At 49.2% G+C, this 142147-nt stretch overlaps 3 protein-coding genes, 1 long non-coding RNA gene and 2 pseudogenes across 8 annotated transcripts; 4 read left to right on the top strand and 2 right to left on the bottom strand.

The window, feature by feature from the left end:
- The first annotated feature begins 23024 nt into the window (after positions 1–23024).
- APOBEC3A (apolipoprotein B mRNA editing enzyme catalytic subunit 3A) lies at positions 23025–25992 on the top strand. Its single transcript, XM_033866022.2, has 5 exons — positions 23025–23148; positions 23456–23600; positions 24692–24971; positions 25406–25521; positions 25785–25992. The coding sequence occupies exons 1-5, from the start codon at positions 23120–23122 to the stop codon at positions 25797–25799; spliced, it is 585 nt and encodes a 194-aa protein (XP_033721913.1). The 5' UTR covers positions 23025–23119; the 3' UTR covers positions 25800–25992.
- A 9716-nt stretch (positions 25993–35708) lies between these two features.
- Positions 35709–35833, top strand: LOC117314352 (small nucleolar RNA SNORA70; annotated as a pseudogene).
- Positions 35834–46173: 10340 nt separating this feature from the next.
- Positions 46174–90576, bottom strand: LOC101332479 (activating signal cointegrator 1 complex subunit 2 pseudogene; annotated as a pseudogene).
- Positions 54523–66697, top strand: LOC101334492 (DNA dC->dU-editing enzyme APOBEC-3B-like). Of its 3 annotated transcripts, none has more exons than XM_019943577.3 (9): positions 54523–54808; positions 56119–56215; positions 58183–58453; positions 58679–58793; positions 59170–59265; positions 64183–64339; positions 65046–65313; positions 65597–65712; positions 66412–66697. In XM_019943577.3, exons 1-9 carry the CDS (start codon positions 54729–54731, stop codon positions 66499–66501), a joined length of 1290 nt encoding a protein of 429 aa, XP_019799136.2. In that variant the 5' UTR covers positions 54523–54728; the 3' UTR covers positions 66502–66697. The 3 variants fall into 3 exon arrangements, with proteins under 3 accessions (XP_019799136.2, XP_019799128.2, XP_019799143.2); XM_019943569.3 differs by having other exon boundaries at positions 54527–54808; positions 56119–56275; XM_019943584.3 differs by lacking the exon at positions 59170–59265 and having other exon boundaries at positions 54529–54808; positions 56119–56275.
- Positions 80134–100698, bottom strand: CBX7 (chromobox 7). 3 transcript variants are annotated; one of them, XM_019943603.3, is made up of 6 exons: positions 100420–100698; positions 98122–98165; positions 90570–90635; positions 86475–86541; positions 83747–84098; positions 80134–83350 (listed from the first exon to the last, which is right to left on the bottom strand). In XM_019943603.3, the coding sequence occupies exons 1-6, from the start codon at positions 100486–100488 to the stop codon at positions 83196–83198; spliced, it is 753 nt and encodes a 250-aa protein (XP_019799162.1). In that variant the 5' UTR covers positions 100489–100698; the 3' UTR covers positions 80134–83195. The 3 variants fall into 3 exon arrangements, with proteins under 3 accessions (XP_019799162.1, XP_019799171.1, XP_004322909.1); XM_019943612.3 differs by having other exon boundaries at positions 80134–83353; positions 83747–83819; positions 100420–100696; XM_004322861.4 differs by having other exon boundaries at positions 80134–83353; positions 100420–100693.
- Positions 100699–114555: 13857 nt separating this feature from the next.
- LOC141275949 (uncharacterized) lies at positions 114556–117088 on the top strand. Its single transcript, XR_012324650.1, has 2 exons — positions 114556–114690; positions 116425–117088. It is a non-coding gene; the product is annotated as an uncharacterized lncRNA (long non-coding RNA).
- The last annotated feature ends 25059 nt before the right edge of the window (positions 117089–142147 follow it).

The following is a 142147-nucleotide window of genomic DNA, read 5'->3' as shown; positions in this document are numbered from 1 at the left end:
TAATCCTCATGAGAGATTTATCACGAATTTCCCAGTCAAGAATCAGACTCATAGAGGCAAGCCTCCTGAATGAGATCCCATTGCTCCTACGTGGGTGAGTCTAGGGCTCAAACCCAGGTCTTGCTAACTCCAAAGGCCATGTGTTTCCCATCATCACTGGCTACTTTCTTCTTTTGCAAGGAGAGAGACATAAATTCCACAAGGGAAAAATGGGCTTGCAGTCGGCACAAGCATCTTGTTTGATGTCTGGAGATCACGTTAAAAGGTTAGAGAGCTGGTTTTGTGGTGGCGACTATTGCCAATCAAGGTTTGGGGTCAGGAGCTTAGGTCTAGTGTTGGGGGTGGAGGGAGAGTATGGGCTCAACCCTCAGCAGGGCCCAGGGTTTTCCCCTGTCTCAATGCCTCATGCATGTTCCAGCTTTGGACAGCAAAAGTAATGAGTAACTTCCAATGACGGAAGAAGTCATTAGGAGAGCCAATAAAGACACAACAGATCTGGCAGGGGAACAAGATATGGCTCAGGTGATGTGATATGAGGCTCGGTCTAAGCTGCAGCCAGGTGGTTTTCTCCAGCTCCTGGATGAATCACCTTGGCAGTCACCCAGGCTTCAATCAGATCCAAAGGTGCAGCCAACTCTGGATCCGTGTCAGGCCAGCTCTGTCCTCATATCACCAGAGAATGGAGGTTTTTTTCTAGCCTACAGGGAGCTTATCTTGATAACACTTGGTCCACTTGAGTGCTGCTCTCCACCAGTGCTGGTAATCCACTAAGCATGGGCTATGCTGCCCTGTGAACTGTCTCTAAAAAGTACCCTTAGAGGAGGATGGGAGGTTGTCTTCCGAAGGATCTATAGAGAAGCTTTGAAGTACTTATGGAGCCAGTGTCCCCTTTGCTGTGATCTTCCTTCCTCCCCCACATTGGTGGGAACTGCAGGCTTCCATGGCCAATGGGACCAGGTGTGGACACCTGATGCAAGCAGAACCAATCAGATTCTCCCTTCTGGAGACTTAGACTTAAGAGGCAGTGGTTCTCCTAGGTGAGCTTTGGCTGCTGGACCTGGAAGGTCAGAGAGCCCTGGGGCTGTGTGGGCCATTTTGGGACAGGCATGACAGTCCTTGTGCAGAGAGAGACATCAGACTGATGAGGGATGGAATGAAGGAACTGCACAAGGAGAAGCAGAAACAGAAAAGGACGAGGCGGACAGAGGCGCTGCCTTGGGCAGGACAGCCTGCAGGGAACACTGACATTGTGGGACTGGTGCCAGGTCAGCACAGAGTTCGCAATAACAGGATAGTGGAAAGTCAGGCCTGCCGCTTCCAGCTCTCTCCCTGCCACTTGCTGACTCCATTCCCAATGAGGGGAACAGATGAAGCAGAGTTTTATTAGGGGGTATGAATTTGTAGTAGTTGTTTAAGCATTTGCTACTTAGGAGAACATGGATTTGCAAGGGATATTCGTTAGGTATTAGATCGTTGAAGCATCCTTTTAAAGCACAGTTCCTCAAAGGTTTCACACCACACATCACCAATTTGTAGTATTAGAACAAAAAAAGCATAGTTTCATCAATGATTTTAAATTACAAGATAAAACAGTATTTTAAACGTTAAGAATAATCTCGTATCGGTAACATCGCCTTCCTGCCCTTCCCGCTGTGCTTTGCGGGCTTTTTGTCTTTAGGCCGGGGTGGAGCAATCAGTGGGTTCCACCCCCCAGCCACACTGTGATTGGTTTAGAAGTGGACATGTGACCTGAGCCCGTCCAATCACTGTGAATCTCAGGACTTTTTCTGGGAATTCGGGGCCACAGCTACTCTGTTCGTCTGGACTGTGTGGGTTGAACGTGTAGGGGGCTGGTTCTGTTGTAACCATTTTCTACCACAAGGGAAGCTAGCCTGAAAAGAAGCCAATACAAGGAGGAGGACAGAGCCAAGGCACCTGCAGTGAAATGGAGCCAGAGCCCTGACATCACAAACGATCTAATTAGTTCCACTTATTGTTTAATGCACTTGGAATTGGGTTTCTGTCGGCCCTGACTAAAAGCATACTGACCTGTATACTGTTTTTTTCTCTCAGAGTATGCAGAATAGATGTGCATTTAACTTCACTGGGATTAGATGATATCTGTTTTTGTTTTGTTTTGTTTTTTACTTCCTTTAACCCTGAATCAAGGTCCAGCTGCATTTTGTTGACCATAATTGCTTTTCTGTGAATAAAGCAGCGTGTAAGAGAGCGACCTCTTTTATTCACAGAGAAGAGTCCTTGCTCATGGCAGCCATGGCTGCTTCAACTCTGGCACCGATCCCAATGTGCCATTGCTAGCACATGACTCACAAAGTAAATAATCTATAACTGAGAAGCCTCTTATCATACTTTGGCACGACAAACAAAATGACAAGCCAGGCAGCATTTTTTCCTTCATGTTTGAACCCCATATATGCCAAGGGCTTGCTTCATACCCCACACGTGAGCAGTTTTGCTTGCTGAAAAGCAAAGTATCCCCTGGCATGTGTACGCACTAATTGCTCTTCTACTTTGTGTATTCTTAATGTTGTGCAATGTCTAACAATGTAATCTGATAAAGGAATTTTGTCAATAGTCCCTTTGGCTCTCTCTCCAAGAATAGTCTTTATCATTGTTTTTGCAGCTGGTTTATAGTCTTTTTGGTAATTTTGTGACTGATTTTTATGAGCATTTTATGTGCATTCTTAAAGGAGGGCGGCAGCTTACGGCGATCCCTCGGTAGCTTTGGTCTCCTCTGCACGTTTAGTAACAAGGATAATTAATCTTATGTTAGAAAGCATTATTTTGTGTTTGTTCTGGAAAAACTGGATTGGTTGCTTTGGGGGAAGATAATGGAGCCCTTTTTATGGCTTCAGACTACTATTTACCAAAGTTTTAATTTTAATGGTAACGTTGAGGACTAGGAACAATGGACTGCTGGTCCAATAAATGAAATTTTCAAATAGTTTTCATTGGGGCTTCCCTGGTGGCACAGTGGTTGAGAGTCCGCCTGCCGATGCAGGGGTCACGGGTTCATGCCCAGATCCGGGAAGATCCCACATGCCGCGGAGTGGCTGGGCCCGTGAGCCATAGCCGCTGAGCCTGCGCGTCCCGAGCCTGTGCTCCGCAGCGGGAGAGGCCACAACAGTGAGAGGCCCATGTACCGCACAATAAATAAATATATATATATATTTTTTTTTTTTCCTTGAACTTATACTCACAATTTTCATTTATGGCTACATGTGTAAAAATCATTGCCCCAGAATTTGTCTTAGAATACGCAGTTTAATATTTCATGGATACACTGGAGAACTATTTATTCATTATGCTTACTGTGTTCTTCTGATGATTTATGCTGTCATTTCATCATTACTTTACACTTTGAAAAACCTCCTTCAAGGCATTGATCCATTTTTGGGAAATGGAGATAAAATGCAACATAACAGTAACCATAGAAATTCAAAAATAGCAAATATAAACAACTTGCAAGTGAGAAGCCCTCTGCCAGTCTGATTCTCTTTCCTTTCTAGGCAATATCTCTCTTCTAACTGGTAGCTTTTAAGATTTTATTTTTGTTCCTGATGTTCTGAAGCTTCACAATGGCATTTTTTTGGTGTGTGTGAGAGAGAGAGATGGGCGGAGGTGGAAGCAGATGGGTGAGAGCAGGCAAGCCTTTGAACAAATATATCAGGATCGAGAGACCATTAATACTTTGTCTGAAATCTCTTTCCCTCAGTTCTCACCTTTCTCTAGAAACATTTTGCTTTTTCATTGGCCAGGAGGTGGCTGGTAGGTAAGGTGTGTAAGGAACATGCCAGGCAGGTGCATGCTCTGTGCCTATGCTGTGCTGAGCTGGGACACTGATGCCAACTTCTTCCAGGCTGTGGCCTCTGTCCTTTTAAGGGGAGCTACGATAGAAAAATAATCTAGAAATAGTGTTGACAAATGTAGCCTCTTTCGAATTATCATACCTCTTTCCCTTTCCTGGGCTTATTTATTGGCTCAGACTTTCACAAAGAAGTTAGCTAAACTATTAGAGAAATGCAAATCAAAAGTACAAAGAGGTACCACCTCACACTAGTCAGAATGGCCATCATTGAAAAGTCTACAAATAACAAATGCTGGAGGGTGTGTGGAGAAAAGGGAGCCCTCTTGCAGTGTTGGTGGGAATGTAAATTGGTGCAGCCACTCTGAAAACAGTATGAAGAGTCCTCAAAAACTAAAAATAGAGTTGCCATATGATCCAGCAATCCCACTCCAGGGCGTATATCCAGACACAACTATAAGTCAAAAAGATATGTGCACCCCTATGTTCATAGCAGCACTGTTCACAATAGCCAAGACATGGAAACAACCTAAATGTCCATCGACAGATGAATGGATAAAAATGTGGTACATATATACAATGGAATACTACTCAACCATAAAAAAGAATGAAATAATGCCATTTGCAGCTACGTGGATGGATCTAGATATTATCATACTAAGTGAAGTAAGTCAGAAAGAGAAAGACAAATACCATATGATGTCACTTATATGTGCAATCTAAAATATGGCACAAATGAACTTATCTACAAAACAGAAACAGACTCATAGACATAGGGAACAGACTTGTGGTTGCCAAGGGGGAAGGGGGCTGGGGGAGGGATGGACTGGGAGTTTGGGATTAGCAGACGCAAACTATTATATATAGAATGGATAAAACACAAGGTCCTACTCTATAGCACAGGGAACTATATTCAATATCCTGTGGTAAACCATAACAGAAAAGAATATGAAAAAGAATGTATAACTGAATCACTTTGCTGTACAGCAGAAATTAACACAACATTGTAAATCAACTATACTTCAATAAAATGAATTTTTTTAAAAAGTTGGCTAAGCACAGTGATACGATAATGTAATGGCCATCAGGGCTACTTTAGAACATTCCATTGTCCTTCTTCCAGCCCTCGGTGAAGTTTCACTTTCTGACACCTTTGAGATTAGGTGTGAGCATGTAATTTGCTTTGGCCGATGAGATGTTAGCAAAAGTGACACATCATTTCCTGGCAGAAGCTTTAAGATCGGGAGAGTAATGTGCAGTGTCCCTGCCAGGTTCCTAAGTGATCAGGTAGAGGCATGGTGGCATCTGCCTGCATCCAGGAGGCTGGCAAGGATGGTGGCATAGAATGTTCCCTACCCCCTGCCATGCACGGTGAACATAAGCAAGAAAAAGCCTTCTCTGATTTTTTTTTTAATCTTTTTTTTTTATTGGAGTAAAATGGCTTTACAATGTTGTGTTAGTTTCTGCTGTTCAATGAAGTGAATCAGCTGTATGTATGCCTATATCCCCTCCCTCTTGGACCTCCCTCCCCCCGCATCTAGACCATCACAGAGCACCGAGCTGAGCTCCCTGTGCTATACAGCAGGTTCCCACTAGCTATCTGTTTTACACATGGTAGAGTATTTATGTCAAAACTAATCTCCCAGTCCGTCCCACCCTCCCCTTCCTCCCATGTCCACATGTCCATTCTCTACGTCTACATCTCTATTCCTGCTCTACAAATAGGTTCATCTGTACCATTTTTCTAGATTCCACATGTATGCGTTAATATATGATACTTGTTTTTCTATTTCTGACTTACTTCACTCTGTATGACTGACTCTAGGTCCACCCACATCTCTACAAATGACCCAATTTCGTTCCTTTTTGTGGCTGAGTAATATTCCATTGTATATATGTGCCACATCTTCTTTATCCATTCATCTATCATTGGACATTTAAGTGTTTCCATGTCCTGGCTATTGTAAATAGTGCTGCAATGAACATTGGGATACACGTATCCTTTTGAATTATGGTTTTCTCAGGGTATATGCCCAGTAGTGGGATTGCTGGGTCATATGGTAGTTCTATTTGTAGTTTTTTAAGGAACCTCCATACTGCTCTCCACAGTGGCTGTATCAATTTACATTCCCACCAACAGAGCAAAAGGGTTCCCTTTTCTTCACACCCTCTCCAGCATTTATTGTTTCTAGATTTCTTGATGATGGCCATTCTGCCTGGTGTGAGGTGCTACCTCATTGTAGTTTTGATTTGCATTTCTCTAATAATTAGTGACGTTGAGCATCTTTTCGTGTGCCTCTTGGCCATCTGTATAAGACTTCACTGATTTAAGCCACTGAGATTTCAAGGACTGATTGTTCCTGCAGCATAACGAGCCTCTTCTGACCCAAACAGGTGGGTGCGCATGTAAATAAAGAACATGGACCCCGTTGCCAGGTTCGCTGAGAGCTTCCCCTGATTGGTGCCCCGCAGAATCCCATGGGCGGGTCTACCCTCACCCCCCACCTCCAACTCCCCAAGGCCTTCTTTTTTACAGAGACGCACACTCCTATATTTTCAAGCTTTCATTATTCTAGTCGCCATTCTTTCATTTTCTGTTTGCCAATCACACACCCCAAATCAGGAATATTCTCAGTAGATCACTTTATTGGTATGGATTTTCATCAAGCAAAAATAATCTCAACAGCATTTTTTTTTTTTTTACAAAAACTGAAGCTAATGTTGGGCCTGAAGTCTCCCGTGGTAACTAAAATACAAGGATCTGTGCAATATTCAGAGATTTCCGGTGCGCGGCGCTGCTGCGCAGTCGGCCAAGTCCCTGGCATCGCCGCGCCCAGCGCGAGCCTCGCTCAGCCCTGATAGCGGTGGGGATGTCGCGGGGCGCGGGGAGGGAGGCGGGGCGGGGGGCGGGCTGAGGCTCCGGCTCTTTGGAGAAAGGCGGACGCCCACCCCGGCCCCCGCGCACCCCAGGGACCCGCCTGGCCGGACTCCGCGCGCTGTCCGCGCCCCCGACTCGCCATCGCCCCCCCTCGAGCGGCGGCCGGAGCAGCAGCGAGCGGGGGACCTGGCACCGCTTCCAGGCCCGAGACCGCGCGGCTGGAGGGAGGATGGAGCTGCAGCGAGAGGCTGGCTGGGCTGTCGGAATGCAGGTTTACGAAGAGGCTGGCGTCAGAGGAAAATTAGGGAGACGCCTGGGCAGATCTGAGTGGCACCAACACTCCAACTTGTTAACCTTTTAAGAATAGGATTGCCGCTAAAAATTGAGTGCTGTTATACTGCCGGCAAACCGGGGCCACGGTTTAGAAAACGAAATCTTATGCCATAAACGCAGCGCAGCACATATGTTTATGTTCTTACCGTCACTGAAATATGAGAAGATTGGGAGAGATTCTGTGAATATGGCAAAGGGTAGAATGATTCCACGTGGTCGATGCAATCACAGTTCCCGTAAACCTGGAGAGCGAGAGCTGAGTTGTTTTCGAGCTATGCAAACGCCACGCCCCCTTTCTGCAGACCGTTTGTTTGCGACTCTGCACAGACCTCAGGGTTACACCGAGTGTAAGAGGAGAGTAAGCCTCGACACCGTGCACAGTGTCAGCCGAGAGAAGCGGTTTTATTATCCTTGGCAAACATCTGAATGACACTTGCAAACGAATTCGCCATGACGGGATTTCAAACAATTTGCACGTTTCCCAGATGCTTTGAAATCCTCTTTAAAAAAAACAACAACAAAGTGTAAAATATTTTAATAGGCCAAAGCCATGTGGATTAAAAAAAAGTTTATGTGTCTTAACTGTGCCTCACCACCACCTTGTGTTCCTTGAGTGTCATTTTCTTCACAGCATTCAGTTTTGGGGGGTCCATTTGACATCAACCTGTGGTTTGTTTTCTAATGGTGGCTTCTCCAAGTCAGATCCACTTCCTTGTGGATACATTTCCCCCTGTTTTCTCTTTCATAGCACTTGCATATTCACCACTCCTTCTATGGGGGGAACTGGTGAAAATGCTCATTCTTGGGCCTCAAGAAATTTCCATCAATTCCAAAACTTGTTTCGTAGGGTCACCATCTTAATTCATAGATTTCAGATTTGGACTGGTGTTGTATTGTGCAGTATTTATTTTGGCAAATGATTTCTCTTGCTCTTTTCAAGAATTTGTCAACTCATTTGCCTCTGTTTTCACTCGTATTTTGTCGCTAGCTACCTCCTATGACTATTTCCTTTAATAACTCAAGGGCAGTTTAACACAAAGTGCAACTCTACAGAGCTGGGGACTTTTAGGGGGGTGTTGTTAACAAAAGGCAGGTTTCATCAGAAGTTGTATTTACTACTTGCTGTCAGTGTTGTCTCCATGACTAGTTGACTAAGTGACTTTTGCAAGGTTAGTTTCTTGCTGGCCCACTGTTGCAGACCTATCAGATTGCACAGAGAGGGACCTTAGCTTGCTCCCTCTTCTCAAAGCTTTTTTTTTGAAGAAGAAGATGTTGGGGGTAGGAGTTTTATTAATTAATTTATTTATTTTTGCTGTGTTGGGTCTTCGTTTCTGACCCAGAAAGCGAGGGCTTTCTCTAGTTGTGGCAAGCGGGGGCCACTCTTCATCGCGGTGTGCGGGCCTCTCACTATCGCGGCCTCTCTTGTTGTGGAGCACAGGCTCCAGATGCGCAGGCTCAGTAGTTGTGGCTCACGGGCCTAGTTGCTCCGCGGCATGTGGGATCCTCCCAGGCCAGGGCTCGAACCGTGTCCCCTGCATTAGCAGGCAGATTCTCAACCACTGCGCCCCCAGGGAAGCCCTCAAAGTTCTTGATAGATACTATTCTCACAAGCTAATTTTGGGGGCACTGTGATGTGCTCTGAATTAAGGATTTTTTGTCTTCTTTCTACCTTTATGCTTACTTGAAAGCTAGAATCCTATCCAAAATACACAGGTACCTGTTCTGAAATTCCTGCACTTCCCGCAACCAGGCTGGAAATGAGGTAGGAGGAAAATCCTTTGAATAAGGTGTGGGATGGGAGAGTGAGAAAGGTCATCCTGTAGGTAGATTAAACTTTCTGCAAATATTGCAACTGATAGTTTATAAAAAGGCAAAAATTAATATGGTTAAAATATTTTTGTCCAAGTTGTTAACCTTCTAAAAATATAGTTGCTACTAAAAATTGAGCATTGTTACACTTAAGGAAAATTGGTACCACTGGTTTGGAAACGAGGTCTTAAGCCATAAATGTAGCTGAACTAAAGATGAACTTTAGTTCACAAATTAATGCTGTTAAAGGAAGGAGTCAGGGGACTTCCCTGGTGGGTAAGTGGGTAAGACTCCACACTCCCAACGCAGGGGACCCAGGTTCGATCCCTGGTTGGGGAACTAGATCCCACGTGCATGCCGCAACTAAGGAGTCCACCTGCAGCAACTAAGACCCAGCGCACCCAAAAAAAGAAAGATAGATAGAAAGAAAGAAATCTTTGAAAAAAAAAAAAAAGAAGAAGTCAAGTAGAAAATAGCTTTTAGACATAGTTTCATTCTAAATCATCTAGTGTGTGCGATCAGATATGGTCACATCCAGAAGTCTGCAATTTTTCTTTGTACAGAAAGTGATTTATTCTGGATTTTTTTTTAAAAAAAAAGCAAACATTGAAAATCCCACGGACTGACCTTTTCTATCAGTCTTTAATGGACCAAGATCTTTTTCTGTCAGTAATCCCTCAAATTTCTTTAAGATATATACCCACACAGCAGAGACACTAGATTGTTTTTGTATAAGACGGCTTCCACCTGAAATGCTGTCATAAGCACTTGGGGTTTACCTTGTACGTGATATTCTTAGAGGTAGTAATGCATGGCCCTATTTTATATACTCTTGAACTCTTAATTTGACACATAAAATATGCATAGTATTGATGTTAACTGTCTCTCAAAAATTACAATTTGTTATAAAATAGTCTTTGGTCATTTGGGCTAAGTAGTGTCATTTGGGTCAGGATTTTTTCAATTCCATTGAACAAACAACTGTGTTTAACCTAAATAGACATTTCTCCAAAGAAGACATACAGATGGCCAATAGGCATGTGAAAAGATGCTCAACATCGCTAATTATTAGAGAAATGAAAATCAAAACTACAATGAGGTACCACCTCACATCAGCCAAAATGACCATCATTAACAAGTCTACAAATAAATGGTGGAGAGAGTGTGGAGAAAAGGGAGCCCTCCTACACAATTGGTGGGAATGTAAGTTGGTGCAGCCACCATGGAGAACGGTATGGAGCTTCCTCAAAAAACTAAAAATAGAGTTACCATATGGCCCAGTAATCCCATTCCTGGGCATATTATCCAGACAAAACTATAATTCAAAAACATACATGCACCCCTATGTTCATAGCAGCACTATTTACAATACCAAAGACATGGAAACAACCTAAATGTCCATCAAGAGATGAATGAATAAATAAGATGTGGTACATATATACAACGGAATACTATTCAGCCATGAAAAAGAATAAAATAATGCCATTTGCAGCAACATGGATGGACCTAGAGATTACCATGCTAAGTGAAGTTGGAAAGAGAAAGACAAATACTATATGATATCACTTATATGTGGAATCTAAAATATGACACAAATGAACTTATCTATGAAACAGAAACAGACTCCCAGACATAGAGAACAGACTTGTGGTTGTCAAGGGGGGAGGGGGGTGGGGGGAGGGAAGGACTGGGAGTTTGGGACTCATAGACGCAACCTGTTATATATAGAATGGATAAACAGCAAGGTCCTACTGTATAGCACAGGGAACTATATTCAATATCCTATAATAAACCATATGGAAAAGAATATGAAAGAGAATATATAACATATATATAATTGAATCACTTTGCTGTACACCAGAAACCAACACAACATTGTAAATCAAAAAAAAATTGTCTTTATGCTACTTGCAAATTTCTGAAGTCTTCTGTTCATATAAACAACAGAAGACTTTCAAGTTGTCACACTTTGAATTTGTGGTTCTTGTTCACTATGCTTCTGGAGCCCCATTTAGCAAAGTTAGACCCCAAACAGATTTGTTTTTCCTAAGAGAATCAGCCAACAATTTCAGGCCAGAAAAGTCAAAACTACTATAGACAAACTATCTCAATCCTTCAAAATTTGCAGTGTTGGGACTGTCATTTGTGTTTTTTGTGTAGTGGCTGTGTGAAATTGGGCAGCGAATTTTGCAGTCCTAAGTGCCTCCCAAATAAAAAAACAGAAAATAATTTTTTATTGTAAATTAAGACCTGCAGACATGAAGTAGAAACTGTCCTACATGTTTTGTAAACAGGTGACATTTTTGCCACTGGAGGGGAAGGGGGAAGGGAGAGTTAGTTTTTAATGAGTACACAGTTTCAGTTTGGGAAGATGAAAACATTCTAGACATGGTCGGTGGCGATGGTCTCACAGCAATGTGAATGTGTTTAATGCCACTGAATTGTCCACTTAAAAATGGTAAATTTTATGGGAGTTCCCTGGTGGTCTAGTGGTTAGGACTTGGTGCTTTCACTGCTGCGGCCTGGGTTCAATCCTTGGTCGGGGAACTGAGATCCCTACAAGATTAAAAAAAAAAAAAGATAAATTTTATGTTGTGTATATTTCACCACAATTTCAAAAAGGCCTTCTGTGTCCTGGCTTCACTGCCAGCTCAGCCCCTTAGCCCTCAGGTCACCTCCCAGCGGCATCAGGGAGCTGTACTTCTGACCACACCCCTCCTACCCCTGCCTCTACCTGCTTCTGCGTCGCTGCGCTCGGCTCCTTGTCTGCAGTGCCTTCCTCTTCTTCACCTGGTCCAACCCCGGCCCTCCCCGCCCTGCCCCATCTTTCTGAATTAGGAAGAGGACAGTCGGGAATCACAGCCTCATGAAAATCGGCTTTGGGAATCCATTCGTGATCTAGGTTCCGCCCCCGCCCCGCCCCGCCCCCTTTTTTTTTTTTTTTTTTGCGGTACCCGGGCCTCTCACTGCTGTGGCCTCTCCCGTTGTGGAGCACAGGCTCTGGACGCGCAGGCTCAGCGGCCATGGCTCACGGGCCCAGCCGCTCCGCGGCATGTGGGATCTTCCCGGACCGGAGCACGAACCGTGTCCCCCGCATCGGCAGGCGGACTCTCAACCACTGCGCCACCAGGGAAGCCCCGCCCCGCCCTTTTTATCTGCAGTTAAGTATTCAGTAAGTCAGAATGTGCCTGGGCAGGTTCTGGGACCCCTGGAATTCTTGGCATTCACCTTGGACCTGTGTGGCCCTAGCAGTTCTGATGCAAACTTCCCCCTGGTTCCAAAGCCTCACGCACTTCCAGCGCAGAGGGGGCGAGGCTCCGGTCTGTCCAGGCGTCAGGGTCCTGGGAAGTCCTGAAGGATGTTATGAACTGAATGTTCGGGTTTTCCTAAAATTCTCGTGTTGAACACCGGCCCCTACCCCCCTACCCCACCAGCCATGTGCTGGTATTAGGAGGTGGAGCCTTTGGAAGGTAATTAAGATTAGCTGAGGTCACCAGGGCTAGTGCCCTTATAAGAGTCCCCGCAGAGCTTGATTCCTCTCTGCCCTCAGGCATGTGAGGCTACGAGAAGTCAGCCGTCTGCCACCCAGAAGAGGGTCTCACCAGAACCCAGCCATGCTGGCGCCTGATCTCAGACTCCCAGCCCCCAGCATGGTGAGAAATAAATCTATATCATTTATAAGCTATCCAGTCTCTGGTACTTTGTTATAGCAGCCCAAACAGATTAAAACAACGGAAAACCATGCCATCTTGGGATACGGAGTTTAAAGAATGTCGAGTCATGAAGCGTGAGATTTGGCGCTAAGCCAGGCCCATCTCTTCTCCTAGCGTCTGGCAAAATTAGACACTGTTGATCCCCGGTTTTGAAGGGACCAGCGTCCAGCAAGACTGGGCCGTCATCACCCATCAGTCACTGCAGCCAGAAGCACAGGTTGGTAACACTCAGTCCTTAGGCTTTGAGGTATTAAAAGCAGAAGCAAAACTCGTCTTGACTGAAAAGATCCGAGGAGGGAGAAAAAAGGAGAGCGCTCTGTCTAGGTGAACGTGACTTCAGTTCTTCAACTTATGGCTCCTGCAGCCCATGTGTGGGCTGCTTACCTGGAGGAGCTGTGTTCTGTCTCTTCTTAGCCCGTGGGAGGCGCCACCTGGTCCCGGGGCAGCACTTTGCAGAGGGTTGGCCCCTACCCTCCCTGATGGGCTCTTTGTAGACGGAAGCGGTGGTTCCCCTGGTGGAGCCTTATTAGACTGTGCCTGGGGCAAGGCCCACCCTTGAGAGGGCCTGTGGAGAAATGATGGCTTCGAGACTTTTCTTTCTTAATAACTTCTGTGACTATATAAACAACAGTCACTCATTGTAGGCAATTTGAAAAGCAGAGATAATTTGCGACACAAAACGACTCCTATTACCACCTAGAGATAGTGAGCATTTTAATTTTACTTTTTATTGTTTAAACTTCTTATTTTAGTTCAAACTTACAGAAAGTTGCATATAAAGAGCATCCGGGGGGTGGAGTCACGATAGCGGACTAGGAGGACGCAGAATTCGAGTCTCCTCACAACTAGGGCACCTACCAGGCACCGGTGGGGGACCACGCACGCCGAAGGGGACGGGAGGACCCCCAGCGACCGGGTAGGACGTGGGGCCTGGGGGGAGTGAAGGAGGAGGAGAAGTGGAGGCGGGATGGGACTGGCTCCCCTGAGGGGCGGCTGGGGGAGGGGAAGGGATCCCACACCCGAAGGGGTAAATTGGGGGACCACTGGGCGGGCAGAGGATCAAAGGGGAGCGTGGCCAGGTTTCCCCCTGCCCACTTGGGCCCCCAGGAGCTTGTTGAGATCCCGGGCTTGATCCTCTGCCCACCGAGGCCCCCTCCAGCCGCGTCGGTCCTGAGGGAGTGGGAGGGAGGGAAGGGGGAGCAAAAGTAAAGGCCGGACCTCTGGGACCAGCACCCCTGAGGGGTGGCTGGGGGGAGGGGAGGAGTTCCTACACCCAGAGGGATCCACCCATGGTTAGGGGTCCAGTGGCGAGGGGGGAGACCCTGGGGGAGACGGCAGGGGAGGGGCACGAAGGAACAGAAGGGAATGGGGCCAGTGCTTTCCCTGTCCACTTAGGCACCGGGAAGCCGGTTGGGCTCCCGGGCCTAACCTCTGCCCTCAGAGCCTCCCTCCTGCCGTGCAGAGCCCAAGCCCCGCCCCTACACCTCCACCCAGGGCCCTACCTCTGCACTCGGAGACCCCGTCCAAGGAGCTGGGCCTAAACGCCACCCACACACCCTCACTCAGGGCCAAACTCCAGAACTGCACACCCCAGAGGCCCTTCTTTCCCAGTGCTGCTGCTCCCCTTCTGCACAGGTCCTAAGCAAAGGCCCCACCCCACGCTCAAACGTCACCCCCTCACCCGCCTAGGTCCCGCCCCACCCTAAACCCCACCCCTGCCTAAGTTCCACCCCCACCTAAACTCCACCCCCATATCCAAGACTTTTTTCTTTTCTTTTCTTTTCTTTTTTCCTCTTTTAGATTGGGGTTCTGTTTTACCTTGTTGATTCATTGTTGTTGATTCTTTTATAGTTTTAGTTTTCCTAATAACTCTTTTATTTTTCTAATTTTATTTTATTCTTTAAGCTTTGTTAGTGATCTCTCCTTTTGGCTTGTCCCCCCCCCCCCTTTTTTTTTCCTTTTTTCTGTTGTGGTTTTATTGTACCTTGTTGCAGTTACTTCAATTATAGTTTTATTTTTCCTAATATATTTTTTATCTTTCTAATATTATTTTGTTTTTTATTCTTTGATATTGTACTACTCTTTTTTTTCTTTCTTTCTTCCTTTTTTTTTTTTTTTTTACAACACCACAAAGCTTGCGGGATCTCGGTTCCCAGGCCGGAGGTCAGGTCCGAGCTCCTGTGGTGGGAGCTCCGAGTCCAAACTGCTAGATTAACAGAGAACCTCAGACTCCAGGGAATATCAATCAGAGTGAGGCCTCCCAGAGGTCCTCACCTCAGCACCAAGACCCAGCTCCATCCAACTGCCTGCAAACTCCAGTGCTGGACCTCTCAGGCCAAACAACCAGTAAGACAGGAATACAGCACCACCCATCAAAAAAAAAAAAAAAAGAAATGACAAAAAAATCTGTTACAGGAGAAGGAGTAAGGTAAAAACCTACAAGACCAGACAAATGAAGATGAAATAGGCAACCTACCTGAATAAGAATTCAGAGTATTGATAGTAAAGATGATCCAAAATCTCAGAAACAGAATGGAGAAAATATAAGAAACATTTAACAAGGATCAAGAAGAACTAAAGAGCAAACAAACAGTGATGAACAACACAATTAGTGCAATTAAAAATACTCTAGAAGGAATCAATAGCACAATAACTGAGGCAGAAGAACGGATAAGTGAGCTGGAAGACAAAATGGTGGAAATAACTGCCAGGGAGCAGATTAAAGAAAAAAGAATGAAAAGAATTGAGGAGAGTCTCAGACTCTCTGGGACAATATTACATGCACCAACATTCGAATTATAGGGGTCCCAGAAGAAGAAGAGAAAAATAAAGGGTCTGAGAAAGTATTTGAAGAGATTATAGTCAAAAACTTCCCTAACATGGGAGAGGAAATAGTCAATCAAGTCCAGGAAGCACAGAGAGTACCATACAGGGTAAACCCAAAGAGAAACACGCCAAGACACATATTAATCAAACTATCAAAAATTAAATACAGGGCTTCCCTGGTGGTACAGTGGTTGAGAATCTGCCTGCTAATGCAGGGGACACGGGTTCGAGCCCTGGTCTGGGAGGATCCCACATGCCATGGAGCAACTAGGCCCGTGAGCCACGACTACTGAGCCTGCGCGTCTGGAGCCTGTGCTCCACAGCAAGAAAGGCTGCGATCGTGAGAGGCCCGCGCACCGCGATGAAAAGTGGCCCCCGCTTGCCACAACTAGAGAAAGCCCTCGCACAGAAACGAAGACCCAACACAGCAAAAATAGATTAATTAATTAATAAAACTCCTACCCCCGATAACAGCAACAACAATAAATAAATAAATAAATAGGACAAAAAGGAAAAAACCTTTGGAGCATTATGATTAAAAAAAAAATTAAATACAAAGAAAAATATTGAAAGCAACAAGGGAAAAGCAACAGGTAACATACAAGGGAATCCCCGTAAGGTTAACAGCTGATCTTTCAGCAGAAACCCTGCAAGCCAGAAGGGAGTGGCAGGACATATTTAAAGTGATGAAAGGGAAAGACCTACAACCAAGATTACTCTACCCAGCAAGGATCTCATTCAGATTCTACAGAGAAATTAAAACCTTTGCAGAAAAGCAAAAGTTAAGAGAATTCAGCACCATCAAACCAGCTTCACAACAAATGCTAAAGGAACTTCTCCAGGCAGGAGATACAAGAGAAGGAAAAGACCTACAATAACAAACCCAAAACAATTAAGAAACTGGTAATAGGAACATACATATCAATAATTACCTTAAATGTAAATGGATTAAATGCTCCAACCAAAAGACATAGACTGGCTGAATGGGTACAAAAACAGGACCCATATATATACTGTCTACAAGAGACCCACTTCAGACCCACACGTACAGACTGAAAGTGAGGGGATGGAAAAAGATATTCCATGCAAATGGAAATCAAAAGAAAGCTGGAGTAGCAATTCTCATATCAGACAAAATAGACTTTAAAATAAAGACTATTACAAAAGACAAAGAAGGACACTACATAATGATCAAGGGATCAATCCAAGAAGAAGATGTAACAATTGTAAATATTTATGCACCCAATATAGGAGCACCTCAATACATAAGGCAAATGCTAACAGCCATAAAAGGGGAAATAGACAGTAACACAATCACAGTAGGGGATTTTAAAAGCCCAATTTCACCAATGGACAGATCATCCAAGTTTTTTTTTTTTTTTTTTTTTTTTTTTTGCGGTACGCGGGCCTCTCCCGTTGCGGAGCACAGGCTCCGGACGTGCAGGCTCAGCGGCCATGGCTCACGGGCCCAGCCGCTCCGCGGCATGTGGGATCTTCCCGGACCAGGGCACGAACCCGTGTCCCCTGCATCGGCAGGCGGACTCTCAACCACTGCGCCACCAGGGAAGCCCGAATGAGTCGTTTTAATGACAGAGTTATATTTTAAACATTGCTCACATAGGCTGTAGTTATAATAGAAATAATCAGTAAGCAGGACTTAAGAGTGAACGAGATGCTCTTACAGTTGACAGCGTCGTCATAGGAACCAGTGTAACCTTGCCTGGCTACCTGGCTTTTTGGTCATAAGATCTGAAATAAGGACATTCTCTCTGAACATGTTAACTTTTAAATCCATTTCGACGTAGTTTCAGTTCCACCTCAGTCGACGTTCTGAAAGGTTAACAGGTCCAAGGTTTCCGAAAGCCCTGAAATCTGCCTACGAAGTTAGAAGGTAAGGACATGTCTGTCCAGTAGCCACAGAGATACTGGAGGCCCCAGAGCCCTTACAAAGGCGGGAATGACAGGGTTTGGCACTACAGGCAGAAAAGAATCCAGGGTGACACAAAGCCCAGGCCAGGAGCCTGGAGGGGGTTGGGCTGGAGAAGCTGATTTGGGGGCCTCAACAGAGCGGTCACAGCCGGCCCCAGGGACAGGGCCCATTCCTGGGGAGAAGGAGCCCAGAGAGAGGGCAGGCAACCAGGGCTGCTCTGGAGAAGATCCAGGGAGAGCCCAGGAGGAGAGGAGGAGCTCTCGGGGGAAGGAGCCAACTTCACCACCTAGGAAACCCGGGAAGCAGAGAAAAGATGACATTGCCCGGGAGGATGGGGAGGGGGACCTGGGCCTCACCGTGGATTCCTCATCCTCGACCACATCCTTCTACATAACATCCAATCTACAACACATCCAATACATAACCCCTACTTCCCCTTCTCTGCAACCTCTTCTTGCACAGAAGACCAGCCACAGGGAGGGGCGGAGAGTAGGGAGTTTGGACATGCTAACATGGAAATGCTCTCCAGAGCTCAGAATTTAATCTGGGTTTTACTGAAAACCCTTTGCTGGGACAACTAACAAATCCTGACTTGTCATCATTTGGGGTCCAGTTTTCAGGGACTCATCTCCCACTACCTGTCTCCTTTCATTGTGTTGTGTGGTTTTGTTTTTCTTTTCATAACCCGGGGACAGGAGAGAGGTTTATTCTATCATACCGGGTGAAGCAATGCTTTACTGTCCTGTTTCCTATGTGGGGCGCTGACAGTTGTCTCTGGACCAGAATTCCTTCTCCCAGCCATGTATTTATAGGCGGTATTTGATGCCCAGGTGGACTTTGGCCCTGGCAGCCTGAACCTGGCTCTCCCTACCTTTGTCAGCCTGGAAACCTCTTCTTCCGCAGTGACTTTATTAGCATCTAATGATTTACAAAGTGCTTGCTTAATGCAACAAGTCACGTAGTACAGAGATATCTCACGGGAAAGCTTAGAGCCTCTCTCTCATCACCAACCCTCCTCCTCTCTAATCTCCCTCTTCTGTGGAGGAAGAAAAAATGTGTATTTCATTTCCCCATCACTTTATTTATTCAGTTTTTATGTGTGTTCATTCTTTTGACTAATATTAATTGAGTACCTACTGGGGAGGTAGGCTTGGTCCAAGGTGCTGGGTACAAACCTGAATAAGGTGCAGGGGGCTCCAGACCACAAGGGGATGATGTCATGATGGCGGGAGACACAAAGGAAATAAGAAAATATGGGAACGGATAAGATAATTCCAGATCAAGGCAATTGCGGAAGGGATAAACAGGATGCTGTAATAGAGATGAACAGAAGGTGGGGAGCTGTTTAAATGGGGTGCTCAGAGCTGGTACCTTCTGCACCGGGACAGAAAGGATGAGAAAAAGTTAGCCCTGGGAGGACCTTGGGGGAAGAGCTTTCCAGGCAGAGATAACTCAAGTGCAAAGGCCCTGAGGCAGGAAGGAAGCAGAAAAGAGCGGTGTGTCTGGGGAGCAAAGTTTGGGGGCAGGGAGGTGGTGGCAGCTGGTTATAGGCAGGAGTTTAGATCATATGCTGAGTACAAGAGTCTGTGGGACTTCCCCGGTGGTCCAGTGGTTAAGAATCCATGCTTCCACTGCAGGGAGCATGGGTTCGATCCCTGGTTGATGAACTAAGATCCCGCACGCTGTGCGGCCAAAAAAAAAGACTCTGTGCGTGTGTGTGTGTGTGTGTGTGTGTGTGTGTGTGTGTGTGTGTTTTGAGGGGGTAAGGAAACAGGAAGTTTCATCCATCAGCCCAGTGACAGGTGACAGCGGAGGCCGTGGGGATGGAGATTAACAGTGAGTTTGACGGCAACACCGATCACGAGGACTTGGTTATGGATTCGATGTTACGGAGAAGAGGAGTCAAGATCTTCCGCTGGGTCTGGGCTCAAGCTCACCACTCGCTGGGTCGGTAGCGATATCCTTTATAGCGCTGGGGGAATCTGAGGAAAATGAGCTTTGGGGGAAAATACCCCACAAAAAAGTCTGTGGGGAAGGTTAAGTGTGCAGTGCCGGGCAGATGTCTGGTAGGAAGCTGGTACCTGAGTGTGGAGCTCGGGGCTGCAGCAGGACGGGAGACGTGGGCCGTGTGCCCGGGGAGCAGGCTGAGTCTCCTAGGGAGGTGGTGGGATGCACAGGGGGAGGGGCCGGATCACCCAGGAGAGGAGAGAAGCTGGGAGGTGAGCAGAAAGAGGGGGAAAACCATGGGGCAGGGTGGTCACCGCCGTGGGGGAGCAGCGTGTCTCAGGAAGGAGGTTATGCTCAGCTGTGTCCCTTGCTGCTGGCTGGAGGGGCAAGAGGATCACTGAAAGATATCCCTTTCTTTTTCTTTTGGGACCTGTGCTGTGCGGCGTGTGGTCTCTTAGTTCCCTGACCAAGGATCGAAACTGCGCCCCTTGCAGTGGAAGCGCAGAGTCTTAACCACTGGACCGCCAGGGGAGTCCCGAACTATCCCTTTCTTCTGGCAACACGAGGATCATCGGTGACCTTGTCGAGAGCAGGTTCTCTGGAGTGGTGGGGAGAGGGAATGTCATGGGAGGAAAGCAGACAGGTGGGCAGGAAGCAAAACATGCAGAATAAAACATGCATAAAACTTTCTGATAGAAGTTTATTTATTTACGTCTATTTTTCTCCATGAAGGAGTGAAGAGAATGGAGGGAGATGTGACTCAAAGGAGAGTGTTTGTTTTTAAAGGTGGGAGGTACCTGAGCCTGTGGTTTGCTAATGGGAGCGATCCAGTAGTGCTGGGCATGATGTGGAAAACCACAGAAGAGAAACCCACTGGAAGAGAGAGGGCGTGAGCCCCAGAGCGCAGATGGAAGGTTGGACTTTGAACGGGTGGACCATGGAGTCAATCTTGTCTCTTTTGCTTAAAGTTCATCCAGCCCCTAGGGTAGCAGGTGGCACCTAGTAGGTGCTCAATAAAATCTGCGTTGGGTGAATGAATGTGAGTACCGAGGCAGACAGGTTTCTAGATGGGGAGGTGAGGGGAGGGGGCCTTTCTTCTTCTGTTGGTTCGGGGAAGGCTGGGGTGGGGATGGCAGGGGGCTGAGAGAGTTGAATAGGAGCGGCGGTGTAGGAGAATCTCGCTTCATGGTAGAGGCGCCATGAGGATTTATTTCTCGTTCAGCTGACAACATGAAATGAATGATGCCCACCTTGCCCCCACAGCATTGCCACTCCACCTTTGTCATCATTTAGGTTCCCAGATATACTTGTATGTGTTTCTTTGCAGTGTTTTCCTCACGTCTATTTCGGGTCCTGGCTGACACCACACTCTTTTGATGACAGTGGCTTTATCCCTTTTCTAGTTTTTAGTATATTGCAAGGACCGCCTCCCTTCCTCATTTCTCTCTCACTTCTTCACTTTCAACCACATTTAGTCTGTCATTTGGACATAAACAGCCCTTTTCTTCCTCATTAAAAAGAAAACGAAAAACCCTGAGAACAATCATGGTGATTCTGTTTGTTTTGCATTTCTATCAATTTATTTGGGACATTATATTTATGTCTTTTAGGAAAACTTTTTCCTTATTAAAAATACAGGCTTCGTAACTTTTTAAAAATTGGGGTATAACTTACAGTTAAGTGCAGAATCTTAGGTTTCTAGGCAGTGTAACCACCACCCAGACTGAGGTGGGGACTCCCTCGTGTCCCCTCCCTGCCGTCCCCCATCCAGAGGGAACACATGTTAGGACTTCTATGATCATAGATTGACTTTGTCTGCGTTTGAACTTCCTATAGATGGAATCAGAATGCACTCCTTCATATGTGACATCTTTCATTCCATATTACATTTGCGGAGCTCATCCGATGCTCACTGAAGCCTAATGCTTGTGAGAAGTGAGGAAACTGCCTCCTACCACCGGTCCATCCTCAGGCAGCCGTCTACCCACGAGGACAATTGTCACTAGCCCCACACCGCCACTCCCCCACGGTCAGCCACGCCTCCCCCCTGCCCTTCAGTTTGGCCGATTCTAATACGAATAGGTTTTGATTTCCCTGTTCTGACAAAGGCCCGACTCAGCCTGAGTGCCTCAGGGACTGGGGTGAATGATTCTGAAGTTTCTGGAGTCCTGGCCAGGCTGCTCTGTGCAAGGTCCCAGCTCTGCCCTCCTGAGGGTGCCCTTTGCTCCCTAGAGAAGAGTGGAGGAGAGGCTGCCTGTGCCCAGCCCGGCTCTCGGAAGTCCCCAGGCTGTGTCATCTCCCAAGCACCTCAGGGTCCCTGTGTCATAGGCGAAACTCTGAGACAAGGGCCTGGGGAGATGGGCCCTTGGGAATGGGGGCCCTGGGGTGATGGAGGCGCGTCTGCCAGGAGCCTGCCCTCTGACAGCACGGGGGGGGGGGGGCTTATCCCAGTGTAAGCCCACCTGTCCACTGGGGTTGCACCCTTTGTCCACAGGGCGTATACTTTGTGGATTTTTGGGTCACTTCAAGGAATGGAGTGGGGAGACGGGGAGGAGGGGCTGCTGTTGGAGCCCAGAAACCAAAACCAAAGGAGGAGATTTGATGATGAGTTTCTTCCCGGAAACCACCCTTGGGAAGTGTCAGCATCCTCTGATCTTCGTCAGAGCTGAGATATTTGGGTGTGTCTGGGGAACCCGAATGTGTTTCCTTTTTTTAAGTCACTCTGTGTGTGTGTGTGTGTGTGTGTGTGTGTGTGTGTGTGTGTGTGTGTGTTCCTTGTGGGTCAGGACCATGGTTAGTTCTGTGTGCTCAGGCACAGTTGTGTGCCAGGCCTGATCTTTGTCATATATGTGGTACCTGAGGTCCCACAGGACATCCTGAGGTGGGACCGCCAGCTGTAACCAAGCAAATAAGCCATAAGTCCCAGGCAGGAAGCAATGCAGAAGGCCCTGGGACAGACACAGCTGAGCCAGGCCTGACTCCTCTGTGGTCCCAGCACTGTGGTCCGTGTCTGCTCCCCAAGCCTCCTGCCCCAGGGCTGCAAGCCAGGGTCCCACTTGGGGCTGGAAGACACAGTCCCCACATTCCTCGGGCCTGGAGGGGGACAGCAAGAGCATGGGCGGCCACGCTTTCTGAGGCCAAAGTACGTCCCACAGCCACGTGTCCCTGCGTGGTCCTGGTCCAGCCTGGTCCCTCCGGGAGCCTTTCTCTTCTCCTCTGTGTAGTGGGGTGAAAATGCTCCACGGCCAGTCGGCTGGCCCTGCACGGGGGGCTCCTAAAGAGAGCTCGGCCCAGGTTTCTCCCCTTCCCTTCCCTTCCCCAAGGATGAAGGCGGCTGCCTGCCTGTCCGAGCAGCTTCTCTCCTCCCCACTGAGCGCCCCACGGGTCCCTCAGCCCAGCGGCCCCAGGGAGCCTGCGCCAGGCCACGGCCCGTGCAGGAGACTCAGCGATGGGCCGCCATGGAGCTTGTCCTGCAGGGTATGGACACCTGTCCTTTCGTCTGTCCCCTCACCACCTGCCTTGCCGGTCCCTGCTGCCCAGATGACCGCACTCTCGCAGACCTCACTGGTCCATGGTCAGTCTTGGTGGCATCCAAGTCGGGCCTTTGTCAGAACAGGGAAAAAGAAACTTAAACCTCTCCGTGAAGGTCTGAGGTTTGGGCGGAGAAGATCATTATGTCATGAGTGGCCAGAGTTCAGGAAGGGGTGAGGCCCAACTCTGCTGACACAGCGGTTTCCAGGCGCTCTGATCGTATATAAGGCTCCTGGTGCTTGAAGAGCTTCAGGTAGGAGGCCACAGGTTGTGACCGAGCACAGAAACAGAAGACTCAGAGCCAGGGACGGTGAAGAAACTGACTCATGGAGGCCAGCCCATCACGCGGGACCAGGTACCACGCTACAGGGGAGCGGGGCAGTGGGAGCTAGGACAGGGGCGGGACGGTGGGGAGAGGCCGTGACCCAGTCCGACTTTGGGCAGAGGGTCAGGTCTTCATTGAGGCTCTGGGCATCTTGCATCGCTCCTGGGGGGAGATCCTGAATTCCCTGGGAGCCCCCAGCGGGGGTCAGAGGGGGAGGACTCGTGGCTCCAGCAGAGACGTGGGGTGCAGAGGGAAAGAGTGTGCGGGGAGGAGAGGAGCGCTGGGCAGTCCCAGAAGGAGCCCCGTGTCTTCGGGCTTCTCCCGCCTTTGACCGTAGTTGCCTGTTGGATGAAAACACCTTCACTGAGAACTTCATGAATCAGATGAACCCTCGTAAGACCTACCTGTGCTACAAGGTGGAGATCCTGGATGGTGACGCTAGGATCCCTCTGGACGAGAAAAAGGGCTTTGTGCGCAACAAGGTGACTGACCCAGCCCGCCCGCAGCAGGCAGGGCCTCCCTATTGTGGGACATTCAGGGTAGAAGGTTGTCAGTTGCACACAGGATGTCCCACAAGCTCTCTCACTCCTGGTCCCTGCCGTTGCTACCGCTGCTCTGCTTGGAATCAGGTGAGGACCCTTGCTGTGTGGCTGGCAGCTCTGAGCCACATGTCATAAGCCAATCACAGCAATCCAGGGCCTGGTACCTCCAATGTCACCCCAGGCTCTAGGACTAGGCTACTCCTCTCCTGCTGTGCCTCTGGGGAGGGGTTGGGACAGAGGGAAAGGCATCTGGACAAGGGGCCGGGTTCTTCCCCGGATTCCGCCCGGGGGATGGCTCTGGCTAGAGAGCCCTATTTCTTCCTCAGTCACTGTGGACTTAGACGGGCCCAGCAGGACCCCTGCCCACTGCTTGAGAGATCTTGCCAAGGGCGCTGATCCCTGCAACCCCACTGCCAGCTGTCTTTAGCCCAAGGACGCCCCTCAGCCTCGGGCTCAGCACAGGGTGAGGCCCAGAGTAGAAGATTGTAGAAGTTTTGGTGCACATGTGGGGTGGGGTAGAGGGGGAGCTGGAGAGCAGGGTGAGTCACTCCAGGGAGGAAACACCCACTTCCATGGCAGGAGGCCAGCATGGGAGCTCCCCTGGCCTCCTCTCTGCAGGGCTGGACTAGGTGAGGCTCCTGAACGCCCTACCTCGGGCACAAAATAAGAGGCGCTCCAGAAAACTCAGAAATCAAGATGAGTGACATTTTAAGGCAATCGTTTAAAAATCAAAATTAACGCAATTCTATGATGAGCAAAACATCAACATTTGCATGAAGACTGATGGGTTTCAGTGCTATGCAGAGCCACAGGGAGCCGAGGGCCGATAACAGGTCATCACTGCTTGCCGAGCTTTTTGTAAAACACTGATACTGAGTCTCTCGTGGAGCTTTGCGTTACTTTGAATCATGTAAATGCTGCGTTGAAACGCCATTCACTTGGTGCTGAGGCTTGCCCAGCGCCTCACCCACCTGCCTACTCTGGCCTCGTCCTGCCCCAACCCCGTCCACTTTTCTTCCTCTTCTATGTAGGGTGCTAACGAACCAGGGGAGCCCTGCCATGCAGAGCGCTACTTCCTGGACCGGATCTGTTCTTGGAATTTGGACCGGGAGCTGCACTACAGGCTCACCTGTTTCATCTCCTGGACCCCTTGTGTTACCTGTGCACAGAAACTGGCTGATTTCCTGGGGAAGAACAGCCACGTGAGCCTGCACATCTTCGCCTCCCGCATCTATAGCCTCTCCGATTATAAGGCTGGGCTGCGCACACTGCAGGCGGCTGGGGCCCAAATCGCCATCATGACCTCTAAGGGTCAGCACGGGTCTCCTGGGGGTGGGGCGGTGGCAGGGAGAGGCCTGTGGGAAGTTGCTAGAAAGGGGCGGGTAGGGTGGGAATCCTTGGTAGAGAGGTCTTTGTGTGCTGCCTGAGAGGTGATGCTAGACTCTGGAAGGAGTCTATGGGAAGAGAGAGTTCAGGGGAGCAGAGCTGCTTCGGGGAGGGGAAGAAGGGGAGTGGGTGGATATGCAAGAAAGACTAGGGGACTTCCAGAAAGGAGAATTGGGCTGGCTCAAATTCCAGTTGCAAGAAAGAGCTGGAGGGGTAAGCTATTGAGTCCCCAGGAGGAAGGAGAGAGGAGGAAGTGAAATTATGACGGGGAAAGTCTGTCCCGAAGAGTCATTTCAGCCCTGTGGCCCCAACCCTTCCCCAGACTGGAGTTCACCTTTCTCTCCCCTGTTCCATCTCAGAGTTTGAGCACTGCTGGGAAAACTTTGTGGACCACCAGGGAAAACCCTTTCAGCCCTGGGTTGGGCTGGAAGTAGTGAGTCAAGATCTATGTAACAACCTGCAGGCGATTCTCCAGGTGAGCGCTCCTTCCTGCTGCTTCCCTGGACCTCCTCCATCCTCTCCTCTCCCTGTGGCTTTTTCCTCCTCTCAGAGCCTCCTTTGGGTGACCTGCTCCCTCCTGGGGTGCCAGCTCCATCCTTTCCTTCCCTTCTCATGTGGTCCCTCTACTTTCTCACTTGCTGTGTCCCTCCTTCCTTCCCCATCTTTGTAACACTCCCCAGACCTCCTCTCGGTTTTTGTTTCATCTTCCAACTGTCTCACTCCCTGCTCCCGTCCTAGACGCAGGAAAACTGAAGGATGGACGTCAACCTCTCTAAAGAAGTCAGGAGACCTCTGTTGAACAGGAGAAAAAAACAGCTTTTTTTGAGAAATATAAACATGCCATTTGCTACCCTCTCCAGATTGATCCAAAGAAACCAGTGAAAGGCAAATGGCTCATAATAAAGAGTTAAAAAAAAAAAAAAATCTGGGAGCTTCCTTGGTGGTGCAGTGGTTGAGAGTCTGCCTGCCGATGCAGGGGACATGGGTTCGTGCCCCGGTCCGGGAAGATGCCACATGCCGCAGAGCGGCTGGGCCCGTGAGCCATGGCCGCTGGGCCTGCGCGTCCGGAGCCTGTGCTCCGCAACAGGAGAGGCCACAACAGTGAGAGGCCCACGTACCGCAAAACAAAACAAAACAAAACAAAACAAAATAAAACAAAAACAATCTGGGTAGATTTACTTTTCATTCAAACCTATATTATGTTCCAATCTACATCAGTAAGATTCTATTCAATATTATCAGAATAGTTCTCAATTTTTAGAGAAATGGATATTTTAATTGATTTTAAATCCAAAGCAATAAAATGAAATATTAAGAATCTTCCACCAAATATTTTTCCTCAGTAAATGTATCATGAACTACAAGTAGTTTATTAAAACTTGCAGACATGCAGATGCCTTTCTCTTTTGTAGTGGATCTGATTCATGGTGGAGTGGAGGTATAGTGGTCACACTAATTCCTGCTGGAGTGAGTAAAAGTCAACTAAATCTTGTAGGAGGGGAATCTAGGATTCAAAAATCTACAGTATACCCTAATGATGAAAAATCTGAAAGTGAAATTAAGAAAACACTCCCATTTACCATTGCAACAAAAAGAATAAAATATCTAGGAATAAACCTACCTAAGTAGACAAAAGACCTGTGTGCAGAAAATTATAAGACACTGATGAAATAAAGATGATACAAATAGATGGAGAGGTATACCATGTTCTTGGATTGGAAGAATCAACATTGTGAAAATGACTGTACTACCCAAAGCAATCTACAGATTCAATGCCATCCTTATCAAACTATCACTGGCATTTTTCACAGAACTAGAACAAAAAAAATCTCTTAATGTGTAGGGAAACACAAAAGACCCTGAATAGCCAAAGCAATTATGAGAAAGAAAAACAGAGCTGGAGGAATCAGGCTCCCTAACTTCAGACTATACTGCAAAGCTACAGTAACCAAGACAGTATGGTACTGGCACAAAAACAGACATATAGATCAAAGGAACAGGATAGAAAGCCCAGAGATAAACCCACACACATATGGTCACCTTATCTTTGATAAAGGAGACAAGAATATACAGTGGAGAAAAGACAGCCTCTTCAATAAGTGGTGCTGGGAAAACTGGACAGCTACATGTAAAAGCATGAATTTAGAACACTCCCTAACACCATACACAAAAATAAACTAAAAATGGATTAGAGACCTAAATGTAAGGCCAGACACTATTAAACTCTTAGAGGAAAACATAGGCAGAACAAGCCATGGCATAAATCACAGCAAGATCCTTTTTGCCCCACCTCCTAGAGAAAGGGAAATAAAACCAAAAATAAACAAATGGGACCTAATGAAACTTAAAACCTTTTGCACAGCAAAGGAAACCATAAACAAGACGAAAAGACAACCCTCAGAGTGGGAGAAAGTATTTGCAAACGAAGCAACTGACAAAGGATTAATCTCCAAAATTTACATGCAACTCAATGTCAAAAAAACAAACAACCCAATCCAAAAATGGGCAGAAGACCTAAATAGACATTTCTCCAAAGAAGATATACAGATTGCCAACAAATACACAAAAGAATGTTCAACATCATTAATCATTAGAGAAATGCAAATCAAAATTACAATGAGATATCATCTCACACCGTCAGAATGGCCATCGTCAAAAAATCTACAAACAATAAATGCTGGAGAGGGTGTGGAGAAAAGGGAACCCTCTCGCACTGTTGGTGGGAATGTAAATTGATACAGCCACTATGGAGAACAGTATGGAAGTTCCTTAAAGAACTAAAAATAGAATTACCATACGACCCAGCAATCCCACTACTGGGCATATACCATGAGAAAACCATAATTCAAAAAGAGTCATGTACCACAATGTTCATTGCAACTCTATTTACAATAGCCAGGACATGGAAGCAACCTAAGTGTCCATCGGCAGATGAATGGATAAAGAAGATGTGGCACATATATACAATGGAATATTACTCAGCCATAAAAAGAAATGAAATTGAGTTATTTGTAGTGAGGTGGATGGACCTAGAGTCTGTCATACAGAGTGAAGTAAGTCAGAAAGAGAAAAACAAATACCATATGCTAACACATATATATGGAGTCTAAGAAAAAAAAATGGTCATGAAGAACGTATAGACAAGACGGGAATAAAGACGCAGACCTACTAGAGAATGGACTTGAGGATATGGGGAGGGCGGAAGGGTAAGCTGGGACAAAGTGAGAGAGTGGCATGGACATATATACACTACCAAATGTAAAATAGATAGCTAGTGGGAAGCAGCCTCATAGCACAGGGAGATCAGCTCGGTGCTTTGTGACCACCTAGAAGGGTGGGATAGGGAGTGTGGGAGGGAGAAAGATGCAAGAGGGAAGAGATATGAGGATATATGTATATGTATAACTGTTTCATTTTGTTATAAAGCAGAAACTAACACACCACTGTAAAGCAATTATACTCCAATAAAGATGTTAAAAAAAAAAATCTACAGGCATTGACAACCTATCACCCTGCCAACAATACTGTTTTGAAATGACAGACCATGCGACAGGAGAAGAGAAAGAATGAGTCTAAATACTGGAAGGGAAATTTCAAATCAGCAGTCGGGTGAACACCAGGAATTACTTCAGCCCCACACCACTCCTAATTCTACCACCCTGTAGGGGAAGCCAGAGTGAGGTGCTTTCCTGCACAGATGATGAACTGGCCCCTGCACAGTACATGGACCCAAGCAGGACCCATCTCAGGCACTAGATTTCTCTCCTGCCACTGATTCTGTCGGGCCTGAATTGAGCTGAGTCAGCCCCTGACAGCTGGTTGTCCTGCACAGGTGTCCAGACAGCGAAGCCTCCCCAGGTCTCTCCTCACAGACTTCTGCTCACATGTCAGGGGCCCAAACTGTGTCACAACCTCACACAATGACTGTGAGGGGCTGGGAGTGGAATCATTTGGTTTGAGACTTGAAGGGATAGAAAATAAGGGAGAGACGATGATGATGGCCAAGGAGGGAGGAAGGGACGAAGTCAGGGAGGGCTGGCACCCCAGAGGGAAGGACTGATAGAACAGTGTGACCCGGAAGGGGGAGGGGACGGGAGAGGAGGGGATAGGAAAGGAGAGGAGAGGAGCAAAGCAGGGCCAAGGGCCAAGGGTGGAAGGACAAGGGACCTAAGGACAGGATGCTGGGATGGAGGAGCGTGGGCAGGGACAGAGCTACCTGGAGGGGCTATAAGTCAGGCTTGTTTCACAGAAGAAGCCATGTGGGGAGGGTAGGATGGTCCAGGCCTGGCTCAGCTGCTCAGCGATGCTGTCAAGGAGCAGCCTGCTGTTCCTGCTCCCCAATCTCAGCTCTCGGCACTTGTCTCCTCAGGGCCTCAGATGGCTGCCCACCTCCAGACGTCACATCTCATTCCAGAGGGGAAGAAAGAGGATGGGACAAACCCCAGAACTTCAGAGCCTGTACATCTTTTTAATGGATACTAGCAGTGTCCTACCGTGAGAAGGGGCTGATGGGAAAACTCACAGATCACACTTTCTGTTGGTGTTTCACTTGAGCCAGTGTGGGCTGCAGAGGGAAAAAGATTGGTTCTTGAGCTCCTCACCTGGAACATATGGAGAATAATAGTGACTGACTGAGGGCTGTTGTGCAGTTAAACGTCAAGTACTTAGGACGATTTGACATAGTTAGTCTTCAACAGATGATGATGCTACTATAAAAAAGAGGAGAAATCACTCATTTAATAAATCACTCAATCCACAGATAATGCAGTCTTCCGGCACATTCTGGCTCACACCGCGTGCAGCCAGGTGCCCAGAGAGACGTGGTGGACAGGCAGCACTGGGGGCCTCAGTAGCAGAGCGGTTCTGGCCGAGACCCAGGCCAGGCTGGTTCCTGCTCCCGAGCCCCTCAGTGTCGCTGATGGGGCCTCACCTCCTCCTCCTGGGGTCTCCTCCTCTGACCCCTAGGGGTTCTCCTCCTGCACTCCTGACTCGATGTCTGGGCCTGGCCTCTTTTGATGGGTCCCGGCTGTGTTCTCAGCTGATGCCCTCATTTCTGTGTCTCCTGCCCCCTCCTGCTGCAGGTGTGCCAGGGAGTCTGCAAGTCCCCAGAGACGAAGGAGTCACGCCCATGGGAGGGAGGATGGACTGAGAGGGGACCCCTTTCACTTATCTTTATTTTATTTTTAATAGTAATTAATTAATTTATTAATTAGGCTACATTGGGTCTTAGTTGCGGCACTCGGGATCTCTTAGTTGCGGCATACAGGCTCTTAGTTGCAGCATGCTGGATCTAGTTCCCTGACCAGGGATTGAACCTGGGCCCCCAGCAATGGGAGCGTGGAGTCTTAGTCACTGGACCACCAGGGAAGTCCCTCACTTGGCTTTAAATTAACAGCTACCTTTTGGTTGCAAACTCACCATGTCTCCTCGCGTTGACCAAGCCCTTTTCATACATAAGCTTATCCCAACTTTACCAAATCTCAGAACAAGGAATTACTACTTAGCACTAGTTTGCTATGAGGCAAAATCCTTTTTCCCCTCTTCCCAAGGTCTCACAGGTAGGACGTGGTAGAGGCCAGATTCACACCTGGGTCCGTGCCAGTCCCTAGCCAACACTGAGACACTTTCTTAAAGACTGTGAGTTATACTAGGATGCACACAGAGGGGCAGGAGAAGGTCACAAGCAAAGCCGGGGTTTCCAGCCCAGGAGTCTGGAGTTGGCCCAGTCAGACCAGAGAGCACATGTGAGAGACTTCAGGGAAGAGGGGAGGGACTGAGACAGGACCAGGATCCTGGGGAGATGTCTGGAGAGGGCAAAGGAGGGTCAGGGCTGAGGGTCGGAGGGGCCCGAGTGAGGGGACAGGAGCATTTGTCACCTAGGGAGCTGGAGGGGAGGTATCTTCATCATCCTGGAACCCTGTGAAGGTGCCATGCTCTGTGTCAAGGTGTCAGAGGGTACAGACACAAGCACTGTATCAGAGGACTGCTAGTGACAGAGACTGCATACCCGGTTAACTTTGAATTTCAGATAAACAACAAATATATATTTTTGGAACTTAACCAAAAATATATTCACATTTAACTGGGGTCCTATATTTTCGTTTGATCGAGCTGACTGCTCTTTCTGTACAGGAGACATTTACAGGAACCCTCATTCTTGTCCCAGCCCTGCTCGGGCTGAGCAGTGGTCCTGCATCCTCCCTGGGGATCCTTTGGCCCCAATCTCCCCTCTGATGAGTTCCCCTGGGGCACCCCGCCATGTCCCCAGGATGGTTTCTGGTGTGCTCCAAACAGAATTCGGGTTAACAAGGGCATGCTCCCTGTCTGGTTATGAAATATCAAATATGAAATACCTCTGAACGTGACACTAAGAGACTTTGAGGTGCACAAGTGTCATTGCACAAGCGACATTGCAACACTACGAAGGGAAGGATAACTCTTCCTGCTCGTGGAGAGACAAATATCTGCATACCTTTAGATTTAAACTGCAGAAAGTGGTGGGTGTTTAACACAGCAGAATATTTTCTCTGAAATGTAAAATGAAAAGCTGAAGTTTCAGGGGAGGTGGACTGGCAGGGAGAAACACAGGGGAGGCTGAGCCCTCCTGTTACAAATATGGGAGCCACGGGAGACGTTCATGGTTGGCATGATGAAAAATAGAATTTAAGCTGAAGGGTTGGGGGGGTGGGGAAGAGTTGAGGGTCTGAGAACAGTGATATCACTTCACAGGCAGAGACGAGTGAAAGGAAGATGCTGTGGTGTACATTCTCCCCGATCAGAAATGACGTCAAAAGATGATGGATCAAGACCCAGAAGTATAAGCACATCATGTAACTGTAAGGAAAGGACTGTGGAAGTTAGAGAGGTAGTTAGAAGCCGTGGTGTTCGACAGGGCTGGAGTTGGCAAGAACGATGGCACAACTTTGCTTTTAGTTTTGGGTTTCTTTGTCATTTTGATTTTGTAATGGTGTGTGTCTTTTCATGAATATCTTCTAATTCCGTTCACAGTAGGGACAAAACCCATAGAAAATGCTTTGTAATAAATTTAATAAGGAATGAATAAAACTAAAGTAATATATAAATTTAATAGAAATCCATAGAAAAACATGATTGCTTTTGCCTTTTTTGTTTGTTTTTTGAACTTGAAGAACTACTACTTAGGTTCAAATAGTAAAAGAAGAAGTTAGGTAACATGTGATGGATGGTGATGCAGCCAAATATCTCATGGGCCTCGTGGGCCCGAAAGCACAGCAGGGGCCCAACTGGGAGGGGGGCTTGAGCTTGGACATCGCCCAAGACAGGGAGATGTCCCTCCCCACACTCTGGGTGAAACAGGGACTCAGAAAGCCCCAAGGAACTGTGGTTGAAATAATCTAGCACCTGGCTTTTTTCTGGACTGCAAGAAGCTCAGGTTAAGAACTAGTGTCTCTATAGATCTCTTCTTGTGTTGTAGGTGCAAAGGAAGGTGAAGTGAAGTACAAACTGGACGTGAATTTCACATCAACCTCATTAACGCCAAACATTTGCTTGGATACTGATGGGAAATGTGTACTGAACCCAATGGCCAATCAGGAGCTGACTGTTCTTGGAGAGTATTTAGCTCTCATTCATTTGTAGCAGAAATGTTTTTTTTTCTGTATTAGTAGATGTCCAGTCCAGCATGCTCTCTTTACGCTGTCTGGACAGGCAGCTGTTTGACTGGCACTAGGCAGGCTGAATGTCATTTGCAATCCCTTTCAAATTACCCATGACATTTTTCACAGAACTAGAATAAATAATCCTAAATTTTATATGGAATCCCAAAAGACCCAGAACTGCCAAAGCAATCCTGAGGAAAAAGAGCAAAGCTGGAGGCATAACCCTCCCAGACTTCAGACAATACTACAAACCTACAGTAATCAAAACAGCATGGTATTGACACAAAAACAGGCATATGGATCAATGGAACAGAATAAAAAGCCCAGAAATAAACCCACACACCTATGGTCAATTAATCTTCAACAAAGGAGGCAAGAATATACAATGGAGAAAAAGAGTCTCTTCAGCAAGTGGTGTTGGGAAAGCTGGACAGCCACATGTAAGTCAGTGAAGTTAGAACACTCCTTCACACCATACACAAAAATAAACTCAAAATGACTTAAAGACTTAAATAGAAGACATGACATCATAGAAATCTAGAAGAGAACATAGGCAAAACATTCTCTGGTGTAAATCATACCAATGTTTTCTTAGGTTAGTCTCCCAAGACAATTGAAATTTTTGCTTTTGCAAAAATAAACAAATGGGATCTAATCAAATTTATAAGCTTTTGTACAGCAAAGGAGGCCATAAACAAAACAAAACAAAAAGACAACCTACTGACTGCAAGAAAATATTTGCAAATGATGTGACCAACAAGGGTTTAATTTCCAAAATATACAAACAGCTCATACAACTCAATTAAAAAAAAAACCCAATCAAAAAATGGGCAGAAGACCTAAATAGACATTTCTCCAAAGAAGACATACAGATGGCCAAGAGGCACATGAAAAGATACTCAACTTCACTAACTATCAGAGAAATGCACATCAAAACTACAAAAAGGGCTGAGAGGAACCAAGATGGCAGAGTAGAAGGACATGCTCTCACTCCCTCTTGTGAGAACACCAGAATCACAACTAGCTGCTGGACAATCATCGACAGGAAGACACTGGAACTCACCAAAAACATACTCCACATCCAAAGACAAAGGAGAAGCCACAATGAGATGGTAGGAGGGGCGCAATCATAGTAAAATCAAATCCCATAACTGCTGCGTGGGTGACTCACAGACTGGAGAACACTTATACCACAGAAGTCCACCCACTGGAGTGAAGGTTCTGAGCCCCACGTCAGGCTTCCCAACCTGGGGGTCTGGCAACGGGAGGAGGAATTCCTAGAGAATCAGACTTTGAAGGTTACTGGGATTTGAATGCAGGACTTCAATAGGACTGGGGGAAACAGAGACTCCACTCTTGGAGGGCACACACAAAGTAGTGTGCGCATCGGGACCCAGGGGAAGGAGTAGTGGCCCCAGGGGAGACTGAACCAGACCTACCTGCTAGTGTTGGAGGGTCTCCTGCAGAGGCTGGGGGTGCCTGTGGCTCACTGTGGGGACAAGGACACTGGCAGCGGAAGTTCTGGGTAGTACTCCTTGGCGTGAGCCCTCCCAGAGTCCACCATTAGTCCCACCAAGGAACCCAGGTAGGCTCCAGTGTTGAACCTGCCGTTTGGAACTCAGGAAAGGTCAGGGAGGCTGAACAGAAAGACTCCCATGTCCAGGAGACCCACAGGGCCCTGCTCAGTTTCACTCCCCCCCTTTTCTTTGACACTCCTCAATCTTGAGGAGAACAGATGTTGGATAAGAAAAGGAAAAATTGTTTTCGATAGAGATGTTAATCATAAACTCGGCAGAAGAACTCGATTCTAGGGGGACTCAATTTTAATCCCCACTTCGCTTTTATCTTTCCCCAAATCCTTCAAAGGATGGGATGACAACCACTCTGGCTACTTCCTGCTGAAATGGAGCATAACCCTGTCTAAATTTGGGGGAATGGATAGATACCGAATTAGAAATATATTTGAGTTCCAAGTCCTGGGTCTGAGTCTTATATGACTGAGATCTCAATCCCTTTGTCTGCCATTTTGGTGCAACAGACGCAGTTAGAGGTAGAAGGAAGTGACAACTGGAACTTCTGCAACAGTCACGTCGTTTTACCTTGGATGTCTGAACAACAGTTCCTCCATTTTGACTTTCAAATGCATTCTCCTCCTTGATGGCTAAAGCAGATGTACAATGCATGTCTGAAAGGCCACAAAACAGGCTGCTTTGATGAGCAAAATTTAAGTTAAACCATGTATAAGCCAGTGACTTCCTCATACATTAATATGTGCAGATGTTTTTCTTTCATCATATCCTCTCTTGATTGAAAGTCTTTCAGTAGAAGACACTGATGATCAAAACATCTGTCCCTCAATGCTGGGGTAATTCAGCTGTTTGCCCCTGGTGCAGATCGTGTCCCTTGGTGCTAGACCTCCTTTGTATTTGCCTAGTTAATCCATGTTGGGGAAAAATTGATCAGGTATATTGTGAGCAAGCTCAGAGGTATGTTAATGAAGAAATGCTTTATAGGCCGTACATTTGATCATTTATACCCAATTGTCACACAAGCATTGTATATACGCTTTTAGCAGTAGACCTAAAGCAAACGGTGATAAGTCATGAGTAATTACACTCTGATAACTTCACGAGGTAATTTTCCTTTCCTCCTAAACATCAGGGCAAAAGTGTGATTAACACAATAACTTTCATAAATACAGACTTCAATGAACAGAACTAGAATTTCATATCTATTGAAACAGAAGCCTGCCACCAGATTCTGCCTTCGTGGATTTCTCCTTTCTAGAAGTCGCCGAAATATCAAGATTCCTACACATGCCAGGAGACAGTCTTTCCCATTCACCTGGTAAGGCTGCTCAGAACACAAGAATCTCCAGTTTCTGGAGGGACCAGGCAGAGAGAAAAAATATATATTTCCATTTTTCTGACAGAGGTGTAATTTATCCAATTGCTCTAAGTCATAAGTAGCTTGAGGGGAAGGACTTCTCTATGTCTGGAAAACACAGATCAAAACCAGTAATAATCTGCAGTCAATTAAGCCAGCCATGCTCTTTTCCCCAGTGTACCATGGCTGCAAACAGTAGACTCCTCGGTAGTGTATGCAGCCTGTTGCCTGTATGGGTTCCCCTAAGGGACCTTGGAGACAGTCCTTTCCAGTGGACATTCACGACTGGCATGCTGTGCCCAATCTAGGCTCCAGACAGGGATATGCACAGTCTTTGGAAAGCCCAAGGGCGCAGTGGCCAGGGCCCCCATTGGCCAAGTCATAATATCCATCTTCCCCAAGCTGCAGAACACGGATCGTGTGACTGAGGCCCTAGGCAGGGCCAAGTTCAAGTTCCCTGGCCGCCAGAAGATCCGCATCTCCAAGGAGTGGGGATTTACTAAGTTTAATGCAGATGAATTTGAAAACATGGTGGCAGAAAAGCAGCTCATCCCGGATGGCTGTGGAGTCAAATATATCCCTAATCGTGGCTCCCTGGATAAATGATGGGCCCTGCACTCATGAGAGTCTTGGCACTGTCTCTTCCTTACTCATGCCCACCAACGAATCCTACTTTCCCATCCAAAAAAAAAAAAAAAAAAAGTAATAAAAACCCCATAAACATTCTAACTGTATTCACCAGTTCACTCAGTGACCAATCCTTTTTCAACTTTTTATGAAGCCATCAGATTCTCCGTTAAGATTTTTAATTTCTTACCCAGTTCAGCAGTAGGATACGAAGTTTATGAGACCTGTACCTGTCAAAATGGTCCTTCACGTAAATCTTCTTAAAGATGAAGCACTTTTGCAAAGGCATCAGAGTACAATAAAAACTATCTGTAAATGACAGAAAGACTTGAAAAGGGCATGGTTACACATCTGATTACAATGCAATCGATAAATAGCCCAAAGATTCCGTTTCTACTCCCAGACAGAGGTCTCAAAGTGGCTCGCAACGAGCAGTTAGAATTTTCCCAGAGTGGCTCACCCCAAAATAATACACGAAAAAAACACAAACGACAGATAAGCTACAGCTGCACAGACAGAAAATCAGAGCGGGTATAGTTTAAAAATTCCACTTCCATTCACAGACATAGGCTTCCAAACAGACTGGCTCAGTTTTTAAAAGAGAACAAACCCAGAATTGGCTCTCAGGGAGCCCAAAGTGGCTCAGTTCCCACAAGGGACTGAACTCAGTGTGGCTAATCCACATGGAGTGGAGAGAAGTCCCAGCCTTCCCATTCCTGTGACCAAACAGTTCTAGCGGACGAAGAGTATAATAATTTAGGCTACCATTCACTGGCCACCTTTCCTCACTTTCAAGAATGTACATTGGCCAAACAGAATGACAATAGAATCGCGTTCTTGTCTTAGTCCTAGGTTTATCACTATAGGTCAACCAAGCTGCCACAGTTTTCCCCAGGGAAAATTATCAGATGGAATCAGGGACTGGAAACAAACCAGAACCTTCACCAGCAGACGGAAGACTCACGCCAGAAACAAAACGAAAACAGATACAAAAAACAACATTTGAAAACATCAGACAGCTCAGAGCTCAGAGTCCCACTAAGCCAGTGACCTTAGTCCAAGCAGTGCCTTACGTGGGATTTCCAAAACGGAAAGTCCCCAGATGGAAACGAAATGTTCCCCAGATGTAGGCAAAAGTTCCCCGGAGGGACAAAGTTGAAGGAGCCCCAGAGCGCACATCCAGGGGACTTACCCAGATTCTGGCCGAGGTGTCTCGATGTCAGACACTATTTTTCTCCTTCCCCCCAATAACTCCTTGGGGTAGGAAATCTGAGCTGGTGCAGGCAGGAGGAAGAAGGGAGTGTCCTCAAGGCAAAAGTGACCTTGGTAGCTGCTAAGATGGTCCCTCTTTTGCTGCCCACTCCTGACTTGGAGGAGTGCTGACTGCTGGGATGGTGGAAGGGGTATGACCAGGGCTGGGTCTTTCCAGGCAAGGGTCCCAGGCGATCTGGCCACTAAAAGAATTCTGCAGCCCTCTGCTCTCTTGAAAGGGGATGGCATGGAGAAAACCTCAGAGCATCCGATCAAGCCAGGGGACCCTCCTGGGGCTGTTCCCAAGTCGGCCCCACACTGGGCACCAGATTTGAAGCTGACTCCGGCCTCTGTACCCTGACACCAAATTAATTCTTGGAGACAGAGTTTTGGGTGAAGTAGAAAAGAATAGCTTTATTGCTTTGCCAGGCAAAGGGGGCCACAGTGGGCTAGTGCCCTCAAAACTGTGCATCCCAACCCAGGAGGATTTGGTGAGGATTTTTATAGCAATGGTTCAGGGTGGGGTTGCTGATAAGGATTAGGGTGTGTGCAGGGCCTGTACCCCTTTAATCTGGTTTCAGGTAATCTTTTGATGAATTTCTCTGGTTCCTTTAATCTGGCCTCAGGTTGTCATCCCTGGAATGAAGAACGCTACATCTTCCATTTGTTGGAGGTCTTAGTTCTGTAAAGAGCTCAAAGATATTGTTATGTGTATCCCTTGATGTGGAACCAGGACACTTCCCCAAGGCTACACTATTGTTGTTGACTGTTCCTCCCTTGTCTCTGCATCTCTTCTCTTCCCTGATTAGTGACTATTTGAACCTGCCCTTTGGAACGCAGGGAAGGTCATGGAGGCTAAACGGAAAGGCTCATGCCCAGGAGACCCACAGGGTCCTACCTGTTTTCAAAGGTGAAGCTCTGGGTGGGATTTTCTTGATTGTACACCTTTCCTCCCACTAAGTTTACCAAAGATGCTGGCAGTGTGGAGCTGGGTGGAGACAACAACGATGAAAACCTGGGTCCTGGGGTGCCTCTCAGAACACTCCACAATGCTTAGTGTGACCAAGACCAGCCCACGAGTTAGCCAGAGCGGTTCCCACCGGCCCCTGGAGCAGAGCTGCCATCATGGCTACCTGCAGTACATCCTCCCCTTTCTGTCCTGCCTTGTCCCTGGGCGTGGTTGCCTCCCAACAAGGCTTGCTTGCCCCACGCACAGTGAGCCAAAGGCTGAGATGCCAAGGTTTGCAGCAGAGAAGAGGTTTACTCAGGAGGCATCCAAGAGAGAACATGGGAGAAATGATGAGGGCTTGGGGTATTTACGAGATAAAGCTGAGGCGTGGGGAGCATGGCGAAAGGTGACTGGAGATAAGAAGAAGGCGAGGTAATTGTCGTTCTGCGCAGATGCAGCTAAGCTACAGGGTCTTCATGGGGAGAGTGTCCAAAGATGGCAGCACCAGCTCCCACTGAGGGTGGAGTTTTTGACCCTCTGAAACCAAGCAGAACCCTGTGGGGCCCCTGGGCACGGGAGCCTTTCTGTTCAGCCTCCATGACCTTCACTGAATTCCAAAGGGCAGGTTCAAACAGTTGCTAATCAGAGGAGGGAGGGGATACAGAGACAAGGGAGGAGCCGTCAAGAAGCAACAGTGCAGCCTTGGGGCAGGGTCCTTGTTCGAGATTACCTGAGGCCAAATTGCAGGAGCCGGTCCTGCACACACCCTAATCTTGTCAGCAATCCCACCCTTGAACTATTGGTATAAAACTCCTCACCAGGGGCTTCCCTGGCGTACCACAGCTACTAAAGCCCACACGCCTAGAGCCCGTGCTCTGCAACAAGAAAAGCCACTGCAGTGAGAAGCCCACGCACGGCAACGAAGAGTAGCCCCTGCTCAAGAGCAGCCCCTGCTCGATGCAACTAGAGAAAGCCCGTGCACAGCAACGAAGACCCAATGCAAACAAACAAACAAAAACACTCCTCACCAATTCCTCCCGGGTTGGGACACATTTTCGAGGGCAGGAGCCTGGCAAGGCAATAAAGCTATTTTTTTCTCCTTCACCCAAAATTCTGTCTCCGAGATTTGATTCAGCACCAGTGTACGGAGTCTGAGCTTTCGGCATCACCTCTGATGTCGAAAGGTCTCCCAGCAGACACTCACACATGCCCAATTGGAGGGTCAGTGGTCTTAACCAATCTTAACTGGCTTGAGCTCAAACTGGACACAGCTGACTCCAAATTCCTAAAATAAAAACTTGGGCAAACACCTTACTGTTTAGACTATGTTAAGCTTAGAATACATGCAAGTTTTTGTAAAAACAATTAAAGCAAGCTCGATCAGTGAAGACAGTTTACAGTTTCTTATTTATTAATGGCTAACTGATGACTACCCCTGGTTCCACCCCAACTTGACTGCAGGTGTCAGGGCAACACCTGTACGTAGCTGCTGGGGCAAAAGTCCAGGCTGCTGTGTCTACAGGCAGATATAGGAGGGGGTCTGTGGGATGGAGAGGGTGGGGGTCACTATGGATCCAGACTGGGATTGCCTTGAGGGCAGGACTGTGGGGTTCCTGCCTGAAGATCCTGCCTGGGATCTTCCCGGATCAGGGCTCGAACCCGTGTCCCCTGCATTGGTAAGCGGATTTAGGCACACTTCAGGCAGGAACCCCAGCCTGGCCCAGTCTGCACACAGATGCTTGGGGACGCCCAAGGTGAGCCGCCCTCCTCCCCATTGGCCCCTCCCTCCTTACCAGTTTACCCATCACTGGACCTTCCGCCCTTTCTGGGGAGACCTTCCTTTCTGTAGCTTTCCCTTTCTCTGCGAAGCTCCTGCAGCCTCTCTGCTGTAGCCAAAACCCGGCCTCTGTACACCGGCGCCAAACTGAATCTCAGAGACAGAGTTTAAGGTGAAGTAGAAAAGAATAGCTTTATTGCTTTGCCAGGGTAATGCCTTCAAGTCTGTGTCCTCCTTTTGGAGGGGGAAGTGAGGAGTCTTACAGTATCAGCCTCAAGGAACAGGGTTGTCAATAAGGAACAGGGTAGGTGCAGGGCCCGCCTTCTTCATCCACGGAACATATCAAAACCATCAAGGTTGGAATCCGGTGGTCCCGTGACGGGCCCTGGTGGTCTCCGAGGTTATCACACTGTGACCTTCTCTCTGGAATGAAGAATGCTCGCAAAGGAAGGGAGTGTTAGGGAGTGTCTCAAAAGAGAAAAATAGCAGGTGCACGATACGAATCTAACAAGAAAGGAATCATTTGTGAAAATCAATATGGAGTGAGGGAGTGAGTTAAAACGGAACACCACAGGATGGAAACTGTTTTTAACTAGTTTTTAGCTGGGACAATTGTGTCCTCCGTGTGCTCACTTCAGCTTCACTCCCTGCTTTGTCCCCTCTTCCCTGTCCCTCCCTCCCTCCCTCAGCCTCCCTGCCTCCATTCTCTCCTCTCTTGGGCCCCTTTTGCTTCTCTTCATCTGCCCAGCGTGTTTTATCTTCCTCCTCTCCCCCTCACTTTCCTCCTCTTCTCCCTCATGGCTGCCTCTTCCCTTCCAGGTTCCTCCCTAATTATTAGGCTTCATTTCTCTTTGTCTGTCTCAGACCCAGCATGAATCAAGGCCTTTAGCGTCTTCCACCCTCTGGGACTTTCACCTCCAAGATGACCCGGCATGAGTCATCTCACATGACCATAGCCTGAAAAAGCCTTTCTTGGAAATGCCACCCTGGACCCTAAGTCAAGTCCCTGGGTCAACGCAGATGAGCAAATGTCCCCCTGTGTCTTGCTGTCCTTCCCCCTGCCTCCACAGAGTTTGGAGTCTGTTGTTCATCTTTGCTCTTTTAGAGCAGAAAGCCCATGTTCAGCTGCTACTGGAGGAGCTGCCCCAGTCCTTTGGCACTCTGATAACCAGCCCCGCCCGTCTCGGGAAAGACAGCACATCTGTTGAGAGAGTGGCCTGAGACCCTGCTCTCAACACGGCTGCTCACTCCATCTCTGAACCCGTCTGGCCCTTAGTTCAGCTCCTCTGGTCACAGGCTGTGTCCTTGCACTTCAGCTCGGGGTTTGGTGGGGGGGGGGGGGGGCGGTCCTTAAAATAATGGTGGGGTATATTAGTTACCACAAAAATAAAAATTACTGGGACTCCATTCTTGTGTATTAAAAAATATTTTATACAGATGAACCAAATTATAGGCTTCTAGTAAAACACTCAAGCAACTTATAATCAAGAGAATTAGAAAGAAAATCTCCTCTTCTTCCATTCCCTGTGTTCATCCTCCCCAGCCCTCTCCAGACACGTTGTCTGGTACAGTTGTCCAGTGTACCTGTCCAGACCTTTCTCCATGAACTAAGGACAAATGTGCATGCAAACACATCTGCAGTGGGATTATAAGGAAGTTTCTAATTAAGGTGTGAAGCCCAGACAGCTAAATTCACAATTTCCAAAAATGAATGTCCCAGGTAGATTATAAACCAGAAAAGTCCAGCCCCTGGGGATCCACCTTCTGCCCCATCTCACTCCCTCTCCCTGTCTCCCCCAGGAAAACACTCTCCTGATTTCTAACACAATAGGTTGGTTCGTCTTTTTTCTGTGCTTTGTATAAACGCACTCACACGCCCCAGAACTTTGGAGTCTGCCTTCTGTCACTCAATTGTGTTTGCGGTTCACCCATTCTGCCTCTTATCATCAGTTCTCATTGCTGTATAGAATCCCACTGCGTTCTTCATCAGCTGTGTTGTTGATGGGCATTGGCCAGGGGCACAGTGACCATGGCTGAGCTCAGGAGGCCATGAGGGGTATGAGGGGAATGGAGACCGCCTGAGCCCTGCTTCATCAGAACTGTGTTCTTTCCCCCAGAACATTGCCCATGAGTCCATTCAAAGAATCTCGTCAATGTTTCCCAATCCGACGTGGGAAGGAGCTCTTGTATTGGTCCTAATTTGTATTTCCCTGATTACTAGTGTTACCAAACCAAACTTGGGTTCACTGGCCCACGCACAGGAAGGCCAGTCTACTGACACCAGGTTGTGGTGAAGGAAAGTGCAGCGTTTATTGCAGGCGGCAAGCAGGGAGTCCAGGAAGCTAGTGCTCAAAACACCCCCCAACTCCCCAATGACTTTCAGGGAAAATTTTTTTCAAGACCAGGTGAGGGAGGGGAGTGGTGCAGTGTGTGATCAGCTCGTGGATATTCTTCTGATTGGTGGGTGGTGAGGTAATTGGGACTCAACAACCTCAACCTTCTGGTTCCAAACGGTCTGGGGTCTACGTGCTTGTGGTCAGCATGAAATTAACATCTTTCACGGGTGGGGGTTTCAGTATCTGCAAAAACAGCTCAAAGGATATGGTTCAGAATATTATCTAGAGCCCTTGAGGAAGAACTAAAGGTCCTTGACCTTGTTTAATGGCTAAACTATTGTATTACTTGTTCTTGCTTGACTGTTTTCCTTTGTTTCTGCATTTTCTCACTTCTCTGATTAAATGCATTCTTTGGAACTCAGGACAGGCCGAGGAGGCTGAGGTTTTTCTACAGACGAGAAAGGGGCAGGTGGAGGACATGGCTGGTGTGTGTGTAGGGGGGATGGTCCTGCTCAGTACGCTAGGGACAGGATGAAAACAGTATGTTTGCTTTAAACTCTTTTTTAAGTGAAATCCTATCACCTCTCACTCCCTTTCTTCCTGTAAAAGTTGACTCGACCAACCTACTACTGGCTTTTCCACTACAGATGAAGTTCCATGGACTTGTTCTAAAAAAATTGCTCATCTTGATACAGAACAATATAAGACAGAGGTGAAAACACCCCTCCCCCCCACAGCAGTTGTGAAAGAGAGACCTTGCTGTGTCATAGAAGTAGTTCAAAGAACTAGTTCAACAAGTCTGAACATAAGATCGAATCTTCCATTCAGAGCATCAGTCTTGTTTTCTGTGCTGTTGGACTCTTGTGTGAACCTTGCTAGCTACTGCCAAGTAGCATAGCGTAATGGTGGGAGTAGGGGCTCTGGAGCCAGCTGCCTGGGTTCCAATCCCCTCGCCACCACCTGCTGGATTATGACACTTGGCAAGTTACTTAGCCCCTCTGTGCTTCAGTCCTATAGTGTAAGATGGAGACAGTAGTAGAACTTCCTCATAGGTGGTTGTGAGGCTCAGGCGAGCTTGTTTATATTTATATCTACGTGTATTATGAAGAGTGCCTGACCCATAATAAGCAGTATAGAAGTGTTTGCTGATCTATTACTAGAAATCTGTCTCTGAAAACAGAGCATTAAACATCATCTCGGAAAAGGTGTGTAAGACCCATACACTGAAAACACCACTAAGAGAAGGTAAAGAAGACCTAAATACATAGAGAGATGTACCATGTTCGTGGATCTGAGGGCTCACTAACGTTAAAATGTCAATCCTATAGATTCCATGCCATCCCAACCACATTCTCAGGATCTCGCCCCCTTGTGGTAGCTTTGTAATGTGTGAGCTTGGCCAGGCCGAACGACGTTTTCCAGAGTTCCCTTCCCAGTAGTTTTGGACCAGGCCCCCGGCACCTTTTCTAGGTGCTCAAGTGTTGTTGGTGTGCTGTCCCAACTCACCACCCTGGTGTGAAGCAGCAGCTGGGCCTGCAGCTTCCAGGAGTTTCCCCACATCCCCCTCCAGCAGCATACTGCATCTTTAGCTCCCAGAGGAAGGGCCTCAGCAGGACACCCAGACCACTAAAGTCAGAGGCAAGAATGATTGTGTGGGTTTCTGTCTACCCTCGTGTGCTCCACAGCTTGTCCTGAGGGTTCCAGCTTATTCTTACTCTCCCACACTTTACATCCATCTTCCTGCCCAAATACTTTCTTGCAGACATCAGCATCAGACATAAGACAACACTTGACGGAGACTGCTTAACTAGCCCCCACAACTGCAGAAAGTCAGAGTCCTGTAAGAAACCCTTATATGCACCGTGTGATCCAGTAATCCTACCTCTGGGTATATATCAGAAGGAAATGAAATCAGTATGTCAGAGAAAGAGATCGCTTTGTGATACGTCCCATGTTCAGTGCACCGTTATTCACAATGGCCAAGATATGGAAACAACCGAAGTGTTCATCAACAGGACTTCCCTGGTGGCACAGTGGTTAAGAATCCACCTGCCAATGCAGGGGACATGGGTTCAAGCCCTGGTCCAGGAAGATCCCACATGCCGCGGAGCAACTAAGCCCGTGTGCCACAACCACTGAGCCTGTGCTCTAGAGCCCGTGAGCCACAACTAATGAGCCCACGTGCCACAACTACTGAAGCCCATGTACCTAAAGCCCGTGCTCCACAACAAGAGAAGCCACCGCAGTGAGAAGCCCATGCACCACAACAAAGAGTAGCCCCTGCTCGCCACAACTAGAGAAAGCCCACGCTCAGCAATGAAGACCCAACACAGCCAAAAATAAATAAATTGATTAATTAAATAAAATTTTTTTAAAAAGGGGGCTTCCCTGGTGGCGCAGTGGTTGAGAGTCCGCCTGCCGATGCAGGGGACACGGGTTCGTGCCCGGGTCCGGGAAGATCCCACATGCCACGGAGCGGCTGGGCCCGTGAGCCATGGCCGCTGAGCCTGCGCGTCCGGAGCCTGTGCTCCACAACGGGAGAGGCCACAGCAGTGAGAGGCCCGCGTACCACAAAAAAAAAAAAAAAAAAAAAAAAAAATACTGTATTGGAGACTTGAAATTTGCTAAGAGTAGATCTTAAGAGTTCTTACCATTCAAAAGTTGACTCTGTGAGGTGACAGATGTGTTAACTTGATTGTAGTCATCATTTTACAATGTATATGTATATCAAGTCATCATGTTGTATATTATAAATAAATACAATTGTATTTGTGAATTATACCGCAATAAAGCTGGAAAAAAGAGAAGTCCTTATATGAAATGTATATATCGTAGATGCTCGACTCATGGTTGAACCCTGACTAATGCATCCCTGAAGTGTTACTCTCCTCCTTCATCTTTCCAAGAATATTAGTAAAATTTTAATGTTCTTTCTGCTTTGTGTGAGATGTATCTGTTTCTTGGGGATATGATGAAGGCTGAGCCCTGATTGATCCTCGTATCCACAGACAGTTGGATATTGATTTCCAGTGGGTTCAAGCTAAGTCATCAGGATTTGAGTCAGATCCCTACTTTCACCTAGACCACCACATCGATAGATAATTCATGTGCTAAAGACAAAATTGTAGTGGAAACTGGGCATATTTAGAACTTATTGATTATTTAAAACAATAGAAAGCAAATTTGTGGAATATAGCTAAAACAGTACTTAAGAGAAAATTTGTGTCGTATGCATGTATTAGAAAAGAAAAAAATGGATATTTGAAGCTTAAGTGGTCAGGTCAAGAAAAGGGAATAGCAAAAGGATTAACGTCGAAACCTAGTACTTTGAAGCAGATGAAGCTGAAAGAGCTCTGCAAAGAAAGAGAAAGCAAAAATACATTATGAATAAAATGGGATCATAACTATAGACACTGTAAAAAGTCTCCATACCTTTATAGAGGTGTAAAAAGTCAGAAGAGAATACTGTGAACACACTTATGCCAATAAATCTGAAAAATTAGGCAGAAAGAACAACTTTCTAGAAAAAAAATAGCAATGATACCAAAAGAAATAGAACAGGGACTTCCCTGGTGGCTCAGTGGTTAAGAATCCCAGCCTGCCAATGCAGGGGACATGGGTTCGAGCCCTGGTCCGGGAAGATCCCACATGCCGCAGAGCAACTAAGTCTGTGCACCACAGCTACTGAAGCCCGCGCACCTAGAGCCCGTGCTCCCCAACAAGAGAAGCCATGGCAGTGAGAAGCCCGCGCACCACAACGAAGAGTAGCGGCCGCTCACCACAACTAGGGAAAGTCTGCACGCAGCAACAAAGACCCAACGCAGCCAAAATAAATAAATAAATAGATAGATAGATAGATGGATAGATTTATTAAAAAAAAAAAAAAGAAATAGAACATATGAGTTAACCCTAAACCATTAAAGAAATGCAATTATTAGTTAAAATGTCCACATAAACAACCATATCATGTTACCAGCCCAGGAGGTTTTATGCTGAGTTCAATCAACCCTATAAGGATCAGAACTAAAGTTTCTCAAGAAATAGGAAAAACGTAAACCTCCTCCAATTGATTTTGGGCAGTTACAATAATCTTGATTTTTTTTTTTGAAAGGGTCAAAAACTTTATTTGCAGGGCTTTTGTGTGTTTTTTGTTTTTGAATACACAGGTTTCCTGCCGTCCAGGGAGAAAGGGATGTGCTGTCCGGCTGCACGAGGTTTGGGGACTGGCCTTGGGGCTCCAACCCCGTCCCTTGCACCTGCGCGCTGGCCGCACGGTTCCTCCGCTGTGGATAAAGGCACTGTGTGTTCTGCAGGAAGGCGCTCACGGCCGGCTGGCAGACGATGAGGCGGCCTTCTCAGGGGCTGCGAAGTTGAGGCTGTCGAGGGGTGGACTTGAACTTGTGGCCTGGCAGGGGGCCAACTGGCGAGGAAGCCCCAGGCTATGGTACCTCAGCCTGGCAGGTCCGGCTGGCCCTGGCGCAGCGGCCTCAGGTTGGAATCCTGCCTTAGCTTTTGCGGTCAGCCATGGCTCTCCGGTTGTGGTTGGCTCGTGTGGCTTGCTGGCTTCTTTCTTCCTGCGCTCCTGTGTTGTCTCCCAGCTCTGCCCGTGGCCCCGGGGGCTGCCAGCCACTGCCGCTGAGCTGTCATGCCGGTACCCCTTCCTGACCAGGAAGGCCATGCACCTGGCTTCTGCTTTTTCCCGCAGCACTGCAGGGTCCTGCACAAGATGGTCGGGCTTGGGGTCCTCGTCCTCCTCTTTGGTTCTCAGCACCTGAGGGATGGTGCACTTCGGTTCTCCGCACCTGAGGGGTGGTGCACTTTGGTTCTCCGCACCTGAGGGATGGTGCACTTTGGTTCTCAGCACCTGAGGGATGGTGAAGGGCCTGTCGCTGCCTTCCTCCTGCCCTTGTGTACCCGGCTCAGGTCCACTGAGTCCCTGCTGAACACGTCCAACTCAACATTCTGGGAGATGTTGTGACGAGACGTCAGCAGGGGCGCCGGGTCTGGCTTCACCTGTCTGTCTAGGCCGTGGTCCAGCTGGCCGAGGGCAGGGGCCAGCCGCCCCTCCAGGATGTTGTTGATCACCTGTGCCGCGTCATAGCTGTAGTGCTCCAGGCAGGCCACGATGAAGCCCTCGCCGAGGTCTGGCAGCAGGTCCTTCACCTGGGAGATGAGTGAGTCCAGCTCCACGCCGCACGCGGCGGGGCCTGGAGCAGCCGCTGCCCCCAGGCACTCCTCTTCCTCCGAGTCCTGGGGAAGCGATGACGGTCTGCTGACCGCCTCTGCCGCCTCCACGACCCCGTTAGGATTCTCAGCCACCGGTGGGTCTTTGGCATCGGTGGCTTTCCTTCGGTCCACCCCTTCCCATGCACTCTCGACTGCCTGGAGGTTGTAGGCGGTCCGAGACTCATCCAAGGCTGAGGACTGCTGCAACAGGCTGACGTCATCGGCCACAGGGAAGAGTGCATCAGAGTCTCAGAGAAACCTCTTCTGCAGCAAGGAGCTGAAGATCTGAAGGAACTCTTCAGTGAAGCCCTGAACGTTGTCACAGCTGCTTCCTAGGACTGGGAGAAGGCAGATCTGCTTCAGGAGGATGTGAAAAATCTCCAGTAGCTTCTTCCTGGAATGAGAGAGCCTCTGCCACAGGTCACCTAGCAGCTCGCTATCTTCAAGCCTCCTCTTCTTAATTGCAGACTCCAGTTCGGGAATTGCTATTTCATAAAAGGAAGCTAGCCTGTAACAGAAGTCGTGTTTCTGGAAGGTTGGGCAAGCCAAAGGGAAGATATCCGGAAAGGCCCAGAGTGTGGTGCAGGTATGACAAAGGTAGAGAACGATGTCCTTTAATTCCAGGAGAGGCACGTCGCTGGGGGTCAGCCAGCCCCTCTCCTCAAGCTTCTGGGGTGTGGTGCAGGCCCCGTCCCCTTGCAAACCACAGTGCTGGAGGATATTGCTGGAGACCTGAAGGATGGTGGGCATGCTTTCATCCAGGTCATTATAGTAACTTGGCTGTTGGATAAAGATGTTTCCTATCATCTTCTGCAGCAGCGGGGAGTTGCCTTTTCCAAAGAGCACGCAGAGGTCCAGGATCTTTGGGATGTCAAACTGGAAGTTGTTGTAGAGGATTTATCCAAAAACAGAGGGGGAAATGAAGTGATCTTTGGATTCCTTGCGAGTGGACACGCGAAGGAAGGCGAGAAAAACACTTCGGCGGAGGTGCTTCTCCATGTCAACGACCTCAGGGGCTGAGGCCACCCGCTGGTCGAACTTTCGGGGGACACAGTGCAGGTAGGAGTCCAGGCACTTCTGCAGGGTCTCGTCGAAGACAACCTGGCACCAGAATTTATTGTGAGGCAGGGCCAGGAGCCAGTCGAGGTCATTGGCTACGAAGGTGGTGCGTTCCAAGTACTCCTCCACTAGGGCGGGAATGTTGTCTTTAGGGGGCGGTTTGTATAACGCAAGATACCGGTCTGCCTTCTGCTCAGGGTGTTTGTTCACCAAGAAGAGAAGATGAGCTCAGTTTTCTCCTCTGACTACATAAGGGCTGCTTTCTCCACGGGGTGGTGGTGGTGGTGGTGGTGGTGGTTGTGATAACAGGAAGACGGCCGGGCTGCGTCTCAGCTGTTGTCAACCACAGTCCACCCACTTCCAGGTCAGCGCTGGTGAAGTCCTCAGCTTGCCTGTCTTCAGGTCCTTGCGGGTGACCTGGAGTTGATCCAGGGGCAGGGCTGGCACTGTGCTGCATTGACCCTCCCCGGCGGCTCCACTGCCGGTGCTGTACTGCCGCCGCCGCCGCCATGGTCCACGGTGACAGCTCCCACAGCGCCGGCACTTCCGCGGTCCACAAGAATCTTGATTTTAAAACTGAATACAAAGAACATGAGAAAGAAAAATTATAGCCATATTTATTTATAAACATAGATGCAAAAAATCATAATTAAACAGTTAGCAAACAAATATTCAAGCCAAGGAAGCCTTAAAGAATACAGGACTTGTAATTTTTTATTTATTTATTTATTTTTTTTGCGGTACGCGGGCCTCTCACTGCTGTGGCCTCTCCCGTTGCGGAGCACAGGCTCCAGACGCGCAGGCTCAGCGGCCATGGCTCACGGGCCCAGCCGCTCCGCGGCATGCGGGACCCTCCCGGACCGGGGCACGAACCCGTGTCCCCTGCGTCGGCAGGCGGATTCTCAACCACTGCGCCACCAGGGAAGCCCAGGACTTGTAATTTTTATTTCCCTGTCTTAGAAGAATTTTCTTGGGACTTCCCTGGGGGTCCAGTGATTAAGACTCCGCGCTTCCACTGCAGGGCGCGTGGGTTTGATCCCTGGTCAGAGAAATAAGGAGCCCACATGCCGCATGGCAGCAGCCAAAAAAAAAAAAAGAATTTTCTTTAAACTGGAAGGACACAGCATGCCCCTTATGACTGCGGCTGCTCAGTGCCGTACAGTGGTCCAAGCCAGTGTCCCAGGACCACAATTAGAAATAAGAGCTTCAGGGATTGGAAAAGAACAGAAACTACTAGAAATAGTAAGCAAGTTCTTAGCAAGGTTGGGTTAGATCCAAGTTCAATTTAGAAAAATTAATCGTGTTCCCAGATACTGGCAACAAACAAAAGTATAAAGGTAGATGAAGTCTACAATATCGCCAAAAAAGTTTACTAGAAATAAACCTGACAAAATGCGTAAGATCTTTATGAAAAAGTATAAGACTTATGGAAAACATCAAAGAAGACCTGTATAAATTGAGGTACATACCGTGTTAATGGATGGAAAGATTCAATGCCACAAATATGTCTATCCTTCCCCATTGATACTGGGATTTTTCATGGAACATGAAAAGTTTTGTCCATAAATTCATGTGGATCTATAAGGGGTCACTACAATTGCAAGGAGTAAGAAGGCAAGATGGATCTCCATAGCAGATATTAAGAGTACTGGAAAGACATAAGGAGAACAATATGGTAGTCGCACAGGCTTAGACAATGGAGCAGATGAGAGAATTCAGAGACAGCCTAAACACACACACACACATTAAATAAGTTTGCATCATTACACATAGGACAGGAGGACATGGATAGATATTCATTAAGTTGTTCTTATATTGGCTTTCCATATACAAAATTAAAAATTAATTATGTACGTTATATCAAAAATGTACATGGAAAAATGTTTACATTTGAAAACATTAAAAATTAAAACAGCTACACATGGAAAGACTTCCTAAACTAAGAGCCTTATCACAGATTGGAAGAGAGTATTTGAGATGTATATAACTGACAAAGGATTACTACGCAGAATATCAAAAAATTCTTATAAAGCAATAAGGAAAGAAAACTTCCTACTAGAAAAATATACAAAGGATGGAGCCAACAATTCTATAAAAGAAGAAAATGGAAGGGACAGAAAAATATGAAAAGACGCTTGGGGGACTTCCCTGGTGGTCCAGTGGTTAAGACTCCGAGCTCCCCATGCAGGGGGCCCGGGTTTGATCCCTGGTCAGGGAACTAGATCCCACGTGCATGCCACAACTAAGAGCCCGCCTGCTGCAACTAAAAGATCCCGCATGCCACAGCAAAGATCCTGCACGCGACAGCGAAGATCCCATGTGCCGCAACTAAGACCCAGTGCAGCCAAATAAGTAAATAAATATATTTTTAAAAAAAGAAAAGAAAAGAAAGAAAAGACACTTGGCCTCACTAGAAATCAGGAAAGTATAAAATAAAACCTCAATGAGATAGCTTTTCACATTCCAGAAGGTTGGGAACTGAGAGGTCTCATAATACCAGTATTGGTGAAGATATGGGAAATGGTAACACTTTTTATTTCTCCTGGAGGTGTCTGTTCGCACAAGAGCTTTAGAAAGCCACTTGGCAGTGAGTGCCAAGTATGTCATTTTATTTCCACTAGGAGATCTAGATCCTGCTAAGGGCAGCAACAGCCCAGCTAAAATTACCCACATTCCGGGCCTCCCGTGAGGTAGCAGTGAACACGACTTCTGGAAAGGCATATGCACCAGAGTTTCAGCTCTGGGTGTGAGGCAGCACCTGCGCTACTGAGAGCAGTGATAAATCATCATTGTCCAGGAGGCAACCAAAGGAATCCTGTTGGGCACGGCCTGCTATGGGCTAAAGGTCTGTGCCACCTGTGCACAATGAACATTTGTGTGCAAATTTGTATGTTGAAGCCCTGTTACCGAGTCCAAACTTGTACTGCTCGCCACAGGACATGCCAATAAATTGAGAGATGAGGTGTTGGGGCAAAGAATAGTGACTTTATTTGGAAAGCCAGCAGACCGAGAAGATGGTGGACTAGTGTCCCAAAGAACCATCTTACCCAAGTTAGAATTCAGGCTTCTTTAATACTAAAAGGGGAGGGGGTGTTCTTGCTCTCAAACATTTTTTAGAAATGACAGTTACTGTTTCAGGTTCTAGACTTTCGTTTATTATGTAAAACTCCCCCAGATTATCTGCATCAAGTGATATGAATACAGGACTGGGTCTACGCAGTGAGGAAGAACTCAAACCCCATTTAGTATTTAGCTTTGAATTTACCTTAGAACCTGAAAAATAATTTCAAACAAGATAATGAAGCCATACCTTGAAGATCTTCCTCAAGAGTCTGGAAATCTATTTCTGTTTCTAATTTCTAAAAAATTATTTGTGATGATCCACTCAAACTGAGGCCAATTACTAGGATGTAAGCACCACATGGTACTTTATTTGTGCCCTCGATGTGTCATGAACCAATGAATGAATAGTACCAAGTTTTTGTACAGCACAGATGGTGTTTGTGGCAGCCATGAGAACGTGCATCTCAGATCTCCAAGCATAATCCTGACAGCTCGGACTGCTGCATTATGAATCCACCACATTTCCTCCAGGCTGCTCCCAGCCACTGACTGAGGAGATGGGGGGTATGGCAGGCCTGTTGCTGTGAGACACGAAACTCCTCTGACAGGTAACTTTGGCTTGAGGTTTCCCCACTGACCTAGAGAAAATGCTCTTAACTGCATTGCACTCCAACATGCTTTCTATTGAAACTTCCTTGCTTCCCCGCTCCTTTACCATCACCAGCTCTCCCCTTTGCTCTGGCTCCCTCCCCATTGTTCCCTTAGAGGTGTTTCCCTCCAAATTCTCTTACACATCTAATCCCTGCTTATTGGAGGATCTTAATACTGTGGTTAAGGGTATGGGTTTCAAAGGATTCCCTAGGGCTTCCCTGGTGGTGCAGTGGTTGAGAGTTTGCCTGCCGATGCAGGGGACACGGGTTTGAGCCCCGGTCTGGGAGGATCCCACATGCCACGGCGCGGCTGGGCCCGTGAGCCATGGCCGCTGAGCCTGAGCATCCGGAGCCTGTGCTCCGCAACGGGAGAGGCCACAACAGTGAGAGGCCCGCGTACTGCCAAAAAAAAAAAAAAAATATTCCCTAGACAGGACATTGAGAACAAAAGAGAAACAATGAAGTAGGTGCTCAAAGACTTAGGATGTAAAGATATAGGATTAGGATCTAGCTCAAGGATGTGAGTGATTACAACTTAAATCTGCTCCTGAAGTGATTGATAACATACATTATTATGTAAATATACACAATGGAATTCTTTTTTTTTCAGGCTTTCACTTTTTATTGCACTTACATTTAAATTACCATTAAATACTGAGCATAAGTTAAATAAATAAATAAAAGGGGAGGGGGTGTGGCTGGTCGTTGCAGGAATCTTTTGTTCTTGCAGCTGTCCAGGTAGGTCTGGTCACAATGTTCCCAATAAACCTCCAACAAGATAATTGTTACTTTCTGTCCTGCAACTTTTTTTTTTTTTCCTCTCACTGTTGTGGCCTCTCCCGTTGCGGACGTGCAGGCTCAGCGGCCATGGCTCACTGGCCCAGCGGCTCTGCGGCATGTGGGATCTTCCCGGACCGGGGCACGAACCCGTGTCCCCTACATCGGCAGGCGGACTCTCAACCATTGCACCACCAGGGAAGCCCCTGTTCTGCAACTTTTTATCTCTATCTGAATGGAAAAGTGTGTCTTTAAAGGTCAGAGGCTAGAGAATGGGCTATCAGCTATATTCCAGGCTCTAGGCAACATTCTTGTGTGTGTGTGTGGTGTGTGTGTGCGTGTGTGTGTGTGTTTGAAGTAACATTTATTGATTGATTCTGCTTCCCTTTTTTTTTTTTGGCCATACCACAAGGCTTGTGGGAATCTCAGTTCCCTGACCAGGCACTGAACCCGGGCCACAGCAATGGAAGTACCGAACCCTAATCATTAGATCATCAGGGAACTCCCTGACTTCCCCTTTCTTTCTTGAGTCCCAATAAAATTTTATTTACAAAAAATCAGGTGGTTAGCCTGGGGCCATAATTTGCCACCCCTGCTCTAAAGAGTGGGACCCAGAGCCTGAATCCATGGGAGATTCTAGGCAACATTCTTGTATAACGGTGCAGAGCCAGCATGACTAAGCACAGGCAACAGAGCACAAGGGTTAGAGGTAAAGGAATAGATTCAATACGAAGTCAGGTTTGTTCTACTCTGTTGCAGCCCTAACCCCCAGTGTGATGGAATTTGGAGGTGGCGCCTTTGGGTGATGGGGTTTGGATGAGGTCATGAGGATGGGACCCCCATGAGGGGATTAGTGTCCTTATAAAGAGAGCCTTCGTGCAAGCGTGCCCTCTCTCTGCCACGCGAAGGCTGAAGGGACTCTTGCCGAGGACCGAGCACAGAAGTAGGAATTCAAAGCACATCTGTCCCCTCACTTCTGGCTGTGCCAGGAGAAAATAAGGAGTCCTGATCCAAGGTCCATACTTTCTCATTGTCTCCATTCATTCAACAGGCGAGTGTAGAGCCAGGTGCAGATTTGGGCTGGGTGCAGGGGTGGGGTGGAGAGGGCTCCAGCCCGCCCCTCCCCCAATGGGAGCAAGCCTTTGTCCTGCTGTCTTCTGCCAGGGTCTGTCCCATCCCCCTCTCTCTGGCATCTTTACTTTCTCTTTCCCTTTGCAATAACCTCGGGTCCTGCTGCACAGAGGGGTCCGGCTGCATCAGAGACCGACCTCTGCCAGGAGGGAGGGCCCAGGAGAAGGTGGGTCGGAGCCTAAGGAAGCAAACCACCCCAGGGCCCTCCCACCCCTGGTGCCAAAGCAGGAAGGAGGTGGAGCCTCGGCTGAGACGGCCTGGGAGGTCGCTCACAGATAAGGGGGTTTTCTACACAAGAGCCCCGGGAGAGGAAATGGAGCCCCAGCACCCGAGACAAAGGGCAGGGATGGGACTAGCCAGCAAAGGAGGCTGCAGCCAGAGGCCCCGGATCAGGTACCGCTGCTGCCTGCTCTGTCCCGCTGGACCCCATCTCCAGCCCTCGCTAGGGCTGCGCCTCTGTCCTTGGCCTGCTTTCCCCCCCCGCAGTCCCTGCAGTCCCGGCCTTGTTCCTTTCCCTCTCTGGGCTCCTTCTCTGCAGGGCCCACTCCCATCTGGGGTCTTTGCCCTGTTCTGGGGGTGCCCCCACTATTGTTTCTGAGCTGGCCCCTCCCAAACCTCCACCCAGCTCTGAGGGTCCTCGTGGCCCAGCTCTCAGTCTGAAAGTCTGTCGGGCTAGGCCATCCCCTCCCTGCCTGTGCGGGGCTGCACCCTCTATTGGTCGGAAGTATCTGTGCTCTGTTAACGCTTAGAATTTGGCGAAAGGATGATTGACGCAGCTGGTGACTTTTTTTAAAGCACTCTGATCAGTTTTCTATAGTATTTACACCATCGTAAACACAGTGTGAGAAGAGTTCTCTGAGGCAAGACGATAAATCATCTCTTCCAAGGATATCTCAACTCTGAGCAGGAAAATAAATGCACACTGTTCACAAACACCCTAGGTGACCACGCTTCACGTTTATAACTGTACCGCTAACAGCTCTAATGGAACTGGAGGAAAGATCAGGAGAAAAGCTCCTATTTTAAAATTAAGTAGGAAAGAAAGCCACACCCAAGACTTCACACAGCTGCAAGGTCACATAATGGAAGAGCTGGAAATGGCCTGGCCTGGTCAGGGGACCCAGCTCTATCACTTACAGCTCTGTGACTTAGGCAGGCTACTCGTCCCCCTCTGCATCCCCGCTTCCTCCTCTATAAAATGGGCATGGCTGCCGCAGCATTTGAGTTCAGATACAGAAAGCACTTGTAACCATAGCCCAAGCCTGTGACTTTAGGTGTTAATCCGACATTAAAACACAAAACAAACATGCGCAAGTGAAAAGTCAGGAAGGAATTGAACTGAAATGTTAAAGCCTCTGATTTTGGAGTGGAGAGGTTTTCGTTACTCTTTTTTATTTTTCTAATGATTTGGGGGATGGGTGGGCAGGAAAACCGGAGTGGAGGTGGCGGGATGTGCTATTGGAAGTAGCAGAGCCAGGGTCCCTGTGGGAGAACATCACCCATCCCTGCTGTCCCAGCACCCTCTCCCCTCCCTCTCCCCCAGCCTTCCTGCCTGGAAAGGCGCAGGAAATTCTCAAGGCCCAGGCGGGTTGCTGGGAGGCCCAGCGCCTAGGGCGTCCAGGGGGCTACGCTCTGGAGAGACCAGCCGGGAGTAACTCCAGGGAGCGCTCTCTGCATTTTCCCTTTTCTCTCTTTTGCCCCAGACACCCAGTGGAGCGGTTAGATCGCCAAACCTTCTCCTTCCACTTTCGCAACCTGAGATTTGCCAGTGGGCGGAACTGCACCTACCTCTGCTACCAGGTGGAAAGACTGAAGCACTGCTCACCTGACTTCTCCGACTGGGGGGTCTTTCAAAACTGGGTATGAGCCCCAGGACACTCTCATCGCAGGCGGGAGCTAAGTGTTGACCCAGAAAAGAGGCGCAGCCGAGAGACACAAAAGCATTTATCTGGTGCCTTAGAATTGCAATGCGGGGAGCACAGGTTCAGGTGCAGCCTGCGCTGTGTCCCGCCACAGGGAAAAATGCCGGGACGGAGGCGGGGGCGGGCATTGGCAAATTGCGGAAGGTTTAGGATGCTTGCACAAGTTGTTTTCCCAATATTATGATTGGGAGATATAATTACAATTGCAATTCATTGGTTTTCAGAGTATATTATGTCAGATACTAGGAAAATCCCTTTTGCAGTGTGTCCAGTTTTTAATCAAGAATGCGGATATGGGGACTTCCCTGGTGGTCCAGTGGTTAAGACTGGGTGCTCCCAATGCAGAGGGCGCTGGGAACTAAGATCCCGCATTTCGCCCGCACCCAGCCCCCACCCACCCAATAAAAAAGAATGCGGATATAGCAGTGACAGGCTCTGTCCTATGCCCTTGCCCAGTGTAATAGTTCAAATCTGGTGCCTGTTTCAAAAATGGGATGAAATTTTAGCCCCCAAATGGTGTCCCTCACGTCAGAGGTGTTACACAGGCTCACATACGCCAGTAGAGGATGTGGAAAAAATGGTAATAAGTCCAACGCCTTTTGGGGGTTCTCAGTGGCGGATGCATCTTCCCACACATTTTCTTAAGTCCTGGAACCGGAGACGCGATGGCGGTTGACTTAATCCCACAAAGCCTTGTTTAGCGAGTCTGCTGGTGGTGGGTCTCTGAGTTTGTCATCGGGCTTGGCGAAATGTCCCCCCACCCGCCTGCCCTCCTCCACCCAGAGGGCAGCCTTTTCAGAACCTGTGTGCGGAAGGGGCGGGGAGGGGGTGTGCACTGTAGCGGTATTATCCCATCAAAACCTAATCTGAGTCACAGGTGTCATCTCACTCTTTCTACTACCCAGTGTTCAAAAAGTTAAGAGAAACTGATGAAATTAATATTGACGCTGTGTTAGACAACACAGTCATCCCTAGATATGGGGATGGGGAGGTTGGTCCCAGGACCCCCACGAACACCAAAATCTGAAGATGCTAAACCCCTCATGTAAGATGGCATCGCATTTGTATAGAACCTACCCACATCCTCCCATAGACTTTAGATCATCTCTAGTTTACTTATAATACCTGATACAATGTAAATGCTATGGAAATAGTTGTAAATACAATGTGGATGTTATGTAAGTAGTTGCCAGCCTGGCAAATTCAAGTTTTGCGTTTTGGAACTTTCTGGAATTTTTTTTTTTCCTGAATAATTTCAATAGGTTGAATCTGCAGATGAGCAACTCTCATATACAGAGGACTGACTGTATACCTAATCTATTATTTCAATTAGATGTATTTTCTAATATATAACTAATATAAAACTTCTTCATGAGACAGTTTACATTCTTTTCTCTTCATACGAAGTCACTGAAACGAACTGTGTATTTTTACACTTGCCACACACCTCCCTTCAGACGAGCCGCACCTCACGTGCTCTGTAGACATGTGTGGCTGGTGTTTCTGCCGACGGACAGGGCAGCTCTGTGGGCCTCCCAGCAGACAGCACCTAGGGACCAAGCCTGGACCCCACAGGGCCTGGACCAAAGCAGGCACTCAGGTTACTTGTAGAATGAATGAATGGGAAGATGGATGTTAGAATGAATGGGTGAGTCGATGAATGAGGGAAGTCGATGACTAAAGAAGAAAAGAAGGGAGGGGAGAGATGGAAAGAAGGGATAACTCATGAACAACCTGCCCCTGGGATGCCCACCCCCCTTACCCCTCCTCCCCAGCTCCCTAGCCCAGCCTCACTGCCTGCTCTGGCGGCCAAAAACGCCCCCTTTCCGCCTCCATCTCTCCCAGGTCTATGCCTGCCATGTGGAACTCTGCTTCCTCTCTTGGTTTCGCGCTAAGAAGCTGTCCTCTCACGAGCAGTACCGCATCACCTGGTTCTTATCCTGGAGCCCCTGCTTGTCATGTGCAGAGCAGGTGGTTGCGTTCCTGAAGGAGAACAGGAACGTGAGGCTGAGCATCTTCGCCGCCCGCCTCTACTACTTCTGGAATCCAGATTACCAGCACGGGCTGCGCATACTGCGCCACCAGAGGGCCTGGGTGCGCATCATGTCCTTCCGAGGTGAGAGCAGAGGGGGCTGGGGGCTGGAGGGCGGGGCGGTGGGAGGGATGGGGGCGGACCTAGAAGACCCGCCCGGGAGGGTGAGCGGGCGGAGAACCTGGGAAACGCGGCAGGACTGAGGGCACACGGCAGGGAGGGGGCAGGAGGGGGCAGGGCACAGGATGGTCAGCCGAGAAAGGCCTCCCAGGGCCCGGACCTGATGGCTTTCTCTCCTCTTTATCTCAGACTTTAAATACTGTTGGAAAAACTTTGTGTACAATCAGGGAATGCCCTTCAAGCCTTGGAAGAAACTGCGTAAAAATTATCAGTTCCTGGTGGCAAAGCTTCATGAAATTCTCGGGTGAGGGCTTCCTTAGCCTTCCTCCCCCCACCTCCTCCTTATCTCCGAATACCTTCCACCTCCCTTCTCAGCCTCCTCTCCTCCCTGGCCCCAGAGGGCCACTGCCCTTGGGCTGCCCCTGCCCTCCCTCAGCTCCTCTCTCCTTTCTTCCCCCAGCGTCTCCCCCTACGCCCCCGTGAGATCTCCCTCTCCCCCAGCGAGGGAGCCCCACCTCCTCCCATCTCACACATTGACCAAACCTTGTTATTAAACTGAACATAAATGGGCATGAATATGTATAAGTGTGAAAATGAGATTTGAGAAACATCCTTGAAGACAGACTTGACTTATCAGAGAACGAGGCTCCTTGATGGGAATGATGGCATTCATTTGCTAGGATATCCGCAACGAAACGCCACAGACTGGGTGACTTAACAACAGGTGTTTACTTTCTCACGGATATGGAGGCTAGAAGTCCAAGATCAAGGAGTCGGTAGGTTGGGCTTCTCCTGCACCCTTCCTCCTGGGCTGCAGACAGCTGCCTTCTCGCTCTATCCTCAGATGGTCTTTCTTCTGTGCATGACCCCTGGGGAGCCCCTGGTGTCCCTCTGTGTGTCCCAATTTCCTCTTCTCATAAGGACATCAGTCAGATTGGACTAAGGGTCACCCTAAGAGCTTCCTCTAACACAGTCACCTCTTTAAAGGCCCTATCTCAAGTATAGTCACGTTCTGAGAAACTGGAGGTTGGGATTTCAGCATATGGATTTGCAGGGACACGGTTCAGCCCATACGATGGCCAAAGGCTTTTTTGAGCTGAGCAGGTGCAGTGAGAGCAGGATCCTTGTCCTGTGTGTCTCTCTCTGGGTTATGCCCCCTTGACCCTGACTCCTCTGCTTCCATTCCAGACCTCGGTGTCCCTAGAACCCCACCGCCACCCCACCTTCACTTTGTCATCATCACACTCTGTCCTCACTCTGCTCATCCCTCATCCCATTCCCAGATTGCTGCCAGAGACGAAGCTCTGGGGGTGGTGACGGAGAATGAGCAAAAGGAAGAAAAAAGAATGGTTATGTTTACATTTAAATACGTTTTTAGAAAAAAAAAAGTAGCATTGGGGATGTGAGGATTGAGATTATTAGAGCTTTTTCAAAAAGCGGAATAGAAAGTGGAAGGACTGCCAAGAGTCAGGTCAGAGGCCACAGCTCAGTTGCTCGAGGTAGATCAGGAAGCGAGCGTCTGGCCCTTTGTCCACAGAGCCAGCTGCCACGTGAACGCACCGGGGAGGAACTCAGTGGAGGTTCCAGAAAGGGTGGCCGGGATTGTGGCAGGGCCAAAAGGGAGTAAGAGCCTGGTGAGGTGGGATTCTGGGCAGGCAGATGCAGAGGAAGGAACAGCAAGGGGGAAGCTGTTGGTTTGGAATCTGTCCTTAAAGTCCTCGTGGAGAAGGTCTGGGGTCCCACTGATCTTGGCCGTCTGGGTGGGAATTGTCAGTGGCAGCAGACACCTGTCCCTTTATTCTCCCTTCCTGTTTGCACTGCTGCCTGGAGGTCTTGGGCAGAATCCAGGGTGTCTCTGGTTGCTTCGGCTCTTCTGCCTTGATGCTCTCCCTGTCGGTGTTTCCTTCAAGGAGGGAGGCACAGAGGGACATGGTTGGGGATGGCGTACCTCCTGCTTGTCTCGGGCATTAAAACGGGCCCCAGTGGCCAGCTTAAAATGTCCCTCTCCTGGCACACCTGCATTTTGGTCCATCTCAGGTAGCTCACAGGAATCTCCAAGCTGGGGCTGTAGGATTGCTGTCATTAGGGAAAGGCCAGCAAAGGGTTTCAACCTTCTTGTCCATCTTTCCTGCCTCTCAGGCCAGGGGTGACTTAGCTCTCTGAGTTTGACCAACACTTCAGTGTACAAATCTGATCACTCTTTGGATTTCCCTGGTGGTCCAGTGGTTAAGACTCCATGCTTCCAGTACAGGGGGCACAGGTTCAATCCCCGGTTGGGCAAGCTCTGCGTGCCACGTGCTGTGGCAAAAAAAAAAAAAAAAAATCTGGTCACTCTTCCCAGAAGGATCCAGCTCATTCTAGAATCTTTTGTTGGCTGTGGCCCTGGGCATTAGGACAGATGGGGGTGAAGGGGACACCATTCCTGTGGATCCTCTAACCTCCTGCCCAAGCTCTTGTTACCCCCGAGGCCGTACCAGGGCCTGTGGGGCAGAAGGTGGTGTGTGCAGGGCGGGCAGCGGGGAGCAGTGGGATGACAAGCTGGGAAAAGTTAATTTGGGAATCACATTTGTGTGCAGTTTGGACTGGAGGTGGCCATGACTGCTCTAAGACCTCCTCACTAGGTTTCAACTTTCCCCAGAGCTGTTTTCTCATCTGGAGGTCTTGGTGGCCACGTGACAAAGTAAGCAGATAGCTTACCCCTTCTCTTGTGCTCCCTCCCCCACTCCTTTTCATGGAACAATGGGGAAGCAAGGGGAGGGAACCAGGCTAGGCTTCCTGGACAGCTTTCCAGTTCTGCCATTTATTTGCTGTGTGACCTCAAGAGAGTGTCTTAACCTCTCTGTGCTGGGACCACATCTAAAATGTCAGGATAATGCTCCTCCCCACTTGATGCTACTGGGGAGCTGGGGGTAGCAGACGGTGCACAGGATCTGCTCAGCACAGGGCTGGAGATGAAGATCTGTAGTACTGACCCCCAGCCCTCATTTTCCATCCTACCCAGAGTCTTGTCAGGGTACTGAATAAAAGCTAAGTGCCAAGTAGGAGTAGGATGGAGAGGGCTCCCGCCTACCCCTCCCCCAGTGGGGGCAGGCCTTTGTCCTGCTCTCTTCCGCCAGGGTCTGTCCCATCCCCCTCTCTCTGGCATCTTTACTTTCTCTTTCCCTTTGCAATAACCTCGGGTCCTGCTGCACAGAGGGGTCCGGCTGCATCAGAGACCGACCTCTGCCAAGAGAGAGGGCCCAGGAGAAGGTGGGTCGGAGCCTAAGGAAGCAAACCACCCCAGGGCCCTCCCACCCCTGGTGCCAAAGCAGGAAGGAGGTGGAGCCTCGGCTGAGACGGCCTGGGAGGTCGCTCTCACATAGGGGGCTGTCCTAAAAAAGGGGTCCTGGGAGAGGAAATCGAGGCAGAGTGCCTATGACAAAGGGCTGGGCTTGGACAAGCCTTCCTAGGCCAGGAGACTGCATCTGGACTCCTGGGATCAGGTAAGTCCAGAGCCCAGGAGGAGGAAAGAGGATGGGTCTGAGAGACAAAAACCACCCTGGGCCTCCCACCTTGGCTTACCCAGACAGGAAGGGCATCTGCCGCTCCGAGAGCTGTAGGGGAACGCTCTCAGATAAGGGACTTTCCCAAGGCCAAGCGCAGCCTTGTGACAGGCAGGTGGGACCAGAGATCCCAGTGCCCAGGGCAAGCTGGGACATGTCTGCCGAGGAGGCTGGAGCCCGGCTGCAGGGGCCAGGTGGGGCTGCTGGTCCTCCTCGCTGCCTCGGGCTCCGCGCCCAGCCCTGGGTTCTCTCCCTCTCTGGCTCCTTCTCTTGCCTCAGGCCTCCCAGCCCTACCTCTGCCACAGCCTGTCTCTCTGTGTCCCTGGCCATATCCCAGAGGCATGGCCACTGGGTCTTCCTAAAGCTCTCCGTGCACCCTCAGTCCTAGACTTTAGGTTCAAGGATGAGCGAAACAACGTTTGGAGTCAGCTATAAAAGCGTTTTTGTAAATTTTATGTTAAAGGTACAGTTTTGCAGAGAATATTCTCATTTCTCCTCTGTGGAGGGAAAACTCTCCAAGACAAGAAGATAACTCGTTTCCCGTGAAGACACTACCAAGTATAAAAAATTCAATTGGTCTTTAAGTACTTCTTACAAGTTGTTTCTATCGTACCTACAGTTTTAGCTATTCAAGGGCAAGGTGCAACATTTGTGCTATGAAGATAAGTCCTCTTGTCTCAGATGTGAAATATCTCAGCCTTGAGTGTCTGGCTTTCCCCAGGACTGGGGAGTTTCTCAGAACATGGGAACTTCAGGGCTAAAATCAGGAAGACTCCGGGCAGACGGGGCAGTGGTTGTCTCAGGTGTGCTATGAATGGGGTTTCCCTTCTAATCCTTACCCTGAGGGCGGCCAGTTGCCCTCATGGGGAGTATGAACTTCAGGCGAGGTCATTGGCCAGTAATCGAAGGCCACAGTCCAGAGATGGTCTCTTCAGCAATCGTTACCCAAATCCATCTAAAGTTTTACTAATTAACACAAGGGACGTCAGAGATAGGTTTCCACTGGTGAAGTTTGTGGCTTTGTTAATTAGCATAACATATCGGAAATGGTTTTTCGTTGGTGGAACTGGTGGTGTTTCAGTGAGTTGGCTGGAAATATGGCGAGACTCCTCTGGCCTTGCAGGAACAAAGTATTGTGTCCCGTGGTCTGGGCCGTGAGGGCACTCTTGGCTTGATTCCTGTGTCCAGATGCCAATTCTGAGGCTCTGAGGTCATCTGAGTCTGACTCGGTGGTCAACCAAGTGACATCACCTTGGGTGGAGTGTCCAGGAGGGCAATGGGCTGGGGCCGTGAAGCTCCCAAGCTCGTTCAGACTGGCATCTGCTTGGGCATGGGTGTCCGCGTGCAGTGCGGCGCCGGCCAGAGGGAGCCTTCATGCGCCTCTCTGGGGCCCGGCAGGAAGGCCCCTGGTTACATCCACCTACTGCTGTCCGTGCAGAGCCAACAGCACTTATTGAAAAGAACCTGGTGGTTCTGCCTCCCCACATGGGCTGGGCCACTTTGCAGTATAACATTAAATGAAAAAGAAAGCAAGATACAAAATGGAATACTCTATAGAGTACAGTCATAATTAGGGGGAGAAAAAGCTAGGTGAGCCCTTCGGCCAAAAGGCTCTGTCACAGCACTACCTTGGTGACAACAGTTTCTCCTGTTCACATGCCTCTGTGCTCTTTGTACAGTCAAAATTATGATACACACACCTCGGCCAAGAGCACAGTGTTAAAGGAAGTTCTTTAACTTCCATCCCCCTCCCCACTCCCCAAAGAGAAGGGTCCTGACGTTAGGTACGGGGTTGAGGTGCTTGTGGGACCTTAACAGAGGGGTCTGGGGCTCAAGACAAAGATGTGAGAGACGAGGAAGGACATGCCGTGTCCAATTCTCGGGGTGGGGGCACCCCCACTCAGCCCAGGAGTCCTGCCTGCAGTGGCCTCTAGCATGGGCTGGAGGGGTGGTGATGTGTGAGGGGGGAGAGCTCGCCCTCTTCCCTCTCCCTCCCAGTACTCCTGGCCAACAGAGAAGGAAGAGACCCTCCCTCACCTCCCCTTAGGGGCCTAGGTGAGCCCAAGGAACTGGGTTCAGAATGTGACAGAGCCTTGGGTGACACCGGAAAACACTCTCTGCATCTTTGGTTTTCTCCTTCCTGTTGCACAGAAACACAATGAATCTGCTAAAAACAAATATATTCAGACAACAGTATGGCAACCAGCCCCGGGTCCCACAGCGCGGCTACCGGAGGAAGACCTATTTGTGTTACCAGCTGAAGCAGCTCGATGGCTTCACGCTTGACAAAGGCTGCTTCCAAAACAAGGTGCCACGCGGGTTCCCTGGGCGCAGCAAGCAGGGGCAACCGCACCAGGCAGGGGAGCAGAATCTGAGTGACCCCACTTCCCTGCAGCTCTCCACATTCCTTCCCATCCGCGGGCCACCACACAAGCCCTTCCCGCCAGCAGAATGTACCTCCTAACCCCTCTTTGAGAAGTTGATGTTTCCTCGCCCTCCAGAGCTCAGCTCAGTCACCACTCCGGGGAAGCCAAGCGCTCTTCCAAGGACTGAGCACCTAACCTCACCTACAAGATCTCCATCACACTTCTGCCTTTCTGCCATCTTCCTATCTGTCCCGTCCCCTCTCCCTCCCTCCCTGACCTCCCTGGTACCCTCAGGTTCAAACGTCTCCAGACAACCTCCTGGACATGTCCAAAAGCCAGGTCACAGAGTATTCAGGACTGTGCCCTGGGGGTGTCTGTTCTACAACCCGTCTCCTCTGGGCACTGGGACCCTGATCTGATTCCAATGAAGTTACAGGTGCTTGGGGAGTGTGGAATTAATGGATGAGTGAGTGAGTGAAGGAATGAATAATTGAAGGAAAGAAGGAGGTTCTTTCCTTGTGCTATAGGCAGTTCACATACTGGAAAGTTCACAGGACAGAGGCCCTCGTCCCGAGCTTCACCCTCGGTGTGCGACCTCTGGCCTCTGCCTTCTAACCAACCCTTCCGTCTCTCTGAGAACCTCTCCAGAAACAGCGACATGCAGAAATTCGCTTTATTGACAAGATCACCTCACTGAATCTCGACCCAAACCAGCGCTACAAAATCATCTGCTATGTCACGTGGAGCCCCTGCGCTGCCTGTGCCGGGGAACTGGTTGATTTCATCAACGGTCAGGACAACCTGAGCCTGCAGATCTTTGCCTCCCGCCTGTACTTCCACTGGATCAAGGTGTTTCAGAGGGGGCTGCAGCAGCTACAGGCAGCCCAGGTCTCAGTGGCTGTCATGACCCGCTCAGGTAGGAAGAGAGACAGAGCTGTCAGTGGACGGGAGGATCTGCAGTTCCAAGAGCGAAAGCCACTGAGTGGGAGTGGGGGAGAGGGGAGGCTGGACAGGAAGGATGGCGGCCCAGCTGAGACCCAAGGTGTGATACCACCTGAAGGGGAAATTCCAGGGACAGACTAATTCCAGGGAGAGGAAGAGAAGGAAGGGGAAAGGAAGGAGGGACGGTGGCCCTGCTGGTGCAAGCTTGCTGCTCCCCTGCCCTTGGGGCCTGACTCAGTTTCCCTCTCTCGTCTCAGAGTTTGAAGACTGCTGGGAAGAATTTGTGGATAACCAGGGGATGCCCTTCGAGTCCTGGGATAAGCTGGAGCAATACAGTGAGAGCATAAGCCGTCGGCTCCAGAGGATCCTGTCGGTGAGAAGCTCTCCCCGCTGCAGGCCCCTGGCCTCTCCACACCCCGCCGACCCCCTTCCCAGCTTCAGCCCCACTTCTGTCTGTCAATCCTCTCCTTGCTCTCTCCCCACTGCCCCCCACTGCTTTCTCTTTTCTCATGACACCCCCTTTAGGTCCCCTCTTCCAGGGGCTCCCAGTTCCTTCCTTCTCTCTCTCTTCATAGACTTTTTTTAAAATACATTTTATTTTACTTATTTATTTTTGGCTGCGGTGGGTCTTTGTTGCTGCGCGCGGGCTTTCTCTAGTTGTGGCGAGCAGGGGCTACTCTTTGTTGCGGTGCGCGGGCTTCTCATTGCGGTGGCTTCTCTTGTTGCGGAGCACGGGCTCTCGGCGCGCGGGCTCAGTAGTTGTGGCTCACAGGCTCTAGAGCGCAGGCTCAGTAGTTGTGGCGCACGGGCTTAGTTGCTCCATGGCATGTGGGATCGTCCCGGACCAGGGCTCACACCCGTGTCCCCTGCATTGGCAGGAGGATTCTCAACCTCTGCACCATCAGGGAAGCCCCTCTTCACAGACTCTTGTTAGCTTTCTGTTTCTCTTAAGGCATCCCTGGCCTGCCTTGATCCAGTTCTTTTCTTGTCCCGGCATTTTCAGCCTCGCCTCTGTTCCCCTTCCTCCCTCAGTTTCCTGCCAACCGAAGCTTTCTCATTTCTCTCTCAATAGCCCTCGAATTGGAATAATTTAGAGGATTCCTTCAGAGACTTGAGACTTGGATCCCCATCCCCTTCGTCGTTAAGAAGTGACTCAAGATGACAGGTCCTGGGGCATCTCACTGCTTCATAAACTGCTGGCTCTTAGGAGCAAGGAGCAAGCCCCACGGTCACCCCTGACCCTCGCCCAAGTCCAGAGACCTTTCTTTCCTCTTTCATTCTTCTTTTTTCCTTTCTTTTCTAAGTGGGTAAATATTTTTATAATTGAAAAAATAAAGATAATTTGAAAGTCTGTAAAACTTGGGTTACTTTCTGAAAGGAGAATCAGGTTTTTCCTTCATAAAAAGATGAGTATAAAGAACTTTCATACTACAGCACTAAGGAAAAATTTACTTAAGAATTCCTAGTATAGGGACATCCCTGGTGGCGCAGTGGTTAAAAATCCACCTGCCAATGCAGGCGACACGGGTTCAAGCCCTGGTCCGGGAAGGTCCCACATGCCGCGGAGCAACTAAGCCCGTGCGCCACAACTACTGAGCCTGTGCTCTAGAGCCCGTGAGCCACAACTACTGAGCCTGCGTGCCATAACTAATGAAGCCCGCACACCTTGAGTCTGTGCCCTGCAATAAGAGAAGCCACTTCAGTGAGAAGCCACTGCAATGAGAAGCCCGCACACCACAACGAAGAGTAGCCCCCACTCGCCACAACCAGAGAAAGCCCGCATGCAGCGACTACTAAAGCCCACGTGCCTAGAGCCCGTGCTCTGCAGCAAGAGAAGCCACCAAAATGAGAAGCACGCGCGCTGCAACAAACAGTATCCCCTGCTGGCGGCAACTAGAGAAAGCCTGCGCACAACGAAGACCCAACACAACCAGAAATACATTAAAAAATTTTATAAAAAAATAAAATAAAATAAAAATGGGCAAAAAAACTGAATAGACATTTTTCCGAAGAGGAAATGCAGATGGCCAACAGGCACATGAAAAGATGCTCAACATCGCTAATCATCAGGGAAATGAAAATCAAAACCACAATGAGATATCACCTCACACCTATCAGAATGGCTAGTATCAAAAAACACAAATAACAAACGTTAGCGATGGTGTGGAGAAAAGGGAACCCTTCTACTCTGTTGGTGGGAATGTAAATTGGTGCAGCCACTGTGGAAAAGAGCACGGAAGTTTCCCAAGAAACTAAAAATAGAACTATCATATGACCCAACAATACCACTCCTGGGTATATATCTGGAAAAAAACAAGAACACTAATTTGAAAAGATACATGCATTCCAATGTTCATAGTAGTGTTATTTACAATTGCCAAGATATGGAAGCGACCTAAGTGTCCATCAACAGATGAATGGATAAAGAAGATGTGGTATATATATACAAAGGAATATTACTCAGCCCTAAAAAGGAACAAAATTTTGTCTTTTGCAGCAACATGGATGGACTTAGAGGACATTATGCTAAGTGAAATAAGTGAGACAAAACAAATACTGTATGATATCACTTATATGTGGAATGTAAAAAATACAACAAACTAGTGAATAAAACAAAAAAGAGGGCTTCCCTGGTGGCGCAGTGGTTGAAAGTCCGCCTGCCGATGCAGGGGACATGGGTTTGTGCCCCGGTCTGGGAAGATCCTACACGCGGCGGAGCGGCTGGGCCCGTGAGCCATGGCCGCTGAGCCTGCGCATCTGGAGCCTGTGCTCCGCAACGGGAGAGGCCACAACAGTGAGAGGCCCGCATACCGCAAAAAAAAAAAAAAAAAGAAGCAGACTCACAGTTATAGAAACAAACTAGTGGTTACCAGTGGGGAGAGGGAAGGGGGGAGGGGCAATATAGGGGTGGGGGAGTGGGAGGTGTAAGATAGGCTCCAGGATGTATTGTCAACACGGGGAATAGAGCCAATATTTTGTAATAACTGTAAATGGAAAGTAACTTTTTTTTTTTTTTTTTTTTTTGCGGTACGCGGGCCTCTCACTGTTGTGGCCTCTCCCGTTGCGGAGCACAGGCTCCGGACGCGCAGGCTCAGCGGAGATGGCTCACGGGGCCAGCTGCTCTGCGGCATGTGGGATCTTCCCGGACTGGGGCACGAACCCGTGTCCCCTGCACGGCAAGCGGACTCTTAACCACTGCACCACCAGGGAAGCCCTGGGAAGTAACCTTTAAAAATTGTATTAAAAATAAATTTTTTAAAAAACCCATGTGTTCATATCAATAGATGCTGAACAGAACTTCATAGAATTCAGCCGTCATTAAAATGCTAAGTAAAATAGAAATTAAAAATGCTCATTTCATAGTTCTATGAAATGATTTTTATAGAAAAGCAATAAATATAATTATAATGGCAAAATATTAAAATCATTTCAGTTAAATTGGGACCATGTCACCATTTACTCCTCATTGTCTTGGAGTTCTAAGGAATGGAATAAGACAAGGAAGTTCCAGAAATTGTGTAAACATTGGAAAAGAAGACACAAACTTTCTCCTGTTATTGTTGATGATTTTATACCTTCCAAACCCGAGACTTGAATTTGAAAGGGAAAGAAAAAAGAGAAAAGACGCAGGGTAAACAAGAGGGCTGAAGTCAGAATTAATGTATAAAAGCTTTTTCTCTATATTAACAACAATTACCTAAAAATGGAAAAGGGGGAAATATTACACTTAAAAAAGCAATAAGAAGTATTAAATCCAATCAACATACAAAAATCAGTTGCATTTCTTTACACCAATAATGAACAATCCGAGAAGGAAATTAAGAAAGCAATCCCATTCACAACAGAATCAAAAAGGATAAAATACTTAGGAGTTAACCAAGAAAGCCAAAGACCGCTCCATGGACAACTACAAAACACTGCTGAAAAAAATTAAAGAAGACACGGACAAGTGGAAAGACATCTCATGTTCATGGATTCGAAAAGTTAATATTGTTAAAACGTCCATACTACCCAAAATGATCTACAGATTCAATGTGATCAGTTCAAAATCTCAAAGTCATTTTTTGCAGAAATAGGAAAAAACATCCTAAAAGTTCATATGGAATTTCAAGGGATCCCAAATTGCCATGCAAACTCAGAACATGCATAAATTCTGGAAAAGATACAAAGTGTCAGAAGTTAAAATCTGTATGACAGGGACTTCCCTGGTGGCGCAGTGGTTAAGATTCCGAGCTCCCAACGCAGGGTCCTGGGTTCGCTCCCTGGTCAGGGAACTAGATCCCATGTGCAAGCCACAACTAAGAGTTCGAATGCCACAACTAAGGACCCCGCCTGCTGCAACCAAGACCTGATGCAACCAAATAAATAGGTAAATAAATATTAAAAAAAAAAAAAAAAAGGAATTCCCTGAAAGTCCAGTGGTTAGGATTCAGCCCCGTCACTGTCAGGGGAACTAAGATCTCGCAAGCTGTGTGCCGTGGCATAAATTAATTAATTAATTAAATGGATAAAAAGTTAAAAAAAAAATCTCTATGACAAAGAGAAACTTAACAGTTTCTGATGCCATAAATAAACATTTATTATTGTTAAAAAAGACTTGGCCTAACACTCAAAGATTTCAGTTTAAATCTCCTTAGTTTGTGCATCTCAATAAAGAATCAATCATTACATTATTCAGATCCTACAACCTTGATTGTTCCGAAATATTTTATCTGTGAATGTTTGGCCGGTTATTTAAGACATCTGAAGGGTTCAAAAAATCAATCATACTAGATCTGTAATTGCCATTTAAGTTTTAAGGGACTGTAGCTAGTCACATTTATAATTATGTTTAAATGCTTGAGGAAAACTGATTTTCAGAGCTGTATTATTTTTACAAGTTGTGTAATAAACAGAGTACCAATACTAATGAGTATTCCCCTGCAAGCACAAAACACTCCTGGATATTAAAGAAACTATCAAAAATTTATTAAAATTAAGATTGCCTGGAAGTAACTGAAATCCAACCAGGGGCTTAAACCAGACAGAAGCAGGGCCTCTGAGGATGGCCATGCAGTTTGTTCATCTCACCACTCCAGAGTCTTCCGTTCATGTCCTGTGCCCTGTGAACAGCACTCCCTGGGCTTGTGTGATATGGCAGCCCTGGATGGAAGCTTATCGCAAACAGAGAAGTCCAGATAGAAGCTGCAGAGCTCAGAAAATGGGCCCACAGCCGTTCAGGACCTGGGCTGATTCCAGCTTTCTGCTGTCATCCTCAGGATGTGCTGGACCTTGGTCCTTGTGGCCCAAAACATAGCCCCATCATAACATCTGTGTTCTGTAGCTGGATGGGGGGAGAGGGGAAGAAAGGTCAAAGGACCAAACCAGCTGTCTCTTAGGAGGGGTCCCAGAAGCTGCTATACGGCATTTATTTTCACATCCCACTGAGCAGGACTTAGTCATTCGGCCACAACTAGCAGCAAAGGCGTATGGCAAATGTGGCCTTTATTTTGGATGGCCATGTAACTTGCTAAAAATCATGGGTTATAGACTCTGAAAAAAAGGGGAATAAAAAGAGTGGGATAATTAGTAGTGTCTATCCCATTTGTGAGAAAGTTGGGTAGTATCCCCCCCTGCCCAGGACCTCAGAATATTGCCCTTATTTGGAAATAGAATCGTTCAGAGGTAATTATTTATGATGAGGTCACACTGAAGTATGGTGGACCCTTCATCTAACAGCACTGGTGTCCTTCAAGAAGAGGAGAGACACAGACCCGCATGGCGAAGTTCGTGTGGGGTGAGAGATGGAGGCTGCAGTGATGATCTACAAACGAAGGAACACCAAGGAGTGCCAGCAACACCAGGAGAGAAAGGCCCCAACTGGAGAAGACACAGGAAAGATTCTTCCCTAGCGCCTCAGAGAAAGTACAGCCTGCCCACACCTTGATTCCAGACTTCTGTCCTCTAGAACTGTGAGAGGATACATTTCTGTCACGTAAAGCCACCCATTTGGTGACACTTTGTTATGGCAGCCTAGGAAACCATTCCGATGTACATATATATAAATAGTGGTCCAATAAATCAGCGATAACTAATTTAAAAATGTTTGTGTGTGTTTGGTGTGGGGGAATACTATTCACAACTGTAACAAAAATCATGAAATGCCTAGGAAGAGTCCTAAGAAGAAATAAGTACACTGTATGAATGGAATTGTTAAACCATAATAAAGGACATAAAATAGAAGCTACATAAAGTGAAGAAGCATTGAATGTTCCTAGAGAAAATATTTTATTTTTCTTTCTCCTTTCTTCTATAAATTCAAAATAATATTAACCAAAATTTCATTTGAAAATTTTATATAATTTGAGAAATCCAATTCTAAACTCAATATGGAAAGGGAAAATCTGCAAGAATAGCCAAGACAATTCTGAAAAAGAATAACAATGTTGCTGGGGGGCAGGGAGGAGAATTGCCCTGCCAAGTATTTAAAAACTTTAAAAACATTAAATGTTAAGCACACCATGAAGCTATAGTAGCCAAAATAGGTTAAAACTGGCCAAATCTGAGCAATTTTGGGCATTCAAGTAAATAGTGATAATAATGAATGATAGCCATTGAATAAAATAGGAAACCATGGGGCTTCCCTGGTGGCGCAGTGGTTGAGAGTCTGCCTGCCGATGCATGGGACGCGGGTTCGTGCCCCGGTCCGGGAAGATTCCACATGCCGCGGAGCGGCTGGGCCCGTGAGCCATGGCCGCTGAGCCTGCGCGTCCGGAGCCTGTGCTCCGCAACGGGAGAGGCCACAACAGTGAGAGGCCCGCGTACCGCAAAAAAAAAAAACCAAACCAGGAATCCACACTAATATAAATAACTACACGGAAAATGTGATGAGGAAGGGATTTTACATAGTTTCAAATTATAGGCAGACCTTGTTTAATTGCGTTTCACTTTATTGTGCTTCACAGATACTGGGTTTTTTAATTATTTTATTTTATTTTATTTATTTATTTTTGGCTGCGTTGGGCCTTCATTGCTGCGTGTGGGCTTTCTCTAGTTGCAGCAAGCAGGGTCTACTCTCCATCGCGGTGCATGGGCTTCTCACTGCGGTGGCTTCTCTTGTTGCAGAGCACGGGCTCTAGGCACGCGGGCTTCAGTAGTTGTGGCACGTGGGCTCAGTAGCTGTGGCGCACGAGCTTAGTTGCTCCGTGGCATGTGGAATCTTCCCGGACCAGGGCTTGAACCTGTGTCGCCTGTATTGGCAGGCGGATTCTTAACCACTGCGTCACCAGGGCGGTCCCGTTTGTTTGTCTTTTAAAAATATTTAGTTATTTATTTGGTTGCGCCAGGTCTTAGTTGCAGCACGTGGGCTCCTCAGTTGCAGTATGCGAACTCTTAGTTGTGGCATGCATGTGGGATCTAGTTCCCTGACCAGGGATTGAACCCGGGCCCGTGCATTGAGAGCACGGAGTCTTAGCCGCTGCGCCACCAGGGAAGTCCCCGACACTGTGTTTTTTACAAACTGAAGGTTTGTGGCAACCCTGCATTCAGCAAGTCTATTAGCACCATTTTTCCTACAACATTTGCTCACTTTGTGTCTTTGTGTCACTTGGAAATTCTCTCAACATTTCAAGCTTTTTCATTATTATTATATTTGTTATGGTGATCTGTGATCAGTGATCTTTGATGTTACTGTTCTAATTGGGTTTTTTCATTTTGTATCTTTATTTTATTTTATAAAGAAATTTACTTATTTGTTTTTGGCTACCTTGGGTCTTCATTGCTGAGCACGGGCTTTCTCTAGTTGCAGTGAGCAGGGGCTACACGTGGTGGCTCCTCTTGTTGAGAAGCATGGGCTCTAGGCGCACAGGCTTCAGTAGCTGTGGCACGCAGGCTCAGTAGTTGTGGCGCACGGGCTTAGTTGCTGCGCTGCATGTGGAAATCTTCCTGGACTAGGGATCGAACCTGTGTCCCCTGCATTGGCAGGCGGATTCTCAACCACTGCACCACCAGGGAAGCCCAATTTGTATTTTTAAATTAAGTTACGTACATTTTTAAAGACATAATGCTATCGCACACTTAGTAGACTACAGTATAGTGTAAACAAAACTTTTATATGCACTGGGAAACCAAAACTTTTGTGTGACTTGCTTTATTTCGGTATTTCCTTTATTGTGGTAGTCTGAAACCAAACCTGCAATATCTCCAAGGTACGCCTATACCTCCTCCAGAAAATATTTATTAACTTCAAAACAAAAAGAGTAACTTCACAGTGGAGAAGGCTGGCAGACGCCATCTTAATCAAATAATCAAACTGGATAGCATGAGTAGTCGTATCCGGATGGGGTACCATGGCAACACAGCATCACTTTTGTGATATTCCTGCTGAAGATGCATGACCTGAATCTAATCACAAGTGATGAAATAAAATTTATATTTTAAGGCAGGACAAGAAAAATTAAACATAAAATTCTCTCTCTGCGTGTTCATTTGGGCCTCCTCCCTCCCTCCCTCCTTCATGTGCGGCGTGCATCTGCATTACATATTAACCAGAGCTCCTCAAAGACGGGAGTGCCTACTTGACCATAAAGATCAATTTTTTCCCTTTCTTCTGAGGCTAGCAATGTAACTTTTTCAAGAATAGCTTTCTCTCCCAGCGCTGTAGGGCGTCGTGATGACTTGCTGCTCGCTTTATCGAGGCTTACCTGGACTATGTATCCTTGGTGAACTTTAAGTAAAATACCAGTATGTCCTTTCAACGTATGACCCTTTGTCTCGAAAATGTATATGACTGCGCCTTTGACTTCTAATTAACAGGCGGAAGAGTTCTCAGAGCTTTCTGAGAATCTGCTTCCCAGGTTATAATCCTCAGTTTGGCTCAAATAAAATTCCCCTTTTTCTTCTTAACTTGCCAGTTAATTGAATTTTCAACGACATGAGGAAACATCAGGTGAGCCCAAATTCAGGGGCACACTTCAGATGGCTCAGTTACCTGTCATTGGTCATATAGCGCTCCTAGCTGAAGGGAGCTGGGGAGGGGAACGGGGAAATTGAGTGTTTCGTTGGATAATTGCCACTTCCTCTCCTCCTGAATGATGAAGGTTCTACTAGCAGGAAGACGAATTGGGTGTCGGGAGGCAACTGTTATGAGCTGATTTGTGCCCCTCCTTGAAGTTCACGTTGGAGACCTAATCCCAGGACCTCAGAAGGTGACTGCATTTGGAGATAGAGCCTTTAAAGAGGTGATAAATTAAATGAGGTCATGGGGTGAACCCTAATCCAATATGAGTGTTGTCCTTATAAGAGGGGATTAGGAAACTGACACACATAGAAGGAAGACCACGTGAAGACATGCGGAGAGGACAGCCACCTACAAGCCAAAGACAGAGGCCTCAGGAGAAACAACTCTGCTGACACCTTGATTTCAAACTTCTAGCCTCCAAAAGTGTGAGGACATAAATGTTTGCTGTTCAAGCCCCACCCTCCATTTGTGGTCCTCTGTTCTGGAGGCCCTAGGACACTAATGCAGCAATAAGAGTGTCAACCTCGGTGTGGAGCAGGGTTGGGGAGGGCAGGACTCAGGAGACAGTCAGCCCCCCCAGGCCCTTCTTCAGCAAGAAGTGGGTACAAAGCTCCGGAAGCAGGGGCTGGGAGGGTGCTTTATGGCTGTTGGGAACACTTTATTCCCTCTTCCCTGTTGCGTGCTCTGACCCTGACGTCCAGGTCAGAAGCCTATTGGGAAAGCCGTCCCCAACCCCCATAGGAGCCAACCTGGCTGGTCATTTCTAGAAAGCTGACCACTGTTCATACGTCACAATGTCCAGAGTGGGAGTGTTCTCGAGGTCTGTTTGAAAAACTAGACTCTTTGTTGCTTGGGAGACCTGTCCCCACCCCTTACCTGTCCTCCTGAGTGCGCCCTCTACCTGCTGCCCTGTCAGCTCTGATTGGCCCCCGTGCTACTCTGACCTCGGTCACTTTGATACCTTCTGGAAGTTCCTCACCATCTCTCCTTTGTTGGATGCCTCCTTTCCTGTTTTGCAGTCCTGCTCTCCATCCTCCTCTAGTTTCAGCTTGACGGTCATTTTCCTGGGATTTTAGGAGAGAGAAAAAATAAATGCCTGGGGTCAGTTTGCCATCTTGAACCGGAGGTGTGGGTTGTGCTGGCTGAATGATTGGACAGATGAAAGAATCAAGAGGAAAGTGAACGAATGGTTGAGCAGAGGAAAAATGTTCACGGCAGTGACTGAGGGCTGGCGGGCGGACAGCTCCTGGGGGCAGCTGGACTGCTGTGCTTCAACCAGACCTCGCCCCGTCCTTGGCTGCCCTGAGGCTCCCCCGACACCCCGCCACACAGCTTCCTTGGCAAGACTCCTTTCTCTCTGTGGTAGGCAGGGACTCCCATCCCACTCCCAGCCTCCCAAAGTCGAAATGCGCCCAGCGGGGAGAGAGACTGAAGAGAGATCAAACTTCCAGGGAAGATCACTAGGGGTGTATGGGTGTTAGGATCACGCCCGGCTCAGACGCGCCTGATTCCACTAAAGGGTGGGGTCCAGGAAAAGACTGAAGGCCCTGGGTTGCGGTGCTGGGGTTGGATGGGGAAGGCCTGACCCGGGGGCATGTGGGGCTGCAGCCCCCAACGCTGGGAGCCAGTGTCTCTTCCCCTTTCCCGTCACATTTTCAAGGACAGCTGGGAAACTTCAGAAAGCCGGGAAGGCTGCTGGCTGCCCGGTCCCAGGCCAGGGCGGTCTCCCTCTGCCCCTCCAAGGGCCCTCTCACTTCCCCCACCTTCTGGGGGGGTCTTCTTTTCTCTTCCTTTTCACAGTTGCTGGCCCTGTGGTTCTCTACATGGCTTCTCAAGGTCGGTGGCCTCCTTTCCTCCCAGCCGCTCTCTCCCCTGGCTGCCACCCCTTCTGTTCCCAGGCTCCATCCGCACCCCTGTCACCCCTGCCGTTCCTCCCACTTGCCTTAAATCCTTCCTCTCTCGTCCATCTTTTCTCTTCCTCGGCTGGCCTTCTTTCTTGTTCTTTGGCTTTTCCTTTTAGAAGGCAGCGAGGAACGAAGGTGGGATGTGGACAGCTGATCTCTGGAAAAGTCACTCACAGTGAGCTCTCTGAAGGCCCCAACCAGGAGAAACCTCGAGGCTGCCCCCATGACTCCACGGAAGAGTCAGAACCAGACCTCGGCCCAGACGTCCACCACAGAGCTCACAAGAAGAGCAGTGGCTCTCAGGCATGGACCAAGGAGCCCTGGGTGTCCCCAGGGCCCTTTCAGGGGTCTTCAAGGTCAAAAGCTTTTCATGATAATGTTTAAGATACTGTTTGTCTTTCCCACTGTATGCTCTCACAAGTGTATGGTGGAATTTTCTAGAGGCTACATACCATGGGCTATTGCAACAGACAATGCAGAAGCAGACACGAGAACCCAGCTATCTTCTGTTAAGCCAGACATGAAAGAGATTTGAAAAAAAAAAACAATGGTAATTCTTCTAATTTTTTTTGTTTTGGAAAATGTAATTATTTTTCATGAAATATTATTTATATCAATATGTAATAGGTCAATATTATTTTTTAATGAATATATATTTTAAAAATTTCTCCATGTTAATGTCTAATACAGTAAATATTGAAAGATATAACCCACGTACACAAAAGCTCTGTGGGCTTCTCAATAATTTTTAAGACTCTAAACTGGTCCTGACACCAAAGAGTTTGAGAACTGCTTGTGGAGAGATTAATACTGAGACACAGGCTCAAATTCCTGACTCCCTGCGACGTGGCTGTGCGGACTTGAATAGCTAACCACACCCTCTCTGTTTGTCCCACGCATAAAAGTGGGCGCAGTAATGGTGCCACCACAGAAGCTTGTGCTCAGGTAACACATCTGAGAGTCAGGCTGCGCATCTGTACCAGGGTCCCACGCGACCTTTCTTGGGGACCCAGAATCAGGGTGACGGCTCAGAGCTGAGGGCAAGGCCTGCTAAGTCCTCCAGTCTCTAACTGGAGTTATCAAGGAGCTGCCAGGGAAGAGGCCAGACTCTCCCCAGGGCAAGAACTAAGAGGCAGCAGGAGCTCGCCCACCCACTGCCTTCTCGCCTCTTCCCAACCAACCCTGACCTTGGACCCCTGCCATCACCCTGTGGCTTTATCTACCACTTATGTGCCCACCAACACTTTAAACTCAGAACGAAAAACTGACTGGATCGGCTTTCTTCCTTCTGGTTGCTCAGCTCCCGTCCTCTCGCCCTCCTCTCTGATTTTAGCCGTGGAGGGTAGATGGTCCATCTTCACTTCCCGCCCCGCGGACTCCTCTGATGCCCTTGACCTCTGTAGGAACACAGCTCCTAGGTACAAGGGAGTCAGTGACCCTGGGACCCTTGCCAATGAGGGACAGGAGCCTGCAGATAAACACTCCCGTCTCCGGTCCTCCGGGCTGACAATCTGCAGGGGGCGGGGGGGCACTGGAATGCTTCTCACGAAGTCTGAGTGGAATCAAGCCCCTGTTGTCCACGGCATCAACCTCAGTGGCACACCTTATCCTGGCTTTTCCTCCTTCCCTGTCCCTCTCTCCCCAGTGCTTACTCCAGCCCCCTAGGAGTAAGGACTTTTTTTTTTTTTTCAACTTTACTTTTATTTAAAATGAGGCCACATTTTCCTCTTTTAAAAAGAGTTCAACTAGCACTGTCGATTTTCTCATCTGTAAAACAAGAGTACTGAACCAGCTGACTACATTCACTCAGAACTCAATTTCTTTATCGTATGATCACTAAGGCTCTCCCTACATCTAATATACTAAAGTTCTAAGCAAAGGAAAATATAGTACTAACGACATGTTTTGATTTTTATTTCTTAGAGTTCACGTGTCCACCATTCACCTTGGTCTAAGCTTAAGGAACCATTCAAGGGGATACAGTGCAGATGGGAGGGGTAAACAGAACCCTCACACAAGCTGTGCCGTGTTGCAATCAGGCTTCCATTTGAAAAATAATGTCGGAGTCCTTCTAATGCCCCTAGTCCTTACTCCACCTCCAAAAGACCTGCCCCCAAGCCTAGTCCCAGACTCTTGCGCTCATGGATGCGGTAGCAGTTTGCGGGGACTGCTGTAACAAAGTTAAGACTGGGCGGCCTGAGCAACAGGAATTTATGTTCTCGCAGTTCTGGAGGCTGGAAGTCCAAGATCGAGGTGTTGGCAGGGCTGGTTCCTTCTGAGGGCTGTGAGGGAAGGATCTGTTCCAGGCCTCTCTCCTTGGCTGGTAGATGGCCATCTTCCTCCCATGTCTCTTCTTATCACCTTCCTCCTATGTCTGTCTCTGGGCCTAAATTTGCCACCAGTTGCACTGGATTAGGGCTCATCCTAATGGCATCATTTTCACTTGATTACCGCTGTCAAGACTCAATCTCCAAATGAAGTCGTATTCTGAAGCACTGGAGGTTAGGACTTTCCCATATGAATTCTGGGAGGTGAGGGGGTGGGGCTGGCTCTGGAGACACAGTTCAACCCATGAGAGAAACCGAAGCTAAGACAGAGGTCCTGCACGTGGGTCTCAGAGACGGATCTTCAGGGTGGGATGTGCACCCCAATCCCCCACCAGACAGCAACAGGGACCCTGGGATAATCCCTGACGTGCTGCGGCCTCACCACACCTGTGCACTGGGATGGGCTGCAGACGAAGCACTGGACACACAACAGCTCTAGCCCTGAATATAGAGTCGGCTCAGTGTAAAAGCCTGAATAAAGGGAATGGCAGCCCCAGGTCAGCCCACTATCCGCTCAGGCCATGCTGTGAAAGCCAGAAGGCCTCTTCTACGTTTTGTTTTGTTTTGTTTTTGCGGTACGCGGGCCTCTCACTGTTGCGGCCTCTCCCGTTGCGGAGCACAGGCTCCGGACGCGCAGGCTCAGCGGCCGTGGCTCACGGGCCCAGCCGCTCTGCGGCTTGTGGGATCTTCCCGGACCGGGGCACGAACCCACATCCCCTGCATCGGCAGGTGGACTCTCAACCACTGCACCACCGGGGAAGCCCTCTTCTAGGTTTCTTTTTGTTTTGGAAAGTAGAGTTACTTTCCATGTATGTATATCAATCATATTTTTTTTGTATTTTATTTATGAGAGTGTTTAAAGAGCCCCTGACCTCCTGCACCCACGGGGCCTATCCTGCTGGCCATGGGGCCTGACAGTTCGTTGTAAGAGAGAAAGAGCTGCAAAGGAGACTGAACACACTGCCTCATGGGCCTCTTATGCTAAGTTGAGGGCCAACAGGGAAGAGGCAGAGCTCGAAGCCCTGGGATGAAAACATTAGGGATAACGGGCCCAAGAAACTTGCCCACCACAATCCCCTGACCTCTCTGGCTGGCACTGGAAGACGGCTGACTACCTGGTGACCAAGTAAGGGCTTCACCTGAGGCAGATACTCCTCAAGATCGCACGTTTCCTTCTCAATCCACCTTCGCCTCCCCCTCCTTTTCCCAGCATTGACCAGGCAGGGAGCACACTCCTTACCCAGGAGGAAATAACTCACCCACCGGAAGACGTGCGAGACCCACAGACACACAGGAACAGGAGTGTCAAGAACACGTGTGGGGCTGGATCTGAGGGTTTGCAACTTTGAGGGGAAAACTAACCAGACAGGAGACTGTATGGACATGAGAGCATCGCCATGTCTCAGGATTTGGCAAGCTGACAAGGACACCTGGCGCCAGCCCCATGTACTGCCAAGATGGCTCTGGGGGGCCTCGGAGGTCTGGAGGGCTCACCCCCAGGGCTGCAGCTCTTTTCTCGGCACAGCTGTGACACCATCACAAGCAATGATCAGATGCCCAAGAGCTTTTTTTTAAAATCATCTTTAATGTAGTTTTAATATTTTTTTGCCTCATTTACCAGATAAATCATCTAAATAAATAGATGCTATACAGTCTCTTACCAATATCAGTACAAAAATAAAACCACGCTCTGCATCTGCTCTAGCTCTCCCCGCACACACTCACTCTGAAACGGCGTGTGCTTGGAATTGACTCGCGCCCCCAGCCCCTCCCAAATACATTCATTTAGTCTGAACAAAGCTCGACGCTCATTCTGTGCAAAGGAAGCGTTCTTGTGCTGAGACCCGGAGGCCAGGCTGGCCAGTTATAAAGCAAAAGCGAAACCACCTGACAAGCCAAGCGCCCTCCCCCAGGGCAGGAGCCAGGGGGAAGCTGGTGGAGGGACCACCATCCTAAGAGCGGCGGTGATTCCCGAGTGGCCGCGCCACGGGCGGAGAATATGCCCCTCGCCCCACCCCACAGCAAAAGAAAAGTACCAACCGGTCTCTCTACATTCAAAACAGGTGGGGCTGGGGGAAGGAAAGGCAGGTGGTCCAACCTTTTCAACGCCCACCCCCAAGTGAGTACTGGCCTTCTCGGGTGGCAGTGGGGTGGGAGGTCGTGCCCACCTTGCCCCCTCTCACCCCAAGGCCCTCTGGGACGCTCAGGGCTGGAGGAGTCCTGCAAGGCCACTTCCAGCCCCTCACAGAGGTCACCGTCCTGGGTCCTGGGCAGGAAGGTCCTAACAGCCTGCAGCCCTTCCCCCAGGGAGCCTCCGCTCCCAGGTCCGGCCCTCCAGAGAGCAGGGCGCCCTGCGGGCTGTGAAGGGCTGAGAGAGAGGCTAGAAGTGCTCCTCTGTGGCAGCTGCCTCACCCCGCAAGAGAGGCCCCAGACCCGCAAACTACACAAACAGCTCTTCAAAGTGAGGCAGGAGAGGCCACGTGTCCCCTGGGGCTGCGGAGTGTGACTTCTCTTGGAAGCTGAAGCCAGCCGAGTCCCAAGCCAGGGCCCACAGCTTTCCGTCAGCGCGACACCCCTGCCCACCACCTTCCCCTCTGCCGGGAGCCCCTGATCTGGGACAGCTTCCCACTCAGGCTGCCCTTCCCCTCCCCAGGGTCCCGCAGCTGGGGAGGTTCCCCACTGCCCCTTCGTTCCCTGGTCCACCCCCAGACTCCCCTAGACACAACCCCCTAGCCTGGGGGTGAATCAAGTCATGGGGTGGGGGGGAGGAAGCCATCCCCCAATGGAAGCACTGAATTGACCCTGGACAACGAAGGATTAAGGAGGAAGGGGAGACAGACACTCAGGGATCTGGGATCTTGCCAGCAAGGCACCCCAAACAAAAAGGGGGTGCAGGCTGTCTTTGGTTTGGGAACTTGGGAAGAAGAGTCTGGGGGAAGAACTGCCCTAGTCGAGCCTCAGCAGGATTCTGCCCACTTCCTCAGGACACAGCAGAGCATGGAGACAGCCCCGGGGGAGGGACCTGAGTGCCTGGTCTGACAATGGGGAGAGGCGAGGGGGCCAGCCTTTCACTTGCTCCCCTGGGGCCCACCCCCAATCTGGCTTTTTCTCCCCTGCAGGACCAGGATAGGGGAGAAGTCACTCCTTACTGCCAGGGGAGCCACTAGTCCACAGGGCACGTCTGTGCAAACCAGAAACGGAGCGCCCCTCTTCTGGCAGACACAGGCCCCTGCCAGGGTGGGGGGCTCGTGCACAGCCTGACCCATCACCCACTACAGCCCGACCACAGGAAGACATGGCAGAGGTCCCGCCGCAGAGAAACAAGGTTAGTCCCAGCTGCAGCACTGAGGGTGGATGCGGGGGAGACCCAGAATGGAAGGAGGAAGGGTGTCAGGAGTCGAGGGCTGCCCTGAGAAGGTGGTGGGACGCTTCCTCCCTCCCTGACCACCCACGCCCATGTCTGGTTGGCTGAGTTGAAGGGGAGGGCAGAAAAAGAGGGGAGACAGAAGGGCTGGAAAGTCACCTGAGTCAGAGAGAACAGGAGCCCCGGGGGTGGGGGGACAGGGCACAAGTGCCTCAGAGCTCGCGCCGTTGCACAGCACACATGCACACGCTTGCACGCCCGTGGCTGCCCAGGTGACACCACAAGACTTCATCCGCACGCCTGGAGCGTCGGAGGCCATCCAGCTGCCCCCTGGCCGGAGCCTTGCCCTCCACTGACAGCTATCCACGCTGACTCGGATAGGTCCTGTCAGGCGAAGTGCTGTGCAAGGTGGGATGAGCGGGGCTGCCTACAGCAAGCTCTTCTGTGCTGTGAATCACTCCCCCCCCACCCCGCCCCGTCCACCCGGTCAGGAGGCTTGCAAGACCCGCTGCACACGTCTGCGGAGCGGCGCATGCAGTCATGAGGGCACGAGGGGCCGTGTGCACACACCTGCAGGGCTGGGTGTGCAAGTGAGCAGTTTGCACGGGCCAGGCGATGGAGCTGGGGCGGGTAGCTCTCAGCGGAAGGGGCTTAGCCGGCAGCTGCCCCCAGGGGAAAGGAGAGACCTTTCTGAAGGGGTGGGACGTGCCCAGCAATCTCAAACCCTTCCCAGCCCCTTAGCTCTGTGACCCAATCACTTCTGGTCAAAGCCAGCCTCCATATCCCCCCGCAAAGCTGGAGTGGAAAGTTAAAAATAAAGACCCCTCCCCAAACACACACACACAAAAAGGCAAAGGGGAAACCAACCAGAAAGGCTGGGGTGGGCTGCTTAAGGGGAGGGTTCAGGCCTTCCCATCCTCCTTTAGTCCTGGGGACCAGCTGCTGTCTCTCTAGAGAAGAATGGTGATGGAGGTGTCCGGGGGAGGCTGGTCCTGTCCCCATCCTACCCTGGAGATGGTACCCCAAGTGACAGAGCAGTGCCAGGCCTCCCCAGGCCCAGCCCTGACACAGACCCAAGGCCGCCCTGTAAACGTCCGCACAGAGAAAGGGGCGGGGCGGTGGGAGAGTGCTGGGATCTTCCCCCCTTCTCCTCGTCAATGTTTCTTTAAATAAAATAATTACCCACCCCAACCCCTCCCCATTTCTGGAAGTCCCCACCCCAAGCCCAAAAGAAAACAGTTGAAGAAGAGTAAAAATGGTGATTCAGAACTTCCCGCTGCGGTCTCGGAAGAAGCCCTCAGCTGCCTGGGCCTCGCGGAAGGTGACGGTGATGGAGTTGGCGGTGATATCGGTCACTGTCACTTCACTTGAGGGGAGCGTGGGTGTCCAGGAGGGGGGCCCCTCGGCCAGATCTGCGTCTGCTGCAGCCACGGGACAAAGACACACAGACAGATGGGGGACAGCGTTGGCAACAAGGTGGGGAAGGTGGGCGTGGGTGGCAGCTTGTCGACCACCTCCCACCCCACCCCCAACACCTGATCTTCTTCTGAGTCTCCAGCCAGGTCAGGGCCTAGTTCAAGGCTGGACACACAGGAAGACGTCACTACATGTACCTTCCCTGGCTGGACACGAACTCAGCCCGAGTGGGACCACGGAAAGAGCTCTGGGCTTGGTGCCAGGGTCCCTGCAGGCTATGTGGCCTCAGGAGCGCCCAGGCCCTCTCTGGGCACTGGACCAGCTGGACCTGAGGACTCGAGGGACCCTTCCAGCTCTGAGGGTCCCTGGGTCTGAGCCTCGGGGCTGGGCCGCCTTACCCTCCTCTTCAGGGGGCTGCTCAGCAGGCTCCCACTCGTTGGCCGCCTGCAGGACGTCCGGGGCCGCTGACTCCTGCAGGAAGAGCTCCCGTCGATGGCTGTGACTCTCCAGGTTGGGCCCGCGGGGCGGGAACTTCTTGCGTGAGAGCCGCAGGTACTTGTGGGCCTTGCGGGGCTTGCGGAGCGGGAAGGGCAGGGTGGGCACCAAGGGGCCCTTGTCCACCAGCTCGGGTGCCCCCGCCTTGACCACCCCCTCGGGGCTCCCGCTGCCGAGTGGGCGCGTCAGGGAGAAGCAGAGCTTCTCCTTGCCCTTGGCCTTGTGGGAGCTCCGCAGGTCCATGCTGTACAGCCGCTGCGGGGGCAAGCCAGGGCACGGCGGATCAGCCCTGCCCTCCCACCCACTGCCGCGCCTTTGCTCGTGCTGGCCCTCCCGCCCGGGGTCCTCTTCCCCGTGTTTCAGGGCTCAGAGCCAGCCGGCATCCCGCCCCTCACCCCAGCCCAGAGCGCTCCCCCTGACCAGCCCCAGCCCCGGGACCTGGCCCAGCTAGCCAAGAGGCCTCACAGTGCGGCCTCGCCTCCCAGGGCCCTGTAAGTGGCTCAGGGACGGGGCCTCAGGGCACGTTCCTTTGGTCCATGGCGGAGGCACACAAGCGGTACAAGGTGAAAACTGACCAACAAAAAACACACCTGCATTTATGAGGCAGATAAATTAAGGAGTTATTCTTCATTACAGGGAAGGACTCTTTGCTTCTAAAGGACCCCCAAAAGCTGAAACGGCCAGCTCGCTAGGGAAATGGTGTGAGGCACGGGGCTCTGAAGCTTCCTGGGAAAAGTTAACCAGGGGTACACATGGCACCGGGGTGCACCACGTCACCCAGCCACAGGAAGGTCTGCCAGCAGCCTGCAGACACCCCTCCATTCCCCCTGGACTCTCCTGGGCTCTGAGCCGCAGGGGGGCCCTGGCTGGGTCCGGACGTCTGTTGCCCCACCTCCTTCTTGCTTAAATGGGCTGGAGGGCACATTCTTCTGCCATTCAAAGACTGAAGTTTTATAATTTGTGCATTTGTCTTACTGGCTTTTGGGGGAAATTTATACAAACCCAAGAAAGATCCTTGGTGCTAAGATGTTGGGGGGGCCTGGATCACTCTGGGACAGTAGCTTCTCCTGCTACCTGTCACCAGAGGCCAAGAGTTCCCAGGAAGAGAGTGAGGCCAGCAGATAGGAACTGTAGGTCAAACATCTCCAGTTGGGGGCAGAGATCACATGTGCAAGTTCCATTCCTCAGTCCCACCAGCTAAGCCCCATCACTCAGCATGGGGTTCAGGTTGTCATGGTGATGGGAGGAGAGCTGAACTGGGAGGAGACTGTGAAGATACTGCAGTGCTAAGAGGGCTTATCCCATATGCAGCTTTATCAAAACCCACCCCTTCAGCCTGGCTCATACACCATCACAGGCCTCGTAACTCTCATACAGTTCTGTCCTTCTCTACCTCACCATGAGAGAATTACAGCTACTAACTAACGGGTCCAGGAGCACCAGGACTCAGATCTGGGTTTTAATCCAGCTGTGTGACTCTCGATGGAATGGACAGGAGGTTGGACATGGCTCACACTGCACGTGGACCAAGAAGCCTTATTTTTTGGCTTCAAATTCCCGGGTGGGCCTTATTAAATTAAGGACAGCAGGTATTCTTATCATCCCGATTTTACAGATGAGAAAACTCAAGCTCAGAGATTTGCCTCAAATCACATAACTACATCATTTCAGACTCCATCCTCTTTTCAGTGCAAACCAGTGAAAGTAGCAAAGTGTCCCCAAGACCTGGGTAACACGGGCTGCCAGTCTTGTGGCAGAGGGCTTCTTCTCACTCAAAATGACACATTTCTAGGGAATTCTCTGGTGGCACAGTGGTTAAGAATCCGCCTGCCAATGCAGGAGACATGGGTTTGAGCCCTGGTCTGGGAAGATCCCACATGCCGCGGAGCAACTAAGCCTGTGCACCACAACTACTGATCCTGTGCTCTAGAGACCCCAAGCCACAGCTACTGAGCCCATGCGCTGCAACTACTGAAGCCCGCGCGCCTAGAGCCCGTGCTCCGCAACAAGAGAAGCCACCGCGATGAGAAGCCCGCGCACCGCCACGAAGAGTAGCCCCCACTCGCCGCAACTAGAGAAAGCCTGCGTGCAGCAACCAACACCCAACGCAGCTAAAAAAATAATAATAATAAAAAATAAATTAAAAAAAGTTTTAAAAATAATTTAAAAAATGATACATTTCTAGACCATTCCAAGGCTGTGGTTCCAGAATTCTATGAATCTCCTTTGCTTGGATTCTAAAATTCCAGACGCCCCTGTTCCCTCTTCTAAAGTTTATGCTTCTAAGATTCTCAAATACTACAATTTTGTATTTTGGGGACTTGGAGCATCAAGATTCTAAGCTTTCAGAATTCTAGGATCCCGTAAGCCATACACCCACCCTCCCTCCCTCCACAGTACCTTCCACCCACGGTGTCTTCCAGGGGCACCAGCCCCACATTCTGACTTTTCCCAACTCCTCCCATTGAAACTTACCCACTAAGTGCCCCGCCCCACCCCACAGTGTCCTGGGTGGAGCCGAGGAGGGTTAGTGGTTCCGCAGAACTACCCAGTGCAAATGCACGGATGGGCAGGGGCTGGTGGGAGGAGCAAGGGGGCCCTGTGGGCGGGCACCAGAGCTGGTGGGGTTACCTGCAGCAGAAGCCGCTTGGGTTTCGGACCTCTCTTCCTATACCCCGATGCTCGGTCTCTCTCCTCCCTGGGGTGCAAAGCAGATGGCAGAACAAAAGGAAACACTGTTGACATTTAAGGGAAAGTAAGGCATCCGCTCCACCCAGCTCTCTGCTGTCTATGGGGGAGGGGGACACCCTCCACAGGCCACCCCCCAATCCTGGGGTAGGGCTCCTCACTTTAGACCATAACAATGGGGTCGTGTGTTCAACTCCCAGGGCTGCATCTTCCCACCTGACTAAAGGTGAGGGCACAGCGACTGGTCCCAATTGCTAGAGGTGGGACTCGGGGGACATCTCCAAAAATATGTGGGTCTTCACGGCCCCAGGGTCATGCCAGACCTCTTCTCTATATGCACTGGGAACAGCCCCCAAAACAATGTAGTTCCAGTTTCCACGCTTAGGAGACGTCTACAGAAACCTGTTAATTAAATTTGCCTTGAATGCCCCAGGGGGACTGATGAGAATGGCCACGAGTCCTTTCGCAAGCGAAGTTCTGCCCAGAACTGCCCCCCAGTCTGGCATCTCCACGAACCTGGTGGGGAGGACAGGCCCCCATTCGTCTGTATCATCTGGTTGGGGAAGGGGAGAAAAACTAGCCTGCATTCAGTCCCCAGTAGATGCCAGACTCTCTGCCGGATGCCTTCCTCCCATCACAAACACACAAGGCACAACCTGAGGACGCAGACAGAGCCACACACAACACACCAGACAACACCCCAGAGACGCCAACAATGTGCTGGAAGTGATGGGACAATTCAAAGTAGTTTCATTCTGTTTCACTTCATTCCACACATGCCGTCTGTGGCCTTGGTCCAGTCTCTCAGTCTGAGCCAAGCTAAGCCAGTGCATCCGTGGAGGCTGTTTCCACTGTTGGTCCCTCCTCGAGGCAGTGGCTGCCACCCCCTTCCAGACATCAGACTCCAGGGACGCTGGGGGGAGGGCTCTCCCTCCCTCCCCACGGAGTCAGCTTCGGCAGGTCTGCCGTGGGGCCCTAGAACCAGCATTCGAGAGAAGCACCCAGGGCGTGGGATACCCACACCAAGCCAGGCCTCCCAAGCCCTGGAGGGTGCGAACCTTAACTCAGAGCCCGGTGCTGGGCGCCAGGACACCCTGTTCCAGGCTCAGCGCTACCTGACCCACAGGAGACCTTGGCTGGTCACTTTCCCTCTCTGGCCCTCAGTTTTCTAGTCTGGAGAAAGAGCTTCCCTTCTCAGCTGGTCCCCGGGGCCCCTGGGAGGAGCGAGAGAGGTGCCCGGCATTTCTCAAAATGGGGGGTAGAAAGACTAAAATAATAAAGAGGAAGAGAGAGGGAAGAAAAACAAAAAAGAGGAAGAGAAGGAGGAAGTAGAGAGAGGAAAAAGGAAAGGGCCTTGAGGGAGAAGAATAATATGTCTTTATTATATTTGTATAAGTGTCATTTATTATTATTTTTATGTCCTGCGCACTTTGTACAAGGCACTGCTCCCAAGGCTTTAACCCTCACGGCCACCCTGTGAGGGAGGCACGTTTTCTATCCTCATTTTATAGCTAAAGCACAGAGAGGTTAAGCCATTTGCCCGATGCCACAATTCTGACAACTTCTGCCACTAGTGAAGATGCTGAGCTCTGGGCTCCAGGCCTGGCGGGATCAGGCCTGGGGGCCCAGTCAGGGCCAGGGGGGCAGGCCTGCAGCCCAGGCCACATGACCTGGCTTCCCATCTGTAGCACCCCCGCTCCTGCCCTGCAACCGTGGGAGTGGGGGGGCGGGGGTGTGCAGGGAGCTTCCATTCTGTCCAGTCCTTACCTACCCAGGGCCCATCAGTGTCCAGGGCTGTGGGGATCGTGGTCCCACAAGCCCTCAGTGCCCCACTGGCCCCTCCTGGGATGCAGGGACTCCCCATTAGAGCCCCCTGGCCCGACTCCTTCTGAGTCTCTTGAAAACCCTGCAAAGCAGGTGTTAAAATGGTCGTCACCCCGCTTCCATCTCCTTCTCACCAAGACCCAGAGAGAAAGAGGAAGTCAAATCACACGGTGGGTCTGTAGAAATCCCCAAGCTCCTCATTTGTTCCTTAACTACGGACTTTTCTGACTCATTGAAAGCAACATCCGAATCCTCTACCAGGACTCACGGGGCCCTCCCTGAGCTGCACGCCCACCCCTTCAGCTGCCCCTGCCCCTGCCCCTCCCCCAGACGCCCCACCCCTGCCCAGCTCACACCACTCCAGCTGGCCACTCTCGAAGCCGCGCTTGCCTCCATGCAGTTCCTCAGCCCATCTCTGCATCACTTTCTGGGGTGCTCTTCACCTGGATGGCCTTCTCTAAAATACCTACTGGGGTCCTTCCCTCACTTAGCTCAGGTCTCTGGTCAAATGCCGCCACCTGACCACCCCCTGAAAGCAGCGGCCCCGGCCTGACCCTGTCTGTGCAGCAGGCAGCGCGTCGGCATCTATACGTTTACGGGGGTACTTTTCACTGCACGTCTCCACACTGGAATGTAAGCCCCACGAGGGCAGGGATGTTTGTTGGTTTTGTTCCTTGCTGTGCCCCAGTCCCTGGAACAGTGCCTGGCACACAGTAGGACCTCAATAAAGATTTGTTGAACAAATGAAAGAATGAACTAGCTGACCCCTAATTACCATCAGGAAGACATTTGCCCGTGTGTGCCCACACCTAATGGCTTGCGGAGTGCTTTCACAAGCCTTTCCTCCCCATGAGAGCCCGTGAGGTCGGCACTGTTCTCCCCATTTCACAGACAGAGAAGCTGAGAGAGGAAAAAGGTCCTGTGCAGCACCTCACAGCTGGTGAGTGGAAGAGCCAGGATTTGATCCAGGCCTCTGACACCTGCCCAATGCTCTCCTTACCACAATCCAGGACATTCCACAGGGCTCTCTCAGTGTCACAACCCTTTTGCATCAAGGCCCCACCAGCACTCGGGAACCAGAAAGAAGCTGTGGGACAGGAACACTGTGATTTTTAAAGGAAAGAGCAGTGGGAACGTTTCCTTTGAATCAGCAGCGGGAGACCTCCTGTGGGAAAAGCGGTCAGCAGGGGGCGAGGAGGGGCAGAGGAACGGCATCGCTGGGACTCAGGAGCCCCACCCAGGTTAAGTCCTACTTGGGCTGCCTCCCAGCTGCGAGGACCCTGGGCAAGCCCCTTAGCTCTTCAGAGCCTCGGTCTCCTCATCTGTCAGATGAGACCCTCATCCCTGTCTCAGGCAGTTGCTAAAAGGAACCAAATAAAAATGATTTTATAAAACGGTCCCGCACTGTACAGGGTCGATGGGTTGGGGAGAGGCAGAAAGACTGGGCAGCCTGCCGGCAGGGAGGCCAATAACGCTGGGGCTCATGCAGCAGAAGGGAATGGCTAGGTTATGCTCAAAAGGCCCTCCCACCAGGAGAAACAACATTTTTGGCAGAAGCTCCCCGCTAAGGTGTGCCGTCATGGCCCATGGGACGAGCTGCCAATCACTAAGCAACCCTTGGAAGAGCACTTGCAGCAGAGCACTGGCAGAGGCGGCAGTCTGAGACCTGGGGGCAGCTTTGCCCACGGCCTCCCAGCTAGGAGGTAGCCAAGCAGGAGGGACCGGAACCCAGCTGTCCTGGCTCCAAAGCCACACTTCCTCCCCTGGCCTTTCTTGAGAGCTTCATCAAACATGGTAGAGGATCTGTAGGGGGGAACCTCCCTCTGGCCCATCACTGGGCATGATTAATACCGCTGCCCCTCGCACGCATGGCATCTCTACGCCCATTTTCACCTTCTTCACGGCAATTGAAAGCCCTGCCTTCTGGGGAAATCGGGGCAGGTGCTGTTGGGGGTGGCCTACAACAGCAGAGAGACAGAGGCCTGGGGTTGTTAGCGGAGTGGCTGACATCACCCACAGCCGGAAAGGGACAGGGCTCTCAGCTGCCCTGGGACCTGGTGCCCGGCACCTTCCCCCAGCTGCGGACGAGACCCGGCAGTCCCTGCCAGAATCCTGCCCCCAGTGACCACTGTTCGGAGCCAAGCCAGCAGCAGCTGCCCGTGAAACCTCAGCGCCTGCCTTCCACCCAGCCCCCTGGCAGGCTGAGCCCCTTACTTCTCCTCATAGGCCATGACCAGGCGGGGGTCCAGGATGTGCTCCTCCGGTTCCCACGTGCTGTACCTGGGGAGAGAGACAAGGGGTCAGAGCTGACCTGCCCCCTACCCCACCACCCCCCATTCAGAGGCCGCAGCTGCTCCACCAGGCCCACTTGCCTGCAGGACTTTGCCCCTTCCTGATCCAGTATTAACTGTCACCTAATCCCATGAACTGTCCCTGGCTACCAGGGTAGGTCGGAGGCCTCCTGGGGGCTTGCATGACACCGGAACTCCCCTCATTCTGAGCGCTGATCACACCACCCTATAAGTGATCGCGTCCAACTCCGGACTAGATCCCCATGTTCACTTCAGGTGAAGAGGGCAGGCCCCATATGTCCCCGGATTCCCTTCCTATGAGAGTCAAGAGCATGTGGTGAAGAGCTGCGGCTCTGGAGCCAGACTGCCTGGGTTCAAACCCCAGCTCTGCCCTGGCTAGCTGTACAACTTTAAACAATTTATTCAGTGTCTCTATGCTGATTTCCCCATCTGTAAAGGTCTCTTGTGCTGATTAAACATGTTCACGTATCTAAGTGTTTCGAGCAGCGCCTGGTGCGCAGGAGGTGCTCTGTGCTTATTACTGTCACCATCCTGGCCCCCCTGATGCCCCAGCCCCAGTGGGCCCTCTGCCCAGGCTGAGCTGCTCCCTCCCCCTCCTTGGAACACATCTGCACCATCAAGGCCAGGTCTGAAGTTCCCTTCTCAGGTGGGGCCTGGCACACGGCAGGAACTTGGTAAATGTTCAGTGACTGAATGGTACAGTGTCCTACAGCAGGCCCCTAGGTCTTTCCACGAGGGACCTTCCACCACTCTCAGGCCAGACAGCATTCCCTGCTGGGACAGAACTGGGCATTTCCAGAGTTCAGCCATCCTCCTTCCACCCGCACGATTATTTACTTTTACTTATTTATCTGCCTTTAAATTAGCTCACTTGGGAATTCCCTAGTGGTGCAGTGGTTAAGAATCTGCCTGCTAATGCAGGGGACACGGGTTCGAGCCCTGGTCCGGGAAGATCCCACATGCTGCTGAGCAACTAAGCCCGTGCGCCACAACTATTGGACCTGCGCTCTAGAGCCCGCAAGGCACAACTACTGAGCCCGAGTGCCACAACTACTGAAGCCCGCGTGCCTAGAGCCCATGCTCCGCAACAAGAGAAGCCACCGCAATGAGAAGCCCGCGCACCGCAACGAAGAGCAGCCCCTGCTCGCCACAACTAGAGAAAGCCCGCGCGCGGCAACGAAGACCCAATGCAGCCAAAAATAAATAAATAAATAAATTTATGTATTAAAAAAATTAGCTTGCTTTTTAAAAACATTTTATTTTAAAAGCAAACTCTTTATGACTTCCATAAGTGGAAAAACCAGGATGACTCATCATAAACAGATGCTAATACATTAAAAAATTTTAATATAAAAACATATATATGGGGATTCCCTGGTGGCGCAGTGGTTAAGAATCCGTCTGCCAATGCAGGGGACACGGGTTCGAGCCCTGGTCTGGGAAGATCCCGCATGCGGCGGAGCAACTAAGCCCATGCGCCACAACTACTGAGCCTGAGCTCTTGAGCCGCAACTACTGAGCCCACGTGCCACAACTACTGAAGCCTGCGTGCCTAGAGCCTGCGCTCTGCAACAAGAGAAGCCAACACAATGAGAAGCCCATGCACCGCAACGAAGAGTAGCCCCCGCTTGCTGCAACTAGAGAAAGTCCGCGCCCAGCAACAAAAACCCAACGCAGCCAAAAATAAATAAATTTATAAAAAAAAAAGAAAGGAAATCATTAAAAAACAATCCAAGTCCTGATAACTGTTTAAAAAATATATATATATATGTATGGGTGTATATATATGCATGCATACAAATACACATTAATCATAAAAACACATATATATGTAGATGTATGTACCTGGGTGTATATAAACAAAACCAAAGCAAGGGACTGTGATTCTGGCCAAGACTGCACCCAGGACTGCGGGATAAGGAGGGAGGTGAGGGAATTTCCTGGTGGTCCAGTGGTTAGGACGCCAAGTTTTCACTGCCAAGGGCCTGGGTTCAATTCCTGGCTGGGGAACTAAGATCCCACAAGCCACGTGGCACAGCCAAAAAATAAACAAATAAAAGAGGGAGGTGAGTAGGTATTAGGGAGGTATTGCGAGGCAGAGAGAGGCCAGGCAGAGCCCCTGCCCCTGCTGCCTTCTACCAGCCAAGTTTAAACCTTCATCTTCAACCATCCTGGTTACTGTGAAACCTAAAAGTAGTCCAATCAATATTTAAACAACAAGCTGCCCAAGGACAGAACCCTTCTTTCCTTTCTTTCACTGACACTTCTGCACACTTACTTCGTGTCGGGCCCCGTGGACTCAGCAGTGAAGGTCCATGCCCAGAGTGCCACACGCCCAGCCTGAGCAGGCACCATCACAGCTCCTTTCCTTTGCACGTGCTGTGCTCTCCTCCTGGAGGGCCCCCTTCCTCCAGTGAACTCCTCATCCTTTAAGAATCAGGTCCTTGTAGCTTTTCCTGACATCCTCTCCTAGCTGTCCTACTCCCAGCAGAATGAACCCTCCCCTCAGCTGCTCTCCAGGGCCCTATTATTGCACTGGGCACCTGCCATCCTTATTGGTGAATCATCCTTATTGGCGAATCAAGCTGGTGTCCTGGCTGGCAGGTTGTAATGCCTCGCCAGAGTGCCCAGCCCAGCCCCCAGCCCCCAGCCCCCAGGTGTTCTGGGAATGGCTGCAGAAGCCACTGAAGAGTTTTGCTCACCCTGGAGAAATGCTGAAAGTGAAACTGAGATTTTTTTTTATAGTTTGGGTAAAGCCCAAACTGAAAGCAACCAGAAGCTGGCAGAGACTTCAAACCTTCCTCCCCTCCTCCAAACAAAGGTTGAATTTCCTCGACTGTAACTAGTAAGAAGAGAGGGGGAATTTTGTGTTCCTCCAGTGTCCTCTGCCTCGCCCTCCCTTTTTCTCTAGCTGTGGATGTTTCTCTTCAGTGCTCTAGTCCTCTCTGCCCTGCCCACTTCCCCACTGCCCTGCCCACTTTTTGTTGATGTAGCTACTCTGTGGTTCCTGGCAAGTCCCTAACCTTCTCTGTAGTTCAGTTTCCTCATCTGAAGAATCACCACCACCACCACCATAACAGCAAGGTGCCAGAGCAGACTACTGCAAGGATGCATCCATTCCTTGTAACACCCTTATGAGGTAGGTTACAGATGTTACAAATGAAGAAACTGGGGCAGAGAGGTTAAGCATCTTGCCAAGATCACCGAGCCAGGAAGTGGCCAATCTGTGGTCAGAACTCAGTTGAATCTTGGCCACCCTCTCCCTTTGGATCTCACATGTCGAGGTAAATGGCCCCTCACCGGGCTGTAACGTCCATAGGAGACGGGCACAGTCTGATTGGCCACGTCTTCAGTGTCTGACCCGGGGCTTGGCACACAGCGGGTGCACAGAAAGGGAGAGACTTGGCAGCTGGAGGCCTGGCCCCGTTCGGTGCTGCGGAAAGGCGGGCGGGGCGTTGCACAGGCGCCTCACCCTCTCGGACACCCCGGCCCTCCTAAACAGGAGGCCATCAGCGGCCCTCCGCAGTGTGGGAAGCCAGAGACCATAGCGAGGGCAAACACGCTTTGCGAACAGCCGGGCACAGGCAAGACAGGAGCGCGCAGCCGGCGAGGCCCGCGGCCTGAGACTTCGGGGTCTAGGTCTCCGGGCCGCCGGCTGGGCGGGAACCAAGCGTGGCGGACAGAAGGCTCTATCCACATCGCAGCGCCGTGCGCCCCGCCCCCCTGAGCCGGGCAGCCGCGCGTGCACACGCACGCACGCAGCGCGGGAGCGTGCGCGCCAGATTACCCGGCCTACTGATGGGGGGCGGGGCGGGGGCGGGGGCGGGGACTGCGCGCACCGGCTCCGAGGTAAACACGACCACGTGACCGCCGCCCCGCCGCCCCCGCCCCCCCCCCCCGGCCACCGGAGCCGGGGTAAACAGGCTCTCGGCCGCCCCTCCTGGGCCCCGCCGCGTAGGCTCCCGCCGTGCCGGGGGCGGGGCGCCCTGCAGAGCCAGGCCCGCCCCAGCCCCCGACTCCGATTTAGATTCGCCCAAATAAGAAGCAGCGCAGCGGACTCCCGAAGGCGGCGGTGAGCAAGTGACTCCGCTGCTCGGGCCTCCGTTTTCTCATTCGTGAAGCGGACCTACCAATAGTCCCTGTCTTTTAGGGGTGATGTGACGATTAGATGTGTTAAGCCACATAAAGCACTTAGAGCAGTGTGGTACATAATAAAAGCAAACAAGCATTTATTAAATCAATATCAAAAGCCTGGAGAGCGCAAACACACACCTGCCAGGGCCAAACCGAGGACTCTGTGCTGCCACTACTCAACCTGGCCTTGGAGGAGAAAGAAGAGCCTCTCCGCGTCTGGCACTGTTACGAACCCTTTCTTGTCTCAGGCAGCCTTCCACAGGGCTCCATGAGGCTAGGGCCTCATTTTACAGGTGGGGAAATGGAGGTGCCCATAATTCAAATCGTCCCACCTTTATGACCTGGGGCAAGGACGCCTCTGCTGAGGGTTTCTGTCTCCCCATCTGTACAATGGGTTGCCGTTAGGCAATTACAGGGGCCAATGCCTGATCTTAATAGGGGCTTACTGATAGGCAGCTTGGTTATTGCGGTACCCTGATACACTGACAATATCACTACTGAAGCTCTATGGAGGCGGTCCTCCCCGCAAATGGCGTAGCATTCACAAGTGGGTAAGAACGGAGGGAAGGAAAGCGTTTCCAAAGAGGAGCGGCAGGGTCCTGGGCAGGCTGAGATGAGAGTGGGGTATGTGAGCATCTCTGTGGTGCTGACAGCATGTAGCTGATTATTTAACATCCTCTGCCCTGTGCCCCCAGCCCCTCCCTGTGCCATTTGCTGTTCCTTCCAGAACAAGCAAGATAGCTCCTCTACCCCATCTGCTGGGGAGGAAGGGCAGTCATTTGTCTGCTGTTGGGGAGAGAAAAGAGGCAAAGAACCCAAAGGTTTAACAGGGGCCTGGCACAGAGTGAGTGTCCGTTTAAATCATGGCTTCTGTTATTAACATGAGCCTCCCTGCCCAGGGGGCGGAGGGTGCTGGGGAGCAGGAGAATCTGACTCCCCTCCCACCCAGGCTATCACTGCCCTGCCCTAGCCAAGGCTCCCAGGCCTGCAGCGGGCAGCCTGCCCAGCTACCTACTCCCCATCCACTTTCTCAGCCTCTTCCTCAAGCAAAGCCCCCTGAGGAGGAGAGACTGAAGACCAAGTGGGTTACAAAGGAGCCCTGGTTCTCCTGATTCTCCCTGCGACTGAACCTGTTTTCCCCCAAGTGAAGCGGGGTGGCACAGTGGATGACATAAAGTGGGCACCATGCTGCACCGGGTTGGTAGTTATATTACTGTATATAACTCCCCTCTCTGGGCCTCAGTTTCCCCATTTGAAAAATGAGAGGACTGATCTCAATGATTGCTAAGGCTACTTTGGGCTCCTGTGAGGAGCAGACGCCCCCAGACCCCTCTCCCGGCTGAGTGGAGACCTAGAAGCCTGAGCTGTGTAACTTACTATTAATAGCAAACGTTCACTAAGTGCTTGGTCTGGGCTAAGCATGCATCAGGTACCCTATATCCATCATCTAATCCTCACAACACTGTTGTGCTGGAGGATTTATTCCAATTTGGAGATGGAAGCAGAGGTCCTGCCATGTTGGGGACTTGCTAAAGGGCTCCCAGCTGTCTGGCTGTGAGCCAGGCCAAGAACCCAGGATCAAAGTATAGGGGAGCCAGAAATGCCCCAGGTCATCTGGCCAAACAGGGCTTCCAGAACTCCCTTGGAGCGGGGAGTGTCACAAAAAGCAGTCATGAGGGCCCATCTGGTGGTCTCAGCATGTTAGGAAACAAGTGGGCCCCAGGTTCGGGGGCACAGGCCAGGAGAACCATGGAGGGACTGCTCTTGGAATGCCAGGTCCTTCCCCTGACTGAAGCTCTGATGGGCAGACGTATTCATTCAGGATTAATAAAAGTGGGGGAAGGAAGTTTAAATAGATAAAAACCTCTGTTTAGAGAAGGGAGTCTACAGAGCAGGAAAACTAGCCAACGGTGCCTTGAAGGCCAACAGGCTGGTGTCCCGCTGGGACGCAATGCCTTCTGGCGCGGAAGCTAAGAGGGGAGCGAGTACCCAGGGAGTATGCCCACCTTGAACATGTTCCTTTTCTAGCTTTCCACCTCCTCTTACCAGCCCCTTCACCCAGACCAGAAGCCCACCTTCATCTGCCCAGTGGAGGGGGGGATTATCCTTCAGTCCCAGGGGTTTGGGAAGGGGCAGCAGGAATGGATGAATGCATTATCTGGTTAACCAGCCACCAACCCTAATCATCACGATGCCTGCAGCCATCCTGAACACACCCCCAGGCCTTTCACCCCACAAAGTGAAGGAGCCTGTGAGAAGAGAGCAGGGCCTGGACTACTGAACCCATTTTGCAGAGAGAGAAGCTGAGGCAGCATGGCCTGTCTTCCTCTCTGCTGTTTCTCACCACCGCGTGTCCAAGACACTCCCAGGACCCAAATACCAGGTCAGCCCCCAACGCCAGCACAGCAGAAAGCCCCTGGCACAGACAGCAGGGGCTCTGGACAGAGGGGGATTCCAGGAGTCAGTCTCTAGGAGGCAGGGCTGGGAGGTGGGGCACCCACAGACCAATGGGGAGGCCCCACGACCTGCTCCTTCCCTCCCCTCCCCCAACAACTCCCTGCTGGGAGGTGATTGGTTGGTGAGAAGGTTCCTGATTGGGCCTCAGCGGAGAGGTGGGGCAACTGCGAGAGGTCCTAGACCCAGCTCCCTGGCCCCGCAACTGGGAGATGGAGGAGGCACAGAAGAGATACCTGAAGATGGAGAGGCCCAGTTCAACTCTCAACTCTGCCTCCACTTGCTGTGTGACCTAAGCCAAGCTGCTTACCTTCTCTGAGCCTGTCTCCTCATCTTTAGAGATCAGGACCACAGCTGCCTCACAAGGCTGTACAGGAGCCTGCTCTGTAGACTGGAGAGTGCTGGCCAAAGGCGGGCTCTGTCCCTAGCTATATGGCACTGAGGACTCGTGCCCCACTGGCTAGACTTGTCTTGCCCAACCACACAAACCCCCACCCGGCACTGTACTTGCTGCAGCTTGAGTGCCCCTCCACCTTGCAGGCAGCCATCTCTGAAGCCAAGATGATGGGCCTTCACCTCCTAGGTGCCGGGAAAGGCCAGAAGCAGGGGAGCAGAGGGTCCCACCAGAAGGTGGAGTGCAACACTGAATGGGGCCCATGAGAAGCTGGGGCCCACCTTCACCCTCATGTGCTCCAAGCCCCTCAGCTGGCAGAGGGGAAACTGAGGCCCAGAGAAGAGGATGATTAATCAAGGTCTGCTGGCCAATTACTAGAGCAGCTGGAGTGAAAAGTGAGGCAGGAGAAAGGGTAAAAGGTGGATGGAAGGATGTACAGGTAGGCAGACAGAAACACACAAAGAAGCCTTACTTTGGGGGCCATCCTTTCCACTTCACCAGATATTCGACTTTACCCTGGGAAGAAAGAGAGAAGAAGTAGACACGGTGAGATACACAGATGCCCCTACGACCACTTGCACGACAGTAAGGCCCAATCCCCTCTGCAGACAGAAGTCCCCCAACACATACAAACTGTCAGGGACGCCCCCCACAAGATCCCCATCAACCAGAGATCCTCATCAACCAGAGATCCTCAAACTGACCCCCCTAGACGGTCCTCCCTACTAGAACACAGGAGTGCACTGGGCCCCAGACACCTCTGGGGCTCCTGTGGCAGAAGCTTGGAGCCCATGTCACGTGTGGGGAAACAGACCGTGTGGGGATGTGCGTGGCCAAAGATCCAGCGTCCAGTGTTCCGGTGCTAACACCGTAATTCTCCTTCCTTTTTCGACTAGAAGACTCTCCAAGTCCTAGAATACTCCTCCCTGGCATGTCCCACATGGCTCTAGCCCCATCAGCCCCCTCCCTGTGAGAGGCTGCCTCTGGGCCAGAGGTGACAGGCTAGTGACTCCAAGACTCAACTCACTCTCAAGTCAAAAGAACCTGGCAGGACCCCGGAGAAGGCTGACAAAGTCTCCACCTTGAGAAAGGGTGATCGCCCCTCCAGTAGTTGGAAAACAGAGGCAGGTTCCTCCCTTCCTCAAAGGTGACAGGGGCCTTTAAAAGTTCCCAGTCCAACCCCATCTGATGGGTGATACCCTTCCACACTGGAACTTGAAGACCAAGATATGTCACCTCCTCAATGAGGCCTGCCCTGGCCACCCTTCCCAACACCCTCCCTCCCGCCTTCCAGTAGTTCTCTTTCTGTGTGGCACACGGCCCCCTTGGAAAGCATCTATATTTATTTCCTCTTTCACGGTGTGTCTCTGCTGCCAAAATGGCAGCTCCACGAGGGAAGGAGCTCCCTCCCCGGGGCTTAGAATGGTGCCTGGTGCACAGAGATACTCAATAGATACATTTTGAATGAATGGCGAAAGGAATGATGCTTCTCACTCTCTGGCACTATCCCTCAGGCCCCATGTAGAAGGGAGTAATTACTGTACCTGCTGAGGCTACACTGCATGGAAAACATTGAGCTTTGAGGAACAAATTCAAATCGAGGAAACCCTGAGGGAAGGGAGCAGGAGGGGCAGCCCCAACTTGAAGACAGAGCTCAACCCCATTGGAGTTGGGGAAGAAAAGGTCATGGCCCACCTTGACTGTCACCCTTAGATGTCACCCAAGATGCCGGGACTGAGTTTTCTCTCTTGAAAGATGAGCTGGCAAACAGCCAACTGGAGCTCCTGCTCTACACCCATCTCTAATTTGCTGTGTGACCTTGACCAGGTCACTTCCCCAGCCAGGGCCTCAGTTTGTGCCTTCGTCAAATGGGAGGAGGTGAACTCTAAGACCCCTCCCAGCCCTGCCGCTAGAGCCTCTCATGGGGCTGCAGGGAGGAGATAAGGGAAAAGGATAGTGGTGAGTGCCGGGACAGGAACTTTCCCCAAAGCCTTCCATCTCCAACCTCCAGTCTGGGGCCAGACCACTTTGCAGACGTGTGCACAGGAAATGTGCACGGCCAAAGTCCAGGCCCGAGGCGCGGGGACCAAACCTAGCAGAACAGACGCCTCCTTAAATTGCAGGGTGTATGTTTTGGAGGCGAAGGCAAAGGGGGAGGAGCTTTGAGGATGCCCCAGCGCCGTAGGCGGCTCCACTGAGCCGGCCGGGCGGGGCTGGGAGGTGGGGAGGGGAAGACAGAGGGGTGTGCACTGGAAGTGGGGGAGAGACGTGGAGGTGGGGGTGTGGAGGGGATCGAAGTCCAGCAGTTAGACTTAAGAGGCGGGAGGACGCTTTTCCAAAGCTCCGCCTCCAACTTCAAAGGACTTGGCACCGAGAGTCCAGAGTCTTGAGTTCGAGACCCAGCTCCGACGCGAACACACTAGGCAAGCCGTTTCTTCAACTCGGGCCTCAGTCTCCCCATATTTAGAATGAGGGGAGGATGAGAAAGGATGCCGTTCAGGATCCATACAGTCCGATCCTAACCTCTAGCTCTGGCGGACTTAGCTGCCCCCAGCATCCTGGGGCGACAACTTTTATTCTACTCTTTCTACAAGGTGGTGGGGGAAACTGAGGCACGGGCTGGGGATACGAGTCCGGCAGCGCGGGGCTGCCTGCCCACCCACCCCACCCCCGCTCCACTTTCTCCCTCGCCTCCAGCGCGGAGGGGACAGTGCTGGGGACAGGAGGGGACTCCACAGGGGTCCTGGGAGCCGCCCCCGGGCAGCCTCACCTTCCGCACGCGCTTCTTCCGGATGCTCTCTACGGCGAACACCTGCTCGCCGATGGCTGACAGCTCCATGCGGGGCGGCGGGCGAGCGGGCCCGGGGCCGGGCCGGGCCGGGCCGGGGGCGGAGCTGCGGGGCCGCGGCTGCGGCGCGCGATGCTCGGGCCGGCGGGGTCCCAGTCACCCTCGCCCGGGCGCGCACGCGCACGCGCACGCGCGCACACCCCCTTGCGCTCCCTCACGCCGCCGACGTTCCATTTTTGAACCTGCGCAACGTTTTCCTCGGCGCGCGCGAGCCGGCGAGCGAGCGCGCGGGGCGGGGGCGGAGCGGGGGCTCGGCTCTTGCCGGGCAGGTCACGCCCCTCCTTCATCGGCTCCGCCCCCTCTTGGTCCCGCCCCCTCTGGAGCTCCGCCCCGCCTGGGCCGTCAGTGGCGCGCGGCTCTCGGGATCCGCTAGCACGCGGGACTTATTTGGCGCCGGCGCCGGTCGGCGCGGGGGTGGGACGAGATCTTAATACACAGACGTGTTTCCTAAAGTCCTCCCGGTGACTCTGAGGGGCCGGAAACGACATGGCCCCGGTTGGGCAGATGAGAACATGGGCAGAGCGGGGAGGCCATTTGCCTCACCTCCCACAAAGGATAGACGGGGTCGCGGCGCGGACCCTTGGGCGGCAGGAGGGCGGGGACGGCCAAGGTTTCCCAAGCTGTCCGGGCGTCTCAGCACAGTGGTCTCTCTAGATCCGGGCTCCTGAGCGACGTGGTTTGCCAGCCCTGAGCAGGCGCCTCCACATATATCCTTCCGTCCGTCCGTCCGTCCGTCTGTAGGCGGTCGTGCTGAGACGTCCGGATCGCGCGGCCGCTGCCTCGAGGGCCCCGGCTAGGCAGTACTTGGCGGCAGGTGTGGCCGCGGCGAGTCTAAGGTGCACAGCGGGACAGATTTCGCTGCCACGCAGCCCCAAGTCCCCAGTCACACGCGCTAGGCGCTCTGCATGTAGTAGGTGTTCGACTGTTTGTGGGATGAATGGATCTTGAGATCCGGGACCATCTCATTTTCCCCGTTCACTCCAACCTCGTTCTGTCTTCTCTGCCGCGCCACCATTCATCCTCACTAGGAGGAACCCGAGTCATCCGTGCCCCGCCGGCTCCCACCGCCTGCCTGCGTGGACCCCAAGTCCTGCCTCTCTGACTTCCTCCCCTCTACACCCCTTGTCCTTTCTCTTGATCGCAGCAACAACCTTCTCACTGCCATCCCCTCTGAGACTGTGTCCACAGTGCCAGAGCCCGCTTTCTAAAATGCACATCTAACTGGGTCACCCTAGTGCTTAAAAACCTTCCACAGCTTCCTGTTCCCCTGTACGCCTCTGTCGGGCGTACAGGTGAGAAAAAAGAAAAAGGATAGATAGATTTACACTGACTTTTCATCAGGAGCAACGGAAGCCAGCCCGAAGGCAGTAGAATGATATATCCAAAGCCCTGAGAGAAATTTAGTGAAATTTTATTTCGAGATTTATGTACCCAGTGAAAATGTCTTTCCAGAACGAAGGGAAATAACATTTACAAATACAAAAACTAAGACTTTGACGCTAGCAGACCCTCCCTAAAGGAAATTCCAACGGAGGGACTAAAGGCAGGAGGAAGATGATCACAGACAGAGGTCTGATGCAATAGGGAATAAAGAACAATGAAGAACATTGATAATATAAAACAATAACAATGTCTTCTGGATAAAAATAGAATTAAAATACACAACAACAATGGCACAGAACTTGGGTGAGTGGATTAAAGTGTTCCAAGATCCTTCTATTCCTCAGGAGGAAAACGAAAACAGATATCAAATATACTTAGACTTTGATGAGTTAAGACTGCATGTTGTCATTACCAGGGTAAACAAAAAGAATGAAAATGCAGCGTATAATATTTAGCCAAATTATTAGAGGGGGGAAATAGAATGAGAACATCAATCCAATCAATCCTAAAGCAAGCAAGAATGGAGAGAAAAAGAAATACAAGACAGGTGGGACAAATAAATGACAGTTATAAATTCAAATGTACTATAATTCAATAAACGCAAGTGGACTAAATGTTGTAGTTAAAATAAGAAGATTATCAGACCGGATAAAAATCCAACTATATGCAATTTACAAGAGACATCCACAACAGACACTTCCAAAACATGAGGATACTGAAAGGGTGAAAGTAAATGTACGGTAAAAAAAAATATATGTATCATTCAAAGGCTAACGAAAAGAAGGCTGGTGCAGGTATTTTAGTATCAGAAAAAAACATCACTAGAGATAAAGAAGGTTACTTCAAAATGAAAATGGTCCAACTGACCAGAAAGATAGAACAATTTCAAATTTGTATGTGAATACCATAGTCTTAAAATATAAGAAACATGAAGAAGAGAACTACACAGAGAAATAGACAAATCCACAATTATAAGGGGAGATTTAAAAACACATCCCTCTGTAATTGGCAGAATAAGCAGAAATATATTCAATAAGGATAATAATAAGACACTTGACTAGTGGACTTTTACAGAACACCATGGCTACATCTGCAGAATACTCTCCTTTTCAAGACATATGAAATATTTACAAAAACAGTGAAACTCAAGAAATTTCTAAAGTCTGAAATCATATAGGGTACATTCTCTGACCATAGCACAAATAAGCCAGAGATTAATAACAAAAAGATAACTTCAAAAGCCCCATATGTTTGGAAGTTAAGAAGTGTGTTTCTAAATAAGAGATGGATCAAAAAAGAACTCATGATGGAAATAAGAAAATATTTTAACTGAATGAGAATGGAAATATTACATATTAAAAATTATAGGATACAGCTAAAGCACGACTTAAAGGGGTTTATGGCCTTTAATGCTTGTATTAGAAAAGGGCAAAGGCTGAAAGTAATAAGTAAGCTCCCATCTCAAGAAGCTAGAAAAAGAACAGTACACCAAAGAAAACAAAAGGAAGGACAGAGTAAAGTTAAGAGCAGAAAATAATGAAAAGGATCAGCAAAAGAGACATTATTTCTCTGAAAACACTAGTTGTATTGACAACCCGCTGGTGAAATTGATCAAGAGAGAAGGCACAATTCGTCAATAACCAGAATGAAAAGCTAAAGAGTATGCGGACACCGAAGAAAAGAAAAGATAAAGATAATTGTGCATAACTTGATTACAATAGCTTTCAAATTTTAATTCCTAGAAAAATATAATTTACCAGCATTAATTCAAGAGGAAACCTGAATGATCACCATCCCTGGTCATAGTACCACAGGATGTAACAACCAGGCACTGGGCATTCATAACAGGTGCCAACCCTAACACTGAACAGAGCCCAAGAGCCCCCTGGCTATGCAGGGATTCACTCTCTGATCTATTTGTCAGCAGATCTATTCGTTAGAAGGTCTGGGGAATCTGGGGCAGCCTTGGAGGGGTTGTTGCACTTAGGGGGTTGGGAGTGGTGGTACGTACCAACTGGTATGAAACTATTTCAGCACTTTAGCAGTCTGACGTTCTGTGGCACCAGTGAACATCAGACCTCTGCACGACCATTAAAGGAGTTGAACCAATCATCAGTAATGTTCCCACAAAGAAAATTCCGGCTTCACTGAAAATGGGTCTTCATCTATGAATTATTTAAAGAAGAAAAAATTTCAGTCCTGCCCCAACTTTTCCACATTATAGAAAAAGAGGGAATTCTTTTTATGACAAGGATATTACAAAAAAGGAAAATCATAGACCAATGTCACTCATGAGTACAAATACATAAATCCTAAACAAAACATTAGCAAACCAAATCAGGCAGTATATAAAAATGATAATGCATTATGACAAACTCAGATCTCATCCAGAAACGCAAGATTGGCTTAACATTTGAAAGTCGGTCGATATGCAGATGGTAATTAGATTTACTGTGGGGATCATCTTGCAGTGTATACAAATATCAAATCATTATGTTGTTTCCCTGAAAATAATATAATATTATATGTCAGTTACATCTCAATTTAAAAATCTTGGGGAAAATGCTACCACTCATTAGCAATAAACACTGCAAAGCAAAAGAAAAAAAAAATGTAATTCACCACATTAAAAGTTAAAGGAGAGGGGCTTCCCTGCTGGTGCAGTGGTGGAGAGTCCGCCTGCCGATGCAGGGGACACGGGTTCGTGCCCCGGTCCGGGAAGATCCCACATGCCGCGGAGCGGCTGGGCCTGTGAGCCATGGCCGCTGAGCCTGCGCGTCCGGAGCCCGTGCTCCGCAATGGGAGAGGCCACAACAGTGAGAGGCCCGCGTACCGCAAAAAAAAAAAAAACAATTAAAAGAGAGAGACATATTGTTATCACAAATTGTTTTGTTATCACAAAACAATTAAAAGAGAGAGACATATTGTTATCACAAAGATACCAGGAAAGTCAATATCTGTTTATGTTTTAAAACTTGTAGCAAATTAGGAATACAAGGGAATGTCTTTATCCTGGTAAAAGTATCTACAAAAATCCTACAGCAAATATCCTAATTAATGGTGAAATGTTGAAAGCATTCCCCTTGAGATCAGTAACAAGGCAAGGATGGTTGCAATCCCCATTTTCATTAAACGGTGCACAGAATATTCTAGACCTGTGTTATCCGATATGGTAGCCACTAGCCACCTGTGACTACTGAGATTTTGAAATATGACTAGTCTGAATCTAGATGTAAGAGTCAAATTACATACATGTTGGATTTTAAGTACTTAGTACAAAAAAAACCCCACACCATAAAATATCTCATTAATAATTGTATATTTATTACATACTGAAGGAATAGTATTTTGATACATTGGGTTATATGAACTGTATTAGAAAAGTTCATTTCATCTGCTTCTTTTAATTTTTAATGTGGCTATTAATTTTAAAATATACCTGTGGTCTGCATTTAAGACTTACATTCGATTTTACTGAACAATGCTGACCTAGACAGTAACAAAATGAAACAAAGGGCAAAGGATTAGAAATGAATAAAACTGTCATTTTCCAATTTTGTGTAGAAAAATCCAAAAATTCTTCAAAATATTTATTAGAATTAATAAGAGAAGTTAGCAAAATTGTTGGATTAAAAAAGTCAATATGCAAAAATCTTTTGTGTTCCTCTATGCCAGCAGTAAATAATTAGAAAATGAAGTAATATAAGATACCCCTTAAGTATAATAAAAATATGTAAAGTACCTAAGAGTAAATCTACTGATTTATACATCTAGGTCCTTGTGGAATAAAATCATAAGATTTTATTGTGAGACATTAAAGACTATCTAAAAATGGAGAGTTAAGCCATGTTCATGGGTTGAAAGACCCAGTCCTGGAACCATGCGATTCTCCCCAAACTGGTCTATAGAGTCAAGGCAAACCTAATCAAAATCACCACAGGTATTTTTCTGGAACTGGATAAGCTGAATGTTAAATTTATTTGGAAGTGCAAAGGGCTAGGACAAGCCAAGGCACACCTGAAGGAGGAGAAGGGAGAGGAGATGGAGGTGATGGAACTGTCCCTAGCAGATACCAAGACAATATAAAGCGGAAGCAAATAAGATAGTGAACTATGGACATGAGAACAGACATATAGGACAATGAAAGCAAAATGAAAGCTCGGAGGAATACAGATACAGGCAAATAGATCGGTCTGTCTAGAGAGAGGGAGAGAGAGACTGAGACGCTGGTCAGTGGGTATGAACTTTTCAATAAATGGTGCTGGATTATTAGTTCTCCATATGTGGAAAAAAATGAAACTAGCCCTCCTACATCCCCCAAATTGACTCCAAGCTTCAATGTGAAAGGCAAAACTCTGAGACTTTTAGAAGATGGTATTTTAAAATATCTTTATTAACATGAGGTAGAGAATAATTTCTTACACAAGAAACACAGAACGTAGGTCACATAGGAAACAATCAATAACTTCAGCTACATTCAAATTATGAATGTTCTTTATCCAAAGACTATGTAGAGAGTGAAAAGATAAAGAAAATATTTAAAACACCATAAATTGACAAGGGAGAATTTGTCAGGAATTCCTGTGAATCAGTTGGAGGATAGAACAAAAATCCAGGAGCAGAGAAGGTGGGCCAAAGACTGGAACGGGCACTCGTAAGGAGGAATCACAAGAGACCAATAAAATGAAAAGCCGCTCAACCTCACAAGTGATGCAAATACAAACCCCCAATGAGATACAGCTTCACTCCCACCTGATAAGCAAAAATTGTAAAGTCTGATAATGGCAAGTCCCGACAAGAAGGTGGAAGAGCAGGAACTCTCAGATGTTTCTGGTGAGAATAAAAGTGGATTCAAGCACTTTGGAAATCAGTTTGGCGCTACTGAGTAAATGGAAACCTGCACATCACCTGGAAGCCAGCAATTCGTCTCCTAGGCACACGTGTTAGGACACTTCTTGCACATGCGCACCAGCAAACCTGTTTTAAAGTGCTCGCGGGAACAACATTTGCAAAAACTTGAACCTGGAAACAGCCCCCACTTCCAGTAGCCTGGGCAAGTAAAGTCCGGGATATTCACACACTGGATAATTATCCAGCATTGAAACTGAGCGAACTATGATGATGCACATCAGCGTGAATGAGTCTTTCAAAATAAGGTTTAGCAATGGAAATAAGAATATAAACCATATCATGCCACTTACATAGAGCTCAAAACCAGGCATGTACAGGGATGCAGGTGTAGATGGTAAAAACTCATGAGGAAACAAGGAAATGATTATTGCAGAGACTGGAATAGTGACTTCCTTTTGGGGAGAGAGGATGCAGTGTGGATGCAGGGGGACACACAGTTCCTGGTGATGTCCCCTTTCCTAACTTGAGAGTTGTTTATGTGGATGTCAGCTTTATCATTAGTCTTTGAATGTTCGTATCTTTTATACATTCATGTATGCATTGTGTCACAATCCAAAAGTTAAATTAAATGTAAAAGAAATCTTTCTGAAACAGTAGTTAGGGACACTACAAGGCATTTTAGGGTGTGTTGAGGATTTTTGTCTTTGTCCTAAAAAGTACCAGATCATTGAGGGGAAATTACAGCTGAAAGAGAAATACTGAGAATAATAGAAAAAACGGACTCAAAATAAAATAAAATAATTCAGGATATAAGATAACTTTGCTGAAGTAGATGCTCAAATAATTTCCTAAGAAAGAATGTTGAGGAATTAAATTCAGCTGTAATTTTCCCTCAGTGATCTGTTGGGATGAAACCTCCTCAGAGATATTTTAGGAGATACCGCATATGAAAAACAGGAAGAAGGTGCTTTGAGAAGGGAGCAACCAGAAAATAAGAATTCTTGAACATTAAAAATATTGCTGAAATTTTAAAAATTAACCGAAGATTTAGTGGATTCTAGAAGACAGAACAAAAAGATGGAGAATATGAAAGAAAAGACAAGAGATATAAAGGATCTACAGGGTCCAACATCTGTATCAGGAGTTCCAGAAAGAGAGGCAGGGAAGGCGAAGGGGAGGAAATGACCAAATAGGAAAGAATTTCCCAGATGTCAGCAGAGATACAGCCATCAAATTGAAAGGACTTGTCAAGTGATGAGCGAAGTGGATTTTTATTTATTTATTTATTTATTTTGTGGTACACCTCTCACTGTTGTGGCCTCTCCCATTGCGGAGCACAGGCTCCGGACGCGCAGACTCAGCAGCCATGGCTCACGGGCCCAGCCGCTCCGCGGCATGTGGGATCTTCCCGGACCGGGGCACGAACCCGTGTCCCCTGCATCGGCAGGCGGACTCCCAACACTGCACCACCAGGGAAGCCCACAAAGTGGATTTTTAAAGACTAACACCTAAACACACTAACGAATGTCTGAACGTCAGGATAAAAAGAACATTAATTTAAACGCTTTCTGTTTAAAAAAATAATTTCAAAGAAAAGAACATGAATCAGTCTGGGATTACCAATAACAGAGGCCAGAAGACAGCAGAGAAAGGTCTTCAAATTCTAAGGGAAAATTGCTTTGAACCTAAAATTATATGCCTTCTGGGCCAGTTTAAAATGTTCTGTGCAACAGAAATTATGACTTACAGTGCTGTAACCAAATAGGAGGCTACTTTTCTCACCTAACCAGATGAGGAAGCATTGCTTGCTTTTTAGGTAGATCAGAGACATCAGGGCCAGCATCTTTGTGATTCCACAGGCCTTTACCTTATATTTGTTGCCACCTGGTCACAAGATGACTGCTACAGCTCCAGACATCACACCCATGTTCCTTTTGAGAAGGAGGAGGAAGGGTGGTGCCACTTGCCTATGTTCCCCTTTATCCTGATTTTGTCAGGAAAACAAAGCTTACCCAGGGAAACTGCTTATGGTTCAGTTGCCAGAAATGTGTCACATAGCTCCTCCTTGTTGCCAAAGAGCCTGAGAAAACAAGTATTCAGCCAAATTACATTGCTGCCCCATACACAGAAAAGGGGCAAGAAATAAGTGGGAGAATGGATATCAGGCAGGCAACTAGCAGGTTAGCCTCACAAGCCAAACTCAAATGTGAGGCCGAAATAAAGACAATTGTCAGACATGCAAGAGCTCTGAAAATTTAATTCCTCAACATTCTTTGTTAGGAAATTATTTGAGCATCTACTTCAGCAAGAATGGCAAGGTATTACTCAGGGTAAGTAACGCTAGCTATTAGATCAATACACACACACACACACACACACACACACACACAGAGACACCCCCCACGCACAGTCTCAGTAGTTAGGTACACTAAGGGTTCATTTCTTGACCACCTTGGAGTTCAGTGAGGGTTATTGAGGCCAGGGAAGGGATAGGGGAGGCTGCTGTACACATTCATTGAGGACCCGGACTCCTTTCATCTGAGTTCTCCACACGGACATTCAGCCAGAGGACAAGGGAAGAGAGTAAAGAAGGCACATCATCTTCACGGAAGTAACAAACCTTCCAAGCACCTTCCATTGGCCAGAACTAACTACGTATGTGACCCAGCACAGGTGCAAAGAATTGGGTCACCCACCCAGGCGCCAAGGAAGCAGAGGAGCTCGTGGACTTTGCTGAGTAACTGCAGTCTCTTACAAGGTGAAACTAAGAGGAAGATGTAGGAAATGAAACAAAGGGATTTATCCAGAAGTCCAGTGGAAAGAAATCTCGGGAACGTACCGGTTGCAGCAAGCCTAGAAAGCAGTTTTCCTGTCTCGTGGGTAGAAACCTAGGAGTGGAATCACTGGGTTGTAAATGGCAACTTTTTAAGAACCTGTCAAACTGTTTTCTACAATGGCTGGACTATTTTACCTTCCCATTAACACCGAGAGTTCCATTGCTCCACATCCTTGCCAACACTTGATATCATCAGTCTTTTCCATTTTAGCTATTTATTGCATGTATACTGATAGAATGTAGAGAATTTGCGTTTCTCTAATGACTATTGATATTGAGCATCTTTTCATGTGCTTTTAAAATTTTTTTATTTATTTATTTTTGGCTGTCAGGTCTTAGTTGCAGCACACAGGCTCCTCTCTAGTTGTGGCACGTGGGCTAAGTAGTTGTGGCGTGCGGGCTTAGTTGCCCTGTGGCATGTGGGATCTTAGTTCTCCGACCAGGGATCAAACCCGCGTCCCCTACATTGGAAGGGAGATTCTTAACCACTGGACCACAAGGGAGGTCCCCTCATATGCTTATTTGCCATTCATATATCCTCTTCGGTAAAATGTGTTTTCAAATATTTTGCCCATTTTAAAAACCAGGGTGTTTGTCTTCTTATTTTCAAGTTATAAGAATTCTTTAAATATTCCAACTCCTTCATGAGATGTATGTTTTGCAAATATTTTCTCCCAGACTGTGGCTTGTCTTTTAATTTTCTTAATGGTGTCTTTCAAAGAACAAAAGCTTTTGCATTTAGGTATATGATTCATTATGAGTTAATTTTTGTATATGATATGAGGTAAGGATCAGGTTCACTGTTTTCCATATGGTTACCCATCTTGTCAATTTCTACCAAAAATAACTGTTAGAATTTTTATTTAGATTATTTTGAATCTGTAGTTCAATTTGGAAATGACTGACATCTTAACAATATTGAATTTTCCTATCATGAAAAACTTATAACTCTCCATTTAACAATATTTAATGCTCAGTTCTCATTTGATTTTTTTAAACAATGTTGAAATTGTCAACAATGTTCTGTAGTTTCACAGGTGCAGTTGCTACCTATCTTTGTCAGAATTATCCCTAAGTGTTTCATGCTGCCGTAAGTGGTATTTTAAATTTAAAATTTCCAACTGTTCATGACTAGTATATATAACTAAATTTGATTTTTTTATATTGACCTGTATCCTACAACATTGCTAAACTCACTTATTAGTTCTATTAGCTTTTTAAAAATTCCATCAAGTTTTCTATGTAGATGTTCATGTCTGTGAATAAAGACAGTTTTCTTTCATTTCCAGTCTGTATGCCTTTTTTTTCTTGCCTTATTGCACTGGCTAAGACATCCAGTACAATGTTGACTAGAAGTGTTAAGAGCAGACATCTTTAGCTTTTTCCTGATCTTAGGGAGAAAGCACTCAGATTTTTATGATATTAGCTACAGATTTTTTCATAGACACCTTTTATTAGACTGGGAAAGTTTTCTTCTATTCCCAGTTTGCTGAGAGTTTTTATTATAACTGTCGAATTTTGTCAAATGCTTTTTCTGCATCTATTGGGATGATCATATGGTGTTCTTTGTTTAGTTAATTAATATGGTGAATTAACATTTGATTTTTAAATCAATAATAAAGTTAAATATATTTTTAATAAAAAATGCATATTCTCAGACCCTGAGGGGTGTCCCAGATCCTCCTTCTGACTCACCTCCCACCCATCTCGCAATGCCATCTCCCAACCCCTATGGTCACCACCACCATCCTCCCTCCCAGACCAAGCCACCAGCACCTCTCACTTCAGTCCCTGCCACCTCTTCCATCTGGCACTTGTAGCCTAAGTGACCCTGTCATTCCCTACTAACCACTTGTGATATAGTGATTATAATAAGAAATGTATATTTGGTTTTCCCATTTCTGGCACAGAACTCCTAAAACCCTTGGAATTTCCTAAGTGAGAAGAGTGATAAAGGTATCTTGAGGGCTTCCCTGGTGGCGCAGTAGTTGAGTCCGCCTGCCGATGCAGGGGACGCAGGTTCGTGCCCCAGTCCGGGAAGATCCCACATGCCACGGAGTGGCTGGGCCCGTGAGCCATGGCCGCTGAGTCTGCGCGTCCAGAGCCTGTGCTCCGCAATGGGAGAGGCCACAACAGTGAGAGGCCCGCGTACCGCAAAAAAAATAAAAAAAGGTGTCTTGATATTCATAACAAACCCCTTTCAACCACATCTGAGTTTATGTTAATAAGGTGACTTTCGGAAAGCGACTAAGGGTAGGGGCTGGTTCAAGGGAACCAACCAGATGCTTAGAGCATTGGAGCTTTCAGCTCCAAGGTGAGAAGGGCTGAAGTTTGAATCAATAGTCAGTGGCAAACGATTTAACCAATCATGCCTATGTAGTGAAGCCTCCATAAAAACCCAAAAGGAGGGGGTTCAGAGAGCTTCTGGCTTGGTGAACACCTGGAGGTCTTGGGAGAATGGTACTCCCAGAGAGAGTGCGGAAGCTCCGCACCCCTTCCCCGTACCTTGCCCTACGCATCTCTTCCATCTGGCTGTTCCTGAGTTATATCCTTTTACAATAAACTGATTATCTAGTAGGTAAGCTGTTTTCCTTAGTTCTGTGAGCTGCTCTAGCAACTTAATCAAACCCAAAGAAAGGGTTGTGGGAATCTCCAATTTGTAGCTGGTGGCACAGAAGCACAGGTGACAACTTTGACTTATGATTGGCTTCCAAAGTGGGGGAGGGGGCAGGGATGGCTGGCCCTGTGGGACTGAGCCCTTAACCTATGAGATTTGACGCTATCCCCAGGTAGAACTGATTGTTTGGTGGTGTTGGAAAAACATACCGGACCACCATTCAATGGCTCTCAGCTCAAGGCCTCCATACTCTGCATGTGCTCTTCCCTTCATGACTTTTTTCCCTGTCCCTATTCTGATTACTGAGGGCCTCTACCAGTAGCTATTGTTTCCATCCTTCGAAATGAATCTCAAACGTCTCCTCCTCCATGAAGCCTCCTGGGCTACTGCTTAATCTGCCCCAGCAAAACCTCCTGGGCTTCGCTCAGTGACAGCTCTGATTCTGCTGTCAGTCTGTGTGCATCTCCCCCATCAGAACGGGACCTCCTCCAGGACAGGGAACAGGTTTGATTCAGGTCACCATCCTGGCACTCTGCCCGGGGCCAGGCACACAATAGTGGTTTTGCATTTGTTGAGTGAATAAATAAATGCTCAGTGAGAGGCTGGCCTTCAGCAAGGCAAGGGGAAGAGGACACTAAATTGGGGCTACACAGCAGGAGGTGGGAAGGCTGTTAAAAGAGTCAGCCTCGATTGAAAAATAATTGCATTGGGATGGTTACAGGACGCCGGGAGCCCAGAGTTCTCGTCTTAAGCCCCAGAACACAGTGGGATGCGCTCTGACCACCAGGTGGCACCAGGCTCCCAGGCGTCTGGCTGCCCAGCACATGTTCCCTCATAGGATAGAGGCCCAAGGAGCCCGGAACCAAAACCTGCATGTCCCACAGCAGCAATGCAAGTGGGTTCCTCTAGGCCAGCCCTTGGTGTCACCCCAGGTCTTCAAGGGGTCCTGCCCCGTCTGCTTTTCTGTGCCTCAGATTCCACCCTCTGGGGATGGGATGCCTGCTCTACGCTGCAAACTGCACGCACCCCCCCACACACACACCCCCCGCAACCGAGGAACGCCTTGGACGATGAATGTGTCACAAGAACAGTGGAAGAGAACGGGACTTGGATCCAGGGTCCCTGGGCTCAAGTCCCCGCTCTGACACTTACTGGCCACGTGACAGGTACTCCTAGGCTGGGTCTGGCTTACGTGCAGGCATTTTCTGAGCGCTTCACTTGTGTTACTCCATTAATCCCTCCACTGCCCTATGATGTAGGAACCACTGTTGGTTCCATTTTACAGATGAGGGAACTGAGGCACAGAGAAGCTAAGTAGCTAAAGATTATGCAGCCAGGAGGTGGGTCCTGCTGGGGAGGGATCAGACGTGGATGCGACGGCTGGGACTGGGAGAAGAGAAGAGGGTGGACGCAGAGGCACAGGAAGGAGGCCTGAGGGTCCAGGCTGGCAGGGGAAGCCAACTAGACTGAGGAGGAGGCGCCAAGGGGTCTGAGAAGAACGTCAGGGGGGCACCTTGAAGCCAAGTGAGAGAGAGACTTGGAAGTGCTGAAGACTGATGAGAGATGTGTCAGGCTAAAGAGTGACCACAAAGGTGCAGAGGTGGTGTGGACACAAGGAACAAGGGAGACGGAGAGGTGGTAGCTGGGGGTCAAGGAGCTTGTCTGTTTCAGGGCAGACAATTGAGGTCGAGTCTGGGCTGTGAGAGGAGAACCAGTAGCGATGGGGCAGCTGGTGGAAGGGAAGGAGCTGATGGTTCTGGAAGGGAAGGGAAGAGGAGCAGCATGGGGGGCACCTCCTGGGTGCAGCGGCCCCCACGTGAGGGGTGTCCCTGGGTCCTCACGCTTCCAGCTCTCACTTTACAAGGAGCACGCTGAGGCCTTCAGCGACTCCCTGAGAAACCCAGGCCGTGCACTCTTCCCCGGGCCCCAGTGCCTCCTGGGGGCTCCTGCTGTGTGCCAAACCCCTGCCCAGTCCAGGGAGAGAGACCCACAGGGCAGGACCCGAGGGCTCGACCCCACCCACGATAATTGTGATCAGGGCCAGGGGGCAGAGGCTGAAGGAGCCAGCCCCAACCTCTGGGCCAGACAGTTTCCCACTTTCTCTCCCTGTTTCTCCTCTGCCTGTTCCCCTCTGTCCTGAGGGCCAGGCTGGGCACAGAGCCTGGAAGTGGAGCTGTCTCGGGGATCCCCAGTTAGAAAGCATCTTAGGATGGTCTCTGGGCCCTTACAACCTACTTAGTGTTATTCTGCCTCGGTAGGTGTGTTAACTCTCTGGGTCCTCCAGCTCCCCAGGACATTCGCGTTGTTACGACCTTCTTCTTTTTTTTTTTTTTTTTTTTTTTTTTTTGCCGGACACGCAGCCTCAGCGGCCATGGCTCATGGGCCCAGCTGCTCCGCGGCCTGTGGGATCTTCCCGGACCGGGGCACGAACCCGTGTCCCCTGCATCTGCAGGTGGACTCTCAACCACTGCGCCACCAGGGAAGCCCTACAACTTTCTTCTTGAAGGTGAGAAACAGCACAGAGACATTGGGCATCTTGCCCAAGTCACACAGCTGACAAGTGGTGGAGCCAGAACATTGCCACACTGCAGACCCTATTGGATTCTGTGTTATTAAAACCCCGCACCCTTGGGTCTGTCTGGCATGACTTCGGAGCCAGGACTGAGCCCAGGTGGTCCAGGCGCCGACACACTCTTAAGCACTAGGCCGACCTATTGCCTCTCCTGAGAATGAGAGCCCTCACTTCACAAATGGGGAAACTGAGGCCCAGAGGGGAACAACTTGACAGAGACCCCCAATGTAGAACAGGACTCTTCCTCAGCCATCTGTGACGACCCTCTGTCGCTTCCTGTCCTAGGAGACCTGTCCCATTCCCGTGGGGCCCCCGGGGCCCCTCCCTGCACCGCCCAGCCTCCTCTCCCTCCTTCGCTCCGGGCACAAACCACCCACAGACTGTATCCCCTTTCCTGTAGCCCATTCAACAGCCCCCAGGAGGATTTCCAGCAGGCCCCAGGGCAGGTGCGTGTGGGGCACCCGGATGAGGAGGCAGGAGGACAGGTGTGGGCGGGAAGTCCTTTCCGGGTCCCACCTGAAGCCCTCAGGTGCAGCCCCAAACCCCAGATGCTATGTTTGGGGCCCGGCTTCCGGCTGAGCAGGCCTGGGGCCAGAAGGCCAGGCGCCGGGACTGAGATTCATTTCCTCCCAGCCCTGAGTGCACCTGTCCCTGCCTCTCACCACATCTGCTTCTCCTTCCCCCTCACCAAGCCCCGGTCTCTGTTCCTTTTCCTGAGGGACACCCCGTGGTTATCTGATCTCCTGAAGGCTCCTCCTTCCCTCCTCCGTCTCAGCCTTCCCTTCCCCCCCTGGGCCTGACGCCGCCTCCCTGCCCTCCCTGGTGCCCATTTGGCTGCCCCTTCCGTGTAGCCTCACTGGGGATGGTGGTGGGAGAGCTTGGAGGGGCCTGGGCCTTCCCCTACCACCCCTCAGTCTATGGCTGGGAAAACTGAGGCCACTAACCCAGGGGCTCCTCAGAGGCATGGCTGGGGCTTGATCATCTATGTGTCCCCAAGGCCCAGCATGGAGTCAGCACAGGGCAATACTGCGGTGTGGCATGTCTGAGATGGCAGGTGGAGTCAGATGGGCTGGAATCCGGCTCCATTACATGCTGTGCAGCCTGGGGCAAGTCACTCAACCTCTCTGAGCCTCCATTCCTTCATTTGTAAACTAGGAAGAATGAGGCTTACTTCATAGGGTTGTAATGAGGATGAATAAACAATGTACGCAAAACAAATATCTCAGTATAAGGGGGTGATCACTCGTTCGTTCAATAAATACTGACTGAACACTTACTATGCGTCATTACTATTGAGTTCAAAAGAAAAGAAACCAAGTCAGCAGACCCCAGCTTCCCCCATCTCCCATCTTGTTCTTTTCTGGTGTGTCCCCACCATTCCTAATCTGTCCAGGGATACCTCCCTAAGTTATCCAATTGCACGTATCACTGCCCTGCTCGGAAGCCACCAGGGGCCCCCTGGTGCCTGGACAGGGCCCAGGACTAGACTGTATCATCCAGATAGAGCCGCTGGGCCAGAGCCCTCCACTGGTGGGAGGGAGAGAGACCCGAGGATCCTCCGCTGCACCCTCCCCTACCCCAGGGCTCAGTTCCCTCTATAAGATCCCACCAAATCTTCCCAACCTCTGCTCGTCCACCTCCACTGACAGGGAGCTCTGTCCCTCACAGGCCATCTTGTCCATCTCTGACTCTTAATTTGTGCTGAGCTGAAATTGACTCCACGAACTTCCGCTGATTCATTCATTCCTTCACTCGTTCATTCAACACGCATCGATCGCCTACTGTGTGCCTGTGGATGTGCCAACTCATTGAAGCTTCGCAACACTTCAGAGACGAGGGGAGGGTGATGCTGACGACGATGAGGACAGCAAGGGTGCAAACGAGGGAGGAAACTGAGGCTCAGGAGAGATCATCGCTGCACAGAATCTCCCGGCATTGGGGCCAGGAGTTGTTTCCATCTGAGTGGCCCAGGCCTCTGGCCTTTCTTCCCCTGAGCTGGATGCCACCCGGTGAAGGACTTGGGGAGTAACAATACCTGGGGTGGGGGCGGGGGACTAGCCCATCTGGTCCTCAGAAGTTGGGGGGCTCAACAGAGGAGCTACTGGGAAGGACCCCTCTTCCCCCCAGGAGCCTTCTGAGAAGGAAGTATTATTTAACCGACATTGTGTCGGGAGGGGAAACACGGGGTCCTTGGAGCTCAGCCAGCCTCCCGCCTTCAGGCTGTTTGGCCTTGTTTGTTTTTTTGGCCTTTTTTTTTTTCCTTTTTCTTTGGGCTAATTGTTCTCATTAAATCTTTTTGTCCTGTTTTGTTTTTTACGGGACTGACAATGCTGCACGGTGCTCAGCGCTGCTTCCTGTGTTTCTGCCCCAGCTCAGGCCTCCGCGGGGCCTTGCTTCCTGTTGTGAGCTGTTGCCATGGCGACTCGAGGCCCGGTGGGCTCCACGGGGGTGGGGAGGGGGAGACAGGGTTGACATCACCGGGTGAGGAGGCAAGGGGCCGGGGTCTGAGGGGGGGTGAGTGGGGACCGGGCAGGCAGTGGCGGGAGCCTGGCGCATCGCTGAGGGGTGACTCACAGCCTGGGAAGGGGAAGAATGCCCTCACATTCTTTCGGGAGGTAAACAAGGTCAGGGAGTGCTGGCTGGGATCCTGTTTACCTGACCCTGGCCCCCCGGGGGACCAGGAGCCAGTGCAGGACAACACACTGGAACAGAACCAGCCAGGCCTCAGGGGCTAGGGGACCAACGGAAAGGCCAGGAGAAGGTGAGGGGCCGGCGGCTCCAGCCAAGATCCCCTTTGGGAGGGCTGATGGACACCAGAGCTCTTCTGGGTGACAGCTCTGTGACTTCCAGCAGGCCCCCTGGCCCCCTGAGCCTTGGTTTCCTCTATTTCTAATGGGTCAACCCCCTGTGTAGATGGCCTCTTGTGCTCCAGTCACCTGGGCCTGGGTCTGGGTGGGCCTGAGTCTGGGCAGCCTCTGCAGCACAGCCCAAGGCTCTGTGGTCTGTCCCCACCCACCAACAGGGCCTGGTCCAGGTCAAAGGATGGGAAGGCGGCACCTGATCCGGTAGGTTGGTGCCCCAGAGGAGCAGCCCAGACAAAGGGCCAGAGAAAGCTGGGCTCAGGAGGGACAGATGGGTGCTCAGCCTGGGGGCGGTGGGGGCACCTCTAGAATCACAGGGCTGGAGTCCGGTATAGCTCATGCTCTCCCCCCACCCCTGCATCTCCCTACAGCCTTCCCGAACCCTACCTCTTATCCCTGCGCCCGCACCAAGTGACAGCCCACCTGCCCATCACAGAGGGTCCAGAAAAAGCCGCTCCTGGAGCCGGTGGCCTGTAACCTGGTCAAACTTCGGGATTGCCCCATGCTGGGCCCCTACAAGAACAGCCAGGGAGGGGCCAGAGCTGAGCCTCTAGCCCCTGTAGATCAGAGACAAACCTCCCACCTTGACCCTTTGCCAGCTGCAAAACAGACCAACTGCCAGCAGGAAGGCGCTGCCTCTCTGTAGCATGCCCTCCACCCTCTGCAGGTGTCATGGGGCGACCCCAGGAGATGGCCCGCAGTGGCCACAGTGGAGATGAGGCCACCCGGCTTAGTGGCCAAGAGCAAGGGCCTCAGGATCAGTCTGGCCTGGTTCAAGTCTGGCTCTGCCGTTTGCCAGCTGGTACCCTCTGGCATGTTCCCTGGCCACTCTGAGCCTCGATTTCCTGATCTGTGAAGGAGAATCTCCCAGGATTGCTGTGAGATTAAGTGTGTTGGTACACGTGAAGCACTTAGCACATAGTAGGTCCTCAACACATACCGAACCTGCACAGACCTGCTGTGTCCTCCCCAGCGGTGCCAGACCCCCAGGCTCCCCTGTACCGAGTGCCCATCCCAGGGTAGGAGCAGTGCCCACCACATGCTCTGTGGTTTTCCCATAAAGGGGCTGGACTCGGGCTTCCCTGGACAGGGAATATCCTGTTCTTGGAGTGGGGTGGGGGGGAGGAGGAGCGGGAAGGACACAGCCGCTCTGCATTCCTGGCATTCTTGGCGGCCACCGGTCCAGCTGCCTGGAGCTGCTGCTGCCAGGGGCACGGGCCCAGTATCACGCTGTCCTGGCACGGCAGAACAGCATCCCACTTGGGGTGCCCCTTGGACTTGGGGTGATGGGGACCCCTCTTGTACCAGTCCCACGCACCCCAGGCTATCAGAGAAGCGGACAAACCCCAGCCCTGGAAGGAGAGATTTGGGGAGCCTAGGGGCAGTTAGCCAAAAGGGGAGGGGTTTCTGCTTTCAGTTATACCTTGTGGGGCTCCCCAGCCTGTCCCCCATACCCAGGGAAGCTCTGGAGAATGGCCAGGGGACAGGGGTGGCTGGGTGGGGAGAGGGCGGGGAGGGGCAGAGGGCTCTTAGATTCTAGTCTTTGGTACCTGGGACAGTTGCTTTCCCTTTATGAGACTCAGTTGCTCCATCTGCAAAATGGGAGTGTTGTCTCCCTCCTTTGGGCAATCTCAGCATTGCTACACTGTGGTGTCACAGTATAGTAATTGCCTCTTTGCAGAGCCTCTTCTGATCAAGGGCAGATACCTGGCCCTTCTCTGCACCGAGACTGCCCTTGTGCAGGTAATGGCCGTTTCCACTGTTTATCTAGGGCCAACCCCATCTGTAGCAATGGTCTGCAGACTTCTGAGACTCAGAGGAGAGCTGGAAACAGTGCAGTCCCAGGGTGGTCAGTCTCCAGAGCTTCCTGCATGGGTGTGTCTTGGGGGTCCTGGGAGGGAAGTGACTTGTCCAAGATACCACAGTCAGCCACATTGAGCTGGCTCTGGGCCCCATGCATTCGCTCTTCCTCCCCCAAACCACCCAGAGCTGAGTTCATTCTTTTCCATGTTTTTCTGCAAACAGCCTCTGGTTTCAGACCCGTGAGAGCCAAGCTCTCTGGGAAGGAGCCGGGACATGGTAGTTCCCCAGGGGTCTGCCTCAGAAACCTCCTCTCCTCAGGAGACCACGCCCGAGCGCAAATGACCCCAGACGCTGGCCCCTGCGCCTCTCTCTGAACTGCCCTCTGCACTTGGGGGACCCGGAGAGATCCTGCAGGGATCCTGCGCCTGTCTCTGAGCTGCCCTCTGCACTTGGGGGACCCGGAGGGATCCTGCAGTGCTCGGTGGGGGAGGGGCAGGAGGGGCTGCGCTGGAGGGACACATCTGGGGTCAAGCCTGGGGCGCCAGTGTCTGGACTTCTTCCCTCTCTCCTGCAGCTCAAGGGCCGCCCCAAGCCCTTCCGCCCAGTCCTAGCGACACTCCTGAGTGGTCTGCCCTCCACGTGCCTTCTTGCAGTTCAAAAGCTCGTTCCGGCTCTGGGGACAGAGACCAGGGGAACCTGGTCCAGGCCACACGGGGAGGCAGAAAAGGCTCTTTGCCAGGGTCAGGGGCCCTGAGAGGTCCCAGCACTGGGCCTCAGCGCATGCATTGGCCATTGGAGGGCAGAACCTCCATGCTCCCAGGATTCTGAGGTTCAAGTTTTCCATTCTGTGACCTTCCTCTGTATACCCTTGAGAGTCTTAAGCAGAGGAAGCCCCGTTCTGTCAGCTGCTCTTGTCTGGGCCTTTCCCGTCACAGTGCAGCCAGGGCCCTGCTGCCCACGACCCCACCTTCCCCATCCCCTGATCCCCCTGAAAGCCCGGACACCCCCAAAGCCATTGTCTCCTCTTCCCCTGACCCCTTTCTGCCCCCTGTCTGCTCTCCCTGTCTGCCTGTCTTGTGTCTGTCCCGACAGCTGTCTGTCTGAGGGACAGTAAGAGGAAAAGGCTGGAACCCCACCCTGCTGGGTCCACGTGACCAGTGCACTGTTCACCCCGTGCTGGGAAATCACCTCCATTGTGGAGACTGGGAGCCACGGGAGTGTGTGTCTGGGTGTTTATCAGACAGTGTGCTCTCAGGGTGTGAGGGTGGATGGGGGGGGGTGTATATGTGTGTAGAGGACAGGGGGGTGGTATGTGTGTCATGAACATTTGTGTGTGAAACGCTTGGTGAAATAAACTATGATAAACTGACACAGTGGAATATTATGCAGCCATTAAATACGATATCGTTGAAGAACAGTGATGACGTAAGAAATGGTCACAATATAAGATTTAATAAAAGAAAGAAATGGGTGCCCAGAAGAAAAAGTTGAATGCTAATAATACTTATCTCTGGATTATTAGCAAATAAATGCTAATAATGATTATCTCTAGATTGCTAAATTATGAGTAATCTTGTCTTTCCTTTATACCCTTGCATATTTCAATGTTTTCTGCAGTAAGCACGTGTCAGTTTTATAATCAGAAAAAGGAGAATTAAGGTAATAAAAAATACTTTAAAGATGAACTAGAAAATAAATAAACATGATTTAAAATATAAAAAATGAAACTAAGACCTAATGGAAACTATTGACCATAAAACTAAGCCAAATGCTCAACTCAAGTCAGCAAACACTGAGTGAGCACCTACTGTGTGCTGAGGCTGGGCGGAGTGACGGATTACAGAAATGCCCAAGAGTCAGCCATCCCTGGTGAGTGCACTGTCCCTCGGGAGGGTGGGACAGTCAGCAGCCATAGATAACGCTGACGCAGGTGGAATGCGGCTTCCCTTGGGAGGGCACCAGAGAAAGAGAGAGACGCGTGAATCAGGAGGGCTTCAGGGAGGAGGTGACTGCTCACAGGAGGGCTTCAGGGAGCGCAAGGGGTCATGCAGAGAAGTGTGGCAGGGTAGTGATTAGGGGACCTGCCCTTTGTCTGGAGCATCATTTAACTACAGAGCAGGAGTGACAAACAGGCTGCAACCCACTAGAAGCCTGCAGTGCTAGGTTGAGAGAGACTCTGAAGATAAGTGGGCATTCCTGGAGAAAGAATGCAAGGGGGATGGATAAAGGAAAGGGAAAGCTGATTCCAAGGTTTGGGCCCCAGCCCTGGGAGCATGGCCGGCTGGGCGGGGCAGGTTTGGGATGGGTGGCAGCAGAGAGGGCAGGCGCTGAGCTTGGACAAGTTAAGGCTGAGGTGCCCAGAGGTAAATCCGAGCCATCCACGGGGAGCAGTGGAGCAGATCCGGGAGCCTGAAGTCCAGGTTCCAGCTGGGGACACACATTTAGGTGTTATTGGCTTGTGGGTGGTAAGTAACCCATGAGATCGGATGAGATCACCCTGGGAATGAGTGTAGACACAGAAGAGATCCAAGGATTGAGCCCTGGGCTTCCCTCAACATTTAGAAGTCAAAGAGATTAGGAGGGACCAGCAGAGGAGCCTGAGAGGAGCGGTCACGGAGGTGCGGGCCCAGGAGAGCAGGGGGCCTCAGCCAGGGTGCGCAGCGCTCAACAACACGGAGGTGGACGGGGACACGACAGATACAGCTCCTGCAGAGTGGTGGAAGGGAGCCTCTTAGGAAAGAGAGGGTTTGGGAAAGAATAGGGGAAAGGAAGTTAAAAGGGCAAGTGGAGACAATGCTTCCCAGGAGTGTGGCTGAATAGGGGAGCAGCTGTGCTGCCCTGAAACCCAGGCGAGAGGCTCAGAGAGCCCCACAGGAGCCTCCGCCCACTGCCCTCGCAAGTGGTGACCGAGGGGCAACTGTTTGCTGCAGGGCTGGGCGTGGGGTGGCAGTGGAGAGAGCTTGGTCTGGGCTGGGTGTCCACACACAGGTGCTCAAGGCCATTCAAGGTGTGGATGGAGCCACGGGTGAGACAGAAGGGGGCTGGGCTGGGGGACCAGGGCCAAGGCCAAGGCCAAGGCCAAGGCTGGCTGTCCCCATGCCACCATGTTCCAGGAGTGGGAGAATTCTGAATCCAAAGCCTTCATTAAGATCTCCTTCTCAAGTAGAAAGCGAGGGCATATGCGATTTACCAGTTGGTTAATGTGTTTATACCATTTTGATATTTAGACTTAGAGTCTGTGGGCCTCCCTCTGTGTTCTTGTCCCAGGCTCTACCAATGTTAAGGCTGACCTGGGAGTAGAGAACTTGAGTGGTGGGGTGAAGACAGGGTTGTTTGGGGGTTTAATTCATTTCCTGTTTTGTTTCTAAGGTGGGAGAAGAGTTAGCATTCTCTCCTGAAGAATGATCCCAGAGAGAGAGAATTGGTGGTGCAGGAGGGGATGCAAATTGCAGGAGGGATGGGATTCAGGGCACACGTGACAGGTGGGTCTTAGGGAGACTCTCAGATACTCCACCCACTAGACAGTGGGGACATCAGTGTGAGCGGGTACAGGGCCCAGTGGTAGGAGCATGTGGGAGTTCGCCCATGATTCCTTCTGTTATTACAGTGACAAAGCAGCAAGGCACTGGGTGGTAAATAAGGGAAGAGGGCCCTGGATGTTTGCAGAGGAAGGAGAAGGTGTGAAAGAGCCCTCTCACATGTAAGGGGAAGCGTGTGGACCAGAGAAATGTGGCAGCATCACCCATCGACACTCCCAAGATGGGAACATCTCCCACCCCACAAGCTCTTCTAGAACCTTCCACCCCTCCACTAAGAAGTGCAGTCTAGGGCTTCCCTGGTGGCGCAGTGGTTGAGAGGCCGCCTGCCGATGCAGGGGACACGGGTTCGTGCCCCGGTCCGGGAAGATCCCACATGCCACGGAGTGGCTGGGCCCGTGAGCCATGGCCGCTGAGCCTGCGCGTCCAGAGCCTGTGCTCTGCAACGGGAGAGGCCCACGTACCGCCAAAAAAAAAAAAAAGAAGTGCAGTCTAATTCCCCTCCTCTTGAACCTGGACAGGATTGTGACTCGCTCATTACCAACAGAATGGATGGAAATGACAGTGTAACACTTCTGAAGCTACGTAAGAAAAGCTCCCACCTTGTAGGACACCCATGCTGGAGCCCTGAGCAGCCACTCTGTGAGGAAATCCAAGCTAGCCCAGGAAGAGACCACATGCAGAGGAGAGAGGCCCATGGAGGGAGAGAGATGCCCGGCCAGGGCTCAGATCCTCCAGCCCCAGGCACTCTGGGAGACCCGGAACAACCCAGCTGAGCCCCTCCCAAATCCATGACCCACAGAGTCGGAAGTGACGCACCCCTTCCGCTCAGCGGTATCCAACACATTTTTTGCAAGGACAAAGCCTGCGCAGTTGTCACAAGTTTCCTCTCCTTGCCTCAAGGGAGGAGTAAAGACGATGAAGAAGAAAAGGTAGAGGGGGTTGGGTCTCAGATGTCAGGATGAAGTGTTTGGTCTCGACCCTGTAGGCTACTGAGAGTACCCCAGTGAGAGCTATTACATTCTGTGCACACGCAGGCCCACTCTGGTTTTAGCAATATAGAATACAGCCACCATCCTCAGGGGAACTGGAGTTGGGGCAGGAAAGGCCTGGAGACTCTGGGTACCGCTGGATCCTCAGCTCCTCCCATCTGCCTGAGGCCTCGGCCAGTAGACTGGAAAAAGGGTGGGGAGTGGTGAGCCTCAGTGCTCCCATCTGAAAAATGGGGGCCTTGGACTTAAGGCCTCTAAGTGGTCTTCTGGCTCTGAGACTAAAGACGGGACAGGGACATTTTTGGTCCTGTTTCCACACAAGCATTGCCTGCGGTTTGAACAGGCACTGGGCTGGGCCCTGGGCTCCATCCTGTGAGCAGGACATGAGGAAAAGGACTTGAGGCCTGGCCCTTGTCATGCTATAGGCCTTGTTCAGGATCTCTAGGTTCCAAGAAACAGAAAATCCAACTTAAGGTGGCTTTAAAAACTAAAATCTATGGGCTGTGTAGTAACTGAAAAACATAGGAGTTTTGGAGGTTTCAGGCAAAGCTTGATCCAGCCACGCAAACAGGGTGACGGGACCTGGTCTCTCTGCCTCCGTCTCTCAGCTTGGCATTCTCACATGTGCTGCTCTCCCCTGGGGGTCTCAGTATGTCCCCCAATCAGGTCTGGGTCTACTTGTTTCTCTTCAGGTCCAGTGGAGAGAAAGTCTACCTCCCGAAGACCTCAGGGAGAGGCGTTTGCTGTGATTGGCCTAACTTGAGTCATGGGCCTATCCTTGAACCAATCACAGCAGCCACGGGATGGGATGTAGTAACTGGCTTAAACCAATCAGGGCCCACTGGGAGCTGGTATGCTGTCTACCCCACCAGCCGTGGGCTGGGAAATGTGGGGTCCTGGCAGGAGGGAGGAAAGGGACTGGGTGCCAAGAGGAAGCCCCCCAGTGTCTGCTACTACAGGACATTGGAGAACAACGGACAAGGGCCCAACGCAGGTCCCTCTGTCCACCCAGCAGAACCTTCTGGAGACTGCGTGCTCTGTCAGAGAGGAAGTGGTTGAGCACCGGAAAGGGGTGGGGGGGAATCTCCCATCAAGGCTATTTCCAGTACCAGCTGCCCATCTGGCCAGCCTGGAGCCCTGGGATGGGGACAGCCACCATTGGCCGGAACCCAGGGCCTGCCTGGGACACTTGGGCAGCTGGAGACTAATTAAGCTGGAAGAGTGCAGGCTGGAGAGGCCTAGGGTGGGGAAGTGATCTGACTCTTCCCTAACCCCAAAAAAGGGAACAGAAAAGGTCAGCTTAGGCACCACAGCAAACAAGTAGCGTGTGACGGAAACAAACAGCCCCTTCCACTTGGGCTCAGCTCTGCTGGGCGCTCCCTTACCTGGCTCGCCCAAGAAGCCCAGGACCAAGGCTGCGTAGGGATGCCCTCGTCGTCTCAGATGGGAAGGTGGAGGCCCCGAGAAAAGTGACTCACCCTGAGAAGCAGGGCAAAGCCAGGGTACAAAGCACTCTCAGGACTCCCCCTCTCTGCACGGCACCGATGAGTCAGGCCCATTCCCACGCACAGAGTAACGTGATGGTGAGGGCACTGGCTGGGAGGGCATCCAAATCCCCCCACAACCCCGCTATCCCAGAGGCCGTGGACATAGAGGAAGGGGGCTGCAGCGTCCAATCGGCCCAGGTTGGCCCAACTTCAGATCCTGCCTCTGCCACTCTGGCTGTGTGAACTTGGGCAGGTCAGTGTCTTCATTTACAAAGTGTAATGAATACTGGGCTTCCCTGGTGGCGCAGTGGTTAAGGATCTGCCTGCTTTACATCACATACGTAAAGCAATTGACACAGTGCAGCACATGGTGAATGTTCCATGCCTCATGTCACAGAAGGAAAGAGTTTGTCAGGGTTAATTATCATACAACCGCAGAAATGCCATGATCTGCTGAACCCGATGCTGCAAGATGCAGAGGGTGGGGGGCTACCCCAAGTAAACCCTGAGAAACAGAGTTGGGGTGGGGCATTTGTCAAGAAATTAACCAGGGCGACACACGTGGGAGTCCTGGCTTTCTGGGAAGGGACTCAGAGCGCTGTCCCTGCCGCTCGTCAGAAGCCCAGACCTTGCAGGATCTGTTTCCACTCTTTCCCCAGGGACTGGACTAGGACCCTTATCCCCTGAGCCTGGGCTCAACAGGGGCGAGGAGGTTGCAGACAAGGGGTCATTTGTCCACCCTGGCTGGGCCCAGATCCTGCAGCTGCCAACTCCTCTGGGGCTCAGAGTCTTCTTGGACCAGCCCAGCCATGTGTGTGTGTGTTGGGGGGTGTTTATCCCCCAGTTGCCATGGGAGACCCAGATTCTATACTGGGCACTCTCTCCGGTGTCCCGACAGTGACCCCAGAGCATCTCTGACCAGCAGGCCTGGGTGGGGCCTGGGAGGACAAAGCAGCCTTTGGCTGCCGTCGGGCGGGTGGGCAGAGTGCGTCAGCTCGTCAGCCAGCCAGACAGACCTGGAAGCCAGCCTTAACACCCCCTCTCTCTGTCACCACGCATATCTTGTTTTTGTCATGACATGACATGACAGATGTTGCTTGTCAATGCTGCCTCTGAAGTATCTCTAGACCCTGGTCCCTGCCATCCAGCCACACAGCCGCTACCCTGGTCAACTCCACCACTGCACCCCTTCCTCCCCCTCTCACGGACAGTCTGCCCTGCATCCACGGCCAGGGGGAGCTTTTAGAAACACAGTTCGACCACATCAGTCCCCTGGTGTTGAATCCTTCAGTGAATATTTGCAAAACACGTACCTGACAAAGGACTCATAACCAGCATATACAAAGAACTTCTACAAATCAATAAGAAAAAGGGAGGCAACCAGTAGAAAATGGGCAAGAGATTTTGAACAGTCCTGTCATATGAGAGGTTCTCGCAGTGGCCTATAAACACATGAAAACATTGTTAGTCATCAGGGGAATAAAACCATGAGATACCACTACATACCTACCAAAATGGTTAAAATAAAAGTCATAGAAAATATCAAGTGCTGGTGAGGATGTGGAGCAACTGGAACTCTCGGAGCACTGCTGCCGCAGGGAGCATATTTGGTACAACAACTGTTTGGCATTGTCTTACTGAAGCTGAGCATATGCCTACCCTACTTCCAGCAATTCCATTCCTGGGCATAGGTCCAACAGAAATGCATGCATATGTCCACTGAAAGACATGTACAAGATGTTTTTCTTCTGTTTTATTCAAAGCAGGCACAACCCAGAAATAACCTGAATGCCCGTCACAGTGGAACGGGATGGGATTAGATGCGTGTCGCACAGTGTTGTGGGGAAGAAGCTGGACACGAAGAAGTAGACACTGTGTGATTCCACTTATGTGAGCTCCAAAAACAGATGAACCTGCACCAAAATCAGGACAGCGATTATCTTTGGGGAAAAAGGAGGAATGAGGAGAGGCACAAGGGAGATTTCCTGGGTGTCAGTAATGTTTTGTCTCTTGATCGAGGTACTGGTTACACAGGTGTGTTTAACTGGTGAAAATTCATCCTGCTGGACGCTTAAACAGTGTAAACATTTTTCTTTACGTATATTACTCTTCAGTAAAAATTAAAACAAAACAAAACCCTCCACCTACATTGCCCAAAGTCCTCTGTGGTGGTTCCCACCAGCTTATCCTCGACATGCCATGTAGTTCCCTGGACATGCCATGTAGTTCTCTCTATCTGGAATTCCCGTGTCCAGTTGGTAAACACTCTGATCTGGGGTCACCATCACCACCAGGAAGCGTTCTCTTCTGGCCACACACAGAGGTGGTTTCTCCCTCCTCAAAAAGCCATAGCTACCTTCATTTCAGACCTTATTCATCTGACAGTCTCTTCACAGTATTTACTGAGCACTTATTATGTGCCAGGCACATACACTTGTGAATAAGCAGGTTAGATTAAAAAAAATTTTTTAATAATTACAGAAATAAATGGCCACGGACAAATTGCAATAAATGCCCCCAAAGGGAAGTCCAGACAAGCAGTGGAGAATAACGCAGGGCATGGGGGAGCGGGAGGGCTGTTTACCCTGGATGATCAGTGCAGAAGCCCAGATAACAAAGGGAAAGCCATCCAGCCCGAGGGCACCATGCTAATGGAGAGCAATAACCTGTGAATGTCCTGGGGTCAGGACTGTGCCATTCAGGCGCTTAGCGCAAGCATTGGCCCATTAGGTGTCTGGGAGTATTTTGTGAATGAATGAATGAATGAATGAATGATGGGAGGCTGGAAGAGATGGGCAGGGCGATCATAGGAAAGGGTTTGGTGGCCTCAAGGACACAGGTTATCTTTTCACAAGTGTGCACCTCCAGCTGGCAGAGCCAATGTGGGAAATAAAGTTTGGGGTTCCCAGAAGAACAGACCCCACCCCCAGCAAGTGTACAGAGACACAGGCCAATCACTCCTTCATTTATTCATTCATTCAGTTGATACCTATTAACTGAGTGCCAGGCCCCATCCTAGGGGCTGTCCCCTTTGCCTCCCAGTGAGGCCAAATTCCCAGCGGCTATTTTAACTTCTGGGATCTCTGGGGGTTCAAGTCTCTCCCTGCTTCAAACTGTTTCCCCACCTCAAACCTCAGTCCCCCTCCATCGTCCAAGCAGGACTCTCCCCTGATCACCAGGGGAAATCCAGGGGAAACTTGGGTTATGCCACCCGGTTATTTACAAGCCCAAACGTGATTTAGTGGGGGCAGTGTTCACCTTGCCAAAATAATGTCTGCTTTACCAAAGAATTCTCAAAGCTATTTTAATTAGTTTTCCCAGCAGGATTTCTCAGACACTGTTGGCAGCTGCATAAACAGGTACCGCCCTCCTAGAAGCAATATGCCAGGATTTGGAGCAACTATGATAGCATGTGCACGTGAACTAACCACCCTCACCTCAGTGTAAACCCCGGAGCACCTCACACCCAGGTCCATAGGGGCACGCCCAACATATCCCTGGCAATACTGTTGCAGCAGCTGTGAAGCAGGGGCAACTCAGATTCCCCCAACTAGGGAAACAGTAAGTAAAAGGTGGTGGTGGATGCCCATGGTGGTCAGAAGTAGCCCATCTGTAGGACAACATGGGGCAAACCAAAAAGACCTATTTTGGGTAAAAAGGGAAATCAATCAAATGGGATGTCTGACATGTTACCATTTTTGTAAACTTAAGACACATGCATACATAAACCATAATGGAAAAGAATATTAAAAAAAAAAGAATGTCTATTTGTGTATAACTGATTCACTTGTTGCACATTTGTGCAACATTGTAAATCAACTATACTTCAATGAATAAATAAAATAAAACACATACACACACCAGAGCTTTTGGAGGGAGGGGAATAGAAGTTTGTTCAGGGATGAGCAGAGATTTTTTATACATACACACACAAACACACATGCACACGCATGTGTATACTTTATATAAAATAAGGGAGAGCCTTGCATGGACAATGAATGTATACTAAGGACCAAGGATTTTAATTAATTCAACAATCTCTACTTGAGGTAAAAATAAAATTTAAATTTAAAATTTTAAACTTTAAATTTTAAAAGTTTACATCTTCTGGGAAGATGTAGGAGGCACACTCTTTTCCCTATTCCTCCCACTAAGTACAACTAGAAACCATAGACATAATGTATAAAACAAGCACAAGGAGACTCTGAAAGGAGGGGAGAAGAAGGCAGATTAGCTCAGGATCAAAGAACCCAAGGAACAACACAGTGACGAGTTTCTTGGTTGCTGTTGTTTTCTTTCTTTCTTTTAATTTGTCTCATACATCCCAGACTTTGAGCTGAAGAAGACAGCAACCTGGAAACGCCAAGAGGCCTAGACAATAAAAGCCCTCCATCCCCCCAGAAACCTATTCTCTCCAGTCAAAAAAGAAAAGAGGCAGCTTAGCAAGATGGAAAAAAATGAGACATTAATTGCTCTATTCCAGCAAAACACCGCAGAAAAATCTGTAGCCCCATCCATGCCAGCAAAGAGCAAGTTTGGAAATTAGACTTCCACCCTCGAAAGGTTACAGTAGGTGCTCCAATCTCCCCACGGGGGTGAAGGCCAAGTAGGGACCTGGGACTTTCACCCCGACCTAAGCAGTAATAAGGAGCCCCATTGCCTCATATATCAGTAGAGGTCAAGTGGGGAACTTCGACTTCTAACCCTATCTGGCAGCAGTGAGGCAGCATTCCCACTTCCCCTGCTGGAGCAGCATCAGAGGAAACCAGCTAAAGCAGAAGGTTTAATAAGATACAGAGTCATTACAACATAATACCTAAAATGTCCAGGTTTTAGAACATCACTCATCATGCCGAGAACCAGGGAGATCTCAAACTGAATCAAAAAGACAATCAACAAATGCCAAGGGGGAATTCCCTGGCAGTCCAGTGGTCAGGACTTGGTGCTTTCACTGCCAGGGCCTGGGTTCGACCCCTGGTCAGGGAACTAAGATCCCACAAGCTGCGTGGCACAGCCAAAACAAACAAACAAAAAACACACAAAAAAACCCAAAACAGAAAACAAATGCCAAAACTGGGATAATAGAAATGTTAGGAACACACTTGAAACAAATGAAAAAAGCAAACTCCTCAGCAAAGAAATAGAAAGTATAAAGAAGGCTGTCAACCACAGAAAGGAGGGGATAGAGGAAAGAACCAGCAAAAGACAGATCTTCCCTGACTTATGATGGGGTTATGTCCCAATAAACCCATTGTAAGTTGAAAATATCACAAGTCAAAAATGTATTTAATACACTTAACCCACCGTCATAGTTTAGCCGAGCCTACCTTAAGCACGCTCAGAACACTTACATTAGCCTACAGCTGGGCAAGATGATCTAATACAAAGCCTGTTTCATGATAAAGTGTTGACTATCTCATGTAATTTACTGAAAACCGTACTGAAAGTGAAAAACTGAATGGTCTGGGTCTGGAGGATTGTTGTATGTATATCAGTTTTCTACTCTCATGATCACACGGCTGACTGGGAGCTGTGGTTTGCTGTCACTGCCCAGCCTCATGAGAGAATATTGTACTGCATATTACTAGCCCTGGAAAAGGTCAAAGTTCAAAGTATGGCTTCTACCAAATGTGTATTGTTTTAGCGCCATCATAAAGTCAAAGTCATAAGTTGGACCATCATAAGTTAGGGACCATCTGTACAGAACAATAGAAATTACTTAACTTGAACAACAGAGAATAAATAGAACAAAAGGGAAAAAGTCTCAGGGAGCTGTGGGACTATGACAGAAGGTCTAACATTTGTGTCATTGGAGTCCTGGAAGGAGAAGAGAAAGAGGGCAGGGCTAAAAACGTGCTCAAAGAAATAAGGGCTGGGGCTTCCCTGGTGGCGCAGTGGTTGAGAGTCTGCCTGCTGATGCAGGGGACACGGGTTTGTGCCCCGGTCCGGGAAGATCCCACATGCCATGGAGCGGCTGGGCCCGTGAGCCATGGCCGCTGAGCCTGCGCGTCCGGAGCCTGTGCTCCGCAACGGGAGAGGCCACAACAGAAGGGCTGACAATTTGGCCACAGATGTAGGCCTATAGATTCAAGAGGCTGAGTGAACACCAAACAGGAAAAACCTAAAGAAATCTACACAAAGACATCACAGTCAAACTTTTTCTGAAAACTAGAAACAAAGAAAAAGTCTTAAAGGCAGCAAGAGAGAAATGCCATGTTACCCATAGGAGAAAAACAACTTGAAGGACAGTGGATTTTCTTTCAGAAACTATGGAGTTCAGGAGGTGGTGGCACAACATTTTTCAACTGTAGAAAAAAAAAAAAGAACTTTCAACTCAGAATCCTATATCTAGAGAAAATATCCCTTAGAAATGAAGGGGAGGAACTTCCCTGGTGGCGCAGTGGTTAAGAATCCGCCTGCCAATGCAGAGGACACAGGTTCGAGCCCTGGTCCAGGAAGATCCCACGTGCCGCAGAGCAACTAAGCCCGTGTGCCACAACTACTGAGCCTGCGCTCTAGAGCCTGCGAGCCACAACTACCAAAGCCTGTGTGACTTGAGCCTGTGCTCCGCAAAAAGAGAAGCCCACACACCACAACGAAGAGTAGCTCCCACTCGCCACAACTACAGAAAGCCCTCACACAGCAACGAAGACCCAACGCAGCCAAAAATAAATAAATATGTTTTTTAAAAAAAGAAAGAAATGAAGGGGAAATCAAGACATTCTTATGTAAAGGAAAACCAAGAGAACTTGTCACCAGCAAGCCCACTCTAAAGGAATAGCTAAAAAAAATTTCTCTAAACAGAAAGGAAGTGATAAAGAAGTAATCTTGGAACATAAGGAAGGAAAAAAGAACACAGCAAGCAAAAAATATGGGTAAACACATTAGAATTTCCTTCTCTTTCTGGGTTTGAGAATTGAAGCAGAAACTTTTAACACTGTCTGACATGGCTCTAAATGTATCTAGAGGAAATACTTAAGACAATTATATTATAAATGGGAGAAAGTAAAGGGACTTAAAGGGAGGTATGATTTCTATACTTCACTGAAACTGGTAAAATAATGACAGTGATATAACTGTGATATATTATGTATATATAATATAATATTTAGAGAAACTACTAAAAAGCTATACAAAGATATACACTTAAAAACAACATAGATAAATCAAAATGGAATGCTGAAGAATGTTCAAGTGACCCACAGGAATGCAGGAAAAGAAAACAGAGAAATTAAAAACAGAACAAACAGAAAACAAAACAAAACAAAATGACAAAATTAAGCCCTACCACATTAATAATTACATTAAATATTAATAGTCTAAGAACACTAATTAAAGACAGAGATTGGCAGAGTGGATCAAAAAACATAATCCAGCTGTGTGATATCTACAAGAAATTCACTTCAAATATAATGATATAGGCACTTTGAAAGTAAAAGGATTGAAAAAGATATATCACACAAACATTAATCAAAAGAAAGCAGATGTGACTACATTAACATCAGATTAAGTAGACTTCAAAGTAGAGAAAATTGCCAGAGACAGACAGAAACATTTTGTAATGATAAAAGTGTCAATCCAGCAATCCTAGATGAAAGAAATCACAGCAATCCTAAACATGCATGCACCAAAGAGTAGACTGCAAAATATGTGAAGAAAAAACTTACAGAACTAAAAGGAGAAAATAGACAAATCCCCAATTATAGTTGGAGACTTCAACACCCTTTCTCAATAAGTGATAGAACAAATAGAAAATCAGCAAAGATATAGAAGAACTCAACAGCACCATCAACCAACAGGATCTGATCAACATTTGTAGAAAACACCACCCAACAATAGCAGAATATACATTCAAGTACCTTTGGAACATATACCAAGATAGATCATTTTTTTAAAAACTCAGTAAATTTAAAATAATTGAAATCATACAAAGTTGTTCTCTGCCTACAATGGAATCAACTAGAAATCAATAACAGAAATGTAACAGAAAAATCTCCGAACAGTTGAAAATTAGATAAAGCACTTCTAAATAATCCACAGATCAAAGTGGAAGTCTCAAAGGAATTCCAAAAATACACTGAACTGAATGAAAATGAAAATACAACATAGCAAAATGTGGGGCACAGCTAAAGCAGTACTGAAAGGGAAATTTATAGCACTAAGTGCACACATTAGAAAAGAGGAAAAGTATCCTATCTCAAGAACCTAGGAAAAGAAGAATAAAATAAAACCAAAACAAGCAAAGCAAGGAAATAACAGAGATAAAAATAGAAATCAGTGAAATTGAAAACAGAAAAACAGTAGAGAAAATCAATGAAACAGAGAGCAGGTTCTTTGAAAAGATCGATAAAATTGACAAGCCTCTGGCAAGACTGACAAAGAAAGAGAAAAAAAAGAAGAAGAAAAAAGGAGATGCAAATTACTAGTATCAGGAACAAAACAGGGGATGTCACTACAGACACCATAGACATCAAAAGGATAATAAGGAAATGCTGTGAACAACTCTACACACATGAATTTGACAAATTAGATGAAATATACCCATTTCTAGAAAAATACAAACTACCACAATTCACTCAATATAAAATTGATAATTTGAATAATCCTATAACCATCAAGGAAATTGAATTTGTAATTTTAAAACTCCCCTCCCCTCCAAAGTCTCCAGGCCCAGATGGTTTCACCAGAGAATTCTACCAAACGTTTTAATTAACACCAACTCTACATGATCTGTTCCAGAGAATGGAAGAGGAGGAAATACTTCCCAATTCATTTTATGAAGCTAGTATTATCCCAATGTCAAAACCAAACAAAGACAGTACAAAAAAAGAAAACTATAAGCCAACTCCCTTCATGAAAGTAGGTGCAAAGATCCTTAACAAAATATCAGCAAATGTAATTCGGCAAAATATGAAAAGAATTATACATCATGACCAAGTGGGGTTTATTCCAGGATGCAACCGTGGTTTGATATTTGAAAAGCAATCAGTGTAATCCACTATACTAACAGGCTAAAGAAGAAAAATCACATGATCATATCAATCAATGTAGAAAAAACATTTGACAAAATTATGATAATTCATGATAAAAACTCTCAGAAAAAATAGGAATAGAGGGGAAAAGTATCTACAAAACCCCTACAGATAACATTATACTTAATAATGAAAGACTAAATGCCTTTCCCCTAAGATCAGGTACAAAACAAGGATATCTGCTCTCACACTTTTATTCAGCATAGTGCTGGAAGTTCTAACCTATGCAACAAGGTAAGAAAAATAAATAAATGATATACAGATCAGAAAGGAAGGAATAAAACTGTCTCTCTTTACAGATGACATGATTGTTTATACAGAAAGTCCCAAGGAATCTACAAAAAAACCTCCTAGAATTAATAAGTGAATTCAACAAGGTAGCAGGATACAAGATCTATGTGCAAAAATCAACAGTATTCCTATATCCTAGAAACAAGTATGTGGTCACCAAAATTTAAAATAACATTTACAATCGTTCAAAATAAATAAATAAAATGCATAGGTATAAATCTAACAAAACATGTATACAGGACTTGCATGCTGAGAACTACATGCTGGTCACATAAATCAAAGAAGACAAATAAATGGAGAGACATATCATGTTCATTAATTGAAAGACTCAACATAGTAAAGATGTCAGTTCTCCCCAGATTGACATACAGATTTAACGCAATTCCTTTAAACACTTCAGCAAGATTTTTTATAGCTATAGACAAGATTATCCTAAAATTTATATGAAAAAGCGAAGGAGCCAGAATCGTTTAAACAACTTTGGAAAAGAAGAATGAAATGAGAGAAATCAGTCTACTTGATTTATTATAACTTTATATAAGGCATATAGAATTTATTATATACCTATTGCAATCAAGACTGTGTTGTATTGGCTGAGCGAGTAGAACAGGTTAGAGAACCCAAGAACCACACAAGTATTCCTGACGGATTTTTTACAAGAACACGAAAGTAATTCAGTGGAGGAGAGATGAGCTTTTAAACAAATGGTGTCGGAGCAATTGGATATCCACAGGAAAAAATTAAAAATAAATAAATAAATCAAAACAAAAAACCCCTAAACCTAAGTCTCACGCCTTATACAAAAGTTAATTCAAAATGGACCATGGGCTTAAATGTAAAATGTAAAGCTAGGGACTTCCCTGGCAGTCCAATGGTTAAGACTATACATTCCCAATGCAGGGAGCACAGGTTCGATCCCTGGTCGGGGAACTAGGATCCCACATGCCACACGGCATGGCATTAAAAAAAAAAAAGGAAAAGTAAAACTTTCAGAAAAAATACAGGAGAAAAACTTTCTCACACTTGACACCAAAACATAATTGATAAAAGGAAAGGTTGATAAATTGGACTCCATCAGAATTTAAAACTTTTCCTCTGTGAAAGAATCTGTTAAGAAGGTGAAAAGACAAACTACAGACTGGAAGGAAATATTTGCAAACCACTTATCTGACAAAGGACCAGTGTCTAGAACATGTAAAGAACTCTCAAAAGTCAACAGTAAAAAAAGAAAAAATCCAACTCGAAAACAGAAAAAGACATGAAGAGACACTTCACTAAAGAGGATATTCAGATGGAAGATAAGTACATGAAAATATGTTTAACATCATGAACCGTTAGTGAAATGTAAATTAAACCACAATGAGGTATCATTACACACCCATCAGAATGGCTAAAGTAAAAAATAGTGACAACACCAAGCATTGGAGAGGATGCAGAGAAACTTGATCATTTATACATTGCTGGTGGGAATGTAAAATGGTACAGCCACTCAAGAAAACAGTTTGGTGATTTCTTTAAAAATTAAATATGCAACTACTATATGGTCCAGCAATTGCACTCCTGGGCATTTATCCCACAGAAACGAAAACATGTTCACAAACAAACATGTCCTGAGATGTTTATAGCAACCTTATTCATAATAGCCAAAAACTGGAAACAACCCAGATGTCCTTCATCGAATAAGTGGTTAAACAAACTAGGCGACATCCATACTATGGAAAACTACTCAGTGACAAGAAGGAATGAACCATTCATGTACACAACAACCTGGATGACTCTCCAGAGAATCATTCCGAGTGAGAAAAGCCGACCCCAAAAGGTCACATACTGTATGATTCTGTTTATATAACATTCTTTTTTTTTTTTTTGCGGTACGCAGGCCTCTCACTGCTGTGGCCTCTCCCGTTGCGGAGCACAGGCTCCGGACGTGCAGGCTCAGCAGCCATGGCTCACGGGCCCAGCCGCTCCGCAGCATGTGGGATCTTCCCAGACCGGGGCACGAACCCGTGTCCGCTGCATCGGCAGGCGGACTCTCAACCACTGCGCCACCAGGGAAGCCCTATATAACATTCTTGATATGACAAAGTTCCATGCTTGCCAGGGGTTAAGAAAGGGTAGGGATTAGAGGGAAGTGGGTGTGGCCATAAAAGGGCAATAGGAGGGATCCTCGTGAGGATGGTTATGTGCATTACCCTGACCGTATCTATGTTAACATCCTGGTTGTTTTTGTCCTACAGTTTTGTAAGATGTTCTCATTGGGGAAAACTAGGTAAAGGGTACATGGTATCTCTGCATTATTTCTTTTCTTTTTTTTAAGATTTTTTTTGATGTGAACCATTTTTTAAGTCTTTATTGAACTTGTTACAATATTGCTTCTGTTTTATGTTTTTGGCTTTTTGGCCACAAGGCACGTGGGATCCTAGCTCCACCACCAGGGATCAAACCTACACCTCCTGCATTGGAAGGTGAAGTCTTAACCATTGGACTGCCAGGGAAGTCCCATCTGTATTATTTCTTTTTTTTTTTCTTTTTTTTTGCATTATTTCTTAAAACTGCATATGAATCTACAATTATCTCAAAATTAAAAGTTTGAGATAATTAAAATTAATTTAATTATCTCAAAATTAAAAGTTTGAGATAATTAAAACTAATTTAATTATCTCAAAATTAAAAGTTTGAGATAATTAAAATTTAAAAAGTTTAATTTAGGGCTTTTTTTTGCATTATTTCTTAATTAATTAATCTACAATTATCTCAATTATCTCAATATGCATATGAATCTACAATTATCTCAAAATTAAAAGTTTAATTTAGGGCTTCCCTGGTGGCGCAGGGGACATGGGTTCGTGCCCCGGTCCGGGAAGATCCCACATGCCGCGGAGCGGCTGGGCCTGTGAGCCATGGCCGCTGAGCCTGCGCGTCCGGAGCCTGTGCTCTGCAACGGGAGAGACCACAACAGTGAGAGGCCCGCGTACCACACACACACACACACACACACACACACACACAAAGTTTAATTTTAAAAGAAGAGACTTTAGCCAGAATTGCCTCCCTCTTCCCCTCCCCCAGCCCCCATTCCAGGAGAGTGTCGGTGATGCTCAGCTTCCGGGGACCAGCTGTGGCTGGGGAACCAGAGCGCCAGAACCACTGTTGTCATCTTTGAGGAAGCTTAGAGAAAGGGACTGAAGCCAGGTGCTAAAGGCAGGCAAATGTGGTTTCACATGAAAACAGGGGAAATGATACCAGAAAATATAAGCTGGAGGGCTTGACACAAGCCCTGGCAGACTTCCAGGATGGGTGAGGACTAGCGGGGACACCTAATCACAGGAGCCAGCTCGAGTTCTGGGTGACAGGCCAAATATTTGGGTCTGTGCGGGACCGGCTGGCTGGGGATCTAAGGAGAAGCGAGGGACCCTGCGTGGAAATTCTGCTACAACACGTGTATGTCACTCTCAGACATCCTTGTGCTAAGATGAAGAATTGGGGCTAAGAGCGCAGCTTGGGGTGGGTTGGGGGGTTATAACTGTTGAAAATGTGAGATCGAATTGTGGGGATGGTATGAAAACTGTAGCCATGTTTGGTGTGTGCTGCTCCATGCGGGACCTCACACATGCTCTCCGTTGATCAATCATTACCATAAAACTTCTGCATCTGCAAGACACTTGGTTTGTGGCACAAACTGTCCCTCTGTCCCCTTTGCCTCTGGGCCCTCCTTTCCCAAATCTTTCCTCTGGATCCTCAAGCTAAAAAGGACCTCAAAGAATTGAAGATGCTGGGACTTCCCTGGTGGCACAGTGGTTAAGAATCCGCCTGCCAATGCAGGAGTCATGGGTTCGAGCCCTGGTCCAGAAAGATCCCACATGCCGTGGAGCAACTAAGCCCGTGCTCCACGAATACTGAAGCCCGTGCACCTAGAGCCCGTGCTCCGCAACAAGAGAAGCCACCACAATGAGAAGCCCGTGCACTGCAACGAAGAGTAGCCCCCGCTCACTGCAGCTAGAGAAAGCCTGCGCAGCAATGAAGACCCAACCCAGCCAAAACTAAATAAATAAAATAAATTTTAAAAAAATAATTGAAGATGCTGTCTGAGACCCCAAAAGTGTGACGTGACATACCTCTGTTTTACAGACAAGAACACTTATGCTTAGAGAAGGGAAGTGACCTGCCCTATCGCATGGCAGGTCCGGATAAGAGCCCAGGCATTCGGCTATGCCCGGCTTCACTTGATCAGAGTTGGAGGAAACAAGAGGCCCCACTGCACCTGGACAAATGATGGCCAGAGGTCTCTGCCCCTGCGCCCTGTGTTCATGCCCACAGCCACACCACAGCTCAGTCATCACTCATCCAACAATACATGTTGATAGCCTACTGTGTGCCAAGCACTATTCTAGACTCTGAGGAAAGGACAGTGAACAAAATAGACACAGATATACTGGCTCCTTGGAGCTCACATTCACGCCAAGCACCTGGTACCCTCCATTCCCCACCCTCCAGCTGCATCCATCCCAGACTCCTGGTTGTACACAGAGGCGCCTGTCACCGGTGAGGGTCAGGAGACCTGTGGGCTTAGGCCTCATATTCAGGGAAGACCTACACTGACTATTGAGATTATTTCTAATAAGGATCTACATACAATCATCACGGGGTAGGTTGTTTCATAAGTGTTAGTTTGATCAATGTAAAATACTGAAAACACAGCCTGACTTTGCTAGCCCTATTTGGATATTTCTTTTTTAAATATTTATTTATTTATTATTATTATTATTTATTTTGGCTGCGCCGGGTCTTAGTTGAGGCATGCGGACTCCTTAGTTGTGGCATGCAAGTGGGATCTAGTTCCTGGACCGGGATCGAACCTGGGCCCCCTGCATTGGGAGCGTGGAGTCTTACCCACTGGATCACCAGGGAAGTCCCTGGATATTTCTTCGTGCATTCAATATAACCAAAAGCCTCAATAAAATGGAAGATTTTCGGCCTCTCTGGACCTGCATGAGGTCCAGGTCGCCAGCTCCTTCCTAATCTGGCCCCAGCCGGCCCTGCCATGGCCCCCATCCCTCCACTGAGCTCTCTTCTGGGGATGGAAAGAATCCTGCCCCAAGAGCAAGAGGGCTAGGGTTCAAATCCTGGCTCTGTCAATTACTCATGAAACTTTGAGTCTACTCCCGCCCCCATGACCTCGGTTTCCCCATCTGTAAAATGGGAGCAGAGTAGTAGCCTCAGTAGTTCCTGCCAACACCGACTCCAGGAGCTCCCCTACCAGATTTCAGCTCCCAAGGTCTGACTCCCCCCAGCTCATGCCCCTCAGGTGCACCTGGTAGGTCTTCAGGAAACTGGTGCAGGACACAGAGTTTTCAAGTCACCTAACCTACTTGCTGTCAGGGCTCAGTCATAGAACAAGCTGCTATTCTCTGGGAACTCTGGCCACCTTCATGGCTCTTGAGCTAGGACCCCTGGACCTCAGGCATGAGATGGGTGACCCCATCCCACAGCTGTGGTGCAGGGCCTGCTGGAATACTCACAGGGCCAGGCGCTTTGCTGAGCTGACCTAGAGTTTCCCTTCCTAACACTCTGCCATTTCTTTTTTTTTTTTTTTTTTTTTTGGCTGCGTTGGTTCTTTGTTGCTGCACACAGACTTTCTCTAGTTGCGGCGAGCTGGGGCTACTCTTCATCGCGGTGCACGGGCTCCTCATTGCAATGGCTTCTCTTGTCGTGGAGCATGGGCTCTAGGTGCGGACTTCAAGAGTTGCAGCATGAAAAAAAAAATGTTGCAGCATGTGGGCTCAGTAGTTGTGGCACATGGGCTTAGTTGCTCCGTGGCATGTGGGATCTTCCCGGACCAGGGCTCGAACCCATGTCCCCTGCATTGGCAGGCGGATTCTTAACCACTGCACCACCAGGGAACCACCCCCCCCACTTCCATTCTTGTCTGTCAAAATGCGGTTCCTGGACCAGCAGTGTTGGTCTCACCTGGGGGCTTGCTAGAATGCAGAGTCTCGGGCCCTGCCCAGCCCTGCTGATGCAGAATCTGTATTCTAACAAGATCCCCGGGGGATTATTTTGCACATTAATGTTTGCAAAACACTGCCTTATAGCATAGAACCCCAAATCCCCCTACGCGGCCCAATCATATTTGTTCAATCGATAGATTAATCAATCAGTAAAATGCTTGTTAAATGAACTCTAGCACCTCTTATTGCCGGTGCCTTCCATTGGGGACGAATCCAATATTCCCCAGGCAACCATCCAAGCAGCCACTGGGCTCCAACGTACACAGAGTCAGCCCCTGTCTGGGCAAAACAGACCTGGTACCCAGGCCGCACCCATCTGCTGGAGGTGACCATCCTGTCCTAACTGTGACCAAGTGACCCCCTAAGTGGCAGTCTAGCTGCAATGACCTCAACTATTTTTTTTTCTTTTTTTTTGCGGTACGCGGGCCTCTCACCGCTGTAGCCTCTCCCGCTGCGGAGCACGGGCTCCGGACGCGCAGGCTCAGTGGCCATGGCTCACGGGTCCAAACCGGGTCACAAACCCATGTTCCCTGCATCGGCAGGCGGACTCTCAACCACTGCGCCACCAGGGAAGCCCGACCTCAACTATTTTAAAGGCGAGAAAGCCAAGGCTTGTGCCCGTCCCACCCCAGCTCAGGCTCCTCCCCCTAACACGTGAACACACACACTTGCCTGAATACACACACATGCAAACACACTTGCCCTAGTGCACACACACACACACACACCCCGCCCAGGCCCTGGTTGTGTCTCCGTGGGTCATGGGGTGACTCACAGGCACATCTCCCCTCCCTGACTGGGAAAGGGAGAGGGAGAAGACGTGTCTCCGAGCCAAACGTGAGAAAGTGACTTTGGACCAGCTGGGCCAAGGGACTGCCAGGGTCAGGGCTGGGGCTGGGGCTGCATCCCCAGGGGTCCTGCCTAGGAAACCAGGCAAGTCACTGGGTCAGCAAGTCCTTCCCTCCCTCACGAGCCCACAGGACTGTGTCAAGCCAGTTTACTGGATGAGTGGGGGGAGGGCGATGGGTAAGAGAGGACATACGCACGCATGTACATACACACACGCGCGCACACACACACACACACACACACACACACACACACACACAAGACACCAGAATCACGCCCCACCTACAGTCTCCCAGTGGCTCCTGGGGGTGGGAGCCATTCAGACTGGCCACCCGGCCCTCAGTTTACAGAGTCCTCACATATCCGGGGCCCACATCCGTCCCCAGGGATGTGTGCAGACAGGGCAGGGAGTCGCCCGTTTCGTGGGTGAGTGGCGGGGGCCTAGACCACACTGGTCTGGGGGATCGTGTTTACAGCTGCCCCTGCTCAGCACGGAAGCTTCATGGGTACCGGAGCAGGAGAGCCATGGGGT

Source organism: Tursiops truncatus, chromosome 11, assembly GCF_011762595.2.
Source record: "Tursiops truncatus isolate mTurTru1 chromosome 11, mTurTru1.mat.Y, whole genome shotgun sequence".
In the NCBI taxonomy this organism is placed as follows: domain Eukaryota; kingdom Metazoa; phylum Chordata; class Mammalia; order Artiodactyla; family Delphinidae; genus Tursiops; species Tursiops truncatus.
The sequence above is the reverse complement of the archived record's forward strand: the minus strand, read 5'-3'. Positions and strand labels throughout refer to the sequence as shown.

Excerpts from the sequence above, each read along its gene's own strand:
- LOC101334492 (XM_019943569.3), top strand. The coding sequence starts at position 54,729 with ATGGAGCCCCAGCACCCGAGACAAAGGGCAGGGATGGGACTAGCCAGC. Across the intron at positions 56,276-58,182 it reads GGGGGGTCTTTCAAAACTGG|GTCTATGCCTGCCATGTGGA; the intron begins GTATGAGCCCCA and ends CATCTCTCCCAG. Across the intron at positions 65,314-65,596 it reads GGCTGTCATGACCCGCTCAG|AGTTTGAAGACTGCTGGGAA; the intron begins GTAGGAAGAGAG and ends CTCTCGTCTCAG.
- APOBEC3A (XM_033866022.2), top strand. The coding sequence starts at position 23,120 with ATGGAGGCCAGCCCATCACGCGGGACCAG. Across the intron at positions 23,149-23,455 it reads AGCCCATCACGCGGGACCAG|TTGCCTGTTGGATGAAAACA; the intron begins GTACCACGCTAC and ends CTTTGACCGTAG. Across the intron at positions 23,601-24,691 it reads AGGGCTTTGTGCGCAACAAG|GGTGCTAACGAACCAGGGGA; the intron begins GTGACTGACCCA and ends TCTTCTATGTAG.
- CBX7 (XM_004322861.4), bottom strand. The coding sequence starts at position 100,488 with ATGGAGCTGTCAGCCATCGGCGAGCAGGTGTTCGCCGTAGAGAGCATC. Across the intron at positions 86,542-90,569 it reads GTCATGGCCTATGAGGAGAA|GGAGGAGAGAGACCGAGCAT; the intron begins GTAAGGGGCTCA and ends TTTGCACCCCAG. Across the intron at positions 83,354-83,746 it reads GCAGCCCCCTGAAGAGGAGG|CAGACGCAGATCTGGCCGAG; the intron begins GTAAGGCGGCCC and ends CCGTGGCTGCAG.